We start from the raw sequence: 121,896 nt of genomic DNA on the forward strand, positions 1-121,896 counted from the left end.
GGTGCCTGTACACAGAAACAAAATCACATTGAGTAGCTGCATAGACTGGAGCAAGGCGATGGGATAATAAGTCTTTTCTAGCACTGACTTACATGATTGTATGAAAAACAGTGGATAAGGGCTGTATTTTCACCTCAGTTTCTGTGTGTGGATCCCATTAACGTTAATGGGAGTTCACTATGTGTACCAAAAAAGAATATACCTTATGCTGTAGTAGGTATTATAGAGTGCTTCAGTTTTAATGGCAGATTGCTACGTGACCTGATGCACTAAAATAGTTAAGTCCTGTGTTGTTTCAAAATGTACATTCTCTTTAGCTGTCTTTGTTTGTGGTCGCTGTTTATATCTTCAGCCCTTATTCTCCTGGAACAGCTTAGCACAGTTATAAAAGTAAATGATTTGAATATGACTCAAAAGAGTAAATAAACCCTTACCCTGCAATTGTTCTAGGCACAGCGAAAGAGCAAACAATTATTTTGACAGGTAGACAGGAGACAGGTCAAAGTGGTCTGCTGAAAGTTTGCTTTCAACAGAGGTCAGCAATGTAAAGCTTTTTTTATTTCATGATGACCCAACAGCATTCACAGATACAGACTTCATTCCCAGACAGAATGTTTGATTTCTCATAGGCAGTTGTTGGTTTGTCCATATCTTTTCAGTGGTCTTTTTTTGTGTGTGTGTTAAAAACAAGTGTTTGATTCTGAATCATGCTGAAAAACCATTGCCAATATGAAAATCATGATTAATTTAAATCCTTACCTGTCTTTGATGCGGCCTCAGTTTGGTCAATGAAACTAGGCAGGTCAGGTTCACTTTATATTTATAGTCAGTTTCACTTTCTGCTTCTCACTGTTGCACTCACAACTTCAAAACTGCAGGTCTGCCAACCTCAAGCCTTCAAAAATCATGTCTCAGTCCCCACAAAACCACAGGATTGGCTTAAAAATAAGAAGATTTTAAATAACACACTTTGGCTTCTTTTTATGTGTCTTCTGGTCTTTGAGCTTTTAGTGGGGACTTGAAAACCACAAGGGCTAGAAGTTTACTTTTTTAAAATGAAAACTGAGGTTCTCCTGCATTCACTTGATTCCAGCAGCTTTAAACAGAACACCAAATAAAATATCATAAGAGTTGGCAATACAGAAACTGCAGGGGAATATTGGAATGTCAACACAATAGTTTTCATTCAAAATATTCTGTCAGTCTTGTGTGGGATGAGCCAGTGTCCCTGTGTCCTGGCCCCTGTACAAAGAATGGTGTCTTGTCCTGCTAGTACCCCTTCCTGGGCAGAATGGTCACTTGGAAGACCCACTGAGCAGCTGAGCCAGTGAAACTGACACAGAGTGAGAGAGCATGAGAATGAGAATGAGTGCAGTGAATAGAGAGGAGACCAAACAGCAGCAGATAGAGAGGAGACAAAACAAAACAGAAGTAAAAATACAGAAAACCCCCAAGAGGGGAGCAAGAAATAAACGGAGAAACCAGAAGAGGGGGATTATAATTTTATAAGGTGCTGGCTGGAGAGATGACAGTGTGAGCCTCCTGACACAGCACCTCCCCCAGCACAAGGCTGCCCAGTGCCCACACAGGAGTGTTAGATACACACACACACACACACACACACAGAGCTGCCTCCGTACATAGATTCTGACCCACTGAAATGAGCCGTCTACAACATTCCGGATGGATTATTCTCTTTATCTGTAGATTGCGGATGTGTTCCCTTCCCCGGCCTCCTTTTAAAAAGGGGCCTGCAAGCAACTTGCTCTGATGGAGGAGGCCCTTGTTGGTGCAATTCCTTTTGAGAAGCAGGTAGGGAAGCACAAGGCACAGAAAGTTCCTTACAGTTACTTAACCTCTAACTTTCTTTACACAGTGATGTACAGATCACCTGGGTAATAACAAGGTAGAAATCGACTTGCTTTCTAAGAGCCTGATCCAAAACCAACTGAAAAATTCCCCTTGACTTTGGATCAGGCCCTCCAGCCAAAGCAGCGTCTCAGTCCCCAGCATGACATCTAATACTCTCCTGGGAAGGAATGTGTTGTCTGCAGAGAGCCTCCAATTCTAAAGTTCATAGGAATGGAAGGATCCAGCAGATCCTTTAGCGTCTCACAGCACATAGCAGCTCTTCATTAGCAAACATTCTTCCCGTTGAAGATGAGGAAATACACAAAGGGCCAGATCCCCGGCTTGTGTAAATAATTGGAACTCCATTAAATTCAGTGTTTAAAATCCTCTTTTCTGGAGCCACAATACATAGTAGACCAAGCTCATTTCTGGTGTAATTCAGGACACTCTTTCTTGTAGTTCTTTATGGGACAGGTGGGTCCTCAGGTGGGATTTAAATGACTAGAGGGCTTTTAGGTTAAGCAGAGCTTGTTCCAATTATATTTTTTCTTCTCTTGCTAGATGAGTTCAAGTCAGCCCTCCTTAGATACACCATCATTAAACAGCCAATTACAAGTCCACTTTGGTAATTGATAGGTACAGTAAGAATTGCAGTTCTTGGCTCAGAATGACACTAATGCAGCAGTGCAGGGAAATAAGGTAAGTCAGATCTCCTTCCCCTGCACAGCCTCCCAGCAAGTCATCTCTAAGCAGAGTGTATGTGTGGGGTGCGTGAGGAGGGAATCTGTGTGGCCTCTATTCCCCCACATCATGTGACCAACTAAGCAGGGAGGTGTAGAACCTTGACTTTGCCCCCACAATGGGCTAGCCAGTGGAGCACCAGGGTAAAAGGTGACACTAATTACTTCTTTTCTGGAATCACAGTTCCTTCCTGGGGCTCCTCTTAGGGTGATGCATCTATATGTCATCTCATATTCAGGGCATCAAGCAAAGACTCAGTCTAACTCTTACTGAGGAGCGTTGAAAGCATAATGAACAGAGCCTGGGCCTGACTCTTCCCTCAGGCTAGCTTTACACTAGTGTAAATCCATTGACTTCACCAGTGTCAGTCCTGAATACAATTCTGTTGGTAAGAGGGGAATCAAGCCCCTGGAAAGATTCCATTTGGACATGTTTTCACGGGGTTCTCCAGAAACTGCTTTACTATAAAGGTAATTTGTGTGGGGATTTGTGCTGAAGGCTCAATCGCCAACACGATGGACCACAAGCGCAATAGGAATAAATGCAATGTAAGGCAACATAATACACTTCTCCACTGAATTCTAGAGGCCCTGACTGAGCAACACATGTGTTTAAATTAAAGTACTAGCTTAAATTCCATTGAGGTCAGTGGGACTTGCTCAAGTGCTTCATTAAATTGGGGCCAGAGTGAGGTAGAGTGAGGCTCCCAACTCTCTCCAATCTCTCTCTAAGGACACTTACCCTCCAATATCTTCAGCAGTGACTTCCCCAATCTCTCAAGCAGTGAATTCTGCGAGGATCAAGAGCCCAATACCCCGCCAGCCAACCCTCATGTTCCCAATGACCTTACCTCCCTGACTGTACAGCACAAAGCTGCTTCAGGGATTCATGCCAGGAAGTCACCCCCAGCAAATGCAGAGAAATAGTTGGGGGTGGTGGGTGGGGAAGAGGGGGAAGGGAATCTAAAGGTAGATGTCAGAGTCTTACCTGTTTAACACCTATGTTATGAAAAATGCCACTCATATTAAGCCCAAATTTACTCTACCCTGTGGATCTATCACTTCATTACTGTACCAGTTGAGATGTTGAATCTTGTAGCTATCAAAAAAAAAATCCCTATGTAATTCCTTGCTCCCATCTTATCCGTCTATCTCTCTACCTAGGCGTTTAGACTGAGCTCACCACCATGATATCTGAGCAATTCCTCGGCTATTTTATATTTTGCTCCTCGTTTGGGGTCTTTGTTACACCTAGGCTGACTGAGAGAGATGATTTTAGTGCCACTTCTTCAGATTAGTTAGCTTTCTAAGCGCTCTCCAGCAGGTGGCACTAAAACACTGTGTCAGGGCACAAGCTGTAAAGCTCCCTTCTCAAATGTCATCCTTTGATAAAAGCTCTACAGGGTCAGAGGGCTGGTAGATGGAAAAGAAGGTGTATTTGCAAACAAAGAATATTTCATCCTTGAAAAAAAATGAACACTGTATAAGTTTAAACTACAAGCAGCAACTGTCTTGAACTTGCACTGCTAGTTGAGAGAAATTATATCCTTCTTACATTTACATAGCATAAGTGTGTGTGTGCCTATGCTGTGGGAAGGTCAGAGTATGTGTATGTTTCCTGCAAATAAACAATTCTTATGTCAGGGTTATGTACTAGCAGTACGAATCTGCAAGAACCCAGAATTAAAAATGTATTTATTATCCTCAGGGATATATTGTCCTCTTGATGCATGGGGATTTGTGTGCATACTGTAAGTCCTATTAGTGTTAATGGGAATTATGTGTGTAAATCCCCAAATCCCAGTGCACAAAGATGAGTGTCCCCTCAAGGGTCTGAAATATGTATTTGAATTAAACCTGGCTGTTGGGAAACTCATCATGCTGCTGCTGTTATTATAGATTTATACTTACTAGGACTAAGTTTCACCTGAAACAACAGAGCCTGAAGTGTTATTTGTTCCAGCAAATTATTTTGTTAGATGTGATAATCAGTTCACAGCAGGACTGCAAGTGGCTACTCAGATTGTTGACAATTCTGGGTCCCGGCCAGCTCAAAATAGCCTCTGAAGCTGTTCCAAAGGTCATAGAGGATACTCCCAAATCCAGCTCCTAGGGGGAGGTATCCATGGGTAACAACCAAATAATGCTAGTTCCAGTTTTCTGCGGCGGCTCCCACTGCCTTTTCCTGAGGAGTGGAGTTACAGACCTGCCCACCCCACTCACTACTTCTGACAATCAGGCTGAGCCCCCTGATATTTTACCGTGGAAAGCTGGGGGAAGAGTGAGCGAGTCGGGGAAGGGGTTTAATGCGATTGGAGCGCTAAACAGGCTCTTTTTGGCTGGCAGCTCTATTGGAGTTTAGTTACGTCACAACAATAGGAATCATCTGGCCTAAGGATTCTTTCTCCTTCCCCCCCAAACAAACATTAGCTTTGATATTGGTTTAGGAGGGAGTCCTTCAAAGAAGGTCCTGCTCTTCTGCTTAGCTTCCAACCCCAGTTCAGAGTTAATGGCAGAGTTGGGCTGTGCTTTAAGGTTCATGCAAGCTACTAACTAGGCAGTAGTACTCCTTCAGGCTTCACACCCCGGGTTGTGGAGAGGAAACAGGATCATGAGAACAGTTACAAAATTATGGGAGGCAGAAAATTCACGGACTATCTTCTCTGCTCTCCTTCCCTGAGCAGTTTCCAAAATCCTCACTGGTTCCCTTGGTTAGCTTACCACGGAGCAACCATGTATTACCTCGTGGCTTGCACAAGCCAGATGTTTGGCTGAATCCTTTTGCATCTAACACACTAGGGTGCCTACATTTAAATAACATGAACAGATACAATAAAATAATAATTCATAAAAAAGAAATTAATTAATAGAACGATTTAGACTCATGCAATTATTTTAAATCCCAGCCTTCTATTGTGAGCCAGCGAGTGAGTACAACAAAAGTTCTGTTAAACCTTGAAATGGAATAGAAGTAATTTCATTCCTCATTAAAAACACAGTGAATAGCTGCAGCAGCATCGCTGTGTTCTTTGTAATGACTTGTTTCACTGATGGATCAAATAGGCTGTTGACAATGGTTGAATGCAACTGACAAGCTCTTCTAATACGATAAAAAAATCTACATTTTATTGATTACAAAGCAGCAGCGCTAAAATTGGGTTTTTATCCCTTTAAATTTTTTATTGACTACAAAATAAAGGCCCTTTGCCTTTGAAATTGCACCTTGCCATGATATTACAATGAATTATAATCCTAATCTATTTGTGCTTCCTCAAAGGCTTAAAAATGTTTACTTTCATGGCAAGCATGTTGTAAAATGCCTGTATCTGCATATATATTTTACAGGGCCTTCTATCCCAGAACTGTAGAGGCTTAAAGAAAAGGGGCCAAATTAACTTAGAGTCTTGGGATATTAAAAGCTATGTTATCTAATGACAGAAATTATTGAAAGAGGTTATTTGATTTGTGTAATGCAGGACATCAGACTTCTGGTCCTTTCTGCTTTAAAAATCTATCAATCTATGTTCCCGAACTGCTTGGGAGTGGAGGTCAGAGCGTACAGGAAAGTACTGCAGTATCTCCTATCACAGCATGTTAACAACAATAACACTACACTGTGTCTTTTACCCATAAAGCTTCTATGGCACTTAAATATTGAATTCTCTAATACTATTTAAAACTGTCCACGTTCAACCTCAACCCAACATTAATTCAGGAGAAAGCGAGGGAGGAATAATATGAGCATGTGCACACACATACTTTCTGCCCACTGCTGTGTGAGCAGGCAGATCTAGGAAGGACTGTTTTTTTTTTGTTTTTTTCTAGAGGCCTCCAACTGCCTTAAGATGGGCTTCTTAAAAATCAGCCAACAACTCTCTGCTAAGTGGCAAGGGGCTGTAGCCAGGTGTCCTAGCCACAGAGCAAATTGTCTGTCACTGATCTTCTGCCACCTGTATTGAGACCTGCTTCCAGATCAGCACACCTTGTTTGTTAGCCGGAGCATGAATTTTGCTGATTGGACTTTCGATTTAAAATTCCGAGAAGGCTGTTTGCCACTAGTTGTGGGAACCTAGTGTTAGCTAGGCTAAATCCTGTGGGTAGGCATTTAAATAAGTGACATGATTCCAAAGTTGGTATCTGTTCAGTTCCCTTCACTGTCTGGTGACTCCTTTCAGTGCCTAAGTATAGATGTAGGTGACTCACGAGCTTGAGAATTTTGGCCTAGGTACATGGTATTGTCATAAACGGCCACTCAGCCTTAGAAGTGGTTGGCAGAGAGAAGCTTGCTGTGCTGCTGCTGCTCATTCTCTCCTTGCCCTATGGATAAACAGAGCCCTTTAATTTCCTGCTTTGTCAGTGTAGCACTTTCAGTTGATGGGAAAAGAGAAATGTACAGTGCCTCTCAGAAATAGTGCATCTCTTTCTTGTGTGGCAGCAAAACAAATAGAAGTTGAAAGTAAACACTTTCTACTGGCAGATCTGTCCCTCTTTCTGTGGATGGAGTCACATTTCCCTTTAGCCAGCAGCAAGGAAAAAAGTTCTGCCAGTGAAATGAGTTATTTAAAAGCATTCACACTTTAACTCTTTATTTGCTTTGTCCCACTACACACAAAATACAATAGTGTGTTAAATGGTCCTGTTTTCTTCTGACTGACTTTAGTGCTGGGTTACAAGAAAATAGATTTCCCTCTTTATCCACACAACAGATACAGTAATGACAGCAGCAGTGCACGCTTCCCCATATGGTCCTCCCAGTGTGATTGGGAAGGGCCACTGGCAGAGGTGAGAGGGCAAGGCAGCACTACCCGTTCACTTAGGACACATACTGCCATGCGTATCTAGTGGAGAACACATCTGGGAATCTTGGATCACACAGCTGGAATAAATTAGTGTAGCTCCTCTGCAGCAAGAGAAAGGAGCTACAGTATTTGACTCCAGATGAGAATCAGGCTCTCAGTATGTCAGGCTCCAAATGCTGCAAATATTGAACAATATTGTTCAATACATTGAGTAACTTTTGTTTGATTAATTATCTGTTTCTTTTGCAGAGTCATAAGGCTAGATTCTGCTTTAACAGACATTGGAGTAACTCAAGAGTAATTCCATCAATCCACTAAAAGTGAGGCCCAAATCAAGCTAATTGAAACAGACTTGTTGGAGATGTTAAAAAGTTGGATTGAAAAAAGGGACAACTTTTTTGTGAAACCGGCTTTAACATTTCCATTTGGAATGCAGACTCCTACTCTTCTTAATCAGCAATTCATAAGGGCTTTTGATATGTTGTTATTTATATAATACATAAAATGTGCAAGGCACTTAAGAAAACCTGCATGAAGACTGGGCCCTGCCCTGAAGACCTTAGAATTAGTAGATGGGGAAAAGGATGTAACATACACTTCAAAGGGCATGTCCACTCTTCGAGCTGGGGCTGCAATTCCCAGCTTGACCAGACAAACTTGCATAAGCTCTGGTTGAGCCAGCATTCCAAAATAGAATGCAGGATGGACTGGTCACCCCAAGTTTGTCCCCATCTGAGACCCTAGGCACGTACGGTACTTGGGGTGGCTAGCCCCTCCTGCCTCTCGTGTTCACACGACTACACTCTAATTTTAGCGCACTACCTCCATGAGAGCTAGAGTGAGCGCGGCTCTTTGAACTGCACCCCTAGCTTGAAGTGTAAATATACCCAAAGTGACCTAAGGGAAGTTAAGCACCAATCTGGTTGGTTTTGCATTGGTTTGTTTTTAAAATGTATCCATTCTCTGCAGCTCCATCCTTTCCCCATCTGCCCCAGTGCCCTTACCTTGTTCCTCCCCTCTTCCTTTCCTTTCTCACCAGCATTCCCCACTGCTGGCTGTAACTTGGTGATAAAGATGCTCATATCCTCAGCCAGCTGGAACTAAGATCAGAAGATGCATGTTAGAGAATTAACTGATTGGTGTAAAACAAAAGAAAAAATGTTGTCAGGAAGTTAAGAACTTTTGAACCCATTTAAACAAATAAGTGGCAAAGGAGCAGGTTTGTCACAGGAATACATTTTGCAAGATGCAAGCCAAAACATGTAGGACAGAGAGCAATCAGACGGAGCCTTCTGAAACCAATATCTGTTGGAAGAATGCATCTGTGTAAGGAATAAAAATTCCTGTCTTTCAAAGAGTAAGATAAAATAGGCCAAATTCTGCTGTTGGGTCCACCCTTTGCAAATTCACGCCAAAATCTTTAGCTTGCTCCAATTTGAAACACATTCAAGGACACAAGAAGGCATCCCTGCATATTCTCTTTTCGGTCTTACCTTTACAAGCATAGATCTGGTAAAAAAAATTATATAAAAATAATTATGCATTTACTGGTTTCTATGCAGTACCTCATTTTATTTAGTAACAACTGCCTGGAATTTCCACTTTTCCATCAGCACTAATAGAGTTAATATGTTCCTCTTGCACTAGCCTCCAGAGACTATACTCACTGTGGTTCCAGATGGATTTCAGAATTCTCTAAAGTTTTGCTGCCCTGATCAATGACAGATGTGGGAGCAATAATTTGGTGTTTAGGCCCACTAAAGTAAAGTGACAGGCTTACACACAGTTAATGGGTCTGATTCTGCTCTCCCACTGAGGGCTGGGTACTGCAAGATGCTGAGTATCTCCTGAAGTCATTGGGAGTACAGGTCACTCAACAATTCATAAGAGAAGCTCAGTATTTTGCAGAATTGGGCCCTTATATGAGTTTTACATTGGTGTAAATCCTTTTATTTCAGTGGAAATGCCCCTGATTTACTGTATACTAATGTAAGTAAAATCAGAATCAGACTCAGTGTTCTTGACTTAACTACTCCCTCTCACTTGTCTGGAAGTTGCAGTTTCAGTTAAGAGAGTGGACTGATTCTCTCTCTCTCTCTCTCTCTGATACAACACATTCTGGAAGAAGAGTCAAAGTATGTTTCATATTTACAGTCCCTCTAGCTCTTCCTTCTATGGGAAGGTGGAAATCTCAAATGTGACCAGTGTCATGGAAAGGATATTTACTTTGGCCATCATCCAGTAATACTGTAGTAACTCACAGGTACAGCATCAGAGGTCAGCTTGCTGGATTGGCACTACAAGGGCTGGAGAAGACACTGTTATGAGCTGGGTTAAACCATGCTCTGAAAATAGTTGTGAGAAAGTTAAAGGGCCACACCTAAAAGAATAGAACTGGCCGAGGAGTTCTGGATTACATGGGCAGAGGGGCTTTTTGCTGAGTATTATTTTGTACATGGGTGTGTGAGAGAAGGAAACTGAGGACAGACATGAACAGTAAGGCAACAAAGCAAGAAAGCCAAGTAGGAGCCTGTGAGCATGATTTATGACCTTGGAAAAAAGCTAGAGAGACACTGTTTGGGTTCAGTATTGGCTAAAGAGGTTTGAGTTTGTAAGCTAAGAAACTGCTCCTTTTGGTCTTGGTTCTTCCTGCATCGAAGAAGCAGGACTTAGTGCATTTCTTTTAAATAAACAAGATTGAATAAAAACCAACAACAACAACAACAAAACAGATTCCATCAATTTCAGTTTCCACACGGAACATCCCTAGAGCCCTGAATTCTGACTAGCGGCTTGGGTCAAAAAAGGAAACAATACTATTGCTTTGTTGTCATTGCATAAAACCCTTTTCCAGGTGCTGTTCACCTGTCATGTCAGTACAGAAAACATAGAACAACTGTCACTTGTAATACTTCCCATAAGTATTGCTTGAATTACAAGGAGGAGAAAGGACTCTAAAATTTGCAATATGCACTCATGCCCGAATGGCTTAGAATGTGATTTAATTACAGGCATCGCTTTGCCGTGGCTCATGTATACAGTTTACAGAATCTAGATCATTGGCCTTCCAGAGATCTTACTAATTCAGAGACCACTGGCCTCTTGAAAGGCCAATTCACTTTTTAAAAGTCTTTAGGTTGCTTTTGACTGATTTTCACATTATTCACAAAGAGAGAAAGTACAGAATGTGCAATGGTTCATCCTTCTCATTGCACATTATACCATATCGAGGTCACCTCCGACTGATACACTTGGAGGGTGGTGCAGATCCAGAAGGAAGGCAAATACCCAAGCCATATGTCTCTGGTGGTTCAGTACATATTTAATATATATAATTTCTTTTAAAAGAAAGCAATATGTTTGAAAGAAAAAAGGGTGAAACCTAAGTGATAGTTCAGACCACATAGTACCATAAGCAAATGTCATAGGTGGTGCTGCTTGGGTGGTTTCATAGAAACCTAGCTGGATCCTAAGATCTTTTACTCTTCACTTGTTATTGTAAACTTTTTCCTGCTGTGTCTGCAGAATTATTATGTTGGACTCAGTAGCTTGTAATGCTGTCATCCTGCTTGGAAGTGTTGCATACAAATCATTCATTAAAAAGGCAGAATATAGGATGTCATTGAAGGTTGATTTAAGATTTGGTGGATGCCTTTTCAATTTTGTTTAGCTCCAGAGGAGACATCCTTTCAAACTGCGATCATTTCATGCGTCTCTCATTTTCTCAATAGTCCATAAATTTGTTTTTTTTTTCCTTCTTAAACACAACCACCGCCTCATCATTTCCCTTTTCTCTTGTCATGTTCAATTTTCAGGTAAGGAACCAAGTGGTTCTTCAAGAGATGGTTTTACAGTATATCCACTTCATCCAAGAATTGTTTATTTTACCTTTGGAAACTTTAAATCGTGGGTTTAGCAAGATTGTTTTCACTACGCCCTCTGCATCACATTAGAAATGAAGATGTTACTCACCCTGTGCATTAACAGTAGTTCTTTAAAATGCATGTCCCTATGAGAAGATTTGGAGGAGGACTGTGAGGATTTCTCCTTCCTAGAGAATGTTGCACCAAGGTGGAAGGGCCATTAGAAACACCCGGATACCAATGTCCAGGGGGGTACTAATCTGGTTCTGAAGCAGGGCAAAGGGAACTCTCCATCATAAGGAGTCAAAGTTTGACTTCTTGGTTCTTTCAAGCCTAGATTTCATGGCTAGAGAGAAGTTGCCCTTCTGCGAAATGCGCAGCTAGCCTAAGCAGCAAATGCACTTTGGGTGTCCGTCACTGACTGGGATGGCCTCTTTACATGAGAGGCAGCATTTAAACCACAGCAAATCAGGCACGCCCCTCACAGGGAGGATTTCCCCAGAGGGAACAGAACAAGTTTCTATAATAAAAAATGTGATTTTAAAAAATGTTTTTAAACAAATACTAAATGAAATACTACTAATGAACTAACTACTTAATTAAAGAAAACCTCTAATTTCTGTGGTAGACAAGAAGTGGAAAAACTAGCTCTGTCTCTGGCCAAAGCAGTTGAGAAGGAGCTGCCTGGGTGGTTTGCCTGAGCAGCCTGATATAGCCTTAGTGTCGGGCACAAGGATACGAATGGTGCACACACCAGCTGAATGGACACTGCTCATGAAAATCTCCAATTGTGGGCACACATGCACCAAGAGTGGAGCACCCATTGGCATGCTACTTGAAGAATAACGTTTCCTCTATAAGTGACCCAGCCATCCCCCATTTCCATCTCTTCCCATGAAGCAACATCCATACTCTCCAGCAATGAAATGTTGGTTCCTCAAACTATGAGCCTACGGCTGCCACCCTTTGGATAGCAGAATTTGATTGGAGCCTGGAAAGAAACTGTGGGTCCTAGGTGAGAAAAGGTTGTATCAATGCTTAGTGTTATGAAAACTGCTTTGGATCCCTCCTTTGAAATTTCAGGGTTAAGCAAAATGAGTAGGGTTTTCTGAACACTATGGGCCAAATCCTGAACCCAATAGGAGTTATCCTGCAGATCTTTGGGAATTCAGTGTGTGAGAGCACAACAGAATGTGGGAAGGAAGGCTGTGCTCTATTACAGCATGCACCATAACTTCAGTGGAGGGCAAAGCATGGTGCACTAACCCTAGCTTTCCACTAACAGCTAGAAAGCAGATGTGTGTAACCTGCCTTCTACTTTACTACCACGCATGCCAAATGTGCTGCAGATGCTGCTAATTTCTTTTAGCTCCTAACTCCTGGGTGACAGGAACCGTGACTTGTGAAAGAGTTACAATGGATGCATGATTTCTAGATCTTTCTTGGGCATGATATTTTTGGGGATTTTGCTACTCCATCGTGGTACAAATTTTCAGATTATGTGTTGTAACCTGATCTTTCACCACTAACATAAATGAGCTGATGCTAAACTACAGGGGTTAAACTACATTTATAAGTGTGTTGAAGGGGAAAGTAGTATTAGAGGGAAAGTATGTGCATTAATTAACAAATGAAGGAAGGGATGAAATTAATGATGTCTCAAAAGTAGCTGAGATACCAAACTTAAAAAAAAATCTCTTAAAAAAAGCCCCACTGTATATAATCAGTAAATGAGGAATAACTAATGAAAAATCACTACTGATAATGAGCAGATAAGGGAATACTGTACTTGGAGACCATGAATATATGCAGATCCATTAGTACAGATAATAGGCATCCTAAGACTCTGATCATGCAAACACTTACACATGTGCTTAACTTTATGCACATGAGTAGCTCTATTTAAGTTAATGGAACCACTCATGCATAAAGCTGAGCAAATGCATAAGTGTTTGTAGGACTGGGATTTAGGTGCTAAAGGAGAGTAAACAAATTGTATCACTGATAATTATTTTTGAAACTCATGGGGAGCCAAGGAGGGACCAGAAATCTGGACACTGTATAAGCAATATTCCAAAAAAGGGAGAGAAGTGATTCAGGAAACTACTGCCTTTAAGTCAAACTTCTAGTCCCAGAAAAATAATGGAACACATATAGAGGAGAGCATCACTATCTAGAGTATAATTAAATGATGGATATTAGCAACATGGATCTATAATGAACAAATTTTGGCAGACAAGTCTTACTCACAAATTGTTCAGATTGGCTTGGGTTTATGTGCACTGAAGGGTTTATACTTATGATACGTACAAAGGATTAAGTCAGAAGGAGATTTCTAGGGTGTTGCTGTAAGGATTGGTGAGAGTAAACATCACCTCAATGAAATTCACAGATGGTACTTGAGTTTGTGAGTCTCCACCATACCCTCCAAAATATTAAAGAGTAAGTACAATAGGAGATGAGAATACTTACCTACTGGAGAAGAAGGAGATACAGCAGACAGTTGCAAAATGGCTGCTTTAGAGCAGCAGTTGCTTGTATCTGTCACATTTAAAGGGCCAGTAGCTCATCAAAAGGTATTCTGGGAAAAAGGTCCTAGAAAAGTGCAACCACACACTGGGAGATTTGGTGGTAATCTCCAGGCATTCACAGATGAATCAGTGTAATACCCTACGGCCCTGACCCAAAGCCCATTGTAGGCAATGGAAAGACTGCCACAGGCATCAGAGGCTTTTGGATGAGACTCTGTATCACACATTCCTACTGCCTGCTAAAATTGTGTCTGACTGTAAGTCTCACAAAACATTTACAGCTATTAAAAACTACTAACAGTAGCAACCAAGGAACAGCTTGCTTGAATCTCTTCAAAGAGATAGGATTGTGTTTCACAAGGAAATGATGTGTAAACCTTTCAAAGGAGAAGTTGTCTGTAGAGGGCAGATTTAAGTGCTTCCATCTCCACTGAAGTTGGAAAGTGGATGCTAAATAAGGTCAGCACAGTTTGTATCCTTTACACATAGGGAGGTGTAGAGAGCTGCATGTATTGTGGAATGCTTTAGCAAGTTTGACATTTTTCTTTATGTGAAATAGAGTGTCAGTACACTGAAGAGGGTACGGTTTCAACCTTATATCTACCCTAACAATGTCATTTGATATAAAAATAGATTTTCCAGTCTGGTTTGGTGGGGTGGCATCTTCACTTGTGTGCACCAGAGCTGCCGAGTGCCACAGTGAGGGAGTTATGTGTGTCTGAATACAAACTGAAAAGGAGGAGCTCAGCCAGTGATGAGAAGCTGCCTAGCCCTCTCTCACCTTCCCTGGATGCAGGGCTGGCTCTAGGTTTTTTGCCGCCCCAAGCAAAAAATTTTTTTGGCTGCCCCCCCCCACCCAGCCCTGAGCTCCCACCCCCGCCCACCAGGGTCACCCCACCCACACTCCCTGCCGCCCCAGCACTGGGCTCCCCTCCAAACATGGGATCTGCTACCAGCACACGGCAGCCGAGCCCTGGCCCAGCTGCGACTCTGTCCCCATGCAGGTGGAGCTGCTGGGCGGCGTGGAGTGGGAGAACTTACAGGTGGCGGTGCGGCTGCAGGGCGGCATGGAGAACACGACCCCTTTCCTGGGGTTCGCGGCGCTACTGGTGGCTGAGGTGGATCAGTTCGTGCTCACCGCCCTCACCCCCGACATGCTGGCGGCCGAGGACCTGGAGAGCATCCCGGACCTGCTGCTCTTCAGCCTCACCACGCCCTGGCCCAGCCCCGGTGGGCAGGAAGGCGAGGATCTCTAGCTGCGAGGCTACCTGCTCAGCACCGACGAGCCCAGCTGGCCACTCACCTCCTTACACACTTCAGGAGCCCCTCTCACCGCCGCCGCAGCCTGGGCTCGGCTCCAGGGGACCCCCGGCTCCCCACACACTCTGAGCAGGGCCGCCCAGAGGATTTAGGGGGCCTGGAGCAAAGCAATTTCGGGGGTCCCTTGCATAAAAAAAAGTGGCAATACTATAGTAACATGTATTTGGAAATGTAAAAAATAACTAATGAAATACATTCAAAAATTAATTTGTAAGAGTTTGAAAATACACAAAATACATTATTTAAAAACATTAAATGCTTTAATGGTATGTGTTATGTCCTAGGGGCAGCCGGTGTAGGAAGCAATCACTTGAGGCCAGAGAGCAGACAGCTAACCAAAACCTCCATTTTATTTACAGACACAGAGAGCTCACTCAGCCGGTTGAAACCGGCTGAGCTATCCCTTAATAGTCTAACTCAGTTGCCATAGTAACAAAACCCATGACAACCAAATACACAACATATTCCTCCCCCCCTAATAAGAACATCCCCAAAATAAAACACACACTAAACTAGAGAAGGAGGGTAGACTGCCTCCATTCCCGGCTAAACCCTGGGGATTATTTTGCCCCATAACCGTGGGTTCGCCCTAACTAAAGATCCAGCCAATGAGGAGGCCTTCTGTCTCTAGGTGGATTACGGCGAACTTCTGGTGTTGTTGCACCCGAAAGTACTAGGGGCTCAGGGTCCGCAGCACGAATAGGTGAGGAGGTGGTATCAGCTCATGCTGGGCAAAGGGGTATCTCAGCTGCCGGTGGTAATGAAGGAGAACAGTCAGGAACAGGTGACTCATGATTCGGTGTCTCACCAGGAGGGGTGAAGTCAGACCCCTCAACTGCAGATGCGCCCTGAAGACTGGCATGACCTGGCAACAGCTGATCTACATGTCGCCGCCAGGTAAGATTCTCTGCAGTCCGGACTGTATAGGAAACAGGTCCTGTTTGAGTGATGACTGTGGCCGGGACCCATTTAGCTCTGGAAGTATAATTCCGAGCCAAAACTGGCTGTCCTGGGCTAAAGGTTCGGTCTTTTGTTCTGGGTGCCCGTCTGATGACTTGATATTGCTGCTGATGTTGCACAGTTTGTCTGGGTTCAGAAGGTTTCAGCAGATCAAAGCAAGTGCGCAGCTGTCGTCCCATCATTAGAAAGGCTGGGGAAGCCTGGGTCGTAGCATGAGGTGTGTTTCTATAGGAAAGTAAGAAGGTATCCAGACGCTTTTGAATGGAGTGTTGTCCCTTTGCTGATTTCAAAGCGTTTTTCATTGTCTGCACAAATCTTTCAGCTAATCCGTTGGTGGACGGATGATATGGTGCTGACGTGATGTGGTGTATCCCATTTGCCTTCATAAAATTTTGAAACTCCTGAGAGACGAACTGCGGTCCGTTGTCGGTAACAAGTTGTTCTGGCAGACCAAAACGACTAAAGAGTCCTCGTAGTTTTTGAATAGTACTCTCTGCAGTAGTGGACTGCATTATAGAGACTTCTGGCCATTTAGAATGGGCATCTACTGCCACCAAGAACATGCTTCCTTCAAGGGGGCCAGCAAAGTCAACGTGAATACGTTGCCACGGGTTTTCAGGCCAGTCCCATGGGTGTAGGGGTGCCAACTGGGGTGCATTTCTTACACCCTGACATGACATACAAGCTTTTGCCTTCTCTTCAATAGCACTGTCCAATCTAGGCCACCAAAAATAGCTTCGTGCAATTTCCTTCATGCGCACTATTCCACAGTGACCGGAATGTAGCTGTTCTAACATCTGTGATCTTAGGGGTGGTGGAATAATGACACGCCTCCCCCACAACAAACAACCAGATTGGACTGATAACTCCGTCCGCCTGGACATGTAGGGAACAAGGTCGGGTGAGACCGGAGAGGTTTGTCGAGATTTTCCATGCATCACCAGGTCCATAACTTGGGATAATACTGGGTCAACGCGGGTTGCCTTCTTTATCTGAGTAGCAGTGATGGGTGTATTCTCTACCTGTTCAAAGTAGAAGATTTCCTTTTGGGCACTATCTTGATGTTTGACCGGTAAAGGCAACCTTGAGAGGCCATCTGCATTGCCGTGCAGAGTGGATTTCCGATATTTGATTTCATATGTGTGTGCAGAAAGTATCAATGCCCAATGTTGCATACGACTAGCAGCTAATGGGGGAATGCCTGTGTAGGGTCCAAAAATTGATATCAGAGGTCGATGGTCTGTAAGAAGAGTAAACTTTCGCCCAAACAGGTACTGATGAAACTTCCTAATTCCAAAAACAATTCCTAATGCCTCACGTTCGATTTGGGCGTAGTTAGTTTCTGCTTTGCTTAGAGTGCGTGAAGCAAAAGCAATAGGTCTTTCTTCTCCCGAAGGCATAATGTGTGACACGACCGCTCCCACTCCATAAGGGCCAATTGCAGGGGTAAGGATGGATCAAAGTGCGTTAGAACTTCAGAATTTAACAATGCATCCTTAGCTTTGTTAAATGCAACATCACAGGCTTCAGTCCACTTCCAGGCCTTGTTCTGCCCAAGGAGCTCATGAAGTGGTTTTAGCAGTGTGGCTAACTGTGAGATGAACTTTCCATAATAGTTCAGTAGTCCTAGAAATGAGCGTAGCTGGCTTACATTTCGAGGTGGGGGAGCCTCCACAATAGCTTTAACTTTTGCAGGGGCCTTATGAAGACCTGCAGAATCGATGATGTGTCCCAAATATTCAACAGAGGGCTTGAAGAATTCACACTTGTCTTTGCGAACTCGTAGGCCATACTCTTCCAGTCTTTGTAGGGTAGCCTCTAAATTCTTTAAGTGATCCTCTTCATTTCTTCCAGTGACCAGGATATCATCCAGATAGCACTGAACTCCTGACAAGCCACACAAGATCTGGTCCATAGCCCTCTGGAACAGGGCGGGAGCCGATGTGATTCCGAAGGGTAGGCGACAGTATCGATAAAGCCCCTTATGAGTCACAATAGTCAACAGCTCTTGGGACTTTTCATCGACGTGCATCTGTAAATATGCTTGACTCAGATCAATCTTACTGAACTTTTGTCCCCCAGCTAGGCCTGCGAAGAGGTCATCGATGCGGGGAAGCGGGTATTGCTCTGCACACAACACTGGGTTGACAGTGACTTTAAAATCACCGCAAATCCGGAGAGAGCCATCTTTCTTCACTATTGGAATGATAGGAGTGGCCCATGAGCTATGGGTAACTGGTATTAGGACTCCATTGGTGACCAGGCGCTCCAGGTCTGCTTCAACTTTTGGCCTGATGGCATATGGCACAGTTCGGGCTTTCAGATATTTTGGTGGACTGCCAGGTTTAATGTTCAATGTCACAGTGATTCCCTTCATACTTCCCAAATCATCTCCAAAAACAGCAGCATGTTTCCTTAGTATCGGGGTTAGACTGGTTTCTTCTTTAGTCATCCGGTGCACTTCTGCCCAGTTCAGCTGAATCTTCCCAAGCCAAGACCTACCCATTAAGGCTGGGTAGTTACCTCTCACCACAACAGTGGCAATTTAGCCGCCCGTCCATTGAGCTCCACCTTAACATCAATAGTGCCCAACATGGGCACAGCTTCACCTGTATACGTCTTCAGAACAGTTTTTGTTGCCTTAAGCGGAAGATGCTGTAGCTTTTCCTTATACACAGTCTCAGGAACCAGCGAGACAGCTGCACCGGTGTCTAGTTCCATGCGTATAGGTTTGCCCTCCAATAAGGGGGTTACCCAGTATTCATGTGAGCCCGCTGCCAAAGACAAAACATGCAGTGGCACTTCCTCTTGTGAGGCGGTGTCACCTTGATCATCCTGGGTCTGCTCTAGGGTATTCAAGGTTCCTCTTTTTGTCGGCCAGACCACAGGCCTCTTTCTCTTTTGTTTAGAGGCACACTCAATGTGTCCCTTTTTGCCACAGTGTCGACACACCAGGTCCTTACACCAGCATTCTGATGCCTGGTGTCCTGGCTTACCACAGCGGTAACATTCTTGACTCTGCACAGTTTTGTGGGTCGGTTCTTGTGACACTTTTTGCACCCTAGGGGGTGCACCGATGTATTGTGCCTCCCTTGTAGCCAGTTCCATGGAGACAGCAATATCAACAGCCTTCTGTAATGTAAGCTGAGCCTCTGTCAATAGGCGCTTCCGTATAGCTTCACTGCAGAGGCCACACACTAACCTGTCATGCAGGGCATCATTTAACATCTCTTTAAATTCACAGTGTTCTGCTAGCTTTTTTAAAATGGCTACAAATTGTACAACTGTTTCATCTTCCTTTTGGTCTCTTTTGTGGAACCTATATCTTTCAGCAATTACCAGTGGTTTTGGGGAGAAATGAGACCCCAGGATTTCCACAATGTCACTGTAAGATTTAGTCTCAGGCTTAACAGGGTGTAGTAAGCTGCGTAGCAGAGAGTAGGTTTTAGCCCCTACAACAGTTAAGAATATTGGCACCTTCTTCGCTTCTGTAATGTCATTTGCAATACCAAAAAGCTCAAAACGCTCAGTATACACATGCCACTGCTCTGTATTCTCATCAAAAGGCTCCAGGGGCCTGGTCAGAGTAGCCATGATTTTTAGTTTCACTTTCACAGTCAGTGCAAACAAGCAGCTTTTTTTCTTTGTTTGGTCTTTACCTTGACTTCTACTTCCTTCTGTTACTGGAGCAGCACCAGGATCCCACCCTCGTCGCCAGTGTTATGTCCTAGGGGCAGCCGGTGTAGGACGCAATCACTTGAGGCCAGAGAGCAGACAGCTAACCAAAACCTCCATTTTATTTACAGACACAGAGAGCTCACTCAGCCGGTTGAAACCGGCTGAGCTATCCCTTAATAGTCTAACTCATTTGCCATAGTAACAAAACCCATGACAACCAAATACACAACAGTATGTATACATTTGCAATTACATAATGGGCTGTTGCTGGTGCCAATGGGCTGTCGCTGCCTGGGGGTGGTGCTGCTGTTGCCCAGGCCTGGGTGGGGAGCTGGGCTCTTGGTTGGGGGGTGCCTGGCCCACAGGGGCTGGGCTCAGGGCTGCAGGGGGATGGGGTCGGGGGGTGTCCGGCTTAGAGGGGCTGGGCTCGGAGCTGGGGGTCAGGGCTGTGAGGGGGATGGGGTCAGGAGTGTCCGGCTCAGAGGGGCTGGGCTCAGAGCTGGGGGTCAGGGCTGTGGGGAGGATGGGGCCAGGGGGTGTCCGACTCAGAGGGGCTGGTCTCAGAGCTGGGGGTCAGGGCTGTGGGGGGGATGGGGGTCGGGGGGGTGCCCAGCTCAGAGGGGCTGGGCTCAGAGCTGGGGGTCAGGGCTATGGGGAGGATGGGGCCGGGGGGTGTCTGACTCAGAGGGGCTGGTCTCAGAGCTGGGGGTCAGGGCTGTGGGGGGGGATGGAGTCGGGGGGGTGCCCAGCTCAGAGGGGCTGAGCTCAGAGCTGGGGGTCAGGGCTGTGGGGGATGGCGTCGAGAGGTGTCTGGCTTAGAGGGGCTGGGCTCAGGGCTGTGGGGGATGGGGTTGGGGGGTGTCCGTCTCAGAGGGGTTGGGCTTGGAGCTGGGGGTCAGGGCTGTGAGGATGGGGTCGGGGTGCCCGGCTCAGAGGGGCTGGGCTCAGAGCTGGGGTTCAGGGCTGTGGCGAGGATGGGGCCGGGCGGTGTCTGACTCAGAGGGGCTGGTCTCAGAGCTGGAGATCAGGGCTGTGGGGGGGATGGGATTTGGGGGGTGCCCAGCTCAGAGGGGATGGGGTCGGGGGGGTGCCCATCTCAGAGGGGCTGAGCTCGGAGCTGGGGGGCTGGGATGTGGGGGATGGGGTCGGGGGATGTCTGGCTCAGAGGGGCTGGGCTCAGAGCTGGGGGTCAGGGCTGTGCGGGGGGATGGGGTTTGGGGGGTGCCCAACTCAGAGGGGATGGGGTCTGGGGATGCCCATCTCAGAGGGGCTGAGCTAAGAGCTGGGGGGCTGGGCTGTGGGGGATGGGGTCGGGGGGTGTCTGGCTCAGAGGGGCTGGGCTCAGAGCTGGGGGGTCAGGTCTGTGGGGGATGGGGTTGGGGGGTGCCCGGCTCAGAGGGGCTGGGCTCAGAGCTGGGGTTCAGTGCTGGGGGGGTGCCCAGCTCTGGCCCCGGCCCCTTACCATGCCGCTTACCCCCTCTCCTGGACAGCGCTGCAGCGGCGTGGTGTCTCCAGTGGGGCCTGAGTTCCCACCGGCTGCAGCTCGCAGCCCCACCCCCTTACCAGCTGAGACACCAGGGGATGGGGGAAGACGGAGGCGGGGGAAGCCTCCGACATACTCGTGGGGGCCCCTGTGGGGCCCGGGGAAAATTGCCTCACTTGCTTCCCCCCCCCCCCGGGTGGCCCTGACTCTGGGAGCCCTTCTCGCCACTGCCGCAGCCTGGGCTCGGCTCCAGGGAACCCCGCCTCCCTCCCTCCCTGGCTCCTCACACACTCTGGGAGTCCCTCTCCCCGCCACCGCAAGGTGAGAGGGGCTCCCGGAATGTGTGAGGAGCCGGGGAAGGAGGGAGGCGAGGCCTGGGATGCAGGGAGGGAGGAGGGGTCCTGCTGCCGCTGCCGCTCTGAGTCTCCCCAGGGTGGCACCGCGTTTCCCTGAGTGGGCTGTGCAGGGCGCCGCTGGGCTGGGCAGGGTGCGTGGATCCCGGCTCCCGCGCTGACAGGGCGAGTGGCTGTGCCAGGGCCAGCTCCTGGCAATGCCACACCAAGCAAAAAAATAAAAAATAAAAATTAAAAAAGGGGGGCGGAGTGCTGCCCCTTAGAAAGTGCCACCCCAAGCACATGCTTGGAGGGCTGGTGCCTAGAGCCGGCCCTGCCTGGATGGAGGAAAATTTCAGTATTTTTGTGGGCTGCATTTTGGCTTTTAGATCCCACTTGTAAGATTTCCCAGGAAGGGACCGAGTCTTCCTATGTTTTCATACAACACCTAGTAGGAGGGGGCCACTGCTCCTGAGTGGAGTCTTTGAGGGCTGCCACAGTACAAATAATAAATGATATTTGATGATAGAGTGGTATTGAAGCTGTGGCACCTGGGAAGAGGTGCCTGAAGCATTCTGCTAATATAGGGGCAGCGCTCATTCTGCCAGCTGCCACCATATGCAGCAGTGCTCTTAACAGCTGGTCCAAAAAGAGCACTATGTGCTACCCACATAATCTGACCTGGCCACACCATCTTGAGGCAGAGGACCACTGTTGGGCTAGTCAAGCCTCTCGCCTCTTCTTTAATAGACCACTAGGTTATCCATCCTGCTTTCCTTGCAGCCACACCAGAAAAGACTGAATTCAACTCCCTATGCAGTTAGCAATTTATCCTATGTACAAATGAGAAAATGGCCTATGTGAGAAGAGAAAACTTCCTACTTATGAAGAGTAGTTTGTGGCCACATGGCCCATGTACGGAATATCTATGTGTAAAAGTAGTACACAATCACTTAGAACTGAGACATGGGAGGGTATGGTATATGTAAATACTTACTTTGTCCACCTAAGTAACATTATGTCCTATAAATAGTAATAATAATCACTATACATTAATGTTGTGCTGTAAATGCCCATGATTGCCAAGTGGGACTAAATAGTGGAATAAATGGCCACACTGGGATACTGCCATTCATGAAAAAAATTAGAGAGCTGAAAAAAAATTGGGAAAGTTTTAAGTGTAATTTGAACAATATTTGCGGTGGTGGCGGCACATGCTTGTTTCTTCACAGCAGGCAAAGATTACAGGTGGTCTATTCTGCAGTGCTTCTCTTGCAGTCTGAAGCTTCCAAAGCTGGGCTGGCTGTGAGGATAATTATCTCCTAAATGCTGCAGCTTCTTTGAAATTCACTTTCAATTCAGTGAGGAATGGAGGGGAAGTAATTATTTACAGAATGAACAGGTCTTTCTTAACCTAGATCTTATTTATAATGTTCTGTAGCACATCTCCAAGTATAACAGTGAACATAAGCTTTCATTGGTTTAGTAGAAACAGTCCCTCTCTTCCAGCCAGCACAATTTCAGAGTTGAATCTTAACATTTTATTTTTATCTATCTCGTTCACTGATTCCCCACCACCACCATTGAACCCACTTTGATGTGCCACACTTTCAAAAGCTCTTAATCTGTAGATCTCAAAAGAGCTTAAATCAGTCAACTGGTAATCAGCTGGCCTGACAAATAGGTCATGCAGATTTCTCATTGGCACTGCAGTTAGTTCATGTTATACAACTCGCTGGAGTATGAGCTTTCTTAGCAAAGCCATAGATAATGTGTAGGTGGTGTTTTCCATTTGGATATTTCTGTTGGTTACATTCTATGCTTTGATTTTGGTGGAAGCACACAGAATGAATTTTATTGTAATTACTCTGAACCCAGAATAACATTTCTTAAATTGCATCTGAAGAGCCAGAAAGGTACATCAACAAAACACACAGACTCTGAAATATGATTTGACATACAGAATATTTATGTGGTACACGATTTATTGATTACACCCTGTCATATTACAGGACCTTTGCTAGTTTCATTATTATTTCATTATTGATTAAAAATGCGGTTTTTTATCATGATTTTATTTTGCCATTTAGTACACATCAAAGAATAAAGCAATATAGTTTGACTGTGTGGTTTTATACCTATTGTAGTATACAGTATTCTTCATTTGCTAAGGGTCCAATTCTACAAAGACTTATGCATGTCCTTAAGGCTGCAGGATTGGGACCTCCATGAGAAATACAAGATCTTTATGAAGTATGGAAAAGTCTTCCAAAGAGCTCAATAAAAATCAAGTCAGTTTGTCAGTGGCAAACTCATTGGTTACCTGAATACTCAACACTAATTCCACTGCACGCCGAAACTACTCAAGTGAAACACATGAATCTAAACATAATTAAACAAATTAAATCATAGGAAAATGGTCAGTACTCAGGTAGCTTAACCTGGGTAATAGCTAATTTCCAAGAGATTTGGGGAGCAACTAGAAAGTGCGATGCCAGTATCCCCTGGGAACTGAATCAGGTTCAGGACTCCTGTCTGCTCACAGTTCCACCAAGCCAGGAACCATCTCCTCTCTTCCCTATCCTGTTGGCTCATTCAATGACAGCCATCTTCCACCTGTTGCTGAATCCCTTCTCGCACTCTCAGCCCAAGAAGCAACAGTATGTACTTGCCACAGAGACTGGTATAGACCACAGAGCAGCTGAAGAACAGACTGGCCACCAAAGTTGGTCAGGAAGTGATAAACTGGCTGCCTCAATGTGTGGCTGAGGGCCAATTTCAAATGTTCACAGTGGTAGATGCCTAAAGGTGAGGGAAAGGCTTATTCTGGAAATAGTATTGGAAATGAGAAACCTGTGTGGGATGGGGCATGTGTTGATGAGGTGATTGATGTGCCCTGTACAATTATATTTATCCTCAACATTTAGTGAGGACAAACATATTAAGGTCCTAAGATTTAAGAACTCTAAGAGCCACATGATAGATCTTCTCTTTCAAGCATGGATCTGTGAGGAAAGTAAATTATCAGAGTAAAGATGCGACTCGTGGATTGGACAGCAGAGTTTTGCTCTAAAATATGTTCTTTAATTATAAAGTCCATTGTAATGTAAACACTTTGTGGGATATTTTCGTTCAAAGGTACTTTTTCAATCTCCCTGAGCATACTGAAGTCATTATGGAGTTAGTAGAGGTGTTTCTTTGCCCAGACAACCTTAGCACAGGTTACACATTTCTATATGAGATAACAGATGATGCGTTAATAGGTATTCCTGTGAAAACACATATGTAAGTGATATGCATCTGTATATCCCCACAGCTTAAGGAGAATATACAGCTAGCAAAACAGATGCAGCAAAACATTCAGGCCAAGTAATATGTTAGCTATAAAACTTGTTTCTTTATTTCTTTAAACGAACTAAAGGAAACATGTTGAAAGAATCAAACACAACAGTTCAGTTTATTAACATATTTTACATACAGGTGACCGACAGTAATTACTTCTCTCTGAAAAAAAAAATGAAAAGAAAATTGCCACTTGAATTTTCCAAAGAAGATTTTGACAGAAACATACAATATGTTTAATGAGAAATGTACTGTAAGTAAGGACTTGTATGTAAGGAAAATAGACAAAAAACAAGCAAATTTGACCATTGCTAAAAAGCCTTCTTGGTTATAAATAAAATTATTGAGAAGTGTTCTTTATTTCAACAGAAAAAAAGATAGTAGTAGAATTTTATAAACAGATACATATTTACACAGCCCTCTACCAGTAATGGTACTGGGCCTGATTCTTTAAGGTGCGGGGCACTTCCTGAGAAGGCAGTGAGAATTGAGGGGTCTTTGCACCTCACAGGACCAGGCACTTAAAAGGATGACGTGACAGCAGACCTTATAAGAGGACAACATTGGAAATGCTGAAACAACATGTTTAGGCTCCAATCGTGCAAAATGTACATGAGTAGGCCCATTGACATCAACAGAATCATCACATGCTTAAAGTTAAAAACATGTGTAAGTGCTTGCAGTATCTGGGGCCTGGATGGAAGACTATTGCATGTCATAAAGGAAGCAAAGGAATCTGCTATATTTACAATATATTTTACACTGAAACTAAGGCACATACCCTTGCATTTACACTTGCATTGATTTGCCCATGTAACTTATGCTCCTGCATTTTAATTTGACAAATAAGGTCAGGATCCTCAAAATGTGTACCAGATGACAAACTCATGAAAACATTTCTTTTCCTAAACCTTCTCAAGTCACAATCCTGGACATAGTAGATATCAATCTTTCAACGGTTAAATAAAATCAGCACCAAATTCTTGTGAAGATATTCACAAAAGAAATTGGACTTACAAAATGTCTAGTCCACGTTATTTTATTAGACCAGACCTCAGAGGAATTCCTTACAAGTTAAAAAAAAGATTAATATATATTTGGGAGGGAGAAGAGAATTATATGAAACCACAAAACATTTTAAAAATCTACTTTAAATTGAACAAAAGCTTGGGCTGAAGCAGACCTGTATCTATGAACACTTTAATGGAACCCGTTCCCTGTAGATGGTAATATACAACTTTATGTGAAGAATCTCATTACCACAAAAAAGGCAACAGGAATGTTTCCACTAGCAAAGTGATTAATAAAATCTGCTGTGCCGGTTGGTTTTTTCTCTCCCTCTTTCTCTCTCATGAACTGCAGATATTTCTAATATTAGAAATAAACCCTAAACTATGAAAAGTCTCTAGCATCTTTAGCAATTCTACTCCTTTTCTCTTCTTGTTTATAATATTTGTTTTACAATAATTCAGCTTCTCTTGTGTATGTATACCGATTGTACACAGTGTAGTATAAACACTGTGCATGAGTGCACATTTAAGTACAATGCCTATACTGGAGAGATAGCTATTGAGTTAAGAGAGATATCTGTTCACTAGGTCATTTCATATTTTCACAGTGCTACATTTTCTGAAATAACAATAATAATGCCTGGTTTCCTCCCTTCTTCCATTGTACTGCTCATACATATTTTTCTTCCATTTACCTTAAGCAGCTGAAACAGCAAGGAACATTTTTGAACAACCTATAATATTCTTCCTGGATCTGAAATGAAAAGATGGGATTAAACATGACCAATTTATTAATAGACTAATAAAGCCAGTGTTCCATTTTACTTGGTTTTAAAGGTGTTCAGTATTGAGGTACTGGTTTTGGCACTAGGAAAGGACACCAAAGATTACATAATCTCAGAACTGGAAGGTGAACAGTAAGCCCCAGGTCAGATCCTAATTGAAAAGAATGAAGGCCAGATTTATTCAACCTTTTACATTATTTCATAGAGTAGTTGCACTGTAATCATTTTTGACATTGAAGTGCATTGTTTTAAAAACTCTAAACCCGGGAGAAATATCTGAGAAGATAAGAATTTGGGATGAAATTCTGGCCCCTCAATGGCAAAAGACCCATGGTCTTCAGTGGGGTCAGGATTACACCACTTATGCCAGAGGGCACGATCCTGTAAACACTTCTATACATGAGTAACTTCATATATGTGAATGCCCCTCATTGACCTCAAAGAGCTAATTCAGATGCATAAAAAGATACTCATGTGCGTAAATATTTTCAGGACTAGGTTCTTGATTATGTAGCTATATATGAATATTCACATGAAACATTTCCCACCGGAAAGATGGTACTTACTTTTCTAGATAAAACACAAAGAAATAGGAAGATGAACATCCCCTGAAACGCATTGAAAATTGTAAAAAGATACGCAGTGGCCACTGATCCCTGGACCACATGGAGCACCCCAAAGATCCAGGTAGCCCCAAGAAGGAACAGGAGAGCAAGAGCACCCCGAGCACAAGACCTAGGGAAAAGAAAAACATTGCAATCAATGTGGTGACTTACGTCATTTTCTTCCTCTAATCTCTCCTTTGAAAAATTAATGCTTCACAAAGGGTCTGAGAGCATTTAGCTTTTTGCAGTTACATGGTGTGTCCTTTAGGTTGTGCTGCGGCACTATTGCAAGAATATGCTCACAGTCATTGTAGAATAGGAAAAGAGTAAAACTGGATGGATTTAAAACACTGGCTTTCTTAATCTTCATATAAGTTTCCTCTGGTGTACTGCAGTGCTGTATGATTTGATTTTAAATCTACTGTGAGTGTAATTCCCCAAGGTAAAACATATGTCTGTTATGAAGTATTCTCCCCCCCCCCAAACCAGGAAAAATGTACAGTATGCTCTTAGGTCAGCACATATGCATGGCATCAAAGGGATCTTATGACGCCCTCATCAGAAAATGGGGCCGGCAGTAAAACAATGCACTCTCTTTTAAAAAAAATAAAAATAAAAAGATTTTGCTTTTACAACACAAATAGCTTCACATAGTTCCAGGTCAGAATATTGCTGCCTTAATATTCTATACATTGATTGGCTGTGATTTATTTTTGCTAACATATTGTATAGCTCCTTCGCTCTAGCAAATTACAGTATGTTGTCTTGGAAATGAAACCACTCATTACTTTCATATTCATTCTTAGCCCAGTCATTGCAGGACTTCCTTAGAGCAGAAGACATTTTTAGCATTGTTCCTCTGAAAATGAATAATTTTCAACTTCATTAAAACCAACTCACTACATGAAGCTATGAAGGATGAGGGATAAGAGAAAGTAATCAATCAAACAATTTCTAAATCCTAACTATAAATCTTGGGCAATGCATTGAAACTGCAGGAGTGTTTCTAAGCAACACAAACAGTAAGTTGTTTTCAATGTTCCCTGTAGTACACTTCAGCTTTTCCTGCACAAACGGTTTTCAAGGTCCCTATAAATCAGTTTTAAAGAGAGCGAGTTGATGGAAAAATCATAGCAGCATGCAAAGTAAAAATCCCGGGGAAGGAAAAAGAAAAGAAAGAAACACTGAGCCTCATTGTACAATTTCTTCACAGATAAAGTGACTCACTGAGAACTTGGTTTCTTCATATATTTATTATATGTCTCTACTCAGGGAGAAATCTTTCAGTTCTGATTCAGGCACAATTCCTGAAATCAGTTTTTGCCTGAGTAGGGGCTGCAGGATCTGGTGCTTCAAAAGGAATGGAAAATTAGTCGTTTAACCCTTACCACCAGTCTTTAACCTCTTCTTTATAAAGGGCTAGATTCTCATACTCACCTTGTGTAGAGTTTATTTACTCTGCAGGCTGCCCCATTCATGTCAGTGGGACTATTTGAGGAATAAGGCATTGCTCAATGTGAGCAAAAGATGGCAGAATCTAGCCCAAAATGAATTTAATGTGATAACAGAGAATTAGTTTTCTTTCTACAAACCATTAAAAAAATCTTTGAGTAGGCAAATCCATTATTTTTGGAATGATCACTTTAACCTCTGATTGTATTTAGAGTTATGGACTGTAGAATTTGTGTTAAAAGGGAAACTTACCTTATATTTTCATAACAGCTAACTTCTGGCTTTAACATTGCAGTGTGTCGAAATACTTTGTAAATAATCACCCCAAAAGCCAGCAAATTGACCTGAGGGAAAAAATGCTTTTGTTTTTAGTTCAGACTAATGTGCAATATCAGTTGTGTGTTTAAATAAAACAAGTCAGATAAAGATTTCTGTGTACATGGAATCTAAAGACTCTGTTGTTGGGGGCAAAACCCCCTCTCTCTGATCCACTTATATTAAAAACAAAATTATGAGCCCGGTAATAAACAATGATCAAACAGGTCTGTAACTCTATTGCACCTAAACAGTATCACTGACAGCACCCTGCAAATGTTTTTATTGATTTCATTGGGAAATCTCTTAGATTTCCTGCTCAAATATTTTTCCTGTGTGGGTGTGTATATATATATATATATATATATATATATATATAAAATAAAATCCTATAGATTTATCATTATACTCTATATTGATAAAACTTACTTTTTGTTGCCAAATAATATTAATGGCATCATATAATCTGAGGTCTTTAGGGTGTGTAAATGCGGAGTAAAAAACTTAGAGGTTTACACAAAGAATTTAAAAAATAACTTTGGTTGAAGGGTTTCTTGCTGGGTATTATGTGTTATATTTATGTTTGTTTGACTGCGGAATAATTTTTTAGTAATTTTTTTGACTTGTTTTATGATTACGGTGCCTTATTTGTGGTTGAAACAAAAAAGAACCAAAAAAGAGGTTTTGCAAATGATGCTCAATTTGCTTGCTTGGCTAGGCTTCACTGAGCTTTCATGTTTAAGTTTCTAGTACATTCCTCTTACAAGATGTATGGGTTTGCGGTCTTCCTTTTTTAAAATTTCTTATTTTGGTTTGCAGCATTTAACATCCACATCTATTAAAAATGTTAATAAATTAAGCAAGTTTCAGCTGGATGTCTTCCAGATTCTATTTGTAGTTGCTTGTGGGATTACAGCTGTAGAGTGAATAGAATTAATACCTCTCTCACTTGTTTCTCCAGAATGATTGTGTATTATTTTTTCCCTTCTCTTCCTTAAAAAAATAAAAATAAAAAAAAGTGCAGCATCACTATTAAAGTATCGGTTTAATTTTCTAACATTTGCTGTGTATGGTCTCAGAACATTGTTGATTATGTTGGGGGGATATTAGGTATGTTGTTAAATGCAGGCTCTGCTTTAATTAGCTCGCTTTAATACAGTAATACCGGTAATGTATTTACAATTTGATAAGACAGGAGAGAGAGCTGATTAGTAGTTTAGGGAATTAATTCTTCATTGAATACCTTGCACTTGCATAGATCATGAGAGATTTTCTGAAGCTACTTACATTTAAAATTGTAATCTATAATATCTCCTAAACCAGCAATTTTTCAAAGTTAATTATAAGTACCGGTAAGTCAGTAGTTGTGATAATTATATGTAGAGTTACTTTTTATCATATATTTGCTGGTGAATAATAAATCAAGTAACTTGGTATATACACTGTAGTTTGCATAGCCAATCTAATGTATTTGTTAAAATACTGTCTAGAAAGTAAGATAAAATGTGATCCAAATACTGTACACAGAGAGAATACTCACTATAATTTCTCTATGAAGTGGCATAAGATTGGAAACCTTTGAGTCATGATACAAAACATGTGGCCTAGTTTCCATTCTATGGGCCTGTTCCAAAACTCACCAGTGCCAAAGCAGAGCCTTCTCTGTTGACTTCAGTGGGCTTTGTGGCAGGGCCTATGGGCCAAATCCTATTATTCCTTGCCCATGGACAAAAATGTCCTGAAGGGTGAGGAATGGGGCAGCCCACAGGGAGTAACTGGGAAAGGGGTGTACTGGTGAGGGATGATTCCATTTCCCTGGATCCAAATGGGATTCCCCTACACAGACCATTTACTCTGTCTATTGAGCAAGGTACTGGGATTTGGCCCTCTGCACTAATGTAATAACCATTAATTCTAATAATTTGATTCTTCAATTAATTCTAACAGGAATAATCTGTATGTATCAAGGGAATGGGTGAGGCTAACGTTGGCTTCACTGGAGTCTCCTGTCAGAACACAGTTATTGTCTCAAGTAGCCTCACAGGAGGTTGTGTTACATGGTAATGACAGTGAGCTCTACTTCTGAAATACAGGGTATTTTGAAAGAGTTATTAAAATCCTAAATAGGTTTTTAGCCCAGGTTCTAACATTTCCAAGCACTCTGTACATAAAAAATAATGAGCCAAATACATTTGCAGTGTGTATAATAAAGTGAGAATGCTCAAAACAGTGACTTGTATGCAAATTTTTCAAACCCTAGCAAGAAACTTCTTGGAGTGCAGCTTTGCCTGTTAGATGACACAAGAGTAGGTGATAACAAAATATTTGCAATTGCCCCCAAGGAGCCACACTTTTCCCAAGTAAGGAAAGAATTTACAGTATGTCTTGTTATAAAGTTTGTTTTCAATATAACAAAGGCTGAACGGCTTGAGAAATCGTTACGTGTCCTGACGGGGGTTCTGTGAAGTATGTATTTGGTTTTGGTCTGCTGTTCTAACACCATATGATCTAATGGGGGAAAGGGGAACTGTAATGTCCCCTAGAGATATATCAGGTCTGGAAACTGCATTCTCCCACAAAGAACAGGGGAAACTGCAATGTACACTCATAAAAACCAGGTGCTGCTGGGCAAGTGGCAAACTGAATTCTTATTATTCCACTTTCCTCCCTTAACATCAGGCACACAAATTAAAAGCTTCTGATGTAGAGCCCAAGCCTGCAAGGTGCTGAGCAGCCCCTACTCCCAATGATTTTAATGGGAACTGAAGGGCTCAGCAACTTGGAGGACTGGGTGCTTTGCAAGTACAGTTTTTGAAATTACTCTGACTTTTCAGTAGTGTCTTATGAAGTTCAATGACATAAGTGGTTGACCAAAGAACATAGAGGAACTGCACCTACCACATCATCTGTTTCTAAATGCATTTACAAAATGATATTTAGCCAGACCTATCTTACCTTCTAGTAGCATTTATGTACATTGGTATATTGTGATTCTACAGCTTTGTATGTGAACAACAAAAAAAAGTGAAGGCACGTGTAAATGAAAAGCCATTGAAAAAGGAAAATTAGCTATAATGTATGTTATAGAGAGAGACAACTATGGATATGAACCAATGTAATCCCAGATTACCCCAGCAAGAGTCAGAAATCCAAATGACATCCTGGAATGCTGGCTTTTATGTTAGGATCCATGATGGATCTGAAAGATATCTGACAGCTCCTTATTGGGTACACAGCTAAGGAAACTCAAGGAGCATAAGTTATTTAATCTTTTATTGGCACCTTCCAGGCATTAGACAGCTGGCTTTGAATGCATTTTGTTGTCATACAGTAATAGAAGTGCTACATTTTGATTTGTACAAACACACTTTTCTTTGTAGGATCCTCCATATGCAGGACAGGAGGATTCAGAAATCTGAGATAAAATCCTGCCCCTAGTGAAGTCCATGGCGAAACTCCCATTGACTTTAGTGGTGCCAGAATTTTACCTAAGTGTTTTCTGGAGGAATAGTGGAGTATCAAAAGATTTACAGGTAAGAAAGACACTACTCTGAGCCCTATCAGATGCATAACTCACTCTACTGTTTAAATACGGCCCTCATACATGTATGTCATGGTCTGGATGATGCCCTCCTGGAGAAAAACTCATAGGATTAAAAAATATGCAAATTCCAAGAAACCCACAGAGGTCTCAACTAATCAGCTTGTCATGAGATGGGGTTTGTTTGCCAATGGAATCAGCAAAGGTATGCCCCTCCAGCCACAGTTATTCCATGAACATGGAGAAATTTATTTGAAGTGGTTCCACTCTATTGCTTGTCTACCTCAGCCCTGAGTTAGGATGGCTCCCTCAGAAGCCTGGGTGTTATTGCTTCCCTGTCTCTGCTCTCCTACTCTTCCATTGACAACATGAAGTTGGACTCTGAAGTTTTCTGGGAACTGGTGATATAGGGAGACAGTCCAACAACTGTGGTGTGTGGTGCTCCTGAGTCTGGGTACAGCAAACATGCCAGTGCAAGGACTCAGAAAAGTACTGAATAATAGCACTATGTTATTGTCTAAGCAAATTACAAACTTCCTTGTTGATCTCTAACTGTATTTTGCAAATTGTGTAATCATATAAAGATAACATAGGTTTTAAAATGCTAAATGCTCCAAGCTGTTGGAGTCCTGCTAACAGCATATTGCTTAGCAACTACTAAGTTTAAAAATGATCTTTAATTCCCCTGTTAAAATGTTAAAAATGGAGTATTTTATAGTAGCAGAATAACAATGTTATATCCTGGAGTAAATATTATGTTTCTGCTTCGCATTATATGAAACACTTCTGTATTTAGCATCAAATGCTAATTATTTTTGTTGAGTGCTGAATGTTACAATGTATAAAATGTACTAAAGCATGCAAAATAACTGCCTGATTCTGCTATCCATACTTATGTTGAGTAGCAGCTTACTCCATAAGTAGCCCTTACTAAATCACTCTGACTACTTAAGGAGAAAGGGTACTACTCAATGTGAGTAAGGGTGACAGAACTGAGAGCTTACTGAGCAAGGAGATTTGCCATCATTTTTCTCCATCAGTTTGTGTTACAGCTTTCAGATTTTGCAACCAAGAGACTACTTATTTTTTTGTAATGCACAAATATATACAGTAGGTTTTTGCCAGATGCTTTGTTATAAGCAAGAGCATCAGAATAACTGTTAAAATGAAATTGCCCAGGACTAGCTAACCGTAACCCTTTATAAACAAACAGAGTAGTAATAGTTTAATCTGAAGCTAAGTGTTTTGAAGCTATTTCAAGGACAAATGTATTTACTAAAGAGAAAGGAACATGTACTTTCATAAATGCTATTCTGGTCTAAGAACACTGAAGACACAGTTTTCACAAGATATTAAAGTCCTTTTAGTTCCAGACTCTAAGGCTCTCCATCATTACAAAGCAGAGCTAGTACAATAAAGAAGCAGCTAATTCTAAAGATTCAGACGTACTAGTTCTGATTCAGTCTGAGCTCTCCACATTCAAACTTCAAAAATGAAGCCCCCAAATCATTCTTTTTTCCTTTCTCAGTCTCGGTCTCAATAATTGATGAAACCATCTATATGCTGATGTCAGATCTCACAAAAAAGAATGAGAAAATTTCTCCTGCTGCTCTCTTAGGCATATACTTGAATTTTTTACATACATCAGATTGAATTTGGCTCCTTCAAACAATGTCTGATGTTCAGCACAGTTGTATCTGTATCATTTCCTTCAATGACCCTTATTATCAGTGGTGGAATTAACGAGTCTGTGATGGTCTGAATTCTGCCATGAAGAGAGAGAGAGAGAGATTTCTGACTGGCTACCTGACTAATGGATGGGTAAAACGACAACAGTTAGTGGGACATTATTTCTGAAAGGGTAGAACAGAGTTAAGCTGCTAACAATATAACAGTTCAAGCTTCAAATTGAAAATGTATGCCATATTAATTGCATAAAATTGCACACAAGCTGGCAGTCAAACAGTCTGGGTTTTGTTTCCTGTCTGATTTCTCTCATTATCATCTCCCAAATGAATACAACTTCTTACATGCTTTACTTAGACAATAGTAACCTTACGCAGCAGTGGAAAATGTAGGGAAAAAATTAAGAATTTGTTTAGAATAAAGGAAAGGTCTGCAGTGGTTCATGCTAGATTTTGTGACTCTAATTGTTTAAGTAACTTCGCTTATTTAAAAGTGTGAATATGTACTGGTTGAGTTCATTTCAGACCCTGTCTCAATAATTATGACATCTTCTCATAAAGTTGTGTAGCTATGAATATTTCATAATCTTTTTTAAACACCTCAAGCTGTGGATTTAGCAATTTGATAAGCGAGTAGTTGTCAACATTTCTGAGAACCCTTTTAGGGAGGCCTCAATAAATAAATAAGTGGTTTTCTGCATTTCTCGGGGGAGTGCCTAGCTTCTGTTCTCTGAAGCACTCTAGATTCAATGCAGTTTGTCAATGGATTGCAGGGGGCTAGATCCACAAAAAGGACTTTCAGTATTGCCCTGCCTAATGCTTAGGGGCCCTGCTGTCTAGTGGAATCCGGAGCGCTGAGTTAGGCATCCAGGCTCCCTATATGATCTGTAGGAAGAGTTAGACAGACACCTAAGAATGGGATCCACAAAAGCCAGTAAGCTGAGCAGGGAACCACCTAAATTAGCTAATAGGAAATGCTGAGGAGGGGAGTGTGGCCTAACACCTGTCCTTCAAAGGGAGTGAGGCACGTCTTTCCACATAAGATTCACAGCTATGAACCTCCTCCTGGAGTTAAGTGCCAATGCCAGGTCAGTCCTTCCACAAGGGAAATGAGGATATTGACATGGTGGCGGTGCTGAAGTTGCTGCTTCGAGTCAGGCAGCACAGAGTTTTGAACCTGGGTCTCCCATGCAGGTGCTCTGACCACTGGACTACCACCACCTTCTCCCCTTCTGCTTTGAGTAAGGTCCATTCCAGCAGGCTCTGAAAGCACCTATGGGGTGTGGTCTCACAGGTGACATAGGCAGACATACACCCAGTCTGAGAATCCCACTGGGGCTTAGATTCTGAGCTGTGTGGGGTGCACCAGGATTTAGGTAGCTTTGCACACACCACTGACAGAAATTTAGACAGATTGGGAATTTAGGTGCCTAAAGGGTTTGATGGCAGCTGTGTGGAGTTTTGAGGAACTAAATTTTGGATATAGGTGCCTAATGAGGCATTAGGCTCCTAAATTTCTTTGCGGCTCTAGCCCTGATTTACTAGTTAATTCTGAAATAGCTTTCTTTATTGTCGATCCTGCAGCCAAGGGCAGACTTCTGTGTCAATGCAGAGATCCACTGACATCCATGGGAATCCATTTGGGCATAAAGGTGGCCTGTTTTTATTCTGTTGTAGGACTGTGGCCTATACTGGTCAGTATACGAGAGAAACTAATAGCTCTGATAGGTCTATATGAATAAATTATTTACTAGATTGAATCTGCCCCTTTTTCTGCAAAGAATCTGTACCCTTTGGGCCAAGTCTTAGGCTCCTCTTAAGTCCCCACACATCTTCAAAGAGGTGGAAAGAGGATTTAAAGCTGCCTTAAAGCAGTGCCTGAAGATTTCCCTTGCACAAGGGCATCCTTAACTGGTGTAGAGCTGGCTACACAGGGTCCGGCCCTGCTCCAGGACCCCAGGCATGGTGGGCATTTGGGGGTGTGCAGGCAGCTGGGAGGTGTGGGGCAGAGTCATCAGCAGCATGACACCTGGGGATACATGAGTCCATTGGGAGCCTACAAATACAGGGTGTGTGTGTGAATATATAGCAGACAGTCCCCTCCGTCCCACAGGTGCACAGAAGGCTGCTGTGATGCACAGGGAAACTGGCTTTTTTTAAAACCGGATTTGTTCATTATTTGGTGTATTATTTATCAAACACATTTTGACGTATGGATTGCTCACAAACTATTTGTTGTGACCTGTGCCCTGAATATCCACTATTTCAGCTGTGTGACTGGTCACTTAAATCACATGGTGTTGTTTCTGATCCCAGGTTGGATGACTTAGATCCAAAGAGCTTTCAGCAGATGCCCATGTGACACTGTCAAGGAGAATACTCCTACGAATCTATGGTCATGGGAGTATTTCTAACATTTTTTCTGCAATCATTTTTGTGAATAAAAATTCCCTCCTGTAAATGTTTGTGAAAGATGAATCGAAGTAGTAGAGTGGAAGCAAATTCCCATTTGAATAAAAACTTATGCTCATGAATATTTTTACATAGTATTCACCCATTGATGGTGGTGTCATAGAGATAATCATAGCTTATCATTAGGAAAAGTATAGAGGACATCACTCTTCTCCATAGATTGTCTAAAGCAAACCCAGGCATTCCTTTTAATGAGCACTTTAAAGAGAGACAAAGTAAAGTAGCTCCAATAGCATTTTAAGGGATAGAAAAGTAAGAAGAGAAGTCATCCAAATGTCAGTGGCTTCGGTGAAAAGCAGCATGAAGGTAGAACATACATGTGGATATGGTTTCCATAGCTAGAAAAGAAACAGGGTGAGTGAAAACGTGGGAGGGAGATTGGGCTGGCTGTGGGATGTAGGGTTGCCAACTTTCTAGCTGCACAAAACTGAACAACCTAGCCCTGCCCCTTCCCAGAGTCCCCGCCTCTTCCCTGAGGCCCCGCCCCCACTCTCTACATTCCCCCTCCCTTGGTGGCTTGTTGTCCTCCACCCACTTTCACTGGGCTGGGGCAGGGCATTGGGGTGTGGAAGGGGGTGAGGGCTCTAACTGGGGGTGTGGGGTTTGGGGTGAAGGATGGAGGCTCCAGGCTGGGGGGTGGGGCCAAGGGATTTGGAATGTGGGAGGGGGCTGCGGGTTGAGGCAGTGGGTTGGGGTGCAGGAAGGGATCTGGTCTCTGGGCTGGGGCCAGGGATGAGGGTTTTGGGGTGCAGGAGGGGTCTCCAGGTTTGGGGGGGCTGAGGGATAGGGCACAGTCTTACCTCAGGTAGCTCCCGGTCAGTGGCGCAGTGGGGCTAAGGCAGGCTCCCTGCCTGTCCTGGCACTGCGCTGCACCCCGCAAGTGGCCAGCAGGTCCAACTCTTAGGGTGGGCGGAGGTGGGGGAGGAGGCTCCGCACACCGCTCTCACCCACAGGCACCACCCCTCCAGCTCCCATTGGCTAGGGTTCCCAGCCAATGGGAGTGCGGAGTCAGTGTTTGGGGCGGTGGCCGTGTGTGGCACCTCGTGGAGCTGGACATGCGGTCTTAGGAGCTGGACCTGCTGGACGTTTCCAGGGTGCAGTGCAGTGCCAGGACAGGTAGGGACTAGCCTGTCTTAGACCTGCAGCACCACCAATCAGACTTTTAACGGCCCAGTTGGTGGTGCTGATTGGAGCCACCAGAGTCCCTTTTCAAACGGGCATTCCAGTAGAAAAACAGACACCTGGCAACCCTAGTGGGATGGGGTCATGTAGTCTGCAAGGGTAGCTTGCACCTGGCCTGTATTCCTCTCCTTCTTTCTGTCCTTGGTTGTTTTCCTATGATGGAGGAAATTTTACTTTGGTGAGTAGAATGTTCCTCCAGCTACCATGAGTGAGTATAGGCCTGGAGAAGGTGGCAGTGGGCCCGCCACATGCTGGCAGAAACTAAAAAGGGGCTGCCAGTGGGAGTTAGGGCCTTTCTTATACCACTGCTAACAACCTGAAAGTACTCTGCACCCATGCTAGAAAGAGCTGAGAAAGAACTTTTTAACTCTGATAAGCGAAGTTGAAGATTGGGCTTTGTGTGGCAATTGCTTCTATGGCAGAGCTCATTTGGATTGATTGTCTCTCACATGCTCCATCCAGGGTGAAGCTGGTCACCATATTTGGGGTTGGTAAACGTTTTTTTTTTAATCTGTGGCACCATCTTCCCCTTCCCCTGGAGCATCCAGCTATCAGAGTTTGATGTTTGTTCTCAATGTAACAACTTAATAGGAGGGCATTCCCTTCTGGTGGAAATTGGTGTTGAGGCCTCTTTCTCCAAATTATTTGCAGGTGCTTGGGAACAGCTGTATTAAGGATGATTTGGGGGAAGACATGCGTGCAAAGTTGGGTCTTCTTCTCATGCACATGTACCAGTGCCTCCATGAGAAAACAGTTACCCCTCCTACACTGGTAAGATTAGGGAACTATAGTCTGGAGGCTGCATCTGGTTGGTGTCCATGGCACAAGGTAGGTGTCCTCAGGTTTTGTGATTATTTAGCACAGCAGGGTCTATGGATTGCTGAATAACACTGCAGTCTGAACTACTGTATTTCAATCATGATTGAAGCCTTGATCTTTAAATCAACTACCATTGTGTTACAATTTTTTCCACTTCATCCAAAGAAATGGAGTGAAAGGTGAAAAGATGACTATTAACACTTACTTTTGTGAAGAATAATAAACCCATAGAAAGTTCTTGAAGGAAATTAATTTCCACTAAAAGGCAGGCTTAATAACAAGAGTCGATATAAAACAAGTGGTTAAAATGGCTTATGGAAGATGCACTCTAAACACTGGAGACCAAACAATACACATTTGTGTAAGAAATGTAAATAGGTATCTACCACAATGTATTAACCTCCAGGAAAGCTAAAACTCTAAGGAGCATAAACACTAGCTGAAAAGTGTGAGCTGGTGGTAAGGTTTGTTTTGGCAGATGCTGGAGGTCAAGGAACCTTTTAAATAACGTAGTGTAGGCTATCAAGAATACCGGCCTTGAACTTCACAGTTAGAACAGAAATAATAATATAAGCATCCATATCAAAATCTGAAGAGACAATAGGCCTGATTCACCATTCCATGAGTCCAGTTGTTGTTGTTGCTTTCTAAACCAGTGGAACTCCACTGATTTCAGAGAAGTTACACTGTAAAACTGGAGTGGCAGAGTGGTAAATCTGCCTGATATCTGAGGGCTGAGAAATATTGTTTCTGCTGAGCCTATTTTCAACAAGAAAGACGTGATCAATCAGAACAATCCAGATTAAAGCATTAAGTGTGGGAAAGCTGTTAGTAATAGTTTTGTCTAGAACCTCTTTTGCATTGATTACAGCAATATTACTAATCCTGAATTAGCTGCACATGCACAGAACTAGTACGAGAACTGTCGAATACTATTTGATGAATGCACCATTCAGTTCATTTGCCCATTTTTGTTGAATAAACAATTTGACAAATAATGGCAAAATTCATCAAATAAATTATCTGATGCATATTTTTTAAAGTAATTGACCAGCTCTAATGAATATGCAGGCAGTCCCTTAATGAAAAGCATTAATCTACTGGTAGCCTGCTTTCATCATTCACATGTCACTCTTCTGAATTGTGCAACTGCAATCTGTATATTTTATTCATTTACCCATTCATTTATACACGTGACGTTCAAAATCCTATGGTTAATCAATCACTGCAATCATTAGAATATTTCTATTGTACAATGTATGATTCACACACACTATGGTGTGTAACCTATTGCTTTTCAGCCTCTGTACCAGGTAAGTGGCAGATAGCTAATGTAATGCTGATTTTTGAAAAAAAGACTCCAGAAGTGATCCTGGCAGTTACAGATTGGTAAACCTAACTTCAGTACCAGACAAACTGGTTGAAGCTATAGTAAAGAACAGAATTATAAGACACATAAACAAACCCGATAAGTTGGGAAAGAGTCACCACAGCTTTTGTAAAGGGAAATCATGCCTCACCAATCCATTAGAAATCTTTGAGGGAGGTCAACAAATACGTGGACAAGAGTGATCACGTAGATACAGTGTACTTGCGCTATCAGACACCCTTTGACATGGTCCCTAATCAAAAGCTTTTAAGCAAAGTAATCAGTCATGGGATAAGAGGGAAGGTCCTCTCATGGATTAGTAACTGGTTAAAAGATAGGAAACAAAGTGTAGGAATAAATGGTCAATTTTCACAATGGAAAGAGGTAAACAGGGATGGGGAGGGTGCCCCCAAGGATCTGTATTGGGACCTATCTTGTTCAACGTATTTATAAATGATTTGGGAAAAGGGGGCAAATGGTGTGAAAATCTGCAGATGACACAAAAACACTCAAGATAGTCCAAAGCTGACTGCAAAGAGTTACAAAGGGCTCTAACTAGACTGGGTGATAAAATGGCAGATGAAATTCAATATTGATAAGTGCAAAATAATGCACATTGGGAAACATAGTTCCAAGTATACAAACAAAAGAATGGAGTCTAAATTAGCTGTTATCACTCAAAAAAGATATGGTGGCATCATTGTGGATAGTTCTCTGAAAACATCTGCTCAATGTGCAGCAGCAGTCAAAAAAGCAAACAGAAGGTCATGAACTATTAGGAAAGGAATAGATAAGACAGAAAATATTATAATGCCTCTATACAAACCTATTGTACGCCCACACCTTGAATACTGCATGCAGTTTCTGGTGGACCCATCTCTCTCTCTCTCTCTCTCTCTATATATATATATATATAAGAATTGGAAAAAAGGTACAGAGAAGGGCAACAAAAATATTAGGAGTATGGAACACCTTCCATACAATGAGAGATTAAAAAGACTGGGACTGTTCAGTTTAGAGAAGAGATCATTAAGGGGGAGGACAGGATAGAGGTCTATAAAATTATGAATGGTGTGAAGAAAGTGAATAAGAAAGTGTTATATTTACACCATCACATAAACACAAGATCCAGGAGCCATCCAATGAAATTAATAGTCAGCAAGTTTAAAACAAACGTAAGGAAGCACCTCTTCACACAACACACAGTCTACCAGTGGAACTAGTTGCCAGGAGATGAAGGGAAGGGCAAAAGCATAACTAGGTTCAAAAAAGAATTAGATAAGTTCCATAGAAGGCAGGACCATCAATGGCTATTAGCCAAGATGGTCAGGGATGCAACCCCACGCTCTGGGTGTTCCTAAGCCTCTGACTACCAGTCTGGGACTGCACAATAAGACATGGATCATTAGATAATAGCCTTGTTCTGTTAATTCCCTCTGAAGCATCTGGCACCAGCAACTGTCAGAAGACAGGATACTGGGATAAATGGACCATTGGTATCAGGGGTGGCTCCAGGCACCAGCGCTCCAAGCGCATGCTTGGGGCGGCAAGCCGTGGGGGACGCTCTGCCGGTCGCCGCTAGGGCAGCAGGCAGAGTGCCTTCGGCGGCTTGCCTGCGGAGGGTCCGCTGGTCCCGTGGCTTCGGCGGAAGAAGCCGCGGGACCAGTGGACCCTCCGTGCTTGGGGCGGCAAAATGTCTAGAGCCGCCCCTGATTGGTATGACCCAATTGGACCGTTCTTATGTTCTTACAGTTGGCATTCTATTCCTGTATAGGAGCACCTGAAAAGGAACTCTGCATTTATGAGATACCTTTCCCAGGAAGTAATTTCAGTCTGTACTTTCCAGGCCCAGTTTACAAGAACAATCTAGAAATTGCAGGGCTCATCTTATAAGCCATTTCTGTAGTTGCAACCACCACAATTACCAATTGTTTCAAGAAATTAGAGCCTGAATCTGAACCAAGTCCCTTCAGTGTCCCTGAAAACACATTAGAGGAGTAAAAATGGAAGAACACAGTAATAATGTCCTCCTTACAACACAGCACTGCAATATCTGGATAAAAAGTTAGAGAGATCATTTTATAGTGTCCAGTTTTGGATATTTTCTAGTCTCAAGGCCCCATTGTTATGGATCATGTATGTATTTTGTGATCACAGAGGTAATGACTGCACTGATAGATATGATTGTTAAATTGAATTGCATACCTAATATGTTAATACTATTGCTTATAATACTTTCAGAACCCAGTTCTCTGCTCTGGTATGCCAGGTTCATATCAATGGAATTACATAGGTGTAACCGGAGAGTCGAGTCAAATCCGACCTGTGTATCTCTGCATGTCTTGTCGGGGTGCAAGTACTGTTACTAGGGGACATTTTGATTGAATTAATTCATTATGGCTGAAATTCAACCTTTGCTGCACCACTAAACAGGCTTTGTGAGGGAAAGATATCAGGGATGGGTGAGTAGGATATTGAAAGGGGGCCTCTGATGGCTGCTCATCCAAAAGCAATTGGATTCTCCTTTGTATCATCTACTCAGTGGCTTCCAGATGCTGGATCTGCATAAGCACAGCTCTTGTGGCTCCATTCCTGGCCCGTCCCTGGAGACCCCTCCTCAGCAGCTTACTGGGGAGCTAATGCAGAACTCTTCTCTGCAGTGTGTGGGAGTAGAGGGCTTCATCCTTCCCCACTGAAGTCATGGGGGGCTGTGTCAGGGGCTTTCTCCCTCTTACACAGTACTTAATGGGCAGCTTCAAATGTGTGGGAGGCTCTGCATGAGATCTCCATAAGAGGTAGACTTCATCCTTTGCTAACATTATGTATTAATCAAAAATGCATCTGCACTAAACTGTGTGCAAAGCATGTTTTCATTTTACATTATTTCTATTGCATAGAGATTAAAGCTATAAGAGTGCATTAAAAAAACTAGAAAATTTTCTCTCATTTTTATACCTTTTATCACTGGAGCTTACTTTTGTATTTTCCTCATTCAAGCATACAGTTGTGGGTGTGTGTATATATTTTCTCCCTTTAAAGTCTGTAGTAAATTCATTTTTATATTAAAAAGTTTAAATTGTTCTTACAAAATAATTTCTTCAAGCTTGTATGCTTTGATCTAATCTGTGGCACAGTTTTAGTTAAAATGGTTGTGGTTCTAAAAGATTATGAGTATTAGGAAGAAGAAATAAGAAGATGTGAAGTTGTGAAAATTATCTTCAACCTTCAGCTTGCTTTTCCCAGGTTTAAAATGCCCTTTCTTCCATAACCCAATCTAGCAAACTTCTGACCCACTCCTTTTCATGTACAGTCATCAATCTAATAAATAATAAATAATAATAATTAATCCTTAGATAGGATCAATAATGCCACTGGTTATACTTCAGAATTCTAATGGAACCTTAATATTAATAAGCAAATACCTTAGGCAATAGTGTTACTATTTAAGCAAACAGAGAGGAACATAGCTTGTACTCTTGATGATAAAGACCTGAGCTTCTTGCGTTTAGCTATTATTACAGTAGATTTAAAGACCAAAGATCTGTTTGAAACAATGCACCCAGAGGTAGATAATCCATCAGCACAGAACCAGTTCTGTTCTTAATCATTTACATGTTGTCTCAAAAGCATATTACATTATAATCCCAAACCACAAATCTCCTAGGGCTCCATTCATAAAAGCAGAAAGCACCATTTACAGTACATGGGTTTTCCTGTTGACTAAGAATGTAATGTTTCTGAGTAAGAATTAGAGCTGTGGTGAGCTGTTCATTAGAGATTTGAACTCTGGTGTACAAATCCCTTTAGGCTTGCTTGGAAAAGCCTGTGAACTCCCTGCCATCAGTTAGTTAGGCTCAGGATTAAAGGCAAGTTTGAAAGCTGCCGGTATATATAGTTCTATATCTGAAGATTCTGTTGCTCTATCTCTTTATGTCAGAACAAAAAGTAGCCTTTCCTTTTCAAGGTACTTAACTGTTTTGTGTTTTTTCTCAGAGAGATTTCTCTGTTGATTTTAAATTAATTAATCTTTCTCTGGAACAGCAACCTTGGAAAGCCTTATGGAAAGAAACAGGGTTTACTAATTAAAAAGGTAATTCCAAGTCCTCATTGCCTTGGAAAGAACATATATTTGTTACATTCCCTGCACCTAGCACACTATTTGGGAAGGAGGAACAACAAGAATGGAAATAATGCCATCAGTATCCATTCCACAGAACTTAGTACTGACTTCATCTCCTAAATCAAGCATTTCATAAGATATTTTCTATTTTCTCCTTGGAGAGTTATGTGGGTTGAGGTTTTCCAAGTAGAGCAGGCAAATTAGCTAATCCCCTGAAGTACTTTGAAAACATTCCTGTGTATTTCACTTCTTAATTTCCGTTACTACCCAATCAAAACTATCAAAAAGTCACACAGCAGGAAAAGAGTCCACTGTGAATGGAGTACATTCCCTCATGGATTTAGTAGTGTGTGCACACATGGTTATTAACAGATAATCATCAATGTGTAAGAATATTGTTAAAATAAACAGTGTCAGAAAGCACTTTCATTGCACAGGCAACCACAACAAAACAATTTTTGATCTGATATCCTGACCTGCTACAGCCATGTTGTGCTGCGTCACGGATGGAAAGGGCTTGGAAACTAGTCAGAGTGGTCTCTCCCTGGACAGGGGAAATTATTGGGGGTGTAGAACTGACATAGTGGGTCTAACCCAGATGTGGGCAAACTACGGCCCGCGGGCCACATCCGGCCCATGGGCTCATCCTGCCCAGCCCCTGAGCTCTCGGCTGGGGAGCATAGTCCCTGGCCCCTCCCCTGCTGTTCCCCCTCCCCCGCAGCCACGCTGGGCAGCGTGGGGAAGCGCAGCTGGCTCTGGCCGGTGTCGCGGCTGCGAGCTCCTGCTGCTGGTAAGGGGTCAGGGAGCAGGGAGGTTGGGTAAGGGAGCGGGGGGTCTTGAGGGGCAGTCAGGGAGGAGGGGGCAGTTGGATGGGGCAGAGGTTCTGGGGTGGTGGTCTGGGGATGGGGAACAGGGAGGGTTGGGAGTGAGAGTCCCGGGGGGCCTGAAAAGGGCCGGGGATGTGGATGAGGTTGGGAGGGCAGTCAGGGGACAGGAAGCAGAGGGGTTGGATAAGGGGGTGGGATCCCGGGGGCAGTTAGGGGAGGGGGGTCCCGGGAAGGGGTGGTCAGGGGACGAGGAGCAGAGGACGGTTGGATGGGGGTGGGAGTCCCGGGGGGCATGTCAGGGGGCAGGGGTGTGGATAGGGGTTGGGACAGTCAGGGGACAGGGAGCAGGGGGGTTGGATAGGGGGCGGGGGTCCTGGGAGGGAGTGGTCAGGGGACAAGGAGAAGGGGGGTTGGATGGGTTGATGGTCCTGAGAGGGGCTGGAAGTGGGAGGGGATGGATGGGGGCGGGGGCCAGGCTATTTGGGGAGGCCCAGCCTTCCCTACCCAGCCGTCCGTACAGTTGCAGAACCCCGATGTGGCCCTCAGGCCAAAAAGTTTGCCCACCCCTGATCTAACCCATTCCAATCTGTGCCCCATGATCTTCTTGGTATAGGGGGCATGGCAATCAGGTTTGCATTGTATATCACATAGTCTACCTACTCCTGGATGATTGGTCTGCTTTTGGGGACACAGGTGACTAGACTTAAATGAGAGCAGTTCTGATGCTACTCTAACTTACGCCAAGGGCTGAGTGGGGTCCAAAACTGGGGAGCCACAAAAGTGGGGTCAAGCTATCTCTGCACCTTTTCTCTTAGGCCCTGCACCAAGCACAGCTCAGTTGGACCTGAGAATTGAAACTCGTATGTATATACTGTGACGATTTCTATATTTAGATCCCATAGTTTTATAGACTGGAGTTCTGGATACTAACAGTGAATTAATCTAAGGCATAGCGCTGACAAGAAATTAATGATTAAAGGAAAAACTGATACCCTCCCCTGGAGATATGAGCAGGGGCGGCTCTACAAATTTGGCCGCCCCAAGCAGTCATGCCCGGGAGGCGCCCCCGAGCCGCGGGAGCAGCGGACCTCCCGCGGGCATGACTGCGGAGGGTCCGCTGGTCGCGCGGCTCGGCTGGACCTCCCGCAGCTGCGGGCGGTTCGCTGGTCCGGCAGCTCCGGTTGAGCTGCCGCAGGCATCCCTGCGGGAGGTCCAGCCGAGCCGCAGGACCAGTGAACCGTCCGCAGTCATGCCTGCGGGATGTCCACTGGAGCCGCCGGCCGAGCGTCCCCTCCGCAGTCATGCCTGCGGCAGGTCCGCTGCTCCCGGGGCTCCGGTGGACCTCCCGCAGGCATGACTGCGGCAGGTCCGCCGGCCCAGCCTGCCGCCCCCCCGGGAAAGGGCCGCCCCAGGCGGGTGCTTGCCCCGCTGGGCTCTGGAGCCGGCCCTGGATATGAGGCACAGGAATGGAAAGAACAAAGAAATGTGGACCTTGTAAGTTATGCTCACAGAAGAAGTGGATAAAGTCCATAAAGGAGGCAGGGGAAATGGCATCCTAAGCCTGTAAAGCCCTATGATCTAGAAGACAGGAGAAAACCGAGTCTTAGTGAGGAGTTGTCTCTCCTCACTGCTCTTCTTGCCCCCTTTCAGCTCCAACAACCTGCCTTCTGCAAAATATACTTTTGCACTACTCTGATCCTGGAGTTACTCTCCACTGGTCTGCTTCCCATGTAGAAGTTAGAATGACTTGAAATTTGCCTATGGTTTCAGTGCTAGGCTTGGAAGGGACGGGTGAGTGGGGGTTATATTGTCCTGAGGGCGATTGTCCTGTATCTGGTAGAGTTGTTGGAACGATGCACAGCTAGCATGACAGAGCTCAAGATTTGGTCCCCTAACTTCAGTGGGAATTTTGGGTACACACATAATGCAAGTAGAATTGGGCCAAAATATATCTGGTACGTTATTCAGCATTAAAGAGGTTAATATTTTCATGTACGTAGTCCTTGCTTAAACTCTTTTGCTTTCACTGTACTCATATTGAACACTGTCACTTGCTCCTTTTAAAAATCCACAACATTTATCACCAAACACATAAAAAATTAGCTAAGGGTTGTAACTGAACTGACCATCGAGGCCACAAGGCCTCCACTATACCTTCTCCTTCTTAGAGCGCCTGCTATTGTCTGATCACTGTCAATCTTCTCACATATAGTGATGCCCGATTACAGATGGAATGGTTTGTTAAACTTCAAGAACATTTCTAAGTGCTGTAAAGTACCAAAAGATGTCTTATTTAGAATGGAACATATAATACCTGCCAAATTTGCAGGTTTGAAACCACTTTCAATAAGAATTAAAAGGGCCCTCTTCCCATCTGAAATAGGGCTATCAATACTTGACTTGTCTGCCCACGTGAAATAGAGGGTTCTTGTCTTTGACATCGCAATTTAGTTTAAAATAGCTTTGATGATGACAGGGTACACAGGAAAGAAAAAACCATAAAGATGACAGTCTAATCTTCTAAGATGACCGATCACTGATAAAAGATTAAGTAACGCAACATTTCAAATACTAGATTATCTGTCTGTTGGCATAGTGTCTGTATACACCTCCTGCTGAGCCTTGCTGAGATACCACTGACATGTGAAGATGTTGCTTCTTACAGACTAAAAATGCTGCACAGAATTCCTCAAACTATCAGGTTAAAAGGAAAAAAAAAGAAGAAACAGCTCTGATCTGCCATGGAGTTTTGTTAGTCCAACATTTGTTTTCCAGGCTAGCAAAGCATTTAGATATACAGCATAGAAATAATTTAGAGACACTATAAAATAGTCTTAAATAGTCAATCCTGCCCTATAGTTAGCACTCACAGATAGACTGCCAATAGTTTAGTGATTATTAAACACCTTTTATTATCAGTTTTACGAACTATAATAAAAAGGAAAATTATACTTACAAGAATTATTAGACATGCTGGTCCTATAAAACTCCATATAAAGTTATTCTTTGTGCTGAGCCAACATCTGAAAAGTAAACAGCACAGAATGTCTTGAAATGTGCCCAACTCCTGCATATACTTCCTCTGCATTCTTACACCATATTACTAACTGAAACAGACATGTAAAACAGCAACTTACACTTCGGTAGTGCCGTAATATTTATATCCTAGCGCTGCTGAAATTCCAACCACCACTGCTGGACTCACGTAACCAAAGATATAGAAGTTCTTGTGTAAGAATCCCTTGTTGTAGATGACTCCCACAACTATAAGGTACAGGTGTATGCCTTCGATGCACATCCATGCAAAGGCAGCTAAAAGGAAATAATGGAGTAATCCAGCAGTGATTGAACAGAAGAGCTAGAAAGTCAACCAGAGAAAGCAAAGTCATAAATAGTAATTAATGTATTACCAGTACTATTACAATATATGACCGGGGGCTCTGTTTATTAATAATTATGCCAAAAGGGTATTATCACAGTCCAAATTTAACCATACTTAGAGATACTTGGCCTAAACACAAAACTAAACCTCTTCATTATTATTTTTCTGTAACAATCTGTAAAGCAAAGAAAATATATTTAACTTTTAAAATCAAGCTGTGGCTATGTCTGTGTCCCCCTGCCCAAATCACACCTATAAATGGACACTCTTGACTCCACAACTGGAGCTGACTAGTCTATATATTGAGCTGAATATGCACAATGCATTTTTACTTTAGATACCAAAATTAAATTGCCTGGCAAATCATTATTTAAAGTTTTATTTTAAAGCATATGGACATGCTTTTAGTAAACAATGCTTGTAAAATTACACTCCTCAGTCAATCAATACTGGAGAGCTGTTTCAGGAATTTCAAATGATATTTTTCAAACAATTTAAAATACTGTTCTACAATACGTGAGAAAAGAGACGATGCTTTTCAGCAACTGTCCATTATTAAAATGATGTCAAGCTAATTAAAAAATCATAATTATTAAATCTTACATGTACATAGCAACTTTCACCTGAGAATCTCAAGGTGCTAAAGAGGTCTTTTTACATCACTGAGGTGGATTACACAAGGATTACTTCACAACCCCCACCTCCCCTGAGACTCAGCCACCTCTGGTGTGTGGTACACAGCAATGCTAACCAGCAGTTTAAGGCAGGATTTGAAGAATACCATATTCACTTGAAACTACACGATAATTTAGGTAGGCAGAATTATAGTCTTCCCAGGAAGCAGGGCTCAACATCCTTATTCCACTGAAGAGTGTCATGAGGTCTTAAGTGACAGTGAATGGTCAAGAGGGGGAGGGATAGTGGTTTGAGCTTTGGCCTGCTAAACCCAGGTTTGTGAGCTCAATCCTTGAGGGGGCCATTGAGGGATCTGGGGACAAACAAAAAAACTCCCACAACTGTCAGGGACAGTAGTCGGTCCTGATAGTGAAGGCAGGGGGCTGGATTCAATGACCTTTCAAGGTCCCTTCCAGTTCTATGAGATAGGTATATCTCTATATATTCTAATCACTTTTAGATCTTATCTGACAGATGGCACCTCTAGCAGCACAGTGTCTTTAACACAAGGCTGGGGCTTTGGCAGTGTTGGCTCCAGGTTTTCTGCCACCTCAAGCGGAGGGGAAAAATAAAAAAAGCCGATCAGCAGCACTTCGGCGGCAGCTCAATCGTGCCACTCCATTCTTCGGCGGCACTTCAGCCGCGGGTCCTTCACTCCCTCTCTTCCTCTTCTGAGGCACTTCGGCGGCAGCTCAAGGAGGAAGAGAGGGACTGAGGGACCCGCTGCCGAATTCCCGCCAAAGACCCGGCCGTGCTGCCCCAATAGCGGACGGAGTGCTGATCCTTTGTATTGGCCGCCCCAAGCACCTGTATCCTTAGCTGGTGCCTGGAGCCGGCCCTGGGCTTTGGTTCACGACTGACTCTGAGGGAAAAGTGCCATCCATTGATTCATCAGCATTGCTTTGTACAGCACCTAAATGCTTAGTTGGTGGAACTCTTAAAGGCCAAAACATTAGGGTTGTGAAATAGTTGAAATACCAACCACATGGAGGCCAAGTTTTCAGATAGCGTAAACTGGCAAAGCACTATTGAATTCAATGGAGCTACATCAATTAATGTGGCTCTATTTCTTGAACTAAAGCAAAGTAAAATAAAATAAAATACACACTAAAACACAATAAAAACACTTTGTATTCACCATAAGTAATGTGGAGACTAAGATGTCAATAGCACTAGAACATTCATATTAACATCAGAAAATATTGTATGCTATATAGAAAATGGTACTTTATACTGTGTATTTACTTTGCAAATGTAAAAATCAAGGAATGACAAGGGCTACGCACCTTATTATTGTTCATATTAATTCCAACAAGAAAGATAAGTTCTGCCAGGAAAAGACTGCAGCAGAGATTTTTGTGAATTGTCGTTCTAGTGCTTTGAATTTCACTGAAGAACCAGAAGGTAAAAATGCACATGGAGAGGCAAATCAACGAAATAATTATTCCTAGCTGAGTGATTCTTGTAAGGATGTTATAATTTGTAACACCCTGGGGAAAAATTATATTATAATAGTTAAGAGAATAACTGTGTACCTTGTCAAAAAAGCATCATTCTATAATATAGTCCCTTTTACCTTTTTGGAAAACATACATCAAAAATGTTTGTAGGGTTGCAGTGCAAATGCACACTTTTGATAATCTCAAAAGTATTTTTTCTGAGGCAGATATAATGCTCAGTAAAACCAACAATATGTATTTCAACGTTCTTAACACCAGTGATGTGTTATTTCCTTGCATAATATCATCTTAGTATTGATATCTGGTAATATGACTTTAAAAAAATCTGATCTATTACTAAATGACAAACATATTGGCAACAGAAAATGTATTAATACATGACATTAAAATATTACCTCATCAGTGACTCATTCATATTTGCCTACGTAGCAAAGGGCATCACTTTTCTTCAATGTCAACATGAGCAATAAAAGACTTGGAAATTACAATTGCTTAAATCAAATGCTAGTTCAAGATACATAGTATGGAAACAGTCTAAAATATTATGGGCTACTTTTAATGATTATGTGCACGTATTTTCTGTGCAGAAGGACAGTTACATTGGCTACTTGGTATTCAGCAAAAAGAACCTCTGAAATACGTGACTGCATAAGGGCAGGCTGTGGCTGGCCATAAAGTATATCTAAGTATGAATTCTAAATACAGGCCCAGAGATTATCCTCTTTTTAAAATAAACTATATAAGGACCCCTCAAAAGTCTTACATTTGAACGGAAGACTTAAGATGCTATTTAGCAACTAAGAAGCACCCTCTATCAGTATGAAGTGCACAGTGTGGAAGAATTGTCTCAGCACAACGTATTCATGCTAAAGCTCTTCTTATCACCAATTCTGATGCCTAAAAAAGCTGCCTCCTGAGGGTAAACCTAGGCTCCTATATATATATATATCCTGTATGGATTCCAAAAACCTTAGGAGCCTTTTAATGCAAGTGGGGCACAAAGTGAGGGGGCATTTTCACAATTCTGTGATGTATGTGAGGGTCCCTGTTTTAATGTTCATGAACTCAGTCCTGCCTTGCTATTCCTATGCAATTTTCCGACAATGTTATTGCAACTCAGGGGATACATTTAAATGAGACATTCTAGATTTTTAGATACTAAGACGAATGTATGACAAAAAAGCATTGTGAACAAAATCCCAGGCCATATGGTTGCTGACCACTTCAGATACCAGTTAAATCCCATTGTAGCCTTGAAGTGGGTTTTGAACTAAAGAACAACAGACTGCAAGTTTGGAACAAGATTCTTTGCTGCATCACTGTCCTGTCATACTGCAAAATGGACACAAAGAAATTCAGGCAGAAATGGGAGGAATTGTGTTTGCACTGTTCACAATAAATTGTGTGTTTGCTGAATAAGGAAAAAGAGATGGAGTGAAAATGGGGGTGGGGGTGGGGAATGGCAATAAATGATATTAGTGGCAATGAAAAAAAAACACATTAAATGAGATCTAAGTATCTGGTAAAACACTAAGTGAAAAATAGCACTTACAACAGAGCTGCCTGAAGACATCAAAATAGCAAAATGAGTCAGATGATTACATTTGCATGAGGTATGAGTAGTGTTGGAATGTGTCAGCTCACAGCCTTCGGTAGACCAGTTGCCATTCATTGTGTCTGCTGAGTAGTTCCAAAATGCACATTTAATATCCTTATCTGCAGTCTGCAAGAGAGATAAGATGTTTTACTGATGGTGAAAGGCAGACACTTTCCATCAAGAGACTCTTGTTACATTAGCCAGAACAATTCATTAAAAATTGTATTTTACTGAACGAAGGTTCAGGAAAAAAAACCAAACCAAAACAAGACACAACCCGCCCCCCACTCCAAACCAACCTTCAGAACATAAAACAAAACATAAAAACAAACAAACCTATCCCAAGCAATTAAAAATAGCACAACATTGAAATACCTGATTCACCTAGATAACAGCAAACTAAACAAGCTGGACTGATCCAACTATCCAACCTTCCTGGCATTTACAAAGGTGTCAGAATCTTATATCTGGTACACAACTATATATATGTACATGCATCTGAATGGAACAACTTGCAACATTACAGCCACATTGCTGCCCCTATCCTACCCAATAGAACAGCTTGGTTTCATTCTTTCCTTCTCATTTCCTCCCTCTTCATTTGCAGCCCTAAGGCAGCATGGTTCTTTTCTGTTCTATCACACTGAATACCTTGGGCACTTGTAAAGCAACCTGGGGTGCCTCCATCTACAAGTAATGTGAACTAGAAAAAGACTTTAGGCTTAGCTCACTGCTCATAAATGATCTTGTGTTGCAATAGTCACAGCACAGGGAAAAATAACAGATTTGTCCTATACATTTTATAAGTCCAGCCAGAGGGTCAGGTGGGTGGGGAGGAGGAGGAGAGGAGGAGGGAGCCAGGGGTTAGTGGATACTTAAGGCCATTTCTGGCTCAACATCAATGCACTGACATCAAATATGATACTGGCAACTGCCAAGACCTTATTATTATTTGTATTGTGGTAGGACCTCGGAGTGCCAGTCATGACATGCCATGGGCCAGGGCCCTGATGTGCTACACGTGCTAATGTGCACAGAACAAAAAGCTTCTGCAGTCACTTATCCTGTGCAAATCTGCTTCAAGCTGATTTGAAGTGTTTCCCTTTTATGGCTCTAATCATCTGACAAACTGTTTGCGAGATTATCCTAAATACAGAAAGGTCAGAAGCTGGAAGGATTCTCTGATCACATTTATAACTTTTTGCTCACAATTAGTCCAGTGACTCTGTAGTTATTACTGTTGACATACTCTAGAAACATTTTCCCATGGTAGCCAACATATCCTGTAGGTACAGTTATATCACATCAAATAATTACAGTACTGTTTTCCTTTCTTCAGATGTTGATTAAAAAAAAATCTTACCTTGATGTACTTTAAAGTAAATGTTATTTTCTCAAGCTCATAGAGTGTAGGTGGATTTGAATTAATTGCAACAGCAATAACTGATGAGCTTACTGTCTCTCTCTGCTCTGAACTATCTTTCGATGAGGAGTTTTTAGATGATGAAAGCAAAGAACCAATATTGCTATACCTCAGAAACACAACTGCAACAGTGCCTATCAATCAAACAGACTGTGTTTAGTAGTTTGTGGGGTTTTTTTTATAGTAGAACAAAATTGAAGACATTAAGAAAACAATAAACAATAGACATTATTACTGCTATTGCATAAAATATGCAAAACAGATGGAATCTTCATGGAATACTTATAAAAATGTTTTAGAGACAATGAAATATAGCCTTACTTAAAACAATGTAATGTCCACTGGAATTAAAAATGTGTGTTTATATTGGATATTCTAACAGGATAGATGCACGTTTTTTTCTGGAGCAATGTATACTTGCAGCAATACTACCTCCGGCTGCAGGTCAGGTGTCAGATCTTGTAAGATAAACAATGTTAATTATGGGGGATGAAATCCTGGCCCCAGTTTTAAGTTAATGGGAGTTTGGCCATTGATTTTACTGCACCCAGGATTTCGTGCCTGGTCAGTAACTGGATAGGAGACATGCAAGGCACAGAAACCCACAGTAATACGTAGGATGCTTCCTCCTGAGTCAGGATTGATACCATGCCCTTCTGTGGTGTTTGGGAGTGAGGTTTTGATTGGCTGAAAACCCAGGTAAAGACAGAGAAAGAGCTCAAGGTTGGTTTTGCCAGATTTGGGGCATTAGTTCTGGTGTTCTGGCAAAATTCTAATTTCTTATTATCCGTATTTCAGTGACACCATAAGGCCCCAGCTAAGCTAGGGCCCCATTATGCTAAGTGCTGTCCAAACACATAGTAAGAGAATCCCTGCCCCGATAAGCTTACAAACTAAATAGACAAGATACACAGAGCTACAGAGATTTGTGAAGTGACTTGCCCAAGGTCACCCAGCAGATCTATGGCTGAGCCAGAGATAGAGCCCAGGTTTTCTAAATCCCAGAAGCCAGTGCCCTGTGCATTACACTACACCAGCGGTTCTCAAAACTTCCTTACACCGTGACCCCCTTCTGACAACAAAAATTACTACACAATCAAGGGTAGGGTCGGGGTGGGGCTGTAACCTGAGCTCCACCTCCTAGGGCTTAAGCTGAAGCCTGAGCCCCACCGCCCAGGGCTTCAGCCCCAGGCCTCAGCATGTTTAACGCCAGCCCTGGCAACCACATTAAAATGGGGTCGCAACCTACTTTGAGGTCCCAACCCACAGTTTGAGAAGAGCGGCACTACACTATTGCTCACAGATCATGTAGGTACATTATGCCTGCCAAAATTCTCCACCTTGCTTCAGCTAGACATTTTTTCTTCACTGTCTGTCCTAAAGTGTTATACAGTGGTGCTATATGCTATTACACAGCTGTTGTGTTTCAATTTAGGGGGATAGTATGAGGGGATTTCACAAAATGGTATATTATCCCTCTAGGTTCTCAATATAGCCACCATCACTTTTGTACATCTCTGTGTGGTACTCCCACCACTGCAATCAGGGTAACAGCTTCTTGGTTTCAAAGGACATTTGACTGGGTATTTTTCAGGAGGGGTAACTGAGTCTGCAAGTCATTCCTTCCACTTAACCCAACTCTGACAGGTTGTAAGACTTGTCTACTGTCTTGGCTTTCCCTTTGCTGAGGAGTGGGTTGAGATGCATGGGGTAGTTTTATTGTGCTGCTGATCAATTCATTCCTTGAGAGTTGGGGTCAGTCTGGATGGGCTAGTTATACTTGGATCTTACTTGACATATTTTTAATATGTCAAGTAATAACACCTCGAACTTTAAGAAATATGCTTCCTTGTAAAGTGCTTTAGATGTGCCAGTATGATCATTAGTATTTTAGTACATTTAAAACATATCGTAATAAGACATAAAAAGTGGAGGGTGGTTTCCATATAAAAACTGGCAAAAATAAGAGGCATAATATTCCCGCGGTGCATTATATAGTGGAAGCTGTAGAGCAGATAGGACCAGGGCTAGACTACAAGGTGTTACAAATGCCTTTCTCTATTGCTATCAATGTCACAACTACACAGTTAGTGAATTATGCATCAGATTTTTGCCAGCAAGTAGGTACCATTAATGCTGCTTAAACTAAGCTATTGTTTAATGGCTTTTTCTTACCATTAGAATTAGGTGATTCCTTTTTCTTTGGAGATATCTTTATATAATCTCCTCCCATGTGTGCATGAGGGTGAATGTGTTTCATGTGGTGCGAATCAAAAGCAAAAACCTTGAGAGCTGTAAAAAGAAAAATACTATGCAAATCACTTCCATTACAGTCTAACATAATTTACAGTTAGGTTAATAAATGTGACATCAGATTGCATAATTATTGCGAATTTTAAAAATACATCATTGTGCCAAATATTTCAAGAAGAAATGCTATTAATAGGGTACATGTTTGCTTTAAACCGCTAGACTTTGTTATTCTAATGCATACGTTTTTCTCTCATACCTTTTATTCTTTCCATGAAAAATATGGTATTTTATTTACTTTGCATTAAATTAGGCACTGGAAAGAATAATGTGGGTTACTTTAGGAAGAGCTATTGCTTTATTAAAAATTCATTTCTGAAAGGGACCACAAATCACAATTATAAAAAGCAAAGGATAAAATCCTCCATTGAATAGAAACATTTGAAAAAGCCAAGTTTTGAAAAGTGAATCTCTCACAGTGATCATTCCCTGGTACGAAATGCACATTGCACCATGATATAATGATGTGTGCTGTCAACAAACAAAACAAAAAACAAACAAACAATCATTGCCCCTCAGGACAAAAACTACATTAGAGGACACTGAGCTCTTTACTCAGTTCATTATAGTGCAGAGTTTCAATCACCCATAGTGGGGAAAAAGAAGTGAATCAGGCCTTAAAGAAAAATCTAAAACTTGACTGATGGGCTAGAATCACTAAACTAGACCATCTGCATTGCTTATAGTGCAGCACACAAAAACAATATGAGCTCTTCAATAGACCAGCTGTCAGAAAATGTTGTCAGGACGTAAGAAATAGTTCTCGCGGCTGAAATTTTGGATAGCCTGTAGTTAACGAAGCTGCACCATGAAATGCAATGGAGAATGAGACATTATTGTGGGCCTGGTCTCAAAACTAAGTGTGTGGGAAACACATCGGCATTGTGGGTAAGATATTCATAGTGCTGAGTAGTAATGGGAAAACGTCAAAAGGTTTAGAGCTTGGGTTCAGTTTGGATAAGCACCTATAAATTCAGATTCTCAAACAAAACTTTGCCAGAAAATGACTGAAATTTTCAAAGCTCTCCATTAGGTCTCTGTATTAGCATCTGCTCTCTTTAGGGTGTGGCCTAGCAAACTGCTCCCACAGTTGGCCATACAACTGGGTCCATCTGTGCTACAAATTACAAATGCAACAGGCTCCCTGGAGCTTATGAGACAGTGGTTCATTCTATGTTCTCTCCCTCATTTCATCTGACAACAGCAAATCTCACTGAAGTGAAAGAAGGAAAAGGATCTGTTCTTCCTTAGAAACCGAGGCAAGTTTTTTCTCAGTATTGCGGTGCATTTTGGGAAGTGATCTGTAAATGGCAAGATTGATGTGACCAGGGGAGGGAATACTGGATTTTACTACACCAGATCAGGAAACTGGGTCTATCAGAGGATATATGAGTTACTCTGGAAGGAGGAAAGCAGAATGGCTGGTCACAACCAAAAAGGGGAAACAACAGTGTAGTCTTAGGATAGAATCTAAAAAGGGCGCAGCACTAGCCTTACTCTGCTCCCACTGAAGCCTATAACACTGTTATCTTCACTGCATGCCTGACTTCAGTGAGAGGAGATAGGCCAAAGCTGAGCACTTTTAAAAATGCAACTCTTAGTGTCTTCCTAAGAGCACAATACAGAAGACAAGCAACTTATACATGGAGGGAGACAGTGGGAAGTCAAGTTGAGATCTTCCCCAATATCCTTATCTGAACTTTCTTGAAATTCAAAACACAGCTGTGCCATCACCAACACAGGGCTGGGCCTTCAAGGCACAGACTAGTTCAAAGTTTGTTTACATTGCTTTTACTGAATCAAAAATAAAACAAAACGTGGCTTGTAGAGTTCTGCTAGCAACTCTAATGTTCATTCTGTTGGCATTTTTAATGCATCTGTTCAAGATGTACAATGATTTGCTAAATGCAGTGTGATGACTGCCACTTTGGTCATGAGTGAAGTTTGAACTGGAAAACATTCAGAGTGGAAAGCAGGACCCTCTACATCATCCCTCTAAGAACCAAGCTAGATCCTCAGCTGGTCTTACCTTCATTGAAGTCAATATAGTTAGCTGATTTACATCAGCCGAGCGTCTGGCCCAAAATCTGTAGGTGTTTTTTGGTTGCTCATTCAAACTCTTAAATCCCCAAATCTGTAGGTTTTATATAACACTACTTTAATCTCAACAATTTATACTGAAAAAACTTCACAGTGTAATTCACATCTAAAGTATCACTTACATTCATTTTCTTTTTCTTACCCATTTCACTTGCATTAACATCTAGCTGTGTTGTCTTTTTGAAGTTCTGTGACATGAGCAGCATTGCCTGTTCCGCAGCATGCATCAGCTTAGTGAGACTTGTTCTCCTGTTATCTGTAGGGAGTGCTTCCCAAACTGTAATTTTATCCTTTTGAACAAAATTGTTCACGGTGTTAACAAAAACCTGTCAGTATAAAAATATTTTTAAGCACAAAAGCCTTATGCTATTTATAAAAGAAAAAAAAATAGTAAGGCTCAAGCCACTTACATTAATAGTCACATTAGTAAGTGCTTCCTTGTCAGAAATTGTGTTATTCATGGTACTTAGTGATGGGTAAGATACAGATAATGCTTCCACATATGAAATCATATCTACAGGTGAAAGTTGTCCCACAGTGTTCCTATTGATTTCTTGTAGGAAAGCCAAGGGTTCTTTTATAGTCCTAAACTGAAAGAAACAGGAAATCAGTATACTTAGGAGATTCCACTGGCAATTCAACCAGCAAAGCAACCACTGATGACTTTTGGGGAATATACAAGAGTTGCACAAATGATGGGGAAATAAGTTAATGATTTCTGTGAATTCGTGAATAAGGGCCGGTTTCTACACACAAACGGGCACAGCAGGTCAGCGGGTCTACTTATGGAGCTACTCCAATTGAGTAGGCAAGCCAGAATTTGACCAGGCAAATAGACATCATAAAAGTATAATACATATCCAGCATACCGTCTTAATTTATTTTGACCAGTACAATTCAGTTTTATTTAGCATAATGCTCCATTATGTACTAGTAAACGTTTTGTTGCATATTTTGTAAAAATAATTAAATCTTAGTAGTATGCCAACTTACCTACAGCCTCTTCTGTTAAATCTTTGCTGAGAGGTGGAAACAGATGGCCAGTTTTTTTAAAAAGCACACAGATTACCAATATTCTATTGCAATCTTAATCTTCACTGCTAAGGGCTGAAAACTATTAAATAACTTCCCTACTGAAAATATTAATATAAAGTAATTAGATGGAAATGTTTGTACAAAAATGTTTATATTAGTAATGGGCTGAGAAGATTGAGATCTGGATCTGTATTAGGGTTAGGCTAGGATTCAGAATTCAGTGCCATGGCTCAATCAGAGAAGGGTTTCAGATTTTCTGGCATTGAAATCCAAGGAGATTTCATTCCTAAATAGTAGAAACATAATGAGATCATCCAATTTGGTGAGATTCCTGTGATCTCAAAGGTGAATATCCCATGAGATAGTGCTCTCGTGAGATCCGGACTTTATCTTTGGCTGCATTCTAATGGAACTGGAAAACAGGCCTCTTTCTGGTTTTGATCTAACTCAGAATCAAAACTACAGGGGTAGGTTCAGATCCCAGGGCTCAAATTTAAAGCCTTCATTTTTCTTCAAAATTTAGATTCAAGGTTTTGACCCAACCCTAGTTTAAATACAGGTTTAAAAACAGAGAGTTATTCGGTTTTAAGTTCAGATGTTGTACTTATCCTGTCTTCTCTACTTAAATTTACAGTAAGCATGTTAATATAATGTATACCTTAACATTGAAGAAATCAAACCTCTTATGTTAAAAGACTGGGTTCTTTTAAATCTGATCACTGAGGCAAACTCCTTGAGATAAAAAGTAAACATGCACAGTGGTGATTCACTTAGTCAAATCAGAAACCGATAGTCTTGTGGACTCACCAGTTTATTTAATTTGCTGTTTGAAATTTATGCTTCTGGGGAAAAATCTGGCTCCCCAATTCTTTCACATGCAGCCTAACACGTGATGTTTTGAAAGAGAGAAAAATATTGGTACCCAAGTGTATTATTGCTCTATTTTATATTTTGTCACTTGCCTTCACTGCCTCTATAAATTATCTTTCTAGGTTTCATTCAGAACAAACAAATAGCTGCACATAATTAAATGTAGAAAGGTGTAATTTCAAGAACTTGCCATTCAGAAACTGTTGAGTGATTACCACACTTCTGAATTCTATGCACAACATGATTTAGTTCACTGGAGATACAAACAAAACAAAGCTTGCAGGCAAATTAACATTGTGATTCAAATACATAACCATTTCAAATAAGCTGGAAGTATTAAAAAGACTTCTATATATATGCTTGCATTCATCTATATCTTCAGCCATTTGTTAAAAGTGCCTCAATAGATATAATTGAAATAACAGTTTTAAAAGAGAAACAATCAAAGAATTTGCAAATTAATCTATAAACCATTGCTACTTACTTCAGCTGAGGTTTGAGTAATATTTTCAGTTATACAGTCATTATGTAACTTGCACTTTGCCTTTGGATTTTCTGTAGAAATTAAAAAGAAGACTAATCAATTACAGTAACAGTTCTTGTATAAGAAAACCCAAACCTCTACAGTATTTGAAACTTGCACATACATATGGATCATTCGCAAGCATAAACTATTAGGACCTGACCTCACTTACTGGGTTTACACTGGTATAAAGGCACCAAGCCACATTCTCTGCTGGTTTAAATGGGAGCAGCTCCATTTACTTCAGTGGAGTTTTGCTAATTTACACCAGCAGAGAATCTGACCCACTGACTCACTGTTTACACTGGTATGAGTGAGAGAAGAAATTGGGCTTATGCAGCTTAGAATACACATCAGCACAATGTCAGGTTGGGTCTTCAGATTTCATCACATTGTTCAGTACAAATACATTTCTAAGAGCACATCTCAATGATATTCTTAGAAAATATAGGTGTGAGTGCCTTGCCTCTTTTTCATGTCTGGCTGATTAATCTAACTGAAGATAAAGAGACACTGGTGGGTTTCTCAGAAGATGTAGTTCTATAATAACACATAAACCTTTATAATATCATTTACCTTGGCAGGAAGTGCCATCATTTGGCTTAAACTGTAATTTTCCTGTGGATGGTTGATAACCTTCCTTACAGGAGCAGTTATATCCTCCATCCACATTTTCACATTTCGCATGATCTCCACAGGCAACGGTTACTGCTTCACTGCACTCATCTATATCTGCAAATATCGTGAGAAATTGAATTTTTTATTAAGTATTTAAAGACTAACACCTTGCTGCCTTGTTGATAAGTTATGCATACAGCAATTTCACATCAACATTTCACAAAATACTATTAAAGAAAAAAATAGCAAAAAGCTAAAAAAGCCAAATTTAATGGCAAACACATCTGCTAATTATATCACTTAGGGTTTAGAACAATAAAGCACAATTAAGCATCTTTTTAATATTAAAAATATTTTTCAATGAGAGACTGCTGATTTTTTGCACAGCTATAACAACTCTATGTTCACTGAAAAAACCTTCTATTTGTACATATAGTGTATTTTTCATGTTTCAAAAGTGAGTTTAAAAGTTAATTCAATATCAAAATACTAGACTATGTATGATGAAAATAATCTGAAACCTATTTTTTCTACATATTATACTAAAATAGATTGTACTACCTTATTATTCAGTTAGAAAAGACAGAGGAAACTGGTATACACAGCCTTTTGATTTAAAATCAATGCTTTATTATTTTAGTATTTAAAGGATCAATTTGCCTGTCTGGTTAATCTAATATTTAAGTCAAAGACTCTTCAAAGTGCTTGATTTGTCTATTTTATCCACATTTAAACTTAATTTCTCTAAAATTGATGATGCCTTCCTAATTAATTTGGGTAGGTAAGTTCAGTAATTCAATTGACCGAGTGAGAGTGGGTCTGAGAATTAAACTGATGAATTGTGGGAAGGAAATCTGTGAACTGATGGATTTGGAAAGACAGGGCAAAAACTGATTTGATGGATGGGAAAGAGAGTGTTGCATTATATCGACTGACTGGGGATAGCGACCAAATAATTCAATTGATACATTGAGTCTTGGAACTATACTAAGTAATTGTGAGCAGTGGGGTAGGGGTCTGAGAAATTATGTGCTGGGGAGGAGGGAAGAACTGAACAGTCTGGAAAGAGGAAGGACCGAAAAAAGAATTGATTAATTTGTAGAGAGAAGCCAATACATGTATAGATTTAGAAGAGGAGGGGCTGAGAATTGAATTGAAGGATTGTGGAGGTGGAAAACAGAACTGATGATCTGGGAAAGGGGGCAAAATTAAATTGGTGAATTGGGGATAACTGAATACATTGGGTAGGGGTTGGGGGGAAAAACAACTGGTGATCCGTTTGTGGGATGGTGCAAACACTTATGAATCAATGGAGGGGCTCATGCTGATAAGAGCGGCTTAGGAGATAACAAGTGGAGAATGGATCGAGGGAGGGACTACAAAATAGTCTTTTAGTTTTGAGGAACTGATCATTGTTTTTCAGTGCTGGCTCTGTTTAGATTAGAGAGTGGATTTCTGGTGACACTGATTCTGCGACGCAGAGAATGTGTGAGGCAAAAATGGGTAAGAAAAAGAATGAATGAATGGATTCGGCACAGAAAGGGGAGAGTACGGATTAGGAGGAGTGGGAATACATTTATCGAAAGTAGATGTTAGGGTATGTGGACTAGAGAGAGAATGGAGAAATTCAGGGAATAAAAGAGAATGGGAGAGATTTGGAATTGGAAGGAGGAGAGGAAGTTAGGGAGAGGATAATACAATAAAAAAGAAATATTAGAAGAACAGAGGAAGCAGAACAATGAGAATGGAGGAAGAGAAAAAGATTTTACTTGTCTGAGTTCAGGGAGGGAGGCAAAGATACATAAAGTCATTTGAAGAATACACAAAAGGCCTCTGCTTTTGGTGGGCATCATCTGTTGGTAATTTAATAGAACATAATTTGCCAATGACAAGCATGTCTGGTTAAAAAAGGTCAGATAAATGCTTTAAAAAAATCTTATGTGCACAGAATTGTACATGGCATTTGAACATTTAATGGAGGAGTCTAAGAACCATCTCACCCCACTGTTTTTTATTGCTTTGTCTGCAGTTCCCCACAGCCTCCTATCTTCTACTGGTTTAGACTGAGGCCTTCCTAGACAATTACAGCTTGCCATGATCACACTGGAAGGCATTAAGAGGTATCTTGAAAGATCAAGTATGAGGCTAAGTTGCTGACATCTGTGTTATGTTGATAATTCGTTTTGATACTTAATTAACAAATATTGAGTCATTTGATTTCAGCATATGGGGTTTTACATTATTTCTCTCTGAATGGTTTTTATGGGCTGCCTGCTGAGGTGGCAACCATGTCAAATCTCAGGGGATTGATAAAAGTGAGAAAACAAAAAGAGAAGTACCATGTGAGATATTGCTACACAAAGGGTAAATCATAATCAAATGCTGTCATTTGAAGGCATGGGGCCAAAGACACTAGTCCTGGCATTTAAATAATGCATTCACATCAATTAATTGTATGGCTCTTTTTTGGAGCATGTAAATGTCACTCAGTGTCCCACTATGTGACTCTTGATGCACTTGGATTAAATTGAAGTGCCAAGGGTGAGAAAACAATGACAACACCAGTCTGCATAATGGCTCCACAGATGAGCCTCATCTCCAGGGATTTTCTTGGCCTTCTCAGCTACGTAGAGAAGGATGTGTAAGTCCTAACAAGATCTCCAGCATGCAGCTCACTGTGAAATATCAATAAATGCCAAACTTCACAACAACCTGAAATGCCTGATTTGAATGTGTGCTAAAATAATCTATTAATAGTTTGATTTATAACAACACTTATAAAGTTGGTATAAAAAATCAATAGATGACCAATAGCAACCTTCCTTTCCTAAAAATTATACCTCCTAGAGATGTGCCTAAATAATTGAATATATTCAAGATCATCATTGCTAAGTATCAGGTTGCTATGTCACTTACAATTACAAAAGTTTTTCAAGGTTATTATACTTGCAACATATGATAATTTGTTTTTCATAAACCCAAATCATGTATTTGTCATTATTAGGTATTTATACAAATTACCTTTCTTTTCATACTGTTGTCACATATTAATTGTAATAGAGAACCTTAATGAGGAGCCAGGATTATCAAAACAGAAGCGGAAGCTCATGGACATGACAGGCAACAAAGATGCTAAGGACATACAAAACGACTGAGGAGTATATACAAATAGTTTATCTGCAGCTGAGTTGTCAATACAGAATGAATTTATATGAATCCTAGCTAATTCAGTGTTTGTTGGAGAAAATATTTACTGGAGTAGATAATTAAAGGTACTGATCACCTTCACATTCTCTTTAAATCAATATGATTTGCAGGTGCCATCAACAATTTTACTACCATTTCAAGGTAGATTGCATGTTGCTTTTAAATAGTTTAACAGTGTCAGTTTAAGTTTTCTTCTGGACTTGTTGCAGGGTTTGGGGTTTTTTTTGGGTGGGGGGTCATTCTATTTTAAATGAATATGCAACTTTAGACCACACAGGAGACAACAGCTTGTCAATTCTTTTAGAAAGTGATCCACTTCCACCTGAGGTTTGTAGCTAGGAGCCCGTTCCTTCTCCCATTATCTACAATAGGAGCAAGTTTGGGGCCCAAAAGCCCAGTCTTATGCCTCTAACGCACATGAGTAGTCTTTAGTGAGAAGATTCGTGAGTGATGGTTGAAGGACTGGGCCCTCTAATGAGAAGAACATTTGCCATGGCTCAGCAAGAAACCCTGCCTTTCAGAAAATATTCAAAATAAACCCTGGAACTGAGCTTTGAATCCTTTATAATAGCTCTGATTAGAAAGAAATATTAAAGCAAAATCCCCCAAAATAACACCACCAACACCATTTAACTAGTATGAAAAGAGATGTATAACTTTTTATTATATTTCTGCTTTTTGGTCACTGCTCATTTACTACAGCAGGCAAGATAATTCCAATTTATATAAAGGTAGTGAGAATGGTTATTATGTTCAGTCTTGCCAATTATGGGATCATAGCTATGTTTCTTTGATTCTTCATCAGCCAGTCAAGACAGCTTGATGTCTACATTATAAATGATGCTTATTAGCAGCTTGCAGAGTATTGAAAAGTCCACTGGTAAAGGACCAGATGTTCCTTTTGGTTTTGCACTGTGGAGGGAAGCAATGTACACAAACTGGATTCCAAATTGTCCTAAGAAGGGCATATGCAAAGAGATAACAGCTATGTGGCATAATACCATATCCCCACACAAACAGCACTCCAAAGTGGTATGAGGGAGAAAGGGTGAACGGCCAATTAGCTGGGGGAAAAAGCAGGACCTGAATGCAATAGCGCATGTTTGGAAGAATGGTGCAACTTCTTCCAGAAATTGTGATGCAGAGATGTCAAATTCATTCTGGACAGAAACAAATTCTATTTTTGACCTCTTGGGCTGGGGTTACAATTTAGGGCTCCATTCCCCTTTGACCCACAGCAGAACTAATATACAAAAATCAAGGGTGGAAAATGGCTTTTATGTAGTAAATAAGCTTATAATTATTATTTAACTTATATTGAGCATCAGAAGCAGGAAAATATCCTCACCTTCAGGACCACCACTATTTCTACTTTGAGGTTTTTTCATTCCCTATTCTCCTTTCTTAATTTCTCTGTCCCGCGTCTTTGTGACTCTCCTCCTTTCTTCCCAGTGTTTTTCCTTCTCTACAGCAACCTCCAGTTTTTCTTCTCCCTGTGGGTGTTATCATCACCCCCTTCCCTAATCTATCTGATATAATGATCAACCATGAAAAACTTACCACTGACATGTAAAGTGTCATCATTAGATATTAGAGTTAACAGCCCAATTAGATTAATGGGGGGGAACTGCCATCTCCCAGAACCAGTGTTTCAGGCTGTCTTTAGACCCAGGAAGACAACATTGCATTGGTTATCCTTGCTTCACATTTGAAAGGTTAACATGACATCTCAGAGGGATAGAAACTTTTTGTTTGTTTGTTTAAAGAAAGCTTAGATTGTGCAAATTCAGAACATGTCTTGGGGCCATATAAATCAGCAAGTGAGCTGGCAGCACTGTCCTAGTGCAAATTAAGCAGCTCTGAGTTGTACAGCATAGCCAACACTACTAGATTCCTATTATAATACTGGTGTCCACTCCAGACATATGGCACTGCCTGCCACCTAGGTACTCCACTAGGGTGCTATTGTCTGTGTACAGAAGACATGTCTGAGACCTCTCTCACCTGTAGCAGATCCATGGGTTACAACGTAATCCTCTATGGCTTCCTTGATAAACTGCAAAACTGACTTTATTTATTTTGTCCCTGTATTTAATGGGACAATATGCCACAAGGCTATTTTTTGTTTTGGAACACGTCAGCTCCATCCACACTGATTTACACAAAAGAAGGGGAAAGCTGACAATCAAGGACCACTAGAGGATGACAGTAGAATGTCTGCACTCTGAACAGCAGGGGAAAAAAGTTTATTATTAATATATAACACCTTAGGCATGGAACAGGACCCCATTGTGCTAGGTGGTGTTCAATTACAGAACAAAGAGATGGTCCTTGCTCAATCTAGATATTTACAATCTAGGATACGTCTGCTTTGAAATCAGGGACTTCCGCACGTGTAGGCATATCCAAGCTAGCTTGGATCTAGCTAATTTGTATAATAATAGTGAAGCTGCAGCAGCACAGATTAGCCTCTTGAGTACATAGCTAGCTAGACCAATGCTAGCTTAGGTATGTCTACACGTGCTTCAGTCACACCTATGGCTGCAGCGTAGACATAATCTTAGTACAAGAAAAGGGACGACAGGTGGATATAGACAGACAAACATAATAATAAAAAGTAATCTCTCTCAACTGGCGAAAATGTAAAGCAAAACTAGGAACATTCAAGTGAAACAACTTTGAAGACAAGACTTCTGAAGCTTATAGTAAAAATCAAGACATCTAGAAACAGGTAATTTTTACAGCTCATTGTGCTCACAAAAATCCCAGATAACTTGAGAAGAGATTCACAGCATCTTAGTAAAAGGGAAACATGATATCAGGATGTGAGGAACATCAATGGAAGTTTGACTAGATCACTCTCTAGCCTAATATGCAACTATTTTGCTTATATTTGAAATGGTAAGAAAAGACAGAGATTGTCAGGACTGTCAAGCTTTGGAGAGCGATACCTGGAACTAGATATAATCAGCCCAAAGATGATATACCTGTGTAAAGAGGCAATGGATTTATTGCTTGTTTTCCCATTCCCCAAAGAGTATCACAGCACACAAAGAAAATTACCAAAGGATTGAAAAAAGAGAAATAGTTACAATTCTTCCAATGAAGGGTAATCCTTAAGGACCGCACAATTGTTCAGAAATAATATTTTCCCAGAGAATATTTCTGTTTTGTAATCCTAAACATGATCCATCAAACTGCTATACAGGCAGAAACGGAAGGACTGCACAGAATGCAGGTAGCTACTTATCCTACTCACTACCTTAAACCAGAACTGAAAAGAAGAATTGGTGAGGGATGAAGGGAATTTTGGAATATTGGCCAGAGTCTGGTGCTGAGATATAAGCAAACTGAACGTGGCTGGGACAAACCCTAAAGGCCATTCTGCTGGCCCCTTGAATTCTGACCAAATCCCATCTGATCCCCGCCAGGCCCATTGTGTTGGCAGAGCCAGGAGAAGGTGGTATAAGGTAGAAAGAATGTGGGCCACCATTTGGCCTTAGATCTATATTCCTATATAAAGCTACCACATTCAGATTAAATCTTGAAGCTCTGCTGAGTTCAATGGGACTTTTGTTGAGTCAAGATACTAGGAAGCAGTCTTTTGTTATTGAGACATAGGGGCTTGAACTGGAATACCAGGTCTGTGAATTGGGGGAAGCCCTCATCCAAATTGCACAGATCAGGGCACCTGAATTTCTTTTACTGGATTTCTCTAATTAATAGGAGACATAAGAAATAAGTGACACTTTAAAGCTACCTGGATGACATTACAGTAACTTACCCACACAAAAGGTTCCATCATTAGTTACAAACTTCTCTTGACCACTGCTCGATTTGAACCCAGTTGCACACATGCAGTAATAACTCCCCACAGTATTGGTACAGTTCGCGTTTTCTCCACAAGGTTGTGTAGCATTTTCACATTCGTTATCATCTGTCAAGAGACAAATTACATAAAAATAATTTTTATTTGCCAGTTTAACAAAATAATGGTTTAATCTGGACTCCAGTATTTTTTATTTATAGATGTTGAGACTAACATGTTGATTATTTGTTTAACACTGGCCTCACCAATGCCAAGGACTTAATCATGCTCAAAGCCACATAGGTATCCAAAGTAAAACTTTCCACTACATGCATCCGAAGAAGTGGGTATTCACCCATGAAAGCTTATGCTCCAATACGTCTGTTAATCTATAAGGTGCCACAGGACTCTTTGTCGCTTTTTACAAAGTAAAACCAGCTCTGTATTGGAGGAGAACAGAAATGCATGTACGAAACGGATGTTCTAGCTGGGATCCCCACTTCCAAATCACATATCAGGTTAGATACGCTCATGTTTGGATGATCTCTAAATAGAGACCTGATGTGATGGGTCTCAAACCCGGGACTGAGAGTGCCCAGACAGCTGTCACATTTTCATCTTCATCCAATGTCTGCTGAAGCCTGGTGGGTTGAGGAGCTAATATGACTACAGTCTCAGCCGAGGCACCACCCACAGGAGCCTGGATTGGAGGATCACCAAACTCCACGTAAGCCAGGAGGAGGCATAGGAAGTTATCTGAGCAACTAGGTGATTCCCTGTTGTTGCTGCATCAAATCCTGCTTGTGCCTGCTTCCTTCATTCTGCACCCAACCCTGCTCCTGATTCCTTCTTTGCTCCTGGCTTCCCCCTGCCTTTGTTCCTGCTCACCACTGTGCTCCTGCTCTGTGCCTGATCCTTGCCTTTCTTCCAGTTCCTGTCATTTTGCCTCACTTCTGACCATCAGTTACCAGTCCCAGCTCTGACCCTGGGCTCTGGTAATTTGGCAGTTGACTCTAGTGATGACCCTTGACTTTGTCTGCTGACCTGGACACCTGCTGTACCCACTAGACCTGACTTCTGCTCTGACCTTCAGACAATTGTCCCAGTCCTTAACATGTGGATGATGTCCCAAGATCCACACATGGAGGATGGGGCCATGGACAGGTGCACAGATATACAGTATATTGTTCTCCACTTCCATCCTTCTAGAGATTTTTTGGAAAAGAATGCATTATTTTTGCTATGGAGCCTCCTCTCCTGAGGGTCCTTGGGACAGCTAATGCCAAAGAGAAGAGGGCTTCTGCCAGGGACAAGAATCCTGACCTAGATAACCTTAATCTCCCACAAATTTTGGGGGATTCACCAACCATAAAGGAAGGCCCAGTGGTATATTTCAGAAGGAGGCCAACCCATGCTCTCAATGGAACAACAGGGAAATAACTTCATAAGGGTATTGTTCTGAAGATTACCTCTCTAGACACCTTTCCTGTGGGTTTTATCATGGGGGAGAGGGAGGAGAAGAGGAATGATCCAAGTGATTTGGCAAAACATACTAAGAAGCCATAGACTAGCGCATTAGTCAAGTGAATCAATACACACAATACAACTACTTCTTCTATATTCTTCCATACACATTGCATTCTGGATGTTCTATACAATTAAATAATCGTCTTACCAACTTTAGGAAACACTGAAAAACCTTCATCTTCAGTAAAGTCTATTCACTATAGCAAGAATGACACAACACCAATACCTCTATCCACTCAAATGTTCCCCCTCAAATTCCCCCCAAAATCCTGAAGCAAAAGAAATAAATTAACCTACCAAGAGCTCCCAGGAACCAAAAAATACTCCAAGCAGAGATTTTAATCCTAAGGGTACGTCTACATTACCCGCCAGATCAGCGTGTAGCGATCAATCTATCGGGGATCGATTTATTGCATGTAGTGTAGATGCGATAAATCGATCCTCGATCGCTCTCCCGTCAACTGCTGAACTCCAGCAGTGTGAAAGGTGGAAGCAAAGTCGATGGGGGAGCCGTGGCCGTCGATCCAGAGCTGTGAGAATGTGAAGTAAGTAATTTTAATTCGATCTAAGATACGTCGACTTCAGCTACGCTATTCTCGTAGCTGAAGTTGCGTATCTTAGATCGATTCTCCCCGAACCCAGTGTAGACCAGGCCTAAGAGAGGGAGGCCTTGGCTATTCCCATGAAGTCCACTAGGGTCTTTGGTCTTATTTTTATATGGAAGATGCTCAGAGTCTATAATGATGGGGAGCAATATAAAACCCTAAGATATAACTATTAATTGCAGAAGGATAATTATATTACGAGGCATGGTAGCAGGGGAGAAAAAATGATGGCAAGTGTCACAAATAAGGTGTTTTCAGACACAGGAGCAAGACTGTGCCAGCAGATAAAGAAGATACCAGTGTGACAAATTTGTTGAGAGTGGCAATATTTGTAAGGATATAGCAGGAACAAATTTCTGCCTTATAACTTATTCTGGACCCCTGGAATAGCCCTGGCACAGGGACCTTTTCAGATATAAAGTTAATAGGAAGCCCTTTCACTACATATGATTTAACACACCTTTCAGTTAATTCACAGTGCAAATGCCAACTCAGGAACATCAAATGGATTTACAACATTCTCCAGAGGACTTTGGGTCAATGCTAATGAATGGATTACACTCATTATAACTAATATTGTAATTTAATAAGGAATCCAAGTGTAAAAGCAATTTGCTAATGTATGTTAACAATATTTATTTTATGGCTTCAGCAGCTGTACTTCTGAGAAAACAATAGAGAAGGGTGTGTGATTTGGCTCTCACTTACAGAACACTGGTGTACACCCGAATTAACTTCAGTGAAGTAATGGTATTGCATCGGGGAAAAACTGGTGTAAATGAGATCAGAATCAGAGCCAGAAACTAATAATTTAAGATATGAGTACTTCATGATCTGTGGCATGCTTCTCACTCCAATGACAAGCATGCTAGAGTACATGCCATAGAAAACTTTAACCTTCAGGCTGTTTTCCTTTAGACCTTACCCTCTTAGGGACAGTGAGTGTGACGATGGAATTGCATTTTGTGTGTGTGTTTGGTGATCTTGCTCAGAATGACCTATTATTGTGAAGCATACTATCCATTAGAACCCTAGCCTTTCAGCTGAAAAATCAGTGTGGCTATGAGTGCGCCATACAATTTCTACTATTAAGATAGAAAAATTTGGTGTTGGGGCAGGCAATGCCATGATTTCTAGAAAATAAGACACGCTGGTTTTGGAAAATGTGGGGGTGGAAGCCTTAGAAGAACAGAAGTGGGTAAGAAAACTGACTGCATGGAGATTTATTCAAGGCCAGGGGGAAATAAAGCTGAATAGACAGAGGTCATAGAATTTTGTGAGTGTAAAAAACAAAAACTCCTGCCTGTGTTTTCTAGTGTCTCGGACATAAGAGCTGCAGTCCTGAAAGCCTGGCTGTATTACAGCTCTCAAGTGGCCCAAAGAACACTCTCAAGAAGTATAAACTGACTCATACTGTGGACACCATTAAAATCTTTACAGTTTTGTCTAATTAACTTTCCCGTGGTATTGGCGGCATTCCATATATTTAGGGAGCTCATAAATATTTTAATGGTAATCATTGTATATTAGAAGGATCTCCTGTTCTGGGAACCTTTTCAGATAAGTGCTCCTGCTGCCCCACACTTTCCTGAGAGGAAACAAGTCTCTTTTTTAATCACCCTACAAGCCTGGCTTGTTTTCATTCATCTGGCCTGATTAGCTAATGAGCACAGAATTTTAGGCTGCTTACACAGAGGCATCGCAGGAACTCCTTACAAGGAAGATTATGAAAGCTAACTTCCCAGGTCACTTAACGTCAGGTTTACATGGATGCAACTCCATATACATCAATGGTTCTAAGTGTGCAGTGAAGTAAGTCTCAAGCCTCTTGTATGTTTCCTCTTTTACTCTGCAGTAACAGTGCAGGTAAAATGAAGGGTAAGATATAGCAAGACAGAAAATGTGTGTATCTAATGACATACAGGAGTAAGTGTGAGCCTTAACATCCTTGAAGACAATGGACTTTGCACATGCTGTTAAGTGGTTTACTGGACTGGAGCCAGAGTTCTGAGCTCCTTGCAGGATAGAGCTCCCAGACCAGAGGAACTTGGTGGTCACACTGCATTGTTTTCATTAATGCCTGATAAACAGGGCCGGCTCCAGACCCCAGTGCGCCAAGCGCGTGCTTGGGGCGGCATGCCGCGGGGGGCGCTCTGCCTGTCACCGGGAGGGCGGCAGGCGGCTCCGGTGGACCTCCCGCAGGCGTGCCTGTGGATGCTCCACCGGAGCTATGGGAGCAGCGGACCCTCCGCAGGCATGTCTGCAGGAGGTCCACTGGAGCCGCGGGACCGGCGACTGCCAGAGCGCCCCCCGCGGCATGCCGCCGTGCTTGGGGTGGCGAAATTACTAGAGCCGCCCCTGCTGATAAAATTCGCCAATTGTTCCTGGTCATGGTCATTACCTTTCCCTCATGCTTGCACTGTGCAAGATAAACTTTTCTGATGTGGGATAAGGCATTAGAAATAGGAGTAATAGGAGAAACTATGAGATCTGTTTTGACTGAGGAATAGCCTTTAAAGAGAAATGGTGGATATTCCATCACCTGAGACAATTAAAATAATTGGACAAAGCACTAGAAAATGCACATTAGAGAAGGACCCTGCATCAGCAGAGAGGTGGAGAGATGCCCTGCAGTTGGGGTGGTCATTTAGGCTTGTGCAGAGTGGATGCAAAATGCTACCAAACTCAGAATGGCAGCATTTCACACCATTTTGCATAGCTGTCAATAGTGACACGGGGTGTGCAGTAGAGAATTAGGCCAAACATGACCTTGCCATCTCTAACCTGGCCACCAACTCTGCTCTCAGGAACACACAAGGCTTGACATAATCTAGATTGGAATGCAAGAAACCTCAAAGTCATCTGAGATGAAACCTAGCAATTTACATGTCAAACACAAGCAAAGTGAGCATCTGAAGTGCTAATATGATATCAATGAAGACGTGACAGTAAACTTTCATTTAGCTTTCCCTACATGCTCAGGTTTCACATATATGACATTTGAAGAGACCGTGCCAGGGATCTAATTTAGTGGACCAGGTTCTACTCCCATTGAAATTAATGGCAAAAGTATCACTGACATCTGTGGAACAAAGGGGATGCTCACTATGGAAAAAAAATTACTGAATTCCTGCAAGGGACAGAAAGGGGATGTGTTTTCATGAAAAAAGAAATTTCACATAAATGGAAAGTTTGCAGGGCACTGTCCAGATGGAATTTCTGCTATGCGGTTGATGGAAGTTTGCATCCCATATATCAATGAACAGCGGCAAGGGTGGCTGTTATTGTATTTAAGTATTCTGTTTGACTTCACAAAAAATATTTAAAAACCACTAACAACAAAACATATTTTTCAATTCTTTTTATAGTCAAGATATTGAGCTACTGTATAAAAAAATCCAGCCTAGTAGTTTAAAGATGTTTTCCAATTTTTATATAATTTATAATGCTATCAGATTTGTGGTTTATGGGGAATCAGACAAAATCAGGATTTATAGATTAGAAAATCTCTAACCCCTTCTTAAACAAATTTGTTTAGCAATATGGACAGAAAGGAGGATACCCTAAAAGACGAACAGGCATACGAGCCATTTGCTTTGTTGCTGTATAATCTAATTATGACATGTACATGCACAGTAAAACAACTGCTGGCAAACGAAACCCATTAAGCATTGCAGGCAATGTTTCAGGAATGCAAACTGAAAAACAAGGGAAAGAAATGACATAAGTGAAACAGGTATTTTTTAAAGATTTTTTTTAAAATAACTGATGAAAAATATGAATGACTTTTAGAAACAAGAGTGGTCAAATGACAAGGGTAATTCTTGTGCCTAAATGGTAATGTGGCATTCCAATCTATTTGATATACAAGAGGTTCACAGAATGGCTGATCAGTCTTGAATTCATTTTTTTAAGCACAGAGTTCTATAATATTTAGTATGCACTCAAATTGTTATCATTAAATATCACAATGGGAGGAAACCATGAATAATTTGTGACTTAGTTACAGGAAATTAGTTTTAAGTAGCCCAAAGACCAAAAAGGACTGTACATGGGGGCGTGTACGAGTAGGGTGGTTTTTTGTTATATGTGTAAAATAAAAGTGATTATTCATGCTGGTCTAAAAAATACAAGGATAATGGACATCTGTTTTCAGAGAACACTCTATATTTTATGATGCACGGGCAGATTTATAGTCAAACAAAAATCAAGTCAGTTATTGGCCAAACTCAATTTCTCTGCTACTTTCCAGGCTACATATAAAGATGTTCTAAAAGAATAGGTTTGAGAGACTGATGTGCTTTTACTTGCCCACTGCATTCTGAATTGGGGTGATGTTATTTCTGTATAAACAGTGCATGATGTTAGTTCATGAATTAATTATAGGGGCTAATCCAAAAACCACTGATGCCAAATGTGTGTCTTTCCATTGACTTCAGCAGGCTGTGTATTGAACCTTCCCACCCCCAACCCCGTAGCTTGTACAGCTACTGGTAAAGAAAAGCTATAACTATTTCTTTCAATGCAGTTATAAGAAAGTTTTACATATGGAACATTTCTTACGCATGAACTCTAAAGTGTGGATGAAATACAACTTTTGGCTTAAAATATTCATTTATGTGTCTGGATGCCGCCATGTTACTGAAAAATGCATCCTTGTGCTATTCAGCATGACTTTAACAATCTGAATTTATAGTACAAAGTTCTCCATCCTCATCCCACTCATTACCCAATTTTAATGCAGGATGGAAATAGGGTGACCAGATGGCTCAATTTTATAGGGACAGTCCCAATTTTGGGGTCTTTTTCTTATATAGGCTCCTATTACCGCCCACCCCCTGTCCTGATTTTTCACATTTGCTGTCTGGTCACCCTAGATGGAAACTAAATTACAATCTCCAATATGGATGTCTTGGAACTATTACAGTTACAAAATGATATCACTGATCAGTAATATGGCAGTAGCTAAATAGAAGTAGTCCCCGAAGTGCCAACAGTAGTTTAAACGTTGGGTTTGATTAGAAATACCCTTTTCATTTTTTTCTTGAGAGAAAGCATAAACTTTCCTGGCAGTTAGCTGAGCAAAACAACTGCCTTAAAGTATTTCCATTACAAATTAGTGAATTTCCATGATAAACTTTGTTACAGTGAGAACAGTTTGTTAGCCAAGTCGTCTCAGGTTCAGACCTGCCACACTAGATCTTAGCCAGGAAGCAATAGCATTATTTTTCTTATTAGAAATTTTGAAATCAACCACTTTCATTTAAAAGAGATAGAGAGAGAGAGATTAACACTTTTGTTCTCCCCCACATACAAAATATTTCTACAACAAATTCATCCCTCTTGGATCCACACATAGCAAGCAGCTTGCTAAAATGATACACTGAGTTTTAAAAAGCAACAACTGAACAAGCACAGTAGCTACTTTCCATAAAGGTAGTTACACATTTGATATTATTATGGATCATAAGATACTCAGCTCCTACTGATGCTAATGTATGCTCACAGCATTATTGTCAGATTTTCCTCCCTCCCCATATCACCCTAAAAGAAGCAATTAAAAAAAGAATCAGATTGAGCCCTGATTCAGGTCAGCGTAAACCAGGTCCCTGGTGGTCAAAAATCTGTCAGGGTGGTTGTGACAGCACAAGCCTGGGGACTAGCGTGGAACCATCACAGTCTGAAAAATGGACAGCACTGGCTGAGAAGGGAATGTAGCCACGGTGACTGGGGAATACACTGATTCATTGCATTCTGCTGTTCGCCTTTGACAGCAGCCTCTACTGCTAGAGCTCCTGAAAAGCCTCTGGGGGAAACTTAAAGCTGACCTTCCCCAACATAACCCCCAAGAGAGAGCAGTGGTTGAAGTGCCTCACTTAACCCCTCAAAAGCAAGGAAATGAAGGCTTCCTGTAAAACAAATTCCAGTGCTACTCACCCTGCTGTGCTTAGCCTGTCTAGAGGTCTCAGAACAGCAGGCAATCTTACATACATTACTCATGTGCTGCAGTACAGTATCTCTACAGTTATGAGAAACTGACCCGAGAATAGCAATGCCATTAACAATCCGGCTTTCCTTTTTGCAATATGTTACCATTAATGTTAATTTAACACAATTTATTTATGATTCTTAAAATATTCAGCATTTAGGTTTGGTCCAAATCAGCAGGAAAGAGCAGATGCTTAGATGAACCATTTGAGACTGCAAAACTGGGCTGGAAATCTCATTAGGATTATTTTTTTTCATAATGGGCCTGATTCATCCTTGACCTCTGGTGCCTTTCACCAGCTATGCTGGCATGAAGGGAATACACGGCAGCCACACAGCTGCATGGGAAATATCCATGCCTCTTTTCTGCTGTGCTTTCATGGCTGTGCACCTCCTTGCAAGAGTTTGTGGCACTGGAGATGCCCCGGGGATTCTAGTAGCATGCTGAGGTCTTTTAGGCATGTGGGTATAATGGTTCCACACCAGTTCCAAACTAACCCCTGGAATCACTGAGGCACAAGTCTGCCCTCTCAATCCCTGCACCAGGCTCTGCACTGATGCATGGGCAAACTGAGGCCAGTATTTCTTGTGCTTCTACGTGAACAATGGGGCTGCATATTCCATGTAAACAGACACTGAGGTCCTGGTTTGAACCTTGAAGTGCAAAGCAGCCCCCCAAAATGAAAGACAGTGGGGAGGAAAAGGGTTGCACTTTTTTGAAACCAAAAAAGCATTCAGGTTGGGTTTATTCAGAGCTTGGGCAAACTTGGGAGAGGTTCTTATGTTACCCAAAAAGCTCTCCTCATTATAGTTTGTAAAATCAGACATTATAAATTAAATGTGAGATGCATTTATTATTGGAATAAATGCTAGTGATGAGAAGTGTCATTTGCTTAGCTGCACAGAACAATGCACTTCTCCAATGCTTGTGGGGTATTATGAAAAGAAAATCTATAATTTGTGATCATTCATATGTGGAGAACAGAATAAAAGAAAAAACATCATTAAAATGCTACTCCTTGACTGGAAAGAAAACATTTACCCTGCAAAGCATCAGCTGGGACTCAAGAAGAAGAAGCAGACGCTCAAATTAGTCAGGGAAAGTGAGCATGGGTGTGGGGGGGAGGGAATTCAATCATTTAGGATCCATGTAAAGTCTGGAACAACTGCATGTGATCTCACTGTTCCCATACAGAGAGGGAAGTGTTTATTTAGTAGCGTCCTTGGCACTGTCACTCCTCTTCCCTCAGAAAGTCCCGTGAATGTGTGTGTGTGGAGGAGAGGTGTCACACCCTCCCCACCTTGGTATGATTCACCAAAAATGTGTGTATGTCTGCAGCATTGCACTGTTGAGGGCGGGGGTATCTCAGGAGCAGCAGTGGGCAGAAGAAGACTCGGTAGCCCATCTCCTTTACAGCTGTGCTGCTTGGAAGCTTATGGGTGGTTCCAGAATTCATGTGAAGAAACAGAGTCAATTGCTTGTTTCACTTAGGCGACTCCTAACCCCTCTCCCTGTACAGAACAATTTGAGGAAAACTTTACAAGCTGACGTCACAGAGACTTCCTCTCTCTGCTGTGAATTTTCCCATAAGAGGTGGCGCTCCCCACACCCGCCAGGAACCCAATTGCACTGGCTGTTCTATGAATTCATCACAAAGCAAGTAGAAATTTGACTTTAATGGCATGATGTCAATTTACACCAGCAGAGCATCTGGTCTGGTGAGATTGTTAAGGCACAGACTGAAAGAAGAAAAGTGAGTGACCTGTTTGTGATAGTTTAGTTATAACAGAAAACGATGAGTCACAAACAAAATTGAAATGCTGGTAGTCCAGGTTAGGAGTGAGTTGTCTGAATTCTCAGTCTGTGACTGTGAGGAATGGATTAGTTCTCTGGAAAATGGCCTGATGGAGACTTGACAAGAGGAGATAAACAATGATCCAATTTCTATTGAGACATCGCATGCAGCTTCTATTCCTTAGTAATTACAAATACAGTGAACTTATTTGGAGAGGATGTGAGCGAGACACCATCATGCGTATCTAAACATTTTGGTCCCACACCAAAGATTACAGAAAAGAACACATCAACAAGCAGTTTGATTAAAAAAAAAGAAGAAGAAAAGTTTATGTTCTGGGCAACACTCTCCCAAATTTCCAGACAACAGACCCTGATCACCAGCAGCCAGGAAATGCATCACAACAGTCTGGCTTACGAACCCTGTCATTACAGTGTTGATAAACAAGACTACAGCTTGAATTAGGCAGATACACCTAGGGCTTTATCTAACGAGCTACTCATAACATAAAACAGACAACAAAGGGCTTGAGAAACAACACTGCATTAGACTAAGGTATATACCCACATTTTGTTTATATAGGGTCAAATCCTGGAGTCCTCAACCTGTCGACATTAGGCCCAAATGGCAGCAGAAACTGCCCATTTCCCAATTTGCAGGTGGGAGCTGGGGCAAGAAGCACTTAGGAGAATTTCACAACTCTTTGCCTGCTAAGCCCTCCCCAGGAGTACGGAGGGGAGTTTTGAGCGCGGCTGGAGTTAGGCTGAGACCTAACTATACTCTGACCATGCAGTATGAAATGGACTGTGCTCACTGGCTATAATGATCTACATGGGACTACTCACATGCACAAAGTTAGGCAGATGCTTACATACACTGCTGAACTGGGGCCTACTGGATGCAAGGGAAAACCACATTCTGTTCTGTTTGGTCCATTATAGAGTTAGGTCCATTATAGAGTTAGGGGCCAGACATGAACTTTGGAACCAGATTCAGGTGGGGATTCTGAACTCCCTCAAAGGATGGGGATGGCAGATGGGTGTTTGGATTTAGGGTTTGGCTCAGGCTCATCTCCACTGAACTCTGAACAAAGAGCATTTTCTTGCATGAACTGCACTATCACTCCCCCCTAGTGATATGATGTGAAATGGCAGTACAGCCTCCACATTCACCTGGAGCAAATGGATCCACAATTTATTCATATATATTTATATTGTAAGTGTGCGAAGAGTCTGGTACCGAAGTGGGGCCAGATCTATAACTCACTGAAATTAATGGAAAGGCTCCCATTGACTTCAGTTATTTTTTATCAGGCTGGTGGAGACAAAAATGGCACAGAAACAGAAGGAAGAATGAAAAACATATGGCCTATACTCTTCTCACCACAAATGGATCAAGTTTCCAAGTTCCTTCCTCAGGGAAACACAATCTGGCATGCACCCTGTGTCAAACATCCCACTTGGGTATTGGACACAACGTGCTTGAGACATTATGGCAAGAGAAACCACCATTGGATGCCTGGATTTCCTCCACTGAAAAAACTGAATTAAAACAAAGTGATGTATTCTGGAACTGGAGTATATCAGATGTGGTTTGCCAGCCATATACAGGTGTGAATATTTTTCTGAACACTACCAATAAGGGTTTTGGAAACTTCCACACTTATTACATTAAGTCATTCTCAATTTGTGTTATGCTTTTTTGTTGCTAACCGACTTATTTTCATTAAATCACATCTTCTAACCAAGAAGTAAAGAAGCATATGTACATTCAGAAAATGTTTTCTTTTAAAAGAAAAGTGAGAAGTGAAGCAGTGTCTCGAATTGAGAAAGATTCTTTGGTTGATAACAATGCTCACTGCAGCATTAAATATGCAGTCCAAATGAATGCTTCATTTCAGCAGGGTAACTAGAACAGTATTTGTTTTAAAACTAAAACCAGACAACATCTCCACTGTAATTTCTTGTGGATGTCCCATTGTATTTTCAATTTGTCATGGTGCAGATATTACACCAGCATTACAGAATTAGAAGGACCAGAACCTGTAATGCTCAATTCTAAGAGCACGATCTCAAATTAACTCTTTTTTGGCATTTGGTTTCTCCTAAGAAATGAATACCAGAATCCACTCTACAACAGCATTCAGGAAAGTCAGAGCTAAGGCTACCGTTCAGCCCTAAATTCACTCTGTTGTAGCTATTGCACAAGATAGATCATCCACTTCTGAATCTTCCAGCAGCAGAACCAATATGATTTATATGATCTTCTGAAATACATAAGCCCAGTTGCACAAATTCAGGATGGAACATCAGCCTATATCTGAATTTACTTTCTTTTGCATGTTTAAAGCAGAATCTTTAAACCACCTACTCTCAGGAAAATGGTTTCACATCTAACTACCAAGTGCCATTTTATGTACAGCACAAGGTGTGTGCAGCTGCAAAGGTAGTATCATCATCTGTGTGTGTTTGTGTGTACATCAGCATAAGTTAGTGGATCTCTCAGGCTGTTCTAACTCATGTCAATTGCTAGCAGCTACAACGAGGCTGCAAATGCAGTCAGAGGCCAGAGAGGCACACATAAGTATTGACCACAGCCCCTTTCCTCGAGCAATGCCCCATCTATCGGCAGCATGAATGGGGAGGGGTAAAAAGAGCCCTATGCAGGCTTCAGGGTGTCATCTGTAACCCAAGGTGATACTCCAAGATTGCCTATGCCAACGCTACACAGCTCAACTAATTAACCATATTTTGAGGAGGAAAAAAAAAATTCCATCTCTGCTGAAAACTTATTTGCCAAGTCATGATATCGGATGAATTTAAAAGTCATTATAGGAAATCTCAGCTCCGAGAAACAATGGCATATATAATATGAGCCATTTAGTACCATCAGTGTGGAAAGAGAACTCCTGCTTCACTTCACTGGGTCTTCCATCTAAAAACTGGTGCCACATTATGGCACTATGTATGATATATATGTAATAGTGTGTTACCTTTCCCTTCAGAAATGCCAAGCTTTTTAAAAAAGAATTTGCTTTAAAGTATCTGAAATAAAGTATTTATTAATTGTCTTGCTTGCTCTTAGATTGAGATCTGTTATAATAATGCCCTGACCTGTGACAAAGGGTAACTGAACCCGTATTCCACCCTCTATGGTCTACCAAGGGTTCCCACCTTCAGGTTTCCTGCTCTCAGCTGTCGCTGTCTTGGGTGGAGACTCACATCTCACTCCCTCCTGACCAGGCATATTTATAGGTTGCACATTGCCTGCCTACATTGTGAAGCCCCCAGCAAGTCAGGCCTACTTTGCTTTTCTCCTCAAAGGCTATAAGCAGGGTAATTCCCCACAGTTATAAGTTACCACCCAGCTTTCCCTATGCAAGCACGTTAATTCTTATGATTAAATCATTACAGAGAAAACATATCAAAACAATGGAAGAACCGACACACATGCTAATAAGCTTACCAGAGATCACCCCAACTCCCACAAGGACTCTGGTAGGAAGTCAATCCTTCAAACCCCACTAAGGGGGTTTCAGATACAAGTTCATGAATGCCTTGGCTCAAAACAAGTACACCATGAATCTGAGAGTCACTCCTGTGTACTTGCTGTGCCTCTGATCTTGTCCTCATGCAACAGTGACCAGCAGACAGAGGTTCCCTCCTCAGGATGAAGTTTCAAAAAGCTGAGTTTTTGCATTACCCATGGGGATACCTTTGTGTACACCTCCCCTTAAAGATTTCCTGGGAAAACCACTTAACTTAAAAAGTTCATTCTTGTCTTTCCTGTTGTTTCAAATGGTCCTTTGAAGCTAATAACACTTCCCAGGGTTTACATTAGTCACAGCTCTCATAGAATCATAGAATCTCAGGGTTGGAAGGGACCTCAGGAGGTCATCTAGTCCAACCCACTGCTCAAAGCAGGACCAAACCCAACTAAATCATCCCAGCCAGGGCTTTGTCAAGCCTGACCTTAAAAACCTCTAAGGAAGGAGATTCCACTACCTCCCTAGGTAACCCATTCCAGTTCTTCACCACCCTACTAGTGAAAAAGTTTTTCCTAATATCCAGCCTAAACCTCCCCCTCTGCAACTTGAGACCATTACTCCTTGTTCTCCCCTTGAGATGTTACGTACAATCCCACAATAACATAAACATTTGCAGTTTAATATAATTAACTCCTAAAATACTTCAACTTAATTCGATAAGGTTTGTCCTGGATATTGCAGGAAATTGCATATCTGTCGCACCCTCCATTCTGGGTAATAAAATAGACCAAAAGATGTGGTAAAAATTGCTTTGACAGAAGTAATGGTTCAAATGCAACAGAAGCCCTTAAAGAAGGGCCTTCTGAAGAAGATATTTGCTCTGTGTGGAGCACCATTCACTGATATCTAAAACCAGGAGCTAATTATCCTCTACATGGAGAAAGTCCTTTTCAGAGATCTGTCCCGGTATCAGAGATTGAGACTATGATATGCTTTAGTCAAACACAACTTATGGGGCTCACTGCAGAGCTAACTGGTTGAAATTCTATGGAGGTCAGAGTAGATGATCTAATGGTCCATTCTGGTCTTAATCTGTGACTTGATGAGAGACATTGAGCTATGTCAACTGTGTCTCCTTTGTTATTAAGGCTGAGTTATTAAAGGAAAAACAATCCCAGTAAATAAACCACTTGATGTAAGCATGGAGTGGACATTTTTTTCTTTAATTGCCTCTGCTTCATTCTTCTTTTACGACTACACTTGAACCATAAAGCTACCATGTCACCAAATAGCTACATGATGACGCCCCTAGCATTAATGTGACTTGGTGATAAACAAAATGCCTTCTATATTATTTGTAAGCCATTCAGTTAAATGCTCTGGAATTCAGTAGCTTCACTATTCAATAACAGACTAACTCACAAAAGGAAACCATTTCAATCTATAATTGAGAAAAGCCATTACTTTTTGGAAAAGTTCCAGTCTCCAAAACGGAAGATATCATATACAGTCTGGCAAGCTGAGACCTAGGAGGAGACACCCAGACTGAGGTATTCCGCCCAGAGGGAAAACATCCCAGCCATATTGCAGCTAGACTAATTACTTTAACTATAATAACTACTGTAAGTATTTCTAGCTACTGTAAATGCTGTAAGTATTCAATCGCTTGGTGAAAATCCTCTTTAGATTAAGGAGTGTGTATATTACACCTGGGTCACCATCAAAAAGATAGGGCCTGATTGTCCTATCCCTTACTCTGCTGTGAATTAGAACTAAATCCACTGATATCAATGGAGTAACATAGCATAAGATGGGGAGAATCAGGCCCCTCTGCCAAGGAGTAGCAGATTTTTGGGTTCTCATAAGTCAATTTCCTCTTTGGAGCAGAAATTGGTGATTTGGAGCCAGGTATTTGCTTAGTGCAATTTGTTTATTTACAAAATAAACACCTGCTTGGTTTTCTGGGGCAGAAGAAGAAATAAATAGTATATAGACAACCCACTCTGACAGAAACCTCAGGCTGGACACCTCTGCCCTGTCCAAGAAACTGCTCTCTTGCCTCTGAATCAGGACTCACAGTATATCTACACTGGTAAAAAGTACACTTTTAAGCGGGTTAGCTGAGCCAAGTTCAAACAACAGCCAAGACATGGCAACTCAGCTGTTAACTTGGGTTAGCAGCTTTGAGTTCAACTTGAGCTGCTAAAGTGAGTTAAAAGCTGTGACTTCACTGCTATTTTAACCCAAGTTAAGAACACACTTTTTTCCCCATGTAGACATATCCACAGTCTTTGCCAAAACTGATGATGTCACAGAAGAGTTTTCCTCTTACAAACCCAGCTTATGAGCTTTAGAGTTGTGTAACGTTGGCAGCTCCAAGCTGCTTTCAGACCACATGGTTTGGTGAGCTGGGTTTCAGCTCTCCTTTTGTGCCTGTGTCACTGCCTGCCCTGCAACACTGAGTGCCTTCAGTTCTATGCTGCTGTGACTCAAAGCCCTGATACCAATAGCCAGTCTACAAGCATGCAGGACTCACCCTGGCTTCCACCACCCAGTTACTTTCTGCAGAGTGATTACAACACCCTCCCATGCCTGAATATTCCCCAAACTGTCTGCCAGTGTGACAATCTACTGAGGTTCCCAGAATTGAGAGTTACTGAGTTACCCCTCTCAGCCTCAGCAAGTAAGAGTTTTGCTACTGCTAAAATGAGTGGGAGCTCCCTGCCATACTAGCTTGCCTGCAAATTCTTCAGGACTCTGCCAGTGTTGCCTGGCAGATGAGTTCCCGGAGATGTCTCCCTGCAGCGTCTAGCCCCCTTCTTACTGAATACTTACAGAAGTTATTTAGTTTGTTGCTCCTTTAAAAAGTCAAGACACTGCAGGTCATTAACTTAACTGGGGTTTGACAAACACTCTTATTTCAGTCACAGCACTGAATAGGTTTATAGCTCCTGAAAATATAGTTCAATCTTAATTTAGGACTTAACTTCACCAAAATTAAAAATGGAATTTGGTTACATTTTATCCAGTTTGGGTGACTTCACTTTAAGAAAGACAGAGATTAAAAAGGTGCAAAACAATAAAATGGGTAAGAGGTACAGGAAGACAGTTATGAAGAAATGTTGCAAAAATTACTATCATGTAGGTTGGAAAGTAGTGAGTGAAGGGATTTAAAATTATGAAGATTATAGCCAAAATGAATAACATCTGTCCCATAATCTGAAAGCAAAGGGGGAAACAACAAATGTAAGTGGCTATATATTCAGAAGAAATAAAAGAAAAATACACAGAATATAGTTAATATAGGGAACTCACTTCCGCAAGAGGCCATCAAGTAGTTGTACAGCATTCTCTCCCGTGTTGATTGGCTACTTGCTCCAACCCTCTCCCATTCCTTCCCCCAGTCTCCTCACCTCAGCCTCACTCCACACCTGCTCCTCCTCCCTTCCCCCTCCTCACCTGCTCTGTCCTTCTTTCTACTCTCCCTCCCCTTGTCTTTTTATTTAGCTCATCTCTGCCTAATTCAACCCCTATCCCTCCTGCCAACCCTCCAGAGTGTCTTGGAACTGCATGTTTGCTGTCATCACATTGATTTCTTGGCTCAGATGTTATGTCCCTTTCCTAAGGTTGCCAAGTTTGGCTGGACATATTCCTGGGGGTTTCATCACATGACATAATCTTTAATTAAAGATTAATTCCTGGAGACTCCAGGGCAATCCTGGAGGGTTGGCAGCCCTACCCTTCCACTACCCTTTAGAATGTAAGCACTTCAGGGCAGGGACTGTCTACTTCAGTGCCTAGCAGAACCAGGCCTCATTCTGTGTTATTACAGGACATGGTTATTACAGTAAACGATCATAATCACACCATTTTATATCTCTACCAGCTAAAATAAAAAGAATAACCAAATCTCATGCTTTGTGATCTTTTGTGGGGTTTCCACAGTACCATTCCCAGCACTGCACGAACACCTGGGTGTGTTGGTCAGTTTCCTCTCTGATGTATTGGTCACTGCCAGAGTAAGAACACCAAATTAAATGAACCGGTGGCCTGGTATGTCATACTAAAATTATAGGGCAAGATTCTTAGCTACGTTCCAACTCCTTTGTGCCTCATAAAAGATCCAGAATGGCATAAAGGGGCTCTGGAAGGTCAGGGAAACTGCTTTCCAAAGACCCTGCTGCAAGCCCTGGCATAGAGAGTGAGCCAGAGCTGGGGTCAGGAGGGGGACATTAGGAATGAGACCACAGCATATCACACTGTAGAAATCCCAGACAGCACTATGACTCAGGGAAGTTGCTGTAATTTAGAAAGGCCCCAAGGGCTGTGTAAGTTATACAGGGGGCCTCTCCAGTCCCCAAAGCAGCCCAGGATCAAGCAGTTGCACGGGTAGCTTAAAGTGACCCCTCCTCCCAGCCTGCGAGTTCTGTGCTGTGCCTAAGAGACAAGGCACAGAGTCTTACTGTTATTTCCTGTGTTAAGACACAGGAAAGAACAAAGAAAAACAGTTCAAAATTAGCCCAGTTTTAGGTCATCTTCAAGGTGCAAGATAATCATGATTCTCTTGAGGAGCTGCACATTTCTTTAGTGCCTGTTTTAGCCAAAGGCTGTATCACTGTGCTGTTTTATGTTTAAACACAGCCTATTGTGACAAGCTGCCGAAGTCTCGAAAGTGTCTCATCTTTATTTCAGAGACACTACTTTGATCCAAGTGGTAAAAAAGGTCAATACAAGAACCTTAGAATTTAAGTTGTTTACATCCCACATATGAGGTGAATAAGGGAATGTGGCAAGGACATCCAAGGGAGATTAAATGAGGCCATTTTTCCCCAGTTATACTTTAAATGTTTTTGTTTCTGACTACTGTGGCGTTAACAATGTCATTGTGAAATCCAGTGAAATTCTCTTATTTAAGTCCTTTCTTCCAAAATGCTTAATCAAAGCACAGAAGTGCTCCATCATAGGATAATTGCAAACTGGCATGCCAACAAAGGGCATCCACAGGTCCTTGGTTTCCTTATCTATACAGCGGGCAGAATGACAGCCATTTTATTAGCTGAGATACTGTTACCCTCACTAGATAAAATGCTGTGCTTTGCCGCTCTGATGTTTTGTGTCAGTGGAACAGAGCTGACTGTTTCAACTGCATATTTAAAGGATGGGTTCAGTGGCAGCATATGTTGCTTAATAATAATGTTGTACAGAAACATCTCGTGAAAAGAGGTAAGCAAAGTACTAATTGCACTTCATAAGAGAAAAGAAAAACTAAACAATTTCCTCTGCAGTTACTTCCAGTCAAGACATAATTGCAGAGCCATCTTTCTTGTCTACAATCATTCCCCTGAGGGAAGAAGATAGCCAGAGAGAAAATTCATTCTGAGAGGGAAGCTAATTGGGCAATACCCCCCAAAAAAGTGAACCACTCACCATTGTAAACCCATAAAATATTTAATAGATTAAAACAACAATTTTGGAAAACAGGATAAAGGGAACCATTGCTTATATTTCATAGTTCTCCACAATAAAAACAAACATTACAGCACTCAGAAACATGTATCTTACTTCTACATGCTTGGTTAGATCATGCAGACCTTGAAGGCTAACAGAAAAATCTGTCATGCAGAGCAATATGCAAACCCATTTAATTTTCTATTGAAATCCTTCCTGACAGAGTGGACTTCTCTTGAATTCCAAAACAGCCAGCCTGTTAACTAAACTCTGAAGGTGGATAAGTCTGCTTGTCAATGCTATGCTTATCTCACTATACTATCACCTTGGCAATAATTATATGAAGTGCTGTAGACACAATTTTTAAATTGCCAACTGCTACCGACAATCACCTTGATACCTTCTACTCTAAGTATAGAGGGAGAACTGCAGCACCTCCAATAGCACTGTGTGATAACTGCTGGGAAATGCTGACTTTTGAAGGGTGACTACAGTAATGTGGAAGGTGTGATATTCTTGCTGATACCAATTGGATAATTTGGAATGATGTTCAACACAATACACTGGGCCTCATCATCTTCTCCACTGGCAACACTCAGACATAGGAGGTTATCCAGGGTGGAAGAAAGGAAAAATGATCTTGTGGTTAAGCACCAGACTGAGACTCAGGAGATCTGTGCTCTCTTCCTGTCTTTGCCACAGACTTTTAGTGTGATGTTGGGCCAATCACTTAATCTGTCTGTGCCTCAATTCCCCATTAGCAAAATTCTGTCTTCGATCTCATCTATTTATTTATAATCCCTTTCAGGCAAGTACTGTCTTACTATATAGTAAGTATATATAGCATCTAGCACAATGGGGCCTTGATCTCATTTGGGACTTCTTGCTGCTATTGTAAAACAAGTAATTAGTAATAACAGTAGTAACAAAATATTGCGAAGTCTCCCTTCAAATTACTATGTTGTTGGGTGAAGGATAGTAAAAGAGTAGGGTGTGACTTTAAAACAGGCTAACTTGGAGTCCACTCACATTAAAAACTAAGGGTGGAACACCCAAACCTCTGGAAGCCCTGAAATCTGTGCAGAACTTGGAACATCCTTTGAGGCCCAAGAGAACTTATAGCCCACTGCCTCTGCATTGGCTTTGGAGCTCCTTGTTGCTGTCCCAGCTCCCAGTGGTGCAGTTCTGCTGGAGCTGAAACAAGGTTTCCACAGCCAGTGCCTGCTACTTTGGGTTTTATTAATTTGTTAGAAGGATTTATGGATGAGTAGATGATGCACAATCCTGAAGCAGGACCTTAACCCATAGAACACTGATCAGGATGTCTCCACTGAGACATTCCCTCCATAATGAAACACAGAACCTTCAGGCAGTGGTGGATTTAAGAGATAAATTGTAGCAAGAAAAAAAAAAAGCAAATGCTGAACATAATTTTGGGCAGAATTCCCGGTGCTATTTTACTATGAACAACCCCAAGATGCTATGAGGCTCAGTTGCTTTAGAAATGTTTAGATTGCACAAGATTAATAGTCTCATGATATTTAGTATTTTTCTAAAGCCTTAGCTCCTGGAATCATGTGACAATTTTAGTTTACATGAGGAGAGAAAACCATCTCCTGCCCTCCCCCCCCAAAAAAAAAATTCTAACCCCCCCCCGTGGCTGCAGCGAAAAGGCTCAAAAATCAAATTAAAAAAATCTAATTTTTATGCCAACCTCCTGATTTTTTGGTACCTAACTCATGATTTTTTGAATGCTTGATTAAGAGTTGTTGCTACTTCCAGTGTGAAATTCTCAATACCATCCAGGATATGCTGTAATTCTTTAAAATTAATAAAAGAGAAGTATGCCATTATTCTATCTATCACATTCTATTAAAGCCTCAAGACCTAATGTCTGGGAAAGTTATGGGCAGAGAATTATTTACCTTATCATCTCTAACCAGCCCTTCAAACAATAACCACTGCAGCATTCTTGATCAGCCCAGACTAACTAATGCCTATTGAGTGACCACCTAGCTAGGGTGACCAGGTTTTGGACCAGAACACCTGGTCAAAAAGGGATCATGGCGGCTCCAGTCCACACCACTGACCGGGCTGTTAACTGTCCGGCTGGCGCAGCGCATCACCACGGTGTGCAGTGCAGTGGGGCTGGCAGCTCCCGGGTCAGAAAGAAGACAGCATGTCTGGCTCCTAGCCTCAGGGGCAGCCAGGGGAGTCCGCGTGCTGCTCCACCCCCTGGAGCAGCTCCCAGTGGCTGGGTCAGGACAGGAACTAGTGTGACTCATGAGCACTCAGCAGGCAGCCGTTGAGTGGTTGCTGGCGTGCGCCTCTCCCGCTGCTGCCCAGCCCTCTTCTCCTCACACTCCTCGTGGGGCAGGGCTAGAGCTGTAGCGTGTGCCTGTGGCAATCCGTGGTGTCTGTCTGTCACCCCATCACCGGCACCCAGGAGTTCGAGGTATGTGTATCCCCATCTCCAAGTGCTGGGAATGGGGCTGCACACCCATCCCCCTCACTGCATCCCTCCCTGTCCCCCCCCAGTCCCCTCTCTGCATCCCTCCCCATCCCATCCTGTCCCGCCCCCACGCCTACCCATCTCAGCCCTGTATCCCTTACAGTGCTCTCCCACCCATCCTCTCCACCTCCCAGAGCTGCCACCCCCATGTAACTCACTCCCCACACCCTTGCATCCCATTCACCTCCATACACTGCTGCACTCCCATTATGTCCTTATACATCCCTGTGCCCCCCACATCCTCATGCACCTGTAGACTTCTGCCTCCCCCGCATCCCGATCCACCCCACATACCCCCCACTCCTCCTCCTCTCCTCTTCACTGCCCATCTCACCCCACCCTGCTCTCATCCTTGGCCTCTTTCCCACCCCAACCTCTCTCCTCCACTGCCCACTCCCCATCTTTTCTCCTCCAGCCCAGCCTCCTCCCTTCCCAGCTAGGTAATTTAGGAAGCCCCTGAAAAAGAGTATGAAAAAGTTTCTCTGTGTAGGCAAGTGCGTGCATGCATTCATTGTGTGTGTAAGAAAACTGTGTCTTTGTGAGGGAGCTGTGTGTATTGCTGCATGTGTGAATAAAATGTGCAGCCTAACTCTTTGGCTTTTATTCCTTTTTCTGGCTTGCACACAAAAAATGTCATAACAAGTTTTTAAAAGAGAAGGGAACGCTAAAAGAAATATATTATTTCTTAAAAAGTGAATGTTGTTGACTAGTAATTGCAAAAGACCCAATGGATCATACATTTCTCCTCACCTTTTTCTAGTTACATTATAAATTCTTTGTTGCAGACTCTCTCTTTTTATGTGTATGACCAGCACCTACCACCCTGGAGCCCTGATCTGAGTTGGGGTCTCTAGGCACTAAACAACAATTGTAATATTAAATAATGTGGAAGTAAATGTGTTAGTGCATGCTAGATGTATACACATGTATCTGGACAGGTGTACATTTCTGTGGTTGTATTGTTTTTTATTTGGGCTCAAGGAGTGGGCCTTTAATGGACTCACTGCAGCTGTGATAATGTGTGGTCCTAGTTCCACACATAATGTTACAATAACTTTAGTGAACAAAAAACATGGAGCTGATTATGAAAAATGGGAAAACGGGAAGGAAAGAATCATTAAAATCTTTGTGAAATTTCCTTTTTTTTTAAATTACCCTTTTTGACTATTTTGCTGCCAGGTCTAGGGTCCTGTAACAAATAAAACCTGAACTTAGCATAATACATCTGTCAAAACAATAAATATGCCTGTTTGGGCCTTGCAGTAAAATGAGCACGTGAGAAGGTGAGGGAGAGCAAGTGACAGAGGGAGGAGGGATGGAATGAGTAGGGGGCAGGGCCTCAGGGCAGGGGTGGGACAGTGGTCAGGGCAAGGGAGTTCGATTTTCTGGAATTAAAAAGTTGGCAACCTAACTCACACTTGTCTACTTGTTTTACAAAGAAATTAAGTATCTATGGTTACCCACTTGCCTGGCTCTATTTAAAATATGGAAAAGGTTTTCTTTGTCTTGTTTCTGTCTGCTGCTCGGCACCTGGCTTCAAGCAGGGTAGCAGTGACAATCCCACTCCTCTTCCTGTGTCTGCACTTACTAGAAAAAGGACGTGAGTTGGTATCTGGAGCATAAGGGTACAACAAGCAAATTTAATTGGCATTGGGAACAGATATGTGGCAGGTACGAAGGGTTCTGTGTAAATCATAAACCTCCATAATGAATTGTAACACAGAACCACAACGCAGGGGTGGAAAGGATCCTTAGATGGAAAGGAGGCCTAGCATTTGTACACATGGTATAGTAAAGGATTATTCAATTATCTAATAATCAACCCTTTAGACAACATATTGTACGTGAAAAGAAAATCAACCACCAGGATTTTACAACAATAGATGCAAAACAGACACATCTGCCTCCCTCCATACGGGCAAATTGGTTGCTTTAGTATGCTCCATTTGTTCTCCTGCCAATTGCTGATTTCTTGTCAATTCAGTCTCAAACTTGGAAGAAAATTAAATGGTTTAATGACATATTGGTTTCTGTATTTTAGCTTTGAAATGCAAAATATATATTTCAGTGTTCTTAGTAAGAAAATTCCCACCCATTCCCACCCAAAAATTGCAGCAGGAAGATATTGAACTAACTGGAGCTTTGCCAAGTTACACCATCTGGGAACTGGCCCATTGTTTTTCTGCATATTAACATAGAAAGTGTTATTTATGTAGTTAGATCTCAACACCTTACAAATGAGTGCTTTGGGCACCCTTGAAAATACCTACCGGTGTTTTCTTTTTAACATACTGTATATGGATTACCCAAAGAAATGTCCCTTAGATAGAGTAGCCTTCAATAGCCAGACTAAAGACAGCCCAGACACCATGCCCACGAAATCAGAGGAGAAATGAAAAATGATAACAGCATCTACTGCCATAAAAACTTGCACCAATGAATATTAAAATGATGGAACCAGTAAGTTAGCTACTCCTTAAAATGTAGGCCAAAATACCAGGCAGGTCCAGAATCTCATTTTACAAGTGACAATAGTTATACACCATTTATCAAAATACATCATAGAAAGAGTATTTGCATATTGTCACACAGCCCTGGTTGAGCTCCTCCAGCTGGACACTCACTAGGCTGCTGTGTTTGGGTCCTACCATACAAAAGCCATGTGCATCCTTAGGCCTGAGTAGGCAATAACACTGTTTCCTTGGCTGCTCTAGGATAATTCCTAGGCACTAGCTGTCTGTTTGTTACCCCTTCTTGGAAATGGGGGTCTGCAGCCCTGCTGCCCTTGACCCCAGGACCAGTGCTGACTCCCCATAAGCTTAAGCATACCCTTTCCCAGGCTTATGGCTGCTTTGGGTTTACAGCTCAGTTCTTCAGGGACACCTGATGGTGAAAGCAAACTGACAGGGTTTGTAAGCCTCCCAAAACACCAATCACTCTTCACTTTAGCTGGCCCAAGAAATATGAAGATCTAGACAAAATTTCCCTGCCTCAGTTTCCTTACCACGTTTGAGCATTCTTTGTGCTCAGGTCAGAGTGCTGTAGTAGTCCATGATCCCCACTACAGCACACAGCTTCTCCTCTGAATCTCAGAATCTCTTTCTCTCCTCTGGGGCCAGTTTCCTGCTTCTTCACCTAGTCCTGCAATTAAATAGGTCCCCTTTGCTCTGAAAGCTTGCCCCTCTCTTGTTCACGCTTCCTTTGTCTCACTCTCAGACCTACCCAGTCTCTGAGGCTTTAAAAGCTAGAATCAACACCTTGGTTCTCTGTCCTGTTCTGGAGAAATTCCACTACTCCCATCCCAGGCTCTCTCCAAACACTCTGGGCAGAACTGGTTTCGGTCAGGTTTCAACAACCCCATTATTCTATTATGGGCTAGATCAAGTCAGGTAGTGGTAATCTTTTATGATTAGCCTATTCAAGGCAATACACACCTGATGGGCTTCCCTCATCCTGGACACATGGAGTATGATTTAGGTACACAGTAAATGACAGGCATAAGATATAAGGATACACACAGTTCATAAAATCAGACTGGAATTCCTAACCTGTACAGAGACTGATTCCCCCAAACTGTCACAGCTATAAAGGGGCAGGATTGGGGTGCTAGCCTAGGACTCAGTAGGCTGGGGCTTCCTGTGTGACCTTGGGCAAGGCACTTGGTCTCTCTTGTTTCAATTCATCATCAGAAAAATGGGGAAAATTGTACTTTCCTACCTCCAAAGGTGTCGTGAGGGTAAATGATTAAAGACTGTGAGCTGCTCATATAATGTGGTCCATATGAGTACCTAAAATAGATTATTTACATAAAAGGAGGGCCTGATTCTCCTCTCTCAGTCACTAGTGTAAGGCTACTGATGAAAATGATATAATCAGCCCCACAGTCTGTCTCCTTATCATATTTATTGTTTTCTCTTAGAACTAATCAGCAAAAATTGGAATAGGAATAAAATACCCAACCTTCCTCATATCAGAATAAAACTATAGTCTGGGGGCAAAATTTCCTACTTGTGTGTACAAATGCAGGTATCTAAATTCATAGACCTTTGATCTGCCACCAGATCATCACCAGATTTTCATCTTCTGTTTGGAAAGGAGCTTTAGCTGGTTCACTGGCATGGTCCCCAATTCTCTGCAACGGTGGGGTCCTCACTGAGGTAGTAGGTATCAACTGTGTGGGTTGGAGGCAGGGCAGGGGACTGCTCAGTGCTGCATTATCTTTTTCACAGAGCATCCCTCCCCATCAAGGATCCTGGGGGTGACTACAACCAAGTGGAGTCCTTGGTTCCACAGCTCTATTGGAGAGATACTGCTGTGGATCCTATCAGGATAGGTAGCAAGTATAAAAGCTCTGCCCACACGAACTGTTTGTGTGCTGGCCCTGCATCTTTCTCCCTGGGGGGTGGGTCATCATGAAGGGATCCTCCCAACCCTCTCCCATGGGTTTTGCAATAGTCGTGAAGGGACTGGAATGTATCTGGGCACTTAAATACTTTGGAGATGAAATTCAGAGCTGCTGAGCACCTGCCACTCTTATTGAAACCCAACAGCTCACCAGAGCAGCCAAGGTCCCTTTTTGACCAGGCATTCAGGTCGAAAACTGGATGCCTGGCAACCCTAACCAGATAACGGAGCGAAACCCTCAAAGTTACACTATCACCACCGGCTTCCTAAGTGAGTTGTTTGAATAGGCAGAGGATATTAACTAAATTGGCAGCCAAATTCCAGTGGGTGGAAGTGACAACATCTGCCTTTCTGCTTGTCAACAGAGGAAGTATGCCTTTCTGCTGCTCTATCAACCATATGGCATGCAGGTCTGCAAGAAACAAAAATCTGCTAATGTTGTTTTCTTCCAGGAGCTAGATCAAGATTTTTGTAGCATGGACAAAGTGTCCACGATGTCCTTTCAAGTCAGACCTTACATGTTTTCAACACCATTGTTTTCACAAGGAAATCCTTGATGCTGTTCAAAATGAAACTCATTATCCTTTTGAGGAATGTGGTTTGGCAAGAGAGAGAATAAAGATTGGGGAATGAGATACAGAGAAAAAAGGGAAGAGAGTTGGAGAAAGATGACAAGAGATGGCAGCAAAGGAAAATAATGTCTGAAAATAAATGAGCATGTTGGGACCCCTTGATACAAAAGATTAGGGAACCCACCAGAGTTGGTGGCAAATTAGCATCAGCAGCAATAAGTTAGCATTTTCCTAATTTGGCACAGTGGGATACATTAGTTTGCACTACAGCTCAATTAGGCACCAATTTGAAAGTTAATCTGGGGTGGGTAGACTCCTACACTCATGCAGAGTCCCACTGAGTCCACACAGAGTTGTTTGCTAGATCAGAGCCTGAGAGAGCGCTCTCCCATGATCCCCATTGATGCAGAGCCACTATTAGAGTTTCTATCTTGTCATAGCCAATTTTCTCCATTTGATTTTCTTCCCGCGTCCCCCTGCCCCCGAATAGGTTCTTGCAACTGAACCATGTGACTGATTTGCTGCCAACCAGAATGTATAATTCCCATACAAAAATAATGCCACCGAGGGTATGAGCCGGCATTCCTTAGGCAAGTACAACTCCCACTGAAGGCAGTGAGAGTTATGCCTGTGTACTGCAGGCTTAAACCACAGGATTGGCCCCCAAAGTGGGATCATAGGTACAAAGGTTATCCTCCTCAACACAGCAAAAGGCACAGATGGCTCAAGAAAAGAATCACACATTAAAGGTATACTATACTAGAAACAAATGCATCACATTTCACAAACAGAAACTGGACATTAGCCTTATGATCAGCTTCTAAAATCACCAGTGCAATGCTCTGAATAAAGCAGTAACATGAGCATTACCAGAAAAATGAGAAGCCAAGACCCCTTCATAAAAAATAGCAACTTTAGGAACTACTGAAATGAATGAAAAATTATGGACCCTCCACTGTAGTTCTCATCTCCACCAGTTATCCGAGAATACTGAATACAATTCTGGTGTGCACAATTTAAAAAGATGTTGAAAAAATGGAGAGGATACAGAAAACAGCCACAAAATGATTTGATGGCTATAGAAAATACTCTACAGTGAGGGACTTAAAGAGCTCAATCTGTTTAGTTTATGAAAAAGAAGACTGAGCGGTGACTTGATTACAGTGTACAAGTATCTTCACAGGGAAAAAACACTGGGGTACTACAGGGCTCTTTAATCTAGCAGACAAAGGCACAATGTGAACCAATCGCTGTAAGCTGAAGTCAGAAATATTCAAGTCAGTAATAAGGCACAGATTTTTAACAGTGAGGGTGATTAACCATTGGAGGAAACTGACAAGGGAAGTGGTGGATTGTCCATATACATGGACAGAGTTTCATACTGTAGTGAGGCGCTCTGGCTCCCCGCCGCGCCTGAGGACAAGCCAGACCAGGCGCCGGAGTGGGCAGAGCCACCGCCGCCTGTCCCCGCCCTCCGGAAGTCAAGGGGCGGGACAGGATGTATAAAAACCAGGCCCCAGCGCTCAGTTAGACGGAGGCTGCCGGAGAGGACAGATACTGGTGCTTGAGCTCCTGCTGGGCCCAGCCTTCCTCGTGCCCGGTATCCAGAGGAGCGCTGGCCTGAGCTTCCCCGTGCCCGGTATCCAGAGGAGCGCTGGCCTGAGCTTCCCCATGCCCGGTATCCAGAGGAGCGCTGGCCTGAGCTTCCCCGTGCCCGGTATCCAGAGGAGCACTGGCCTGAGCTTCCCCGTGCCCGGTATCCAGAGGAGCGCTGGCCTGAGCTTCCCCGTGCCCGGTATCCAGAGGAGCGCTGGCCTGAGCTTCCCCATGCCCGGTATCCGGAGGAGCTGCCGGAACGCCCCTCTGCCCAGTATCCAGAGGAGTTGCCTGAGCTCCCCTCCGCCCGGTATCCAGAGGAGTCGCCTGAGCTCCCCTCCGCCAGGTATCCTGAGGAGCCCATGGTCTGGGACCCACCGGATGATGCCGGCGAGAGACAGGTACCTAGGGAGGGGGAGATTGGAAGTGGCCCGGGGTAGCCGACCCCAGTCTGGCTCCAGGGGACCCCGAGCCAATGTCAGTGTGTTGCGGCCAGGATCCCCACTGACTGCAGCGAATCTTTGCCGCTGCTAGGGCCCCGGGCTGGAACGCAGTGGAGTGGGAGGGCCTGCGTCCCCCCTACCACCCTTCCAAGGGTGGCAGACTCCCCCTTCCCCCTGGCCTGACCAGGGCTTAGATACTGTGTTTGCTCAGCCCCTGCTGAAGGGCCTGAGCTGGAACTGCTTGTTGCCCCACCCTGCTCCAGGGCCAGGCTTATAGACACTGGGTTTACTCGGGCCCTGCTGAAGGGCCGGGACTCTGCCTTGTTTAGAGACTATTGGCTTGCTCCGCCCCTGCTGAGGGGTCTGAGCCCGAGACGGATCGCTGCCTGTAGTGAGGCGCCCTGGCTCCCTGCCGCGCCTGAGAAGGATGAACCCCCTTACCGGACCCTTACACATACCAACATAGCGAGCCTGATCCAGCCCATAATCTATTTTGGTTTTGCATGCTGCGTGGACTACAAAGTAGAGACATCCATCTCCGTCTCTTGATGTTTTCAAGACTGGATGCCTTCCTTGAAGATGTGTTTTAGTTAAGCACACATTATTGGACTCAACACAAAGGTAATGGTAAAAGTTAATGGCCTATGACATACAAGAGATCTGACTAGATGATCTAATGGACCCCTTTGGTCTTAAAATTTATGAATCTTTGAACCTCAAAAGTTGTTAGCAATCTCCAAAGTGAAAGGAGAAGGAAAAGGAGAACGAGTCTGGCAGTTCTCTCTAGCAAGGCTACATTCAGTCCCATGTAAAATAATGGAACAATTATTAAAGGGTGAAAACACTGGGAAGAGGGTAATAGAATTATGACCAATAAACAGCTTGGATCATGCCAGGAAAACATAATTGCTTTTTTGACAATTACCAGTTAGTGGATAGAGGGAACACAGTTGCTGAAACATATCTGGATTTTACTACAGCATTTGATAAGGAGGCTCTCAAAATCTTACTCGATTCATATTCTTGGGTAGGAGTGCTGTCATGTGGATTGAAAAGTGGTTGAAGGAATGTAAACAAAAGATAAGGATGAGTCATGACAAATGGCACTGTACTGAGTTGTGAAGAGGTGGCCAGTTGGGTTGCCACAGGGATCGTTGATAAGCCCAGTTTTATTTTACATATTTATTAATATTCTGGAAGAAGAGATGAACAGCCTGTGAATTAAATTCACAGATGGTACTATCTTAGGAGGTGCTGTTAACACCAGTCAGGCCAGAGAAATAATACAAAGGCAGGCAAAAAGGTTAGGAACAGCAAGAGTCAATGACAATATTTATATGTACTAAATGTGAACATCTGTATGTCCTATGGGAATATCTGGGCACAATTAGGGAGGCCCATTGACAATTTGTCCATGCCTAATCAACAACTGGGGCAGCTGTGACAGCCTTATTGTGACACAAAGTTCTCTGTACAAAATTTCAACCTAGGGATTTCATTTCTATAGTCCCAACAGTTTTTATACTTAGAGGTGCCTGGATTTTTTTTTTTGCTAGTATTGTCTAGAATCAGTTTAGAAAGCTATTGCAATGAAGCCTCTTGAGAGCAGATGTCAGAGCCTTGCATGTTGATTTCCTGTTGAAAAAGAAATCAGTGACACAGAGTGTTGATGTTTCCTTAGTGTTACTCATGAGAAGATTAAGGGGTGACTTGACTACAGTCTATAAATACCTACACAGGGAACAAATATTAATAATGGGCTCATCAGTCTAGCTCAGAAGGGTAAAATATGATTCAATGGATGGAAGTTGAAGCTAGACATATTCAGACTGGAAATAGGTGGTAAGTTTTTAACAGCAAGAGTAATTAACCCTTGGAGCAATTTACCAAGGATCATGATGGATTCTCTATCCCTGACTATTTTTAAATCAAGATTGGATTTTTTCTAAAAGATATGCTCTAAAAAGTATTTTGGGGAGGTTCTATGGCCTTGTGCTACAGGAGGTCAGACAATGTGATCACAATGGTGCCTTCCAGCCTTGGAATCTATGCATCTCCTTTTATTTACACTATATGCGCCAGTCCTTGAAAAGAAGTGGTCCAACAGGCACAAAAGCAATCTGCTCTTTCAGCAATCTCAGCGCCAACACAATGCCCAGTTCCCTGCAAGCAACTCTACCCCAACAATTGATTGGTTACACAGACTAAGGCAGAGAGCAACCTCCCTTGCTATTTGCAAGAGCTTCTCCAAACACATCCTGACTCATAAAACTAACAATGCACCATTCTTCAAAGACTGCTCATACGAGAAGAAAAAAAACTTGTCAGACTGTATGTTGTAGTGCCATCTGGTGACTGCATTTATAATAGTAAGTTTAGCTCAGTGGATTCGCATTTGAAGTTTGTCAAATTTTAATTGGAAATAGGTAGTACTGGACTCAGGATGGTAGTATTTTGTGAAGAAGCTTGCTTTCATTGTTTGTGAGCATTGTTGAAGAGTATCTATTATCAGAAGCTCCATACCAGCTGGGTACTTCACATGTAATGGGTATTTTTGAGATTTCACTCATTTTCTGTGTTTTCTGTACTGCGGTTTCCATCTTGAATGAATTAGGTTTCCATAAAAGGCAGGTCTCTATGCTTTGCAATTTGTCCATTTATATGGATTCCTGATCCTTGCTGATCAATTTCCAGTATAAGAATGTGAGTGTAACATCTTGTTATAGGGTGAAATACACTCAATTGAGGAGAGTATATACAAAAAACTTGGTGCCATTTCAGCTACATTGAAGACCAGCCACCACATCCCAGGTGCACCAGAGAGGGGAGGCTTCAAAGTGTGTCAGAGAGGGGAAGTTCTAAATGGATTGATGTAGTTGGCCAGCAGAGGGGCCAATGGAGCTGAACATCTGAGAGATTATCCTTGGATTTTCATGGGGTCTGGATTAGATTATTGCAATGGCCAGGAATTGCAGTACAGGGGCTGTGCCTACAGAGGGGTTCTGATGTGTCCCAGTAGCCTGCCTGTAGGTTGAGATGTGTGAATTTCTTCTCCAGCATCTCTTGCTTATATCCCTGTCCAAAGCCATTTTAGTCAGCTTTGTGCAGGGCAGAGGATATTTCAGCCACAGGGAATCTGATTTTTTTTAATATATTTATGGAAGCCAAGTACCTCATAAATCAAATACTGATCCAAATTTTCTACCAGAAGGTTTTGATCTCTGATGTTTTTCAGCAGATTTCAAGAAATGTAGATATCATTTATAATTTTTATTGTATTTGCACATGCATATAGAAAGAGATAAGATGTATTTACCAAGAGAAAACATAGGAATCTCTCTCGCCTCTACTTTGTAGCCCACACAGCACGCAAAACCAAAACAGATTATGGGCTGAATTAGACCCCCTGGGTTTGTATGAAACTCTGCATGTTCGGATAATCATGATGTTTATCACATTTATCAAATTGTAGCAAAGCAAAACGGTGATGTATACTGCATGTATAAACACTCCTACATATGTTCATTATTCAGTATTAGTATAGCATGAAAAGAAAAATAAAGCAAGGATTGCAATTGCCTTCTCAGAAAAAGTGTCTAACCTGGCCATTAACAAAATACAGATTAATTGTGAAAAAAATGTATAAGACAAATGGTCCCTAGTGGGGCCCTGCAAGCCAGTGCAAATTTAGAATAGCTTTAAGGGTACTCTATGTTACACCATGGATCGGGGACAGAAAGAGGGTGAAAAGCCACCATTGCCGCCCTTGAGCACTGCTCCTACATACCTGAGGATCTGGATCAGAACACCTAACAGGGTGTAGGACTAAATCAATGACTTTAAAAGAGATTCAGTTTTTCAGTCTTTCAGATCTGCATCATTGCTAGTGTCCAGTATTACTTGCAGAAATTATTTAGGGGCCAAAATTAGTTGCAGAAGATGTTTAACTGTATCAGCATCAGAGGAAACATAGGTTTTGTTTTCAAGCAGTATTATCGGTTTCACCAGATAAAGATGTTGCTTGAATGTTTAATTCTAAAAACAAATGTTAAATTTCAATTAATTCTTTCTCCCTTTTTTTTTTGGTTTCTTACACTAAAGTGTGGGAAGATCATTAGACCAGATCCTCAGCTGGTGTAAATTGCCATAGCTCCATTGAAATCAATAAAGCTATGTTATTGTACACGGTGCTGAGGATCCTGTGTGAGGAGAGCTTCAAGTGGAGTTCTGCACAGAGTGGCCACACACTATCTTGCACACTGATGATGGGTCTCTGTGCTTGCTACGAAGAGCCTGGAATGGAAGGCTCTTGCTGGAAGCAGACTGGCTGAGGTGATTACACAGATCCAGTGCCCTAACATTTCATTCAAGTGGTGCCGAGGAATTGAAGCTGGAATTCCAGTCCACAGCCTGGGATAGCAGCCATTGGAGGCAAAGGGGCAGTACTGCTGTCTTGTGCATTGGAGTTTGCCATTCCTTTCAGCCACTCCCACTCTTTGCCCGCAGCAAGCCAATTACTCTGTTTTTCTGCAGGCTACCTGAATTCCACAACTAAAAGGGTACCAAAGATAAACATAGGTTTATAGTGGGGATCTGATAAGGTGTCTAAAGAAAAAAAAATCACCAATGAGGGCAAGTGGATCCTAACTGAGGAAGACACATCTGGTTAAATTGACTATATCGAGCACAATAGATGAATCACGATGTGATGGTACTATTGGAAAGGATGTTATTGATGAAGCTGTCAGCAAGTATTCTAATAGGAAGGCTTCAATTTCAGGTTTATGGGGGGGTTAACCACCAAAAAAGTAAACATATGTAACAAGGAGGGATGTAGGAAAGGTTCAGTGTTGTGCTATTCAAAAGGAAGAAAAATGTCCCTCTATGCATTGCAGCTGATAAAAATTGCTAGAATGTTTTTTCTCCATTTACTGATGTTAAACATTGTACTGTAATAGTGTAATGTCCTTATGATTTACTAAATCTCATCAATAAGGAGGAGATTATCTGCTTATTTAATTATTGAATCTCTTGTGGCAGAGGAGCCATTACCACTGGCAGATCTAACTCATCCATATAGTTCCCTCCCTAATTAAAGGGTCTTTGCAATTTCAAAATAAGTAAATCAAAAGTAAAAACAGCTAGCACACAAGGGCATAAAATGAAGGGCTAGATTTTTCATGGGATAAAAAGGAAGATAATTTGTCATGGGATAAGAGGGAAGATCCTTACATGGTCTGAGAACTGGTTAAAAGACAAGGAACAAAGAGTAAGAATAAATGGTAAATTTTCAGAATGGAGAGGGGTAACTAGTGGTGTCCCTCAAGGATCAGTTCTAGGACCAATCTTGTTCAACTTATTCATAAATGATCTGGAGAAAGGGGTAAACAGTGAGATGGCAAAGTTTGCAGATGATACTAAACTGTTCAAAATAGTTAAGACCAAAGCAGACTGTGAAGAATTTCAAAAAGTTCTCACAAAACTAAGTGACTGGGCAACAAAATGGCAAATGAAATTTAATGTGGATAAATGTAAAGTAATGCACACTGGAAAAAATAACCCCAACTGTATATACAATATGGTGGGGGCTAATTTAACTACAACCAATCAGGAAAGAGATCTTGGAGTCATCTTGGATAGTTCTCTGAAGATGTCCACGCAATGTGCAGCGGCAGTCAAAAAAGCAAACAGGATGTTAGGAATCATTTAAAAAGGGATAGAGAATAAAATGGAGAATATTTTATTGCCCTTACATAAATCCATGGTACGCCCACATCTTGAATACTGCGTACAGATGTGGTCTCCTCATCTCAAAAAAGATATACTGGCATTAGAAAAGGTTCAGAGAAGGGCAACTAAAATGATTAGGCATTTGGAATGGGTCCCATATGAGGAGAGATTAAAGAGGCTAGGACTTTTCAGCTTAGAAAAGAGGAGACTAAGGGGGGATATGATAGAGGTATATAAAATCATGAGTGATGTGGAGAAAGTGAATAAGGAAAAGTTATTTACTTGTTCCCATAATATAAGAACTAGGGGCCACCAAGTGAAATTAATGGGCAGCAGGTTTAAAACAAATAAAAGGAAGATCTTCTTCACACAGCACACAGTCAACCTGTGGAACTCCTTGCCTGAGGAGGTTGTGAAGGCTGGGACTATAACAAGGTTTAAAAGAGAACTAGATAAATTCATGGAGGTTAAGTCCATTAATGGCTATTAGCCAGGATGGGTAAAGAATGGTGTCTCTAGCCTCTGTTTGTCAGAGAGTGGAGATGGATGGCGGGAAAGAGATCACTGATCATTACCTGTTAGGTTCACTCCCTCTGGGACACCTGGCATTGGCCACTGTCGGTAAACAGGATACTGGGCTGGATGGACCTTTGATCTGACCCAGTACAGCCGTTCTAAGTTCTTATTTTCAATTGCTCAGCACCCACAACCAGGACCATATTTTCAAAACAGCTCAACTCCCATTTGGGCACCTAAATAAGAGCTAGATTTCATCAGTGCTCCACTCTCAACTTTTTGGAAATCCTGGCCCAACCTATAGGTACATGTTCTATGGCTGTTGTGGTTTGTAAAAGTCATCTGCAAGTCACTTGCCCCGTTACATTATAGTCAACATCAGCACTCCCTCAGTGGACTTATGATGGAAGTTTGGCACATCATAGTGATCATGATTGTTATTGATTCAGTAGTTCCTATCACTAAAGGGAGAGTATAATTTATGTGGAAACCAAGTAAATCAAAGGGGATTTTTTTTTATCATAGTGCCACAGAATACAGCTAAAAGCTGACCCAAGAGCTACTATCTGAGTTCCCTCACTGAGGGTCAGGTGTCTGCTCTGCTAGCCGGAAAATGCAAAAGGGGGACTCAGTTGTTTCTAAACAAAATGAAGGGGGAACCCTAAAATCTTGTCCAGACAAGCCATAGCATGAATCCACTCAGAAGAGTGGCTCTGTTAATAGATGTCAACAGCACTCGAGTTTCAGCCTGTACCTGCCGACAGGCCAGCTAGCTTGGGTATAAAACACCACCACACTTGAGCTAGAGGTTTTTGTGGATGGATGAAAGGCAGGATAGGGACAACACTCGAGAGCCCAGTGTGTGAGAACAAGAAATCCAGTCCAGATGCCAGTTGGAGCACCCCCACGGCAAGCAGCACTTGGCAGTGCATGCAAACCAAGAGGATATACAAAAAGTTCAGCTAATGAATGTTTTCTTTGCAGCACACAGCTGTGTAAATATTACCTCAATATCTCCTGCCACATCCCTCTCACTTTTAGACATTGTGTGTATAGTGATACAAATGAACTTAGCATTTTTGTAGCCCACTGTTGTATCCTGACACACCTAGGCCATAACACGTTTGAGCTCTTAGCCCTGCCTGTGAAAACAATGATGCCACGTGATGCCTGTTTAAAAGCAGACTATGATTTCATTTGTCTAAAGACGGCTTTACTGAATCATGGAACTAAGTCTAATAAAATCTTAATCATATTCACAATTACTGCACCAAGATTTGCATGACACCCACTTATTATACTGTGGTAGATAAAAGGAGCTGAGCCAGGGCCGTGCACCATTACAGCTGCAACCCAAGTTCATTTCTATTCAGATTAACCTACATGAGAAGCTGTGTTAAGTTATAGAAACTTTCCCCAAATCTGCTTTTAAGTCAATATTCAATTGAAGCTATTTGCCTTTCCTATTTTCTCTGTGGTTGTTATGGAGATAAAATTCTCTCTGTATGCATGATGTATCCTTTATACAATAGGACAGTGAAACTGACATTTTTGCATCACTCACTGTTTCAAGACAGATGCTTGCACCATCGTGGATATAAATGATGAAATATGTTTTTTGGCTGGACACAAGGGTTCTGATCCTGTTGGTTATAGAGCAATCTCAACTTCCACTCACTTCCCCTCTACACTATGTGCTAATTTTGGGCCAGTGGAGCTGCATATGTACAGATCCAGTCACCCCTCCACAGGCTCTGCACTACCTCCCCTATTCCTCTCCATGATGATTTATTTAAGTGAAGGGAAGCTTCTGCTGTAATGTGACCTCTCCATACACATGTGGGCTGTGGGAAGAATGGCACAGTTACCAGCTATGCTAGCTCTGCAACTGTCCTGGGACTCTATCCCATGCTGTGGACTCCTCATCTGGGGAGATGCTGGTGGTTTCTGCCCCCTTTATGCTGCGATGTAAAGGAGTGGAATGGGGGCAGCGGAGTGGTGTTTCTCTGGTCAGATGGGACAGGAATGAATTTTCAGAATTCATCCTTTATTTGGCCTCGCAATTTGGCTGTTCATTGGCCTTTGCAGAGCAGCTTCTTAGGGATGAGAAACAATCTGTTACACTTTCAAAATTCTACAGACTAGCCTCAAATCCTTTCCAGGCACTGTTTGCAACAAATAAATATTAATATATAAACAGGCTAGTCACCATCTATACTTATGCCCTCCCTCAAGGTAACTTATTTAGATACCTGTCTATGTGAATAGCTTTCATTATGAATAAAGCATAAAAGGCAATGCACATCTGCAAGAACTATTTTTCTATATTGAACATCTCTAACATAAATAAAGATTGGATTTGACTGTTTTTGAACAAATAACCATTTATTATGGAGGATTTTCAGCCAGTTTAATTTTCTATTTTGAAGAAACAAGATCCTTGTGTCAAGGTAACAAATGGGTTACATTAAATCATAACTAAAATAATGAGACTATCTGCCACATTGGTTTACAGGACAAGGTGGGTGAGGTAATATCTTTTATTGGACCCACTTCTATTGGTGAAACAGACAAGTTCTTGAGCTTAGGAAGAGCTCGGCGTAAGTTCGAAAGCTTGTCCCTCTCTCCACCAGAAATTGGTCCAATAAAAGATATTACCTCACTCACCTTCCCTCTCTCATATCTTGGGATGAACATGGACACTACAACTGTGTAAACAACATTGGTTTACCAACAATTTCAGACCGTCACACTTGCCTGAACCTAAACTGAGCCAAAAATTCAGTCCCAACATCAAACAAACATAACATTGAAAAGCCACCAGAGAAATACTCTGGGCAGGTTTCTGCCATGCAAGGTTGCTGCTACATGCCATACAACTGGTGCACTTTGCCCCTACGCTGGGCTGCAGAGATCTTCTCTTCACAAGGCAATCCACTGGCACAGAGGTTCTTATGCCAGGGCCAATCCCGCTCCCTATTGCTGGCACGGGTGAGTGGTCAGGATACCCTTTCACTACATGAGTTTTCTGGTGTTGGGAGGGCGGGAGGCTAGCAGAGAGTGTAAATTAGAAGAGCCTCAGCCAAAGGTGTCCAGTTCTGTATACAAAGGCAGCAGGATCATGATGTTGCTCAACTGAGCCTTAAACTTCCTTTTCCTTCCTTTGCACTGTGTCCCGCACAACTGTAGCTGTGGTTCTGTCCCTCCATGTTTATTCAATGTTAATTCACCCACAAATCTCCATTTTTAAAATCATCATGAATCTCTTAACCTTAGCTCTAAATCCCAAAGTAATCACATAAGACCCTACCCATTAGACAATAAACAGAGATTATTCAGTTTCCTTGTACCACATCAAAACAGCAGCTTCCTTCCACCCAGTGATTACAGTTGTGATTAACTGCAGAGTTCAAGGTGAAAAAATAATATGGTCCCAAGCATACATGGCTTCCTCTAACCGCCACAAAACCCAGTGCCAGATATTTCAATTAGAGTATACCTAAGTCACAAAATCAATTTCTTATCAGCCAAAAACACACATACTATACATTTTATTTTCAAAGCATAATCTCCAAATTAAATCTGTGTACCTAAAAAAATATACAGTGCAAAAAACTAGTTCTTGGGTTCCCTCACCCACTCAATAGCATTTTCACAAATGGCACCTGGCTTTGTGCTCTGTATTTAGAATACAATGTTTGGTTAGATTCTAATCTTCTTGGAGAATGTCATTATCTCTTTCTACGGCAAATAGAGGCCCAAAGTGTCAATTTCCTTCTTAAAGTCTTTTATCCATACAAGATTTATACAGGGTTAGATGTCCTGTCTGCCAGTAGCTCAGTTGGCAATTTTTCACAGTCATACACAGAAAAATTGTGCACCGGCCTATCATCCTGGATAAATTACACATTTCAAATGAGGTTGTGTGCACAACACCACCACCTCTGCCCAGTTCATACCGGGGAAAAACTAAGAACAAGTCCTCTAATGTTAAACTAGCTAAGTTATGCAATGGGGACACAATATATTGAACAGACCAAACCAGCCACACATAGAGAAATAATTTACATACTGGTACTTTATGGAAAACAGCAAGGTACCTGCACGAAAATGATATCATTCTCTTTCACATGTATAATTCTTTGGGATCCTACTTTAGCTAACACATTTTTTTCTCAGCTCTCTGCTTAGCCACAAATACAACTGCGGTGACTAACAGTTGGCAAACTCTACTACTCTCTAAGTCTAGATACTGGATCTAAACATCTAAAGGTAATGGAAATTATGCAAGCAATTCCTTCCCATTAAACCCCAGTATACATTTAATCTTTTAAGAAAGTGTTAAGTCTTACAACATAAGTAAAACAATAGAAATTTTATATTTCTTTACATTTTCTTGTTAGAAAGATAACTTCATATTTTTGTTCCAAATATTTTTTCTAGGGAATATATAGCATGTAAATTCAATTTCATACATATCTGTATACACATAAGTGTATACTCAAATATACACACATTAAATACATACACACATGCTGGAAATACATACCTTCACTTTATTTCAGACAAACAAGCTAGTTATACGTATTTGTTACTTCTGGACCTTGGGACCACTTTCCTTTTGATACTAGAGATACCGGATATAAAATCATATCTTTGGTAGACACAAAGTAGAGCAGACTCTAAGATAATACATTTACAGCTTCTTAAATGAATTTTCCCACATCCTCTAAACATGTAATATGTTGATTGATTTTAGAGCCACAAAACAGGATGAAAAGGATCTTTCTTAGAGAAAGGAAGTCAGAAACACTTGGCAAATGTTAAAGCACATTTTTAATTAAATAAACAAGTATTCATCCATATTTGGATAATCAACTTGAAGGTTGAGGAACATTTCTGAGAAGGGGAAACTAACGCTTTTCTATCACATCAGCTACCCATCTTTTTTTTTTTTAGCTTTATTCAGAGGCTATCAGAAGCAATTTAGAAGAGTGTAGGAATATGATTAAAGATGTGAAAAGAGGAAGTTTTGTTCCTTTTGGCCCATTCAGAAAATTCACGTACTGAACATTACTCATGTTCAAAGTATGATTTCAAATGAAATAAAATACAAACAAAACAAACAAAAAAGGATTTTTTTCTGTCATCTGAAAGAGATAGAACTTGTAGAACATGTAAAATCTCACCATTTCTTCACAGTAGCCTGTTTCATAGGACCTATTTCCATTTTAAATATGCACCCTAGCCAAGAAACAACATGCCAAATTATTTTCAGTTTATTCACATCCATCTGTCTACTGTTGTTTTGTGTGATGATGAAATAATGACAAATACAACTGTTTAGGCCCCAATAATTATGTATGTAATAATAAATATTACTTAGTGCTTGTATAGTGCTTTTCATTCATAGATCTCAAAGTGCTTTTTCAAAAGTGGGTAAGTAATTGTGACCCTGGTAGCTCCTTAATGCCAACTGGCAGAGTACCCAACATACTGTAACTCATATCAGGCCTGACACTGTCCCCAGCACACTGTTGTCATAATATGTATCAAAAAGATGTCTTGTTAGCAATCATACCTAAACTGGTGATGTGCTGGCCCCGAAAATCACTGTGTGATGTATGTATGGGTTGCATACAGGGAGTTATATATGTGTGCTAGAAATATGTCCTCCAAATGTGGTTGAGAGGCAGTGCATACATTAAGCCTGCCCTAGACAAGGAATATGATTTCCCCTTTCTGACTGGCCTGATAACAGGCAGAGGACAATTAAATTAAAGTACATTTACATATAAGGTAAACAACCCCATCAAGCTAACAAGTTTAACGATCAGGGGACAGAATCTACATCCCAGGAAGCCCTGCTAGCCCTTGAGTCAGAGACAATGGACTCTGGGTAATATCAGAGGAGCAAAAAGACGTTTTAGGAATCCATCACTCAGGGAACATGGGGAACTGCATCCTCTGAGCCTGTGAAAGCTGGATCTCCTGGCCAGGAGGGCTAGGGGCTGCTGGTAAATTGATGTAAGTAAGAAGACTGCTTAGACAAAGATTGTAACTTGCTCAACTTAAGTTTTAGTCTCTAGAAAACGTGTTTTGTTTTGTTTGTAACCATGACTATCTCTTTTTCCTCTCACTTCGTATCATTTACATCTCTATTCTTTGTTAATAAACTTATTCTTAGTTTGACCATAAACTATCTCAGTGCTGTTATATTGAATTACAGTGTGAGTTCTCAGCTAAGCTAACAGGCTGGTGTGCACTCTGCTCTTTGGAGGCAGTGAACTTAATAATTTCTGAGTATTTACTGAGAGGGGACTGGGCACTGCACAGATATGTCTCTGGGGACCTGGGGGTCACTGATCGTTGCCACAAAGGCAAGGTTTGACTGGCAGAGTCTTGAGGAGTATGCTGGTAAAGCAGATGGGTCAGTGTGGCAGGGAGCTGACACAGTCTAATCTCCAGCAAAGCTCACTTTTGCTGAGACAGGGGGATAACACAGTGGCTGACAGTTCTGGGTGTCCTCAGCAAAACATCACAGAGAGGTGAAGTGATTTGTCAAAGGTCAACCTGCAAGTCAGTGGCAGAACCAAGAACAGAACCAGATCCAGTGACTGATTCCATGCCCTATCCTCTGTACCACTCTGCCTTTTGGTATGAGGACAGATATATGTACTTGGTTATTTTTCAGCTAATCTATCATCTGGATCCTTGCAGACATGTGGCTTATTCTGAAAGAATGAACAATAATCATATATTTTTTTAAAACCTCATCCAATGAGTTGGATGACATACACTGAACAAAATTTTAAGATCCAGGCCGGCATCTTTGTTGGAATCCCACACGAGGGTCTTGCATTCCAACATCCCTTTGCTTCACTGCAGCTCTGTTCTTGTCAGATAGCACAGATTAAAACTAACATGAATTCTTAGTTACCTCATCCTGTTGGCGCTCAAGAACAGGGCCAGCAAAGACGTGAAGGTACGATGTAGTGCGCTGGCTCACACCACATGCACATCCATATCCACAATGAACATAGCATATCCTGGGTTTTCCTCTGATGTCTCCAGTCAGCCACTGAGGATGTTAAGACTGGGTTGGCTGCTTGGGAGAGCTGATGAGGTGAGTGCAGTGTTTTTTATTTTTGTTTTTTGTGAAGGCAGAAATGCAAATAAATAAATACATTTGAAAAATCAGGTTTTATGCAGAAGATCATACTTTGGACATCTCAGCCCTGACAGCATCACTTTAAAAAAGACACAACTAGATAATTTGTCTTTTAAAGTGTTGATCTTTAAGATGGGTAAATATAGCATCCTCCATTAAAGGATCTCATGTTACAATTATTAATAAACAAAGCCTCACATAGCACCTTGGGAAAGGAAATATGATTATTCCCATGTCACAGCTGGGAAAATGAAACAATGTTGGATAACACGCCCAAGATCAGAGGCATGAAACATTTCAATAAATATATTTTTTTCTATCCTGAATTTTCTTCTTCAGATTTTATATTGCTCATCTGGAATCACATATTTTCTTTAGAGATGAGCCAATAATATAGCCTCTGTGACGGCTCATGTACAGAAACTCTTCAGGAAAAGTTGTGGCTGCCTAAATCAGCACCATGCCTGTGTCTGCCTTTTTTCCGGGGGTCAGAAATAGACCCAGCCCAGCCATCCTGGCATGCTTTGAGAATGCTCTGAGCATGTGTAACCCACACACCTGCTGGGTGTGTTGTTCTGTCCCATCTAGTGGCACCGAGACCATTTAGAGAGAGAGATTAATGAGTCTGCTCTACAGCCTTAGCTAAGAGCCAGTTGGCTTTTAGCTCATGCGGTAGAGGCTCAAGCAGTAAACTCCAGAGATCCCTGGTTTGGTCCCGCCCACCGACAACCAGAGTCTGTCGACATTACAAGTGGGGGCTCATCCGGGATTTCAACTGGGAAGTCTCTGAAGCTCAGGATGTGCTTCCTCAGCTAGGGGAAGTATGTAACCCACACACCTCCTGGGTCTGGTGTTCTGTCCCATCTAGTGGCACCAAGACCATGTTGAGAGAGAGAGAGAGATTAATGAGTCTGCTCTGCAGCCTTAGCTAAGAGCCAGCTGGCTTTTAGCTCATGCTGTAGAGGCTCATGCACTAAGCTTCAGAGGTCCCTGCTTCAAACCCGCCCGCTGACAACAGGGGTCTGTCAGCATTACACATGCTCAGTATGCCTCAAGTTTGCTAATGAAACTAATGTTAGCCCATGCGGAGGAGAGGACTGGACACATCACTCCTTGGGACTCCTTCACAACTCCATGTTGCAGAGCTGTGCTTCAGGTCAGCCTTTCCAGCCTCCTTATCTGCAAGAAGGATTGACCTTCCTAGGTCAGCAAATTCCAGAAGATCCCTTACATTCTTTACTACGTAAAGTACAGAATTTTAACAGAAGCACAAAGAAAACTTGAACCACAACCATGTGCTGTATACCAAAGCCAGGCACCTTATTCACAAGACTATGCACACTTCACTCAGCTAGCCCCTTCTCCCAGGATCAGTCTCCCAGGAGGACCCTAATAATATGAATGTCAAAGTCAGCCAATATTAATGCAAAGACAAAAATAAAATTGCTTTCAATAGAAGCTAGGGTTGGAATGTGTCGGAACCAAGCTTTTCATGGCTTCAGATCTTCATGAACAATGGACTGAGGACTTGATACTGCAAACTCCTAGTCAAGTGAGCAGTCCTTGCCCATTGACCTCAGCATAACTATTCATGTGAGGAACAGTTTGCAGGATTGGGACTTTATTTCACTTTCATCTTATTTATAGCTAAGAAAGCCTGAGCTGCTGTGACAATGAGGTGTAGTACCCAAATGGTGGCCTACAGAGGGCAGCACATGGGCTCACAGAGGGCAGGAGTACACACAATGCTGCTGGGGACCCAGGGTGTGTACACTCAGTGACAGCCCCTATTACATTTGTACAATGTCCTTCTTCACAGACCCACAGCCTCTGGCTAGTGCACAGGAAGTGTAGAATACTCTGAGTTGCATGCATGGATGCCAGCAATGGTGCCTCCTACCTTTGCACTACTAGGACATGATCAATCACATGGCTGTATCCTGAGCAGGTGCATTGAGGGATGATTAAGCAAAAAGGGTTTAATAGATTTCAAGACCAGAAGAGACCATTAGATGATCTAGTCTGATCTTATGCATAACACAGGCAAAATAATTTTGCCCCATTACCCCCGTATTGAGCCTAATAACTTGTGTCTGATTAACACATATCATCTCCCAACATCTCTGCACTATGCTAAAGCTACTGTAATTTGTCCTTTATGGTTTCTGGTTACTGATACCAGTGACATGGATTTAGAAGTGGGTGGACTGGATCCTTTACGTCAGTGGTTTCAGGCTTTTTGGTAAACACAGAAGTAAAAGCATTGCGACATTTAATGATGCATATCTGCTTCTAACAACAAAAATGATCCTTTGCTGGGCCAGCATTTAGACTAGACTGTTTGCTGCTAAAGACCATCTTTTTATAGAATAAAATGACTAGAGACAGTGGTTTTATAGGGTCATGTTACTTTATAAGGAAAAATTTCTCTGGAAACCATACACCTATAGTATACCATTTAATGACCATAGGGACACTGATGAATCAAAATGAATTCAGTGACTGCCATGAAGGCTGGATGGTGGAATATGATAACATCACATTAGGGTGATAACCTGGTGTCTTACAGGAGAGATCATCTTCAGAGTTGGCTAAAGCCATAAAGCCAGCACTGAGCTTCTCAATAAAACAAGACACATTAATAATATATCTACATTTGGATTTCCAGTAGGCTTTCAATTTGATTTAGCTGAATTTAGGTAAATTACCAACAATCTAACAGGGCTTCTGTATTTTGGTATAAAATATTACTTTACACAGGCTGTGATTCTAGAAAACTGATAAATATTACTCTATTGCATATTGGACAGAGAGACATGATAGCTTTTCAGAGCCCTGTGTCCTACTAAAGTTTAATGTTGTCTTGATGGCATCATTCCCTTCTCGCTATGTCTGAAAAAACTGCATCTACTTTACAAATAAGATTGATTAATCTTTTAGAAGGCTAATTTTCAATGGACATTTAAAAGGAAATGTAGGGGGGATACTGGGTTCCTAGTTTTCCTGCCTGCCTGCTTGGAACAAACAGCACTGCAGCATTTTCCTGCCATATTTTAGAAAGTTAAAGTAAACACGGTGATCACACTGTTTACTTTAATTTTCTGCAGTGTGCCAACAAAGCCGCAAATTGGCAGACAGCATGCAAGAGGCAGCCAGTGTTGAAATGATAGAGCTGCTTGAGAAAGCTTAAATGGTGCCAGCCCATTTTCTCTCTGTTTTAAAAATAAAAGATTGACTTCCATTACGTTTCACTTCCGCACCCTGCTTTTCTCCAAAGGTCTAAAAGTTTTTTGGAATGGAGGAAGTCAGGATTACAAGCAACATGTAATTTACATGGCCAATTCTGTTCTCTTTAGCTTGTAAGGATGTTTTGTGTACAAAAGAAAAAGGTCACCCTTTTTATAAAAGAAAAGGATTTATGAAAGTGGCAGATATATTCTAGTTATTTGTACAAAATCCACAGAAATCTTGCATGAAAGGAAGTTAATTCTCTGATAAATCAGTCCTATTTGGTTATATTTTTACCATAATGCTAGCTTCCTGCTTTACCTTAATGTTAGCTGTGCAAATTCAATTACAGATGGAAGGAAATATGCAGCTAAAGCCACATGCATTATATTCAAAATATACTACTATATATGCCCCCAAAGGGTTATTCTCTCTGCATCATATTATAAATAGAGAGTTAGAGACACAGATCTTTTACAAGAAATAAGAGAAATGTAAGGTTATTTTGCAGCAATGTAGTGTAAAGTTTGAAAAAAGTGGCTCATCTGTAGCTTTCTGGAAGATTATATTCAGACAGAATTTATCACTGTGTAAATTATAGTGCTAATATATAGAAGATGCCAGATCCAGCAAACGGTCATTCCCATAGCTATTCTCACTCCTACACATATTCCCACTGAAGACAATGGGACTAGCCATGGAAGTAACATTTTGCAGGATTGGATGAAACCGTGCTTCCTGAAGATCCAAAACATGACCTAATTGAAAATGTCTGATATCTAGTGGGGAAAAATCCACACGGTTCTAAATGGATAATTATTTTAAAATCCATGATTTTGACACCAGGAAATTAAATTCATATATATGTGTATCTTTATCTAAACACAGTGAGTCCAATAATTTTGTGTGCTCTGCAGTCACTTAGCCAGCTGGCAAAGAGAGGACAAGTTAACTAACAAACCCCATTCCCTAAGGTATGCTGACATCAGTGATTCATGATTGATCAATGATAGTGCTAGGAAATAAGTAACAGGACTATATTGCCTTGTGCTCCACAATAAACTCAGAGGGAAATGTCTAAGTGTATCACATTGAAAAGACAGACTTGGCAGGGAAATAATTTTTACAATAACTTAAAAGGTGTTAAAAGCAACTGAATGTAAAAAGACAAATTAAAACCACTTAGAAATAATTGAGTATGTCCCTTTAAATAAAGAGGGACAGTTTTATATAAACTGACTTGGAATTAAACTGACAACGGGTGTGTTTTGATGTTAAAAGCATTTTACAGAGAGAAAATCATATCATGAAGACAAAAATGGAGCTTGAACTTCTTTTTCAAAAGAAACAGCTACTGTGCTTTGGGTGGTTATCAATGGAAAGATGCAATACAGAGGAGAAGATAGGCTTACGCAGTGCAACATTATTCATGTTAATGACAGTAATTATGACTGTTACAACCTTTCTAAATAACAAAAAGGGCTAAAATTCTTACAAAATGGCATTATATGCACTATTTAGAAAAAATGCTTATGTTAACGCATGATTGATGGTCTGCTTTGAAGGTGACTGAATTATCATCATAAAAGCCTAAAATTATTAATTGAAGAGAAATGTGTAGCTTTCTCTGGAATAGTAGAAACCTGTGCTGCATGCTTTATCTAGAACAATAAGATCTAATACATCATTAAACAACTGCAGCTTTGCTCTACATTTTTCAGCTTTAATCTAATTATGATGGGGTGAGGCCTAACTATATTTTTCATCCTTTTTAGAGCCTACCCAATTAAAATGGAGTGAACTTGTGTATTCTGTTATAAGAATACATACATTGTTAACAATGTTCTGCATAACACAGCCTCTCTTTCAGGAAGAACATCCCACATATGAACTGCCCTATTAAGCTGGAGGGTAAGTGACTTTGGTGGTTTTAGAGGTGGTTTGTTATAGAAACTGTTGGTCTCACTTAACTGAGGCCTCTAAGGGTATGACTGCACAGCAAAAAAAACCCATCAGGCTCAGGCTGTGGGGCTGTTTCATAGCTGTGTAGACTTCCGGGCTTGGGCTGGAGCCTGGGCTGTAGGACCATGGAATGGGAGGATCCCAGAGCTCAGGCTCCAGCAAGAGACTGAAAGTCTCCATAGGAATGAAGCAGCCCTGCAACCTGAGGCCCACAAGCCTGAGTTGGCTGGCACAGGCCAGTCGCGGGCTTTTCTTTTCTGTGTAGACAGACCCAAACAGTCTTGATTTCACTGTGATGCACCATGAATCTGCCTGGAAGCTGCCTTAATTGAACGCTTTTAGGAATTTGGTTTGAAGGATTCAGCTTGCTGACACTTAGGGCTTAGCTACACTACCCGCCAGATCGGCGGGCAGCGATTGATCCAGCGGGGGTTGATTTATTGCGTCTATGCTGAGCGCTCTCCCATCGACTCTGGTACTCCATCAGAATAAGGAGCGCAAGCGGAGTCGACAAGAGAGCGTTAGCTGTCGACTTACTGCAGTGAAGACACCGCGGTAAGTAGATCTAAGTACGTCAACTTCAGGTATGCTAATCACGTAGCTGAAGTTGCATATCTTAGATCGATCCCGTGCAGTAGTGTAGACAAGCCTTTAGCATAACTCTATATAGCTAATCAAGCCCGAGGCTTTGAGAATAACTGATACTTTTGTCTTAAACTGCAGCTGGTGTAAATGGTAACCAATAAGTATCTCTCTGTCTTTGGAAGGGGGATTTTTTTAAAATAAACAAAATATAAACATTTGAAATACCATAGATCTTGGGGAGGAAGGATAGTGAAAGAGGAGATAGTGAACTTTGCTGTGAATTTAATTGCTGACTCATAATTGCTCCTCACCAAAAAAATATCAAAGTGACATGATAATGAGGCAGAAGGAAATGTGAGTTGCAAATAATATTAATTGATTTTTTTCATTGAATAATTATTCACAAATAGAGGTCTTGATTCTGCAAACATGTATGGAGCATTGAAATCAATTAGATTAACTGATCTAGTGGATAGATCATTGGACTGGGATTCAGGTGACCTGGGTTTTTTGACACTACAATTTTTCATTAATTGATCAGTTATATTTACACCCAAACGTTCCCTAGACACATGCAGGGAAGGCAGCTTTCCCAGGCAAGCACATTCAAGTTCTATGCTTTCATAAAAAGAAAGAACATTTCTAGCCTTTAGGCTCATGAACCTGAATCACGGACTCCCAAGTGCAGAGATTTTTCTTTACTCTGCTCACAGCTAGCTCCAGTGCCTTTGTTTCTGCTCAGAGCTTTGCCAAGGTGCACTAGGGGAAGCTCTGACCAGAGTCTGGTTACTGGTCATGACTGCTATTAAAGACGTAGTGAGCAGCAGTGAAAACTGACAAGAATCAGGTCACAGTGCTGCAGCTGGGCATAGCTTGACGAGCAGCAGAGGCAGGCACTACAACTCTTTAATGCAAAGGGCAATTCAGAAATGAAGGCTGGGGGAGAGGAAGAGTATAGCGACCTCACTTGCAGCAGCCTGAAAGCAGAGAGAGGGCTAGAGTAGCAGGACCTAACCTCTTTCTCCACATATGTTGCAGCAGCCCAGAATGCTGAGAGTAGAGATTGGGATGGGAGAGGGGAACAGAGAGAAAGAGAAATTCCTTAGCCCTTCCAGCAGCCAGAGGGATATGGCCAGAGGTGAGGGAAGCTTCAAAGTAATCAGATACCTATGAAAGATGGAGTCCCCCAGGGACCAATTCCTGTTAGGAATCCCAGCAAACTTCCCTTTCCAGCAGCTGGAACATTGGCCTGTCAGTTATTAATATTAGGTGTCTAGAAAAGTTGCAAAGCCTTATGTGCAAGTGGATCGGTGTGAAGGAGTGTGGAAGTGGCAGTATTGCCTATCCAAGCTTAAAAAATACTGAGTCAGGCCCCTCCAAAGTCATGTCATTGGCTTAAAATCCAAGAGATTGGCTTAAAATAATGTATTTAGGACTCTTTTTATTTGTCTTCTGTTTTATTAGTCTTTAGGGTTCACTTTTTCAAGCTTTTCTCCATAGATTCTCACATAATCACAGGGCTCCAGGATCTGGGGCTTTAGGAAAAAACATCAGATGATATGAGAGTTGGTAGCACTGAGGTGGGCAGCAGTGGAAAAAGGCAGAAAATCAATGTAGGTGATCTAAATAACCATTCTTTCCATAAATTGTGTACTTCTATTCTTGTAATCTTTTCAGAGCGGTGGGGGGAAAGGAGGACAGAAGGAAAAATAGCTGAAAGTAACTTGCAAAAAATATATAATTATCTATCATAGGAAAGAAAAGACAGACAAAGTGGAACAAAGTCCAACAGGGAAAGCAGGTCAAATAAAACAAGAGAGATGTAATATGGTAAATTACATTAAAATATTAGATAGAAAGTTGATTGACAAGTTGCAATGAAATACAATACCCACTATTAATTTAAATTACCAGGGATAGCACTTCAGTTTTTTAGCCTTGGTGGCATGTCAACATAGGTATTATTCTGGTTATAAATTTAGTCCTCAAGCTAATAGATACTGGGTGTATTTTTCATGCCCTGTAGCAATGTACATAGGTAAAATATGTTTACCGTGACAGGAAAGTATGCCATTTCCTGTGAATCCTGGGACGCAATAGCAGCCTTGTACTCCACCCTTAACTTCACACTCCGCATCTTTATGGCACGTCATGTTGCAGTTCGGAGAAGTGTAGCCATAGTCCAGCAGACTGGACACAAACACTGAAACAAATGTAAACCGTGTTTGTTCGTTTCTAAAATGCATACTGAATTCTAAAATCAGACATCGGCAGGACATACCCAGCCAACTGGGGGCGTTCCAGTAATCAGAAACATAGATGAACACAATATGTTAGGGAAGATTCAGCACAGCTTTTATAAAGGAAAGTCATGTCTCACCAATCTATTAGAATTCTTAGACAGAATTCTAAACCCAAACATGTGGACAAGGGTAATCCAGTGGATATAGTGTACCTGGACTTTCAGAAAGCCTTTGACAAGGTTCCTCGCCAAAGGTTCTTTAGCAAAATGAGCAGTAATGGGATAAGAGGTAAGGTCCTCTCATGGATCTGTAACTGTTTAAAAGATAGGAAACAAAGGGTAGGAATAAATGGTCAGCTTTCACATTGGAGAGAGGAAAATAGCAGGGTCCCCAAAGAATTTACACCGGGACTAGTGCTGTTCAACAAATTCATAAACAATCTGGAAAACAAGGTAAACAGCGAGGTGGCTAAGTTTGAAGATGATACAAAATTACTGAAGATATTTAAGTTCAAAGCTGACTGTGAGGAGTTACAAAGGGATGGTACAAAACTGGGTGATTGGGTAACAAAATAGCAGCTGACATTCAATATTGATAAATGCAAAGTAGTGCACATTGGAAAATATAATCCAAACTATACATATAAAATGATGGGGTCTAAATTTGCAGTTCCCATTCAAGAAAGTGGTCTTGGAATCATCATGGATCGTTCTCTGAAAACATCTGCTCAACGTGAAGCAGCAGTCAAAAAAGTTAACAATGATAGGAACCATTAGAAAAGGGATAGATAATAAAACAGAAAAAATCATAATGCCACTATATAAATCCATGGTATGCCCACACCTGGAATACTATGTGCAGTTCTGGTTGCCCCATCTCAAAAAAAGATACATTAGAAATGGAAAAGGTACAGAGAAGGGGAAAAAATGATTAGGGTACTGAACAGCTCCCATAAGAGGAGAGATTAAAAGGACTAGGACCTGTTCAGCATGGAAAAGAGATGATTTAGGGGGGATATGGTAGATTTCTATAAAATCACTTGTGGCATGGAGAAAGTGAATAAGGACGTGTTATTTACCCCTTCATATAACACAGAAACCAGGGATCACCCAATGAAATTAATAGACAGCAGGTTTAAAACAAATATAAGGAAGTACTTCTTCTTTCAATGAACAGTCAACCTGTGGAACTTATTGCCAGGGGATATTGTGAAGGCCAAAAGTATAACTGAGTTCAAAAAAGAATTAAGTAATTCCAAGGAGGATAGGTCCATCAATGGCTATTATTCAAGATGGTCAATTCCATGCTCTGGATGTTCCTAAACTTCTGACTACCAGAAGCTGGAACTGGAAAACAGTGTAGGTATGACTCAATAAATTGCCTTGTTCTGTTCATTCCCTCTGAAGCACTTTGCATGAACCACTGTTAGAAGACAGGACATGGGACTAGATAGAGCATTGATCCAACTCAATATGGCCATTCTTATGTTTTTATGTAAACATTAAAGAGTATGGTACCACTGAAGTGGTACAAAGAATTGAAGCTCCAGTCCTGCAAAAGCTTACTCAATAAGACTACTTACATACTCAAAATTCAGTAAGCATTTAAGCCTTTGGAGGATTGGAACCTGTTTTCAACAAGCTTAAAATGATGATCAACATAAAAGGTACATAGTGGAATGGGAAAAACTTTTGAAAGATTTTCAAAGCTTTCTACTCCTGCCTAGATGCAGATGCAGATAGTTGCTTTTGTATTCAGAATTATACATGGAGTGTAATCCAAACTACCTAACAATAACCAGGTGAAAAATACCAGTGAGAGTTCCCCAGATCAATTTTTAAACCATGTCTGCCCATATCTAGTTAACACAGAACATAGTCACAATCTGAGAGAAGATTAAATTCCCATGGAACAACATTTGTAGCATTATCATTTGAAAAAAACCTCCAAATTATTTTAAAAGAAGTCTTTTTAAATATCATGTCTGTGTTCCAAAAATGCTACCTTCTATTTTCTCTCACTAAATGATTCCTGAATTAAGAAGCTTCTTTCCCATTATATACATGTGTATAGTTTTCAACACAAAGAGGAACTGCTGACTTTGAGGAAACTAACAGTTCACAAAAAATTATACATGCCCACTGACATAAATATATATAATTAAGAAAACCAGGCAGCTAACACTGGAGAGGAAAAACATTTCCGACTTTGTACTTTACAAACCATTAGAAAGACATAAGGAAAGTTACAAAACATAAAGCCCCTTCTTGGTACTCCCTTCCCCTGCAATTCTGCTTCTCTCTACAAAAATATCATGCTGAATATTTGCTAGCCTAGTGCTACAATTACACCTTTCACTGCCCCTGAAAAGTTCATTGAAAAGTTGCTTTACTGGACAAAAAAAATTCATGAAAAACTCTAAAAATTACATATTTGTTTAAAAACTATATACAAACCAAATCAATCCATTTCCTTCCAAGTTCCATCTTCTTGCTCATTTATTTTTACTGTTCAGAGCATCTTGCAGATATCGGAAGCAAAAAAGCTAGAGGAGAAGTGAAGTCCAACATCATCCCGAACCAAGAGAATCAATAGCTTTGGTTTTACAGAGCAGATTACAGAATGAAATAAAGGCAAACACTTGAGGGATTCAGAGAGTTAATACCTATGGCCTTTGAGATGTTGGGGTTACCCTGATGCGATGGGATAGTCAAATGCAGCAGCTGCACTAACCAGAGTTATGGGAAACTTTTAATCATTGTTACCCATGAGTTTTCCCTTCAGCTGCCACTGACTCCGTCCTTTGCATAGCCCCTGCAAAGTTGTCCCCCAGTTTCATCTTTCCAACCCCTGTTTTCCACCTGCCCCTCACTTATTTGGTAAGGAAAATCACCTACCTAGGAGAGGGAGTAGTTTCATTGGTGGTGCTGCTATGCAGTGCTTGGTGTTGAGCCCCTGTGTAATAGAAGAACCTGCCCTGCCTTAGAATGTATGAGCATGTGCGAAGTGTCTGCACACGCCCATTAGGAATGTGAAACCCCAGTGAAGCTGCTGGCCTTACCCTGCCCTTTACCCTGAGCCTCATTTCCCCCACAAAAAAACTCCTTAGTGACTCAGGAGCTGGGGAGGGAGGGTAGAGAAGGAGAGGAACAGATCTACAGGGGAAGATAAGGAGCAGATGAGAGAGCACAGGGGAATAAGCAGGCAGGGGTAGGTATGGAGGGGATGTTGGAGTAGATTGGGGGTGAGTAGGCTAAAGGAGTAGTTTGAGGGGCTCAGAGGGCAGTGGAGAGATGGAGAAGCAGATTGTCGCTGTGAGGCGGTGGTGGAACAGATGGTGGGGGTGGACGGTGGCAGGCCAGATGCAGAACAGATCAGTGGCAGGGAGGGTGGAGGCAGTTTAGGTAGCGGAGGGGGTGTGGAGCAGACCAGGGACTGGGAGGGTAGCAGTCGCAAAGTGTAAGGGGTGATGGATGGTGGCGCAGATTGGAGCAGGGGAATACTGGACAAATCACAGAGGATGGGAGGAACAGACAGACAGAAGGGTGCAAGGGGTTGGTAAGCAGCTCAGAAGCTGCTGCATGCCTCCCCTGGCTGTTCCCTGTCAGAACCCTAACACCCGTCTCTGAGAGAAGACCCCCACTGACTGTAGTTGCTTTTGTCCCTGTTGCTTTCCACATTTTAAGGGACGTCCTAACTGCTGCCAGGCTCTGTCACTTTAAGGGTAACAGCCTGAGAAAAAGAACAGGAAATCCACTGAACTCTGCTTTGTGAGGAAAACAAAGACGTGGAGACAGGGAGGAAGGAGGCAGGAAGGCAAATACATGGCTGGGAATGTCAGGAGTAGAGGGAGCCAGCATTTCTAAGGATTTATGCGACTGAAGCAGAAAGTTATGCAGCAAGGCATATTCAGGAAGGTTGATTCAGCAAAGCACTTAGACACATGTTTACTGCTGATTGTCATAATCCCATCCCTAGTCAGCAAAGCAAGTGA

At 41.8% G+C, this 121,896-nt stretch overlaps 1 protein-coding gene across 2 annotated transcripts; it reads right to left on the bottom strand.

Moving 5' to 3' along the window:
• Window positions 1-24,989: 24,989 nt before the first annotated feature.
• Window positions 24,990-120,936, bottom strand: ADGRL4 (adhesion G protein-coupled receptor L4). 2 transcript variants are annotated; one of them, XM_045028484.1, is made up of 17 exons: window positions 120,800-120,936; window positions 117,713-117,862; window positions 68,066-68,218; window positions 61,033-61,188; window positions 60,418-60,488; window positions 58,439-58,618; window positions 58,171-58,354; window positions 55,794-55,910; window positions 53,559-53,752; window positions 52,151-52,321; window positions 50,425-50,628; window positions 48,219-48,439; window positions 48,038-48,104; window positions 29,004-29,095; window positions 27,261-27,429; window positions 26,605-26,663; window positions 24,990-25,061 (listed from the first exon to the last, which is right to left on the bottom strand). In XM_045028484.1, the coding sequence occupies exons 1-17, from the start codon at window positions 120,819-120,821 to the stop codon at window positions 25,052-25,054; spliced, it is 2,220 nt and encodes a 739-aa protein (XP_044884419.1). In that variant the 5' UTR covers window positions 120,822-120,936; the 3' UTR covers window positions 24,990-25,051. The 2 variants fall into 2 exon arrangements, with proteins under 2 accessions (XP_044884419.1, XP_044884420.1); XM_045028485.1 differs by having other exon boundaries at window positions 24,990-26,663.
• Between the last annotated feature and the right edge of the window lie 960 nt (window positions 120,937-121,896).

This window comes from Mauremys mutica, chromosome 8 (genome assembly GCF_020497125.1).
Source record: "Mauremys mutica isolate MM-2020 ecotype Southern chromosome 8, ASM2049712v1, whole genome shotgun sequence".
Classification (NCBI taxonomy): Eukaryota; Metazoa; Chordata; order Testudines; family Geoemydidae; genus Mauremys; species Mauremys mutica.

Excerpts from the sequence above, each read along its gene's own strand:
- ADGRL4 (XM_045028484.1), bottom strand. The coding sequence starts at position 120,821 with ATGAAACTACTCCCTCTCCTAG. Across the intron at positions 61,189-68,065 it reads TGATGGAACCTTTTGTGTGG|ATATAGATGAGTGCAGTGAA; the intron begins GTAAGTTACTGT and ends CGATATTTGCAG. Across the intron at positions 48,440-50,424 it reads TTAATATGAACAATAATAAG|CTCTTCTGTTCAATCACTGC; the intron begins GTGCGTAGCCCT and ends TTGACTTTCTAG.